Raw genomic sequence first — 144,179 nt, forward strand, 5'->3', positions numbered from 1 at the left:
GTTGTAAGTATTGTTACTTTGGGCCCAATTGATATGATACACACCCGTATCGAAATACGGGTGTGTATTACGATACACCCTGACATAGGGTGTATATTATGATACACAATTAGTGCATTTTATGTTTCACTCAATTCTTTTTCTTCTCTTTTCTTTTTTAAAATATATAATAAGACTCCTTAAGGTGAGTTTGTGTTCACTCCTAAAGAACTTGAGAGTAATTTGGGGCTTGATTTCTTGCAAGAAGAAGAAGAAGTCTTCATTTTTGTTTGAACTTAAAAAAAAATGGTTATGTAAAATTTTTAAGTATTGAGAAACACTTGGGGATTTTGTGTTTGTTTATGTAAACATACACTGTTATGGATCTTATGACTTGTTAGCGTAGTGTTGTTTATTATGTCACATTTTACATTTTTCTTATGAGAAATGCATGCCATTCATAGTAGCTCATGGAGACATAAATGCTTCATATGTGATTTTATGGTTGTATTTCATGCAATACATCATTGTTTCATGTGATGATTTTTTTAAAATTTTTATTTTTTTCTTGATTTTTTGAAAAAAAATTATTAAAAATTTATGATACGTTTGCAATACGATACGGTGTTACTTTAGGCCCAGCCAATACGGGTAACGATACAATACTTACAACCTTGATATAGACTGTTGAGGGGCAAACATGCTCATACAATATATCGATGACTTAGATAGACATTTCATACAAAGATATAAATGATCAACAACTATATCAGATTGCCAATAAGAAAACAACATATGTGTAAGAGCAATACATCAATGTCTCAAAAAGATGTAAAGGCACAAAATGATCACAATAATATAAATTTCAACAACAATAACAATATCAATAAATACATTCAACCTATGCAGTCAAGGCATATTATAATGCATAAGCATGCTAATGAAGCATTAAAAAATAACCATTTCCCCATATAAGGGCAAAAGGGCAGCAAAAAAGATTAGAAAATAAATGAAGACATACAATAATTTTTAACATCATAAAAAGTGACATGATATTTGCAAAATCCAACAATAATTTGGTCACCACAAGTAATCCCCTTGTTGACCTCCAACTCAATAATCTCCCTCAAACTAAACAATCTCAAAATCTGAGTGTATCAACACATAGGATAAGAAATCAGAAGCAAATGCTAGCAACAACTATACCAATGATCATGCACTAGTGATACTCGCTATCTAAACTGACAATAAATATCAGTTGCAACCACAAGAGGTGTACACACCTCACCTCACCTCACAAATGGTTGTAAAATTATAAACAACACAATAAGCTATGTCGGGTTCACATAACTCATCACACACATGATTGTAAAATTGATAAACAAAATCCCTTGTCCAAGGAAAAAAAGTAACTCAAACAAGAGAGTGGAAAACAAGAGGTAGAAATGTTGTAACGAAAACAAACTAATGTCAACAAAAAAGTTAATTTTTGAAAATAATATTTAAACCATGGCAATAATTAATTTTGTAATATTATAAGATTTACTTTATAGAAATTAACATGGTCATAAGAAAATAACAGTTTAGCCATTACAAATAAATATCAATACCAGCATTCAACAAAATAACAATGGTCAAATAAGCAAATGAGTTATACAGTACACTCACAAAATCAGAGATCAAACAACTATCAATTAGAGCTAAAGCGAGTGCTAATACTATACTCATAAATTGACAAAAGAATGAGCTGCATACAACTCACCCCCAATCAACAAACATCTCTAGCTCTACAACAACGAGGTGCACACAACTCACACCCCCCAAAGCCAAAAGAAAGATGTGATGAATCAAAGAAAATATTGTGATGGATTAAACCAAAGCCACAAAAAAACTTTGGAAATCACATTCCAAAAGGAGGTTATGAACAAGAATTAATTTGAAGAAGCAAATTTCAAATCAAATCTAACAATGGGAGTTTGAAACCTTGAATGAAATATGGTGCAATAATATTCAAAACAAGATGCAAGCAAGTCACTAAAAACCTCATGAGAGGCTACATATAAGACATCCATAAATCTCACAATAATATGCATCAAAATTTTAAAAGACATAAAGCCTTATAAGGAATGCAATAAAAGAACAATTCACAAGGGAAAGAGCCAATGGTGAAATAATCACAATGTCACTAGGGCAAAACACACAAGCCGCACAAGGGAAGCGAAAGCACTCAAGTCACGAATAAAAGCACAAGAATGCACAAATGAGCCACCAAGGACACAAAGAAGGCCATACTTATTGAGTTTATTAATTCTCACAAATGCACAAAGTATGCATGAAGAGAAACATATTATAATATTCAAAGTACACAGATATCACAGTATGATCCATAGATCTAGTGCATGATTAAGATACAAGCAAGCATGCCCAATACTCAATACAAGAGCATGTATTACAAATCTAACCAAGTCAAGAGTATGATCTTTCATAAGAAAACATGTCATGTATGAAGAAAATATATCAAAATCTCATGATATGACTAAGTATTATAAAGTGCTCACACATGAAAATATCCTCTTACATATACAAAAAGATAATTTAAGAGTATGCATCCACACAAAATCCACAAGTTTCTAACTCATGCTCACAAGGATTAGACTCAAGCCCCTCAACAAGAGATCACAACCCTCATGAATTTGAAGCCATACACAAAGAAGACATGCTTTGACATTTATATCTACACGATACTCGAATAAAGCATCTAAGTGCCATAAAAGTAATAAGAAAACACATGCTCAAGAATACTAGATCACACACATACACATTAAATAAAGAGTTCAAAAACTTAAGATTCAAAAAGGATCTCATAGAAGCACATAAATGTATAAATATCATCTCATGAACAAAAATATTATAAACCTTAAAATATTTAATATATTTTTAAATTAGCACAATTGTGAATGCAAGAGTTCAAAAAATAGACATACGTTGATCAATTATATTTTTAAATAAGTTTGAAAAACATTTAAAGGTTTAAAAAATAACCCCAGATACCAACAAGAGTTCAAAGAGTTCAATCATTTGCTAATTAACAAGCATAAAACAAGGAATTTCAAAAAGGAGCCTTAAAGATAACAAACAAATTTTCAAATATAGGAAAAATGAGTACTTTCTCATGCACATTTTATGACATAGACAACTCAAGCAAAATAACCATAAAGATTTAAGATATACATACCGGATCAAGATATCCCTTGAATCCAAGCCATACATCCATCACTATTCCTTCATGAAACACGAACTCGAACCAAAGAATAAAAAAATACAAAAAAAATACCAAGAAAGTTTTTCTTGGCTCTAATACTATATCATGAAATGGCACTGGACCCGAGATACAAGAAACTTAAAAATAACAGCATAGATTATATCCAAATGCATTATAAAGATGCATTTGGCTAGAAACAATAAGCCATGCAAATACAAAAGATAAAAAATATTAAAAAAATAAATATTTTATTGATATAAAAAAACAAAAACAAAAACAAAAAAACTCACTAAAACACTCATGCACACACTTAATATACATCCATCCTCTCTCATCTTTCACTTAGACACACACACTCTTATATATACAAGAGGTTGAGAGACTAGCCTAACGGCTAGTTGGACCTCCTCCAACTGGCCGTTAGGCACAATCCTATAGGCTAGTTTTGGTCAACCTAATTTGACCCAAAACAAAGAAAATTATAAAAACAAAGTAAAAAATAAAAATACAAAAATCAGTCATTTAAATAATGACTGAAAAATACATACACAAATGAGAAATACCTATTCTACCCCTATTAAGTCTACTTACACTACTAAGGACAAAAACCAATAGGTATACCAAAAGTATACCTTCAGTACAAGAGAAATAATACAAAAAGAAATACCAATGTATACCTAAGCATACTTAGGTATATATATAACAAATACAATATGATGTTATATATATCTTAACATAGGTTAGCCCAGATGTTGTCAATACATACACACCAATTTCCAACCTCAGATTGATGGAACGCCTATGTAGTAATCTTGTGGTGGTGGATTTCTTTTTAGAAATCTTGAATTTATACCTTTTTATTTTTTGCAAATAATGAGTGATTAGGGGAGAGGGACAAAGAGAATATGTTCAATTGCATAAAAAAACTTATGTGATTATTCAAACAATATTTTTTTATAAGATTGTGTGAAAAGATCACAAAACAGGTTAGCTATCATCCAAACAAGAATATTAAGAAGACAGGTTAGCAACTACTTAATTGCCTGTCATCCAATCCGTAAACCTGGTCTCCATAAATATGTTCTTACATATCATCCAAATGCCCATCAAGGATTCCTTTTGAACTATTATTGCAAATTCTACAAAAGGACAAGATGTGCTATACTTTTTTTTTTAAAGGACGCTGGGGTGTTACCCCTGATTTCTATTAATAAAGATACCTCAATTACATGTGATCACCCATAAAGGGTAGCCAATCCGGTGGTTTGTCCTTCCAAATAAGATTATTACAATAACACAGCAAGAAAAGACCGTGACCCTTGGCCAGCAACGGCCCTTTGCAAAGCACCCTTTCAATCTGAAATTCACGAGCCAAAGTAAAGGCTGACGTTGATGGGGATTGCCCTTCACAAGCAGCAGAGATGATGTTACACCAGCGTGAGTTGTTGGAGACTAGCAAAACGTGTTGATCGCCCTGAATTTCTGAGAAGGCATTGCATCTATCACCTTCAATTAGATTAGAATTTTTTGTCTTTTCATGCCACCAATAAATAGGAATCTCTCTTGGTCATACACAGCAAACGATACCGGATCATAACCTCTATACGTTACTGAAACGTAATCAGATTGTAGTCTCCCATCCAAAACTTCCACGACAATTGCACTTTTAGCAAATAACTGAACCAGCTTAACAAAATCTTCTGCCCATTCCAACACAGAAAACTGTTCTGAGCATGCAGCCCAAACTCTCTCTCTCAGGCAGTGTAATGAAGTATGCGGAATTACAACCCAAAGATGCAAAAGCATCAACTAAGTCTAATGGACAAGTACAAAGGCACAAAGAACATACAAGCAAGAAGTCCACGATGAGACAATACAAAAAGCCTTAAAAAGGCAATGCCTGCTAAAAATGTAAAATGTAATATATATAATCATAATATAATATTTATTTTTAATTCTTTTCTTTTTCTTTTTTTAGCTTTATTATTATCTGGTTCATTTGGAACTAGAAATAGGAATCTAGTCAAGATTCCATTTGGAATTAGACTAGATATATAGTGGTTGGACCTAATCCAACTACTCTAAAGAAGAGCTTTTCTTTAGTCTTCATTTTCTTGTTGTTGTTGTTGTCTTTCATTTATACCCTTTTATGGGTTGTGCTTTGTAGTGTCTCTAATAGACACCCATTGTGAAGCTTTTGTACGTTTGTGGAAGATCACCATCTCATAACATGGTATCAAAACATTGAAGCCTTTTTTATCTTGGAGAATTTCTATCTTGTTTTCCATGCCACCTTAGTAAAGGGCGATTCATTTTCTTCGTGATTCAAATGCTCTTTTTTAAAGAAGGAAGTTGTTTTGGGGGAAAGTTTGGTTACCCAAATTTGTGATTATGCTCTTTTCTCTATCTTCCCCTCTTATTTTTTTTTCTTTTCTTCTTCCACCTATCTTTCTTTTTTCTCACCCTTGTAAAAGATGAGTGAGAAAAAATGACACTAACTATGTGATGTGGGTTTCAATTATGAAGCACACCATTTAGGGTAAAGGGTTGCGGAGAACAATGGATGGTTCCGATTCAAAACCAAAACTAGTTCTCATAAAAATTGAGAATGACAATGAAGTACCTCTCATGGAAGGAAAAAAGAATAAAGCATTGGCAACCTTTAAGAAAAAAGAAAAAGAGTGAAGGATAGGGCACGCCAAAATTATGTCATGGCTAATTAATAGCGTTGACATTAAGAATTGCTCTAGTTTAGCCAAATTTAAGCATGCTGACAAAACTTGAAAATATCTTAGAAACATATATTCCTTTAAAGATATTGCACATGTGTGCAATTTGCAAGACAAAGTTCGAACGATGACTCAAAAAGATAAAACTATTAGAGAATATTACAATGAGTTATCCGAACTTTGAAAAGAATTGGCTCTTCTTGAGCCAAAATGATATTGTTCTGAAGATATCAAGCTTCGACAAAAGTGACTCGATATGAAATATTTTTATCAGTTTATAAATGATTTAAGGCCTGAATTTGAATAGACCAAATCGGCTCTTTAACATCGTGGAAAGGTTCTCCCTATTATTGATATTATAGAGGAACTGACTATGGAGGAAAATAGACTTAGAAAAAATACTCTAAAACATAAAGATGATTTCATTCTAGCTGTATCTCGACCAAAAAATTATGTACGTACTTACAAGTCACCTCACTTTGGTAGACAAAATGGCGACTTTGACAAAAGAAAAGTCATTTGCCACCATTGTCATGAGTCGGGGCACTATAGGCCTCAATGTACTAAGTTAAAAAAAGGAGAAGAAAAGAAAGTTGCATCTATTGGATCAAAATCAAAAGGTCAACATGCACTTGTATCTATGGCTCAATTAATGGAGATCCTTCAACCTATTCTCAAAGGAGCATCCTTCTCAACCGAAGCCTCGACTGGAGCAATTGTTTCATCCTTCTTCGATCTCGATAACTTTTCTTGGCTCCTTGACTTTGGTGCTTCTTTCCATATGACCCCAAGTATCAATAGTTTATCTGAATGTCTTAACAATAACTCAAGTGTGTCAAAAGTTTTCACAGTTGATGGTACATCTCTTGAAATAAAAGGAATAGAAATCTTTGAAAAACTTCATAAATCTAATTTTTTTTATTCCAGAAATTAGATATATTCATAAACTAAATCTAAACCTTTTATTTGTTTCTCAAATATTTGATTATAGGTGTAATATCTCCTTCTCTTCTCACAGATGTTGGATACAGGATCGCCAGTTAGGGAAGCTGATTGGAGAATGCCATAGAGGAAAGAGGACTCTATTATATGAATTTTTTGGAATTACCCAAAAATGCTTTCTGTTATAATGTTCAGAAACTAGAGTTGGATTTATGAACCAAAAGACTTAGATATTCCCGTATGTCTAAAATCCAACATTTTCCAAGTTTAGAAAAAATTTATAATTCTGAAAGCTTTACTTATAAAGATTATATTCTTGGCAAAATGAAAAGATTACCATTCTATGATAGAACTTTTGTTTCTTGTAGACCGCTTGAGTTAATACATTCAGGTGTTTGGGGTCCTGCACCGGTTATTTCAAAAGGTGGATATGCATATTATATAATTTTTGTCGATGACTTTTCTAGGCATAATATTATGTAGGTTTTTTCACACTTTCAAACATTTCACAAAATGGCCAAAAATAAATTTTAAAATGATATTTTCATTTTCCGCACTGATTCAGGGGGAGAATTTATATCCAAAGAATTTAAAGACTATCTCAATTTACATGGCATCGCACATCAAAGATCTTGTTCACACACACCACAACAAAATGGCTTGGCCGAACGTAAACACTGACATATTATGAAAATCACTAGGACTTTATTAATAGAAAATCAAGTTTCAAAAGGTTTTGGGGCATAAGTTGCCCTAACTGCTACCTATCTCATTAATCAAATGTCATCTTCTTCTTTGAAAAATATAACTCCAATTGAGAAACTTGTTAACTTATCTCCTGATTACTCTAGATTAAGGGTATTTGGATGCAAATGTTTCATTTTCACCAACAAGAATAATAAACTCTCCCCCCGTGCCAATCTTTGTATCTTCTTAGGTTATACAAATAATCAGAAAGGCTATAGTATTTTATTTTTCAAAATAAAAATTTATATATATCAAGAAATGTATCTTTCTTGGAAAAAGAAAGTTTTTTTGAATTTGAAAGGCCCAAGGAAGTAACCAAATATTTTTTTTGATAGATTTAACTTTAAAATATAATAAGTGTGATCATGAATACGACTTAGACAATGATCAAAGTACTATTGATTTTGAACATAATGTTGATGATGAAGAAAAAATCCATAGGGATGTTAGTCTACAATATTCAAGACGTAGAAAATCCAATCTTCCATGTGCATTAGAAAAATACTCCAAAGCACAAACCAGAAGGTTATCTAGAATTTCTAGACCTCTTGAAAAAATTATGCCCTATAAATCTTTTTCACCCACATATAAGGCAGTTATTGCATTAATGCAGTCATATGTAGAACCATCATCCTATACTCAAGCTAAAAACCATCTAGAATGGATAAAAGTCATGAAGGCAGAATTGGATGCTTTAGAAAAGGCTAACACTTGGACTATTCAAGATGTTCCTCTAAGCAAGAAACCTATAGGTTGTCGATGGGTTTACAAAGTTAAAATCAAGAGTGATAGAACCCTTGAAAGGTATAAAGTCAGATTAGTGGCCAAGGGGTATGCCCAAGAATATGGTATCGACTACGAAGAAACTTTTGCTCCAGCTGCCCAAATGACCATTGTCAGAACTTTAATAACTTTAGCCTCTATTGGAAAATGACTCATCTTTTAAATGGATGTGAAAAATGTGTTTCTCAATAGAAATTTAGTTGAAGAAGTTTATATGGAAGCTCCACCTAGAATTAGTATTCCTAAGAATAAAGCTCTTTGCTTAGAAAAAGTTCTTTACTGTCTAAAACATGCACCAAAAGCCTGGTATGACAGGTTTAGTTATGTTGTGCTTGATATTGATTTTCGATCTTGTTTGACTGACAATGCTTTGTTTATTAAGCATTTTGATGTAGAGATTAATATTTTTCTTCTCTATGTGGATGACATGATCATCACTGGAGGCGACAAACAGGTAGTTGAAAATATTAAAAAGCTTCTTAAAACTCATTTTGAAATGACTGATTTAGATTTATTAAGATATTTATTAGGAATTGAAGTTGCTTATTCCTCTCATGGGTATTTATTATCTCAAAATCTAAATATGCTTTTGATATTGTTTTCAGGTCTGGAAGCATAAATGATAAGAACGTGGATACTTCAGAAGTTGTCAACATCAAAATGAGAATCGATGATAGAGAACCTTTTAATGATCTCACTCCTTACAGGCAGCTTATTGGAGCACTTTTCTATCTTTTCATTACTACACCTGATACAGTACACATTGTACACACAACTAGTCAGTTTCAGCATGCTCCCACTTTTGTTCATATGGGAGTAGTTTTGCATATTATTAGATACATAAAGTTTTCTCTTTCATGAGGCCTCTTCTTGTTTGTTTCATCTTCATTAGATTTAATTGATTATACTAACGCTCACTGAGAATGTGATCCCAATAGTAGACACTCAACCACTGGTTTTTGTGTTTTCTTAAGAGAGTCTTTGATTTTGTGGTGGTATAAAAAGCAGCAGAAGGTATCTCTTTTATCTATCGAAGTTGAATATCAAGCTATAGCTACCACGACAATGGAAGTAGTTTGGCTCAAATGTCGGCTAGTTGACATGGGAGTTGAAGTGACACAAGCTCCACGCATGTGTTGTGACAACAAGAGTGCAATCTATATTGCTAGCAACTGAATGTTTTATGAGTGCACCAAACATATTAAGATGGACTGCCACTATGTCAGAGAGGAGTATCTACATGAAACCATTGATCTGCCATATGTTACATCAGAATATCAATTAGCGGACTTCTTCACCAAACCTCTCGTTGCTCCTAGATATTATTTTCTCTAAAATAAACTTTCGTTCATTGTACTGTAAGTTTGAAGGAGAGTGTTAAAATATAAAATATAATATATATAATAATATAATAATATGATAATATAATAATATAATATTTATTTTTTCTTTTTTCCTTTTTTAGCTTTATTATTATCTAGTTCATTTGGAACTAAAAATAAGAATCTAGTCAAGATCCCATTTGGACTTGCGTTGGACCTAGTCCAACTGCTATAATTAGAGTTGTTGGACCTAGTCCAACGACTCTAAAGAAAAGCTCTTCAAGAGCTTTTCTTTATTCTCCCTTTTCTTGTATAAATGGGGGTGATCCCCTCCATTGTAAATGTGGTGCCCCAAACCCCGACTTTGGAAAAAACTTAGAATTTTCTGTGAAATTTTTTTTTTTAAATGTTTTACTAGAAAACAGCGAAAAACAAGGTGTAAGGAAAACAGCAAAGCCGCGAGCCTGGATGGCCACAGGTGAGTGCAACAAGTAAACAACAGTGTAAACAAAAGTACAACCACACGTAAAAAGGGTATACACCCCAACAATTTAGAGTTTACAAAATGTAATAGTACAAAACTCAAAATTTGGGAATATATCCCAACCAAGTCTCAAAAACCCAAAACCACAAGGGACAGGATTTGCAGCTCAAGTATGGGTCCCCAAGCCTCCACCGTGTGTCATCGCATCAGCACTGTACCTGTTCGTCACCTACATCCCCATAAAACGGGGTCAGGCCTCTTACGAGGTGGTGAAAAAACAACCACAGTATATATATCAATCTAAGAGAGAAAACAGGAATAGAACAAAACTAACAAGAGTATGTGTCTGTGTCAGGTAAGTGCATACGTGACAAGTGAAACAAGTAACATAACTGAAGTAGCTGTAAAGCAAGTAACTTCAGCAGTAACTGAACTGTAACCAGTGTTGAACAAGTAACTAAAGTAACAGCTGAACAAGTCAAGTAACTGAAGAGAGAACTACTGAAAAAGTAAAGTAGTAACTACAGTAAGTCAGTTGTGATTGGTTAGTCTTTAAGTTTTTCTGATTACTCCTTCGGGTACGCGAAGGAACCTCGCATTCTGTGAGACATGCACCCAGCATCTGTTATTCAAATTCTAGTGTGGTAACCGAGGATGCTACAGACCGAGTAAACCTCATGCGAGCAGCACGTAGCTGGGAGAAAATACTCGCATAGGCAAGGATTGCAATCCATACTACTGCAGTAGTGAGGTTCTAAAAAGGTGACCTCGACCTCCCTCACTCTGAGTGACTGGAGGCCAAAGGGCGCTACGGCTTCTGTCAAAACATGTGTCGTAGTAACGACAAGTCACTCAGGGTTGTATCATCCACCCTCTCCAAGGTGAACCGTTTTGTGAATGGGGCGAAGCAGATTTATCTTTCTTAGGCTCATTGTTCGGTCCAGCGCACCCCAGCATGGCTGTCATGACCATGAACATGCCATAAACGCAACTAAAGACATAAAGGCATACATTGCTGGAATCAAATCAGAAACTACATGCATAGGGGATGAAAAACCAAAGATACAATTGAAAAAAAAAATGAAGAGAACCGATTGTAAGACATGCAGCCATTTAGTTAATGAAAACCATGATGAACACATGAAGAGAAACAACTTCTACAGGTAATCCACCTTTGGAGCATGCACGCATGGGTGCATTGCTCCATCGGTTTCATGATGTTCTGAAACCTTGAGCAAAATACATTGAGTCTTCACCTTCAAGCTGAAAATGGACGAAGGTGGGTAGTTGCAGCTCTTCACATCAAGGATGGGGCTCTCCCACGGCTGAAGGAAGATGAAGGAGAGAGGAGTTTGGGAGAGAGAATGAGAGAGTGTGAGAGAGATTTTAGAAAAGTCGGCCTTCCTAATGGGGCTTGTTTTTTTCAAAGAGGGTTATGAGGTGTGGCTCGGTGAGATGGAGGGTTGGAAAACCCCCATCCAAGATGTAGGGTTGGGGTGGAACATGGTTTTTCACCGCCGCCCAGCCCTTCCATTCATGTTATGGGATTTGAATTAGTTTTCTAGTATTTACAGGATTGCCATGGGGCTGCCGCCCCATGCATCCAATAGGATAATGTTCAACCCAATGATGGCTCTTCCCTCTTGGGAAGAGCCCTTGGGATCTCTCCAAGGTCTCACGCCCTTCCCAAGAGGGAAGGTCAACCTCCCAAGCCATGCAAGACCTCCTCTTCACTCTTTAATGACATGACATTATTAATTTAAAATTTTAAAATTCTTCTTTTTAATGATTTGGGTCTATCAAAGTCTTTTACAAAGTTGCCACTAACCCAGCTGGTCAACGTGACCAGCTGGTTTCATGGCCTTAGTCGTCCCAAGGCCTTCCAACAAGGATGGATATGGCCTTGGTCGACTTTGACCAATGGAAGAATAAATAGTTCATGTTATCGGTTTTATTTTTCAATTAAATTCCAATTATTTTTCCATGATGTGCAATAATTTTATTTTATATTTTCAAGGTAAATGGCATTACACAGCTACTCAAATAAAGAAATCTTCGTTTCGAACGAATTTGGTCTTGTTTAGGCCCTCACTAATTTTCTAAGCGATCTCCCGTAATTCACATGCACTGACGGGGGTTTTTCGTCGTTCGGACCTCAAATTTGGGGTAAATCACCATAGACATATTCCAAACTTACCCTAAAATTTTCAAAAGTTAATTCGCTCTAGATTTCCCTCAATTGCCTTTTTACATAAAATTACGCGATTTAACCCGATTCTCAATGTAGGCTAAATTTCAAAAATCGCCAATCAATAAGATTTTCATCGATCTCAACATATTTACGCAATATCACATCAAAATAAATCGTGGACCTTATATCCTCCCTACCTTAAAAGGATTTCGTCCGCGAAATCACCCTTTGGAGGTTACAAAAAGTTCTGGATATGTCTCTTATGCTCGCTTATGGTTCCCATGTGCATTCTTCAATGCCATGGTGCTGCCAACGTACCTTAACTAGTGGAATAGTCTTGGTACGCAAAACCTGATCTCGTCGATCAACTATCTTGATAGGTCGTTCTGTCAAAGTCAGATCTTCCTGTACTTCCACATCTTCGTAACGAACGATGTGCGATGGGTCAGGAATGTACTTCCTTAGCATCGACACATGAAAAACATTGTGAATGTGAGCATATTGTGGAGGTAACTCGACATGATATGCCACTTCACCGATCATTGCCAAAATTTCAAACGGTCCAACGTATCTCGGACTCAACTTCCCTTTCTTTCTGAAACGAAACACACTCTTCATTGGCGACACTCTGACAAAAACCATGTCACCAACTTCAAAAGACAACTCGCGACGTCTCTTATCGACATAACTTTTTTGTCTATCTTGCGCTTCCTTCAAACATTCTTGAATCTTCTGCACCTGCTAAGTGTAGTGCTGAAGAACAATCGGTGATTCTCTCGATCTATCGCTGATATCGTCTCAATAAGACGGTGATCGGCAAGGTCTCCCATACAACGCTTCGTACGAGGCCATCCTCAACCAAACACAGGTGTGAATCCCATTCACCCTTTCAGTTAAGCATACAGGCTCGCAACATATCTTCTAATGTCTGAATCGTTCGCTCGGATTGTCCATCCATTTGGGGATGAAAGGTTGTACTGAACTTCAACTTCATCCCCAAAGCAAACTGCAACTGACCCCACAGTCGCGATGTAAACCGGGGATCACGATCAGAAATGATTGATCTCGGCACACCATGCAGTCGCATAATCTCTCTGACATACAAGTCAGCTAGACTTTCGAGAGATTGACCGATCCTGATCTGCAAGAAATGGACAGACTTGGTGAGTCTGTCCACGACTACCCAAATCGCATCATGCTTACGCCTCGTTTGCGGCAAACCTACCAAAAAAACCATCGTAACATCTTCCCACTTCCATTGAGGAATCTTGATTCTCTGCATGGAACCACCGGGACGCTGGTGTTCCGCTTTGACCTACTGACAAGTCAAACATCTTACAACGTATGTTGCTATCTCGCGCTTCATACCATTTCACCAATACTTTCGCTACAAATCCTTAAACATCTTTGTTCCGCCTAGATGAATCGTATATCTCGACATATGCGCTTCATCAAGAATCTCTTTCTTCAGCTCAGGGTCGCTCGGAACCCAAAGATGATCTCTGATACGAATACTGCCATCATCTGACACACTAAAGAAAAAATTAGCTTGCCTTGTCAAGGCTAGAAACTTCCCATACTGGTCGTCACGCTTCTAAGCCTCCACGATTCTCGACAAAAATTCTGATCAAATGGTCAAACCAAACAATCTGATGGAAAAAACCTCCAACTGAAAAAGGTTTCCAGGCTACGAAATCCTCAATCAGATTCTGGCTCCACACGAGACTAGCCAGAACACCACTCGATTTGCGGCTAAGCGCATCCGCCACAACGTTCGCCTTACCAGGATGGTAAGACAATGTGAAGTCGTAATCCTTGATGAACTCAAGCCAACGTCGCTGCCTCATGTTCAACTCTTTTTGAGAGAACAGATATTTGAGGATCTTGTGGTCTGAGAAGACCTCGAACGATTCTCCATATAAATAATGTCGCCACGATTTTAGAGCAAACACAACTGCTGCTAACTCCAAATCATGTGTCGGGTAATTCCTCTCATAGGTCTTCAACTGTCTAAAAGCATAGGCAATCACTCGGTCGTGCTGCATTAGCACGCAACCCAATCTGGTACCAGAGGCGTTTGTGTACACCACAAAACCACATTTACCAGAAGGTAAAACTAACACCGGTGAGGTCGTCAACTTCGACTTCAAGATCTGAAAACTGTCTTCACAAGCATTGTTTCACTCAAACTTGATACCTTTACGCAAAATCTTCATCAAAAGTAAGGCAATCCTCGAAAAGTCTTGGATGAATCGTCGATAATAACCTGCCAATCCAAGAAAGCTGCGAATCTCAGACACATTCTGAGGCTGCTTCCAGCCTAAAACTGCTTTCACCTTAGCTGGATCGACTGACACTCCGTCCTTCGATATCACATGCCCAAGAAACATAACTCGCTTGAGCCAAAATTCGCACTTGGAGAACTTGGCAAACAATTGATGCTCACGAAGAGTACTCAAAACAATACGCAAGTGCTCTCGATGTTGCTCAGGACTCTCTAAGTAGACCAAGATGTCATCGATGAACACTATCACGAACGTATTCATAAACGGACGAAAAATCTAGTTCATCAGATCCATGAATGCAATTGGGGCATTCGTGAGGCTAAAAGGCATCACCACGAACTCGTATAAACCATACCTTGTCCGGAAAGCTGTCTTCGCAATGTCATCTTCTCGGATACGGAGTTGATGATAACCTAACTTGAGGTCAATCTTCGAGAAAATCTTTGCCTTCTGCAACTGATCGAAAAGATCTTCGATCCTAGGTAACGGATACTTGTTCTTGATCGTCGCTTGGTTGAGCATCCGATAGTCGATGCACAACCTTAGGGATCCATCCTTCTTCTTCACGAACAACACTAGTGCTCCCCACGGAGAAGCATTGGGTCGAATAAAACCCTGATCTAAGAGTTCCTCCAACTGTCGCTTCAATTTCTCAAGTTCTGTCGGAGTCATACGATAGGGTGCCTTGGAAATAGGAGTAGTTCCAAGCAACAACTCGATACAAAATTCGATCTATCGCTTCGGAGGTAAACCAGGTAGTTCCTCCGGAAACACATCAGAAAATTATTGGACCACGTCCAAGTCATCAATCAAAACCATCTCAGGTTCGACTGGGACAATACTGACCAAGAATGCAGTACCCTTGTTCCGCAAATACTTCTGAGCCTTGAAAGAAGAAATCATACGACTATCGCGCAAGGGTCGAGGAAGCTTGATCTCCAAGACAGGACGATCAAGCTGAAAAAGAACATCCTTGCCTTCCCGACAAAAGACTTAAGCATGATACTCAAAAAGCCAATTCATGCCTAGAATGACATTGAACTCTGTCATGTCTAGCAGGATTACATCAGCTGACAGGTTCTGCCCTGCCACTGACACCTCGATGCTTGGAATGTATGAATCACAAAAAGACTGATCACCAGTCGAAGTGCGGACCTCCAACGGATAATTCAAAGACTCTACTGTCAAAGGTAAGGTACGGGCAAATCTAGCAGCTATGAAAGAATGCGAAGCACCACAACCAAATAATGTAAAAACTGCATGTCCGGCGACTGAAATAGTACCTTGGACCAACTCTCCCTTGGTCACTTGCTCTATAGTTGCCGCGTAAGCACGTCTGACAATGACTTTCTGGTTGGTCTGCTTTGACTGATGTTGTTGTTGCTGCTGATATAGCTGAGGCTGCCTCTACTGCGCTTACTGAGAAGTTCCTGGCATATTTCTTCGTTGGCCATCCGCTTGCTTCTTTCTGCAGTCCCTGATGTAATGGCCTATCTTGCCACAGTAAAGGCAACCGCCCGTGTCACGCGAGCAGGGTCATCCTGGATGGTCAATGGTGCACTTTGGACATCCTGCCGCGGTGATCTGCTTCTGCGGTTGCTGGCGCTGTTGTTGCTGATATTAGGGTCGTCGGTTTTGGTATTGTTGCTGGTTGGTGTTGCTACTGTTGTTGTTGTTTTGATTCTTCTTTGACGGAGGATGGAACTTCCTTCCACCCTGGTTCTTCTGAAAATGTCTCTTCCTCGGCCAACTCTTTTGACCTGGATGATGCTGCTGTTGACGAGATGCTGGAGCCTTCTGAAATTCCGCCCAATCATGCTCTAATAAGGAGGTTGTCTTCAAAGCCTGGTCCACTGTCGTCGATGCACGCGTGTACACCTTCGTTTGCAGAGCCGACTTTAGACCTCGAGCAAACTTTAGCGCTCGCTCCTTCTCTGTGGTATACAAATTTGGATAGAATCTCTCCAAACTGCGGAAACGAGTGATGTACTCCGCAAGTGACGAACTACCTTGCTGAAGGTCAAGAAACTCTTGCATCTTTCTGCTCCTCTCGTGAGCTGGGAAGTATGCAGCGTAGAAGGCTTCAACGAACTGCTCACATTCGATCGACTGGTTGTCGAACTTAATCTCCCAGGTGGTAGCCCACCACCTTTCAGCATCCTTCCTGAGACGATATGTCCCGAAGTCCACCTTGCGATCGTCGCCGACCTGAAGAACACAAAAGATCAGCTCCATCTCTCGTACCCAATCTTCAGCTGCCTCAGGTGTCGCTTTCCCGTCGAACGAGGGAGGATTCACACCCATGAAATGCTTATACGGTACTGCTGCTGCTGCTGGAACTTGGGCAGGGACTCCTTGACCCTGGGCGGTCTGCTGAATGTGCTCACCCATGTTCTTCATCGTTTCTGCCTGGCATCCAACAACCTCCGTAAGGTTGTTAAGCGTTTCCATGAGGTCATCGCATCGTGTTCTCCACGCCATCTAAATAAGTAAAAATTTACACATAAGCAACTGACAAGTACTCAAAGGCAGGAAATTCATTTCATTAATAAGAAAACTGCAAGCATTACAGAAATACCCTTCATCCCGACAAGGTCGATCAAACACTGCTAACAACTTAAGCAAAATTCAGAAATGAAACATTCTAACAACATAATATAATATTCTCAAGACTGGCTAGTGTAGAAATCTATGTAGTCTTTCCGACTTTCATAGCGTCTCGGCCTGACACGGGGAGGAGAAGTAGGAGTCCTCAGCGGCGTGTTAGAAATCTCCTGGACTTCCATCGCTATCGGTGGCACGTACTCTGATGAAACAGCATACAGATACGACTCGAGAGAATACTGGGGAGAATCTATCACTCCACGCCTTTCTCCGTCCTGTCTATCCACTTCGACGACTAGTGGTCCAGTGACCGAAGATACATCCTCAATATCATCAGCGTTGCTCTTCCAGAACTCATCCCTCAACTTTGTCTGGCATTCATCCTCGACATGCCCTCGAAGACTGCAATAGGGGCAATCAGCCAACTCACGGGGACAGATTTGTCCCGCGTGATCAACCAAACACCTGGCATAAGGAGGTGCCAACATATGCACACTATGTGCTAAATGTTGCACAGCTCCACTCAAGGCCTCCTCGCCTCGAGTCAGGTTCTGGAGAGCTTCCAAAATCTTGCTGTAACTCAGGTTCGTCGACATCTAACCCACACACTGAACCAAGTACACAATACTAACTAAGAAGAAAGAAACAACAAAATAAAGAAAGATTAATCATACTTACAGTGCAATGGATGATGCACGATGAAGCTTGGACCACACTTAACGCTGCTCTGATACCAAACACTATGGCGCCCCAAACCCCGACTTTGGGAAAACCATAGAATTTTCTGTGAATTTTTTTTTTGAAAGGTTTTACTAGAAAACAACGAAAAACAAGGTGTAAGGAAAACAACAAAGTCGCGAGCCTGAACGGCCACACGTGAGTGCAACAAGTAAACAACAGTGTAAACAAAAGTACAACCACACGTAAAAAGGGTATACACCCCAACAATTTAGAGTTTACAAAATGTAATAGTACAAAACTCAAAATTTGGGAATATATCCCAACCAAGTCTCAAAAACCCAAAACCACAAGGGACAGGATCTGCAGCTCAAGTGTGGGTCCCCAAGCCTCCACCGTGTGTTGTCGCATCAGCACTGTACCTGTTCGTCACCTACATCCCCATAAAACGGGGTCAGGACTCTTGCGAGGTGGTGAAGAAACAACTACAGTATATATATCAATCTAAGAGAGAAAACAGGAACAGAACAAAACTAACAAGAGTATGTGTCTGTGTCAGGTAAGTGCATACGTGACAAGTGAAACAAGTAACATAACTGAAGTAGCTATAAAGCAAGTAACTTCAGCAGTAACTGAACTGTAACCAGTGTTGAACAAGTAACTAAAGTAACAGCTGAACAAGTCAAGTAACTGAAGAGAGAACTACTGAAAAAGTAAAGTAGTAACTACAGTAAGTCAGCTGTGATTGGTTAGTCTTTAAGTTCTTCTTATTACTCCTTCGGGTACGTGAAGGAACCTCGCATTTTGTGAGACATGCACCCGGCGTCTGTTATTCAAATTCTAGTGTGGTAACCGGGTATGCTACAGACCGAGTAAACCTCACGTGAGCAACACGCAACTGGGAGAAAATACTTGCATAGGCAAGGATTGCAATCCATACTACTACAGTAGTGAGGTCCTAAAAAGGTAACTTCGACCTCCCTGACTCAGTGACTGGAGGCCAAAGGGTGTTACGGCTCCTGTCAAAACACGTGTCGTAGTAACGACAAGTCACTCAGGGTTGTACCATCCACCCTCTTCAAGGTGAACCATTTTTGTGAATGGGGCGAAGCAGATTTATCTTTCTTAGGCTCATTGTTCAGCCATACCTCTCAACAAAGAATTTGCCTCGTGGTCCCCGTGGGGTACGCAAAACGAGGACTTGGCCTGCCCATCCACGTGCTCAGCCTCACGTGGCCAACAGAGCACCCCGCTCGTGAAAGCGGTCACAACACCATATTATTTCTTTTCAGATTCAGGGTATAATCACATAAGAGTTCATTCACAACACAAGGGCCATTGCCCAAGGACTCCAACTGAGCCCAAAACAAGTCATATTCATTCATACCCTATGGTGTTCAAATTTCAATCTTTTTATTTCATGAAGTAAGTGCACCTTGTGCACTCATCAATGCCTCAACAATGTACCAACCGAGGTACGCACTACTCAGTATCAGTGTCAGGATGTGCCACGTGCAAAGTATAAGAGTACCACTTGCTTTCTAACTTTTGCACAAACATAAGTAACAGAGGCAGTGTATAATTTCATTTCTGAGAGACAAGTAAACGTGCGAGCAAATATACAGTTTCATGCATATGATATTTCATCAATTTCCATTACTCAAGAAGTTGTCTCTAAATCGTTATCATTGGCACTTTGCATAACATGCAAATATTCTCACAGTAAAAATGCACTATTTTGCATACTTCAGTGTTGACATTGAATTTAACCAAAATCCCATCTTATGGGAATAACATTGCATTTCCACGGTGTAGGGTGTCACGCCTGCGGACCCGAAACAAAGGTGTTGAGCAATACTTGTGATTCTAAATCAACGTAGTCTCTAAGTACATGGATTTGCAATAGTGTTTATCTGCTTACTTTACTATTCCGTCGAACGTAAACCAAGGCGTGAGGGTGTTCCTTATGCAGTACGACACACATACGTGTCAAAGGCGAATTCTGAAATTATCCCATTCTAATGGAGATTACATTAGCTTTCCACGGCTCGGGGTGCCTCTCCTGCGGACCTGAAATGAACCATTTGACAAAATGAAACGTAAAATAACTCTAAGGAATTCATACCTAGTTCAAAGTGTAAAAATTATCTGAGGAAACACTTGGACGGGACACAAGAGTGTCACATGTCCATTCGGTCGCACCTAAACGCTCAATAAGTGCATTAATATATATATATATATATATATATATATATATATATATATATATATATATATATATATATATATATATATATATATATATATATATATATATATATATACACACACTCGTACATACTCACTTAACGATGCTCAACCCTTTACATGTATATACATATACGTATATACCCGCATTTATATATATATACACACCTATATATATAGTTATAGTTATAGTTATTTAACACATGTACATTCCCGTGACATGTGCACGCATGCCAAAACACCCTAACCAAAAATGCAGAAGGGCGCGGGGCAAACTAAACATGAGTTTTGGACCTATTAAGGTTCAGCTAAAGGGTAGGTTCTGTGTAGGACTTTAAAAGAAAAAGGTTGACAGACGATTGGTGGGGTTACGGGCTGCAAAGGTGCCGGCGATGGGTTTGCACACTCACTGCCAAAAGAACCTACCTAAAACGCTGGTCTGGTCCTCCAGAGCAGACTGCCATGTTCACCAATAGATTCTGGTCCGACTCATAGTTCAGATCAGACTGCCGAAAGGGGTCGGTTGGGGCTGAGTCAAGCTGCCAAAATGAGTGACAGACGACTGGATACTTCTACAAACTGGGTGCCAAAGGGGCTGGACAGGGGTCTGGTCCATGGGATTGGACCGCTATCAAGTACACACACAGGTTTGAACATTCGGTTCAGACCTGGACCGAAGAGATGGCGCCGCACACACGGCCTGGGTGCTCAGCACCTAGTGGCGCGCACCCTGCTCCAAAACGAGAAAAATGGGGCTGCCAACGCACTCAGGTTTGAAGCTTGGTTCAGACCTGAACCCAACAGTTGGCAGCCGAACGTCGGTAAGGGTGCTTAGCACTTAGTGGTGCGCACTCGGTTCCCACAAAGGTGAAACCGGGCTGGCACCAAGTGCCAAGCCCGGGTTGGGACCTAGCTCACTGTCCAACCAGCCCAACTAGCTGTAATGCTTGTCTGAACCCATGGTTCAGACCTGCACTTCAGCCCAAACACACCACAAAAGAAAATACAAAATAAACAAAATTCTGGACACCTAATCGATGGGCGCACGGGCCATCCGAAAGGAGCCCGAATCTAACGCCTGGTAATTCTGTTGGCTGGAGGGTCTGGTCCGCTGGACCAGATCGTGCAACCTACCATGTACACGAGCTGGATCCTAAGGCTCAGCAACTGCATCTAAGGTGGGTTGGGTGCCTGCCATAGGCCGGCCCAACCTACAATCTGCCCGGTTGCTTGTGTGCCAACAATGAATCCTAAAAGAAAAAAAAAAGAACAAAATGATGGAAGAAATGTTGTTGCTGGAGACCAAGGCTTTCCACTGCAAATGGGACCTGGTCACACCGTGACCTAGACCACACACGGCTGCAGCACCAGTCCCAACTGTGTTGGGACTGGGTTGAGCCCAACGCCAAAGGAAAGAGCTCCAAGAGAGGCGTCGGCTGCAGCGCACCATCCGTGCCTGCATGCACTCCACGCGAGTTCCAAAAGGGTTGGGTGCATGCTGGACGAGCCCAGCTCAGTCCAGCACACCTCAGCATGGCTGCCATGACCATGAACATGCCATAAACGCAACTAAAGACATAAAGGCATACATTGCTGGAATCAAATCAGAAACTACATGCATAGAGGATGAAAAACCGAAGATACAATTGAAAAAAAATTAAGGGAACCGATTGTAAGACATGCAGCCATTTAGTTAATGAAAACCACGATGAACACATGAAGAGAAACAACTTCTACCGTTAATCCACCTTTGGAGCATGCACGCATGGGTGCATTGCTCCATCAGTTTCATGATGTTCCGAAACCTTGAGCGAAATACATTGAGTTTTCACCTTCAAGCTGGAAATGGACGAAGGTGGGTAGTTTCAGCTCTTCACGTCAAGGATGGGGCTCTCCCACAGCTGGAGGAAGATGAAGGAGAGAGGAGTTGGGGAGAGAGAATGAGAGAGTGTGTGAGAGAGATTTTAGAAAAGTCGCCCTTCCTGATGGGGCTCATTTTTTTCAAAGAGAGTTATAAGGTGTGGTTGGGTGAGATGGAGGGTTGGAAAACCCCCATCCAAGATGTAGGGATGGGGTGGAACACGTTTTTCCACTGCCGCCCAGCCCTTCCATTCATGTTATGGGATTTGAATTAGTTTTCTAGTATTTACAGGATTACCATGGGGCTGCCGCCTCATGCATCCAATAGGATAATGTTCAACCCAATGATGGTTCTTCCCTCTTGGGAAGAGCCCTTGGGATCTCTCCAAGGTCTCACACCCTTCCCAAGAGGGAAGGTCGACCTCCCAAGCCATGCAAGACCTCCTCTTCACTCTTTAATGACATGACATTATTAATTTAAAATTTTAAAAATCTTCTTTTTAATGATTTGGGTAGGGCCAATCGTGGCTCGCCCTTTATGAACTATCAAAGTCTTTTACAAAGTTTTCACTCACCCAGCTGGTCAACGTGACCAGCTGGTTCCTTGGCCTTAGTCGTCCCAAGGACCTCCAACAAGGACGGATATGGCCTTGGTCGACTTTGACCAATGGAAGAATAAATAGTTCATGTTATTGATTTTATTAAATTCCAATTATTTTTCCATGATGTGCAATAATTTTATTTTATATTTTCAAGGTAAATTATATTACACAGCTACTCAAACAAAGAAATCTTTGTTTCGAACGAATTTGGTCTCGTTTAGGCCCTCGCTAATTTTCTAAGCGATTTCCCGTAATTCACATGCCCTGACAGGGGTTTTTCGTCATTCGGACTTCAAATTCGGGGTAAATCGCCATAGACCTATTCCAAACTTACCCTAAAAATTTTGGAAGTTAATTCGCTCTAGATTTCCCTCAATTGCCTTTTTCGGTAAAATTACGTGATTTAACCCGATTCTCAATGTAGGCTAAATTTCAAAAATCGCCAATCAATAAGATTTTCATCGATCTCAACATATTTACGCAATATCACATCAAAATAAATCATGGACCTTACAGTAAAACAAGGCTTCTTAAGCATTTTCCATGAGAAATAAAGTTTATTATTTTTATTGTGTTCTTTCATTTATACCCTTTTATGAGTTGTGCTTTTAGTGTCTCCAATAGATACCCATTATGAAACTTTTGTACATTTATGAAAGATCACCATCTCATTATAATGCCAATAAGCAAAAAATATATATAACTTTATTGAAGAGAGATTAAAAAGCTTAAGAAGAACAAGGGGTGACATCCCTTATTTATACACATCAAAAAGGGAGAGAGAGACCATTGGGAGCTCTCAAGGGACATATTTATGACCGTTGGGGCTCCAACGACTCCATGATGGGGGCCCCAATGCAATAAAAAAAGAAAAAATAAAAAAAAAGTAAAAAATAAATTTTGAATAAATAAAAAATCTTAAACTAAAAAAATATATTTGTTTTTAAAAATAACTATGTAAAAAGATTAAAATGCCCCTATTGTGCAAACTAGACTATATATATAACGTCCCCCCTCAAACTTGTGAGAAAATAATTGAAAGTTTGCTAAGGAGAAAAATAAAGCGAGGAGCAAGAAGAGCTTTGGTGAAGAAGTTTGTCAACTGGTATTCTGATTGGACTTACAACAATGTAATAGTTCCTCTCAGATATTCATCATGTACATAATGACAGTCCATCTCAATATGCCTAGTACGCTCTTGAAAGGTGTGGTTACTTGCAATATATTGTTTCCTCTAAAGTTGAACTTTGAGAATATTTTTCTAAAGCATTTAGAGGATTTCTTTGATCAGGCCGGGTATAGGTTTGCATAGGTTTATTAATAATATCATTATTTATATGGGGTTCTTCTTCTATATTTTTATCACCATTTTCATTGATATTTAGAGGATTATCCTCTATGTCATTCGAAGAATCATCACAAGAATTCAACTCTTCTTATGGCAAGAGATGAAATAAAAAGGTATAATCAACTTCATTATTTTCCTTAGTCTTCTCAAAACCATTTTCATTTTCTAAAAAGGTTACATCTTTAGAAACATATAGCTTGTTATTTTTAAGATCAAACATCTATATCCTTTTTTGTTTAGCCCATGAATACACATTCAATGTGTTTTGAAGACAATTTATCTCTTTTATGAAAAAACATAATACACTTACAACAAAATATCCGCAACCTATTGTAATCGGGTATTCTTTCAAATAACTTTTTATAAGGGGATATGTTTTGTAATGATGATGAGACCATTCTATTTATCAAATAGGTTGATGTTTGAGTGGCCTCGGCCCAAAAACTTTTTGGAACGTCTAGAAATAAGTAGTGTCCTAATGGTTTCTAAAATATGCGTATGTTTTCTTTCGGCTAATCCATTTTGTTGGGGAGTTCTAGGACATGATTTTTTGTGATAAATTTCATTTGATTCTAAATAATTTTGAAACTCATTTTATAAGTATTCAACACCTAACTTGTTTCTAAGAATGGAGATGTTGCTTGAAAATTGTTTTTTGACAATCATATGAAATTTTTTAAAAAGAAGAAGACATCGGATTTGAAATTAAGAAAGTATATTCGTATATACCAAGTGAAATCATCAATAAAGGTAATATAATATGAATATTCTCCTTTCAATATGACAGAAGAAGGTTTCCAAACATCTAAATGCATTAATTCAAAAGGTCTCTTAGAGACAAAGGTTCTATTTGAAAAGGGAGTTGGATTTCATTTTTTTAAAGATACAATTTTTGCAAACTAATTTTTTTTCATTACAAAATTTTTTTTCAAAGGAAAGAAGATACATCTTAGAAAAACTTAGATGTCCAAGTCTTTTATGTCAAGTTTCAATATTTTTATCTTGGACATAATTACAAAAAGAGTTTTGAGGGAGATTTAAATAGTTCATGTAGTAGAGATCTCCCTTTCTATGGCCTTGCCCAATCAGTTTTTTGGATTAAAGATCCTGCATAGAGAAACCCTTAGATGAGAAAGAGATTCCACATCCATGATCAAAAAATTGTGAAATAGAAAAAAGATTTAAATTTAGTTGTAGAACAACTCATACTTTTGGCACAAAAAAGTTTTTAGAAGAATTTAAAGTTTCAACACTTTTAATCTGTAAAGATGTTCCATTGACAGTTGAAACATAGGAGGTTTTTGAATTAATGCATAAGTTGGATAAACCATTCTCAAGAGGTGTCACATGAAAAGAGGCCCCTGAATCAAGAATCCAAGAAGTCATACTTGGAGGAAAAGATAAGGCTATTGTGGCACCCGATGTGCATGGAGATTTGAGTAACATTTGAATTGCCTCTGACAATTGAACAAGTGAAAAAGAATCATTTTCTTTAATTGGTTCTTCCTTGGTGTAGTTTCTTCAACGAAAGAAACTTTGTTCTTTAGGTTTTTATATAACTTTGGATAATTAGGTCATATATGACCATGTTCATGGCAATAATGGCAAATGGCTTTCTTATAGCCTCCATTATAGCTATTTTGCCTCTTAAAGTGTGGAGGCATATAAGTTTTCACGTGATTGTCGGGCTTAGATATGGCTAACACTTCATCTCCTCCTTTTATCATACCAAGACGAGTTTCTTCTTTGCATATTTTGGCAACGACATCTTCTAGAGGAAGAGGCTTAGATCTATGAAGGAGGGAAGATCTAACTTTCATATTCAGGCCTAAGCCCATGTAAAAATTTAAAAAAATATTTTTTTTATTTGCTCTCTTCTTAGTTCAACATCTTCACTCGCAATCCATTTGGGTTAAAAAAAAGATAGTGCATCCTATAAAGGACTAAGAGTGCTAAAATAATCACAGACACTCATATCCCCTTGCTTAATGGTACATATTTTTTCTTAAAAAAAATGTCTTGCAAGATCTTTTTATGTATGCATACCTTTGCTGAAAAATCATGTCTCATTTGCCTTGCAAAATTTGGTTATATTGACACATATCTTGATCTTAACATTATTCATGAACCATGCAAGGATCTTGGCTTGTTTACTTTCTCAATCCTCTATCTTTGATTGATGATCTTTAATAGCTTTGGTGCGAGCATTAACTTCTAGAGCCTTTTCTTGTCCTCCTTCTATTTTGGTGAGCTTGAGTTGTGGTTTCAGAATAGAGTCCATCATGTATCCCCAAACATTTTGCCTTTGAGGTTATTTTCCTTGGCGGATGCCCACATCATATAGTTGGTACCATTCAACTTGAAGGAGAGATCAATCTTATGCTCATTCTACATAGTGACTTAGAAAGAAGGAGGGCAAAGAATATGAAAAGATTCCTGAATCACAATCTTTAAATGATCACTTTTAATGAGACCAAGAGCACATCCTTGTTCTGATACCATGTAATGAAGTATGTGGAATTACAACTCAAAGACACAAAAGCATCAACTAAGTCCAATAATGGACAAGTGCAAAGGCACAAAAAATATACAAGCAAGAAGTCTACGATGAAACAATACAAAAAGCCTTAAAAAGGCAATGCCAACAAGTAAAAAATATATAGCTTTATTGAAGAGAGCTTAAAAAGCTTAAGAAGAACAAGGGAAAACATCCCCTATTTATACACATCAAAAAGTGAGAGAGAGATTATTGGGAGCTCCCTCATAGAGTCGTTGGGAGCTCCCAACAGCATACTTATGACCATTGGGGCTCCAATGACTCCATGATAAGAAAAAATAAAAAAGGTAAAAAATATATTTTGAATAAATAAAAAGCCCTAAACTAGAAAAATAATTGTTTTTAGATACAATTATGTAAAAGACTAAAATGCCTCTATTGGGCAAACTAGACAAGATATATATATATATATATATTAACATGAAGCACCCCTTCATGGTACAGTGCATTTCGCAGCCTCCAGATCTTCCAACACACCACATGAAGCACCAAATCCCAACACCTCTTAAGCCAAGAGATATGAAAATGGTAAGACATCTACCATTTAAGCTCTAAAATAACATCAGAATGTGGTACTTTCTTTTTCCCAGTCTTAGAACACACATGTTTCCATATGATTTAAGAGACTGGACAGGAAAAGAATAGATGAACATGTGTCTCTTCTTGCTTAAAGCAAAGCGGGCACCCGATTTCAACCTATCTTGAGTTAAGATCCTCTTATAACAAGCTAAATAGACAACCCATGAGGCTCTTGGAGGTACCTTCTTGGCCCATACGAGCTCATGCCACTAATGTGAGGCGGCTTCCTGATGAGAAGAATTCCAAATCTCCCTTTTGGAAATGTGCTCAGCATTACACGTTCACTTCCACCATAATTGATCTCTCCTCTCAAACGTCTGGAAAGAAAAGAAAAGGTGACATATGTTGTTCAAGACACATGATCCGAAAACTTGACGCCCATCCTTGAGACTCAACTTCTTTACATTAGAGAGACAAAGCCTATCCTTATCCAAAATAAGGGAAATAAGAGGCCCATTCCAGTAACCTATCAAAAATTGAGCGGTACACCCATCGAGGACCTTATAAGAGATTTAAAAAATGATTTTTTTTTCAACCCCACATTATACCTTTCCATGCATCAGAGCCCCCATCAAGATTAACTCCCCAAAAGCTCCTATTCGACAAGTACTTTGCGCTCATGAATTATGCCCACATGGACTCACCAAAACAAACGTTCAATGCAAGTTTTACTAAGTATGCATAGTTCATCTCCTCAATCCTTTTGATCCTAATATTGTTCTCCAACTTAGGTTTGAAGAGAACCTCTCAAGCCATGAGGTGAGGGAGAGTCAGAATCCTGCCATAAAAAATTCCCGAACAAAGCCTCTAGTTGAGAAATAATTTTCTTGGGAAGTTTAAAGGAGAGAAGCCAAAAAACTGAGATACTAGATAGCATGTTTTGAATGAGTAAAATTCTCCCTGCATATGATAATAACTTCGCTTTCCATGATTTAATATGTTGCTGGACTTTCACAATAACTTGTTGACATAATAATGAATTCACCTTCTCAGAACAAAGATGTAAGACCCGTAAATTTCTGAAAAAAATTTAATACGATGGAATTTTTAGTATACATATGTATATACTACTTCTTAGAGTTTAACCATATTAATTGAGTCTTTGAAATTTTTATTTAAATGCTTAAACCCATTGCATTTTGATATTTTAACAAGAAATGAGGTTTTAAGAAAATGATTGAGTCTTTGCGTGAATTCGAAAGTTCTTTCAAAGAGGAAATAGAAAATTGGGTTACAAAAGGGGATTTAACAAAATTTCTTTCACAAGAGGCCATTTTTGGGCATTTAGAAGGCGTTGGCATAGGTTCAACGTCATTCAAGTGGGCATGGGCGCATGCTAGAGTGCACCCTACGCTTGGTTTTGATATCACTTCAAAAAAAATGAAAAACAACAAGGCATGCATGAATAGGACCTAGAGGGTGTGTGGCTGCAGGGGCACTTTTGAAAATCCTTCCAAAATTGCCTAGAAGGGCGTGAAATTCAAGTGGATGGCTCCCAGCCATCCATCTTGTCAGTCAAGTCCCAGTTGTTGATCTTGCAAACCCTAGGCTATAAATATTTTTGAGAAGAGGAATAGAGAGAAAGCTAGCCGACTCTCTCTCTCTCTCTCTCTCTCTCTCTCTCTCTCTCTCTCTCTCTCTCGGCGTCGACCCTTCCCTGTTGCTAACGTGTAGGGTTGGGTACCGTTTTGGGACTCCACTCTACACGACCAAGCAAGGGGGGATCATCTTCTCCACCATTCTGGAAAATGCATGGTCAAGGTGAGGGTTTTCCTCCTCATGGCTGCCATTTTTTTTTTTTGTAGAACCGAGCTTCTAGCATGAAGCCATGCCTCCCATTGTGTTTTATGCAATGCATGGGAGCTGCACGAATTAGAACCCTCAATGGGTTTCATTTTCTTATCATTTCTATTCACATTGCATGTTCACACATGCACGATGTATTCTTGTTGAGATGTACATTTTTTACTCTTATGCATAAATGCATTTTCGGCATGGGCGATGCAAGAATGTAGAGCACCAGCCATTTTGGGATGGGACTGGAGGTTTTCAGTCACCTCCTTGCAGCATTGAGAGCAAGGGGTACCGTTTCCAACTCCCTAAAACGCATGGAGCTTGACTATCTATATTTTCTTTTTTTTTGCCCTGCTATGGCAGCAGCCCAGGTCTGTCCTAACCGGCAGTTGATGGAAAGTCGTGTTGATTCTGGCCTGCGCCAAGCTCAGATGTCCCACAGCAAGTAGCAACATGACCGTGCGGCTGCATTGCTATTGCGGAACCCGACCCAGTCTGGGCCTGCAGACCGATCTCGACCAAAGCCACCTTTCCCTTTTTTGTTTTGGTGCCCTGCAGTTTGGACGTACCAGGCCCAACGACGCCCTGCATCTCGAGCATCCTGCTCGTTGGGGCAGTTGTGGTCCAGCTGCGGTTAGCCTACCCACTGGTCAGTGCTAACAGGCAATCGTGAGCAGCCAAGATGACCCCAGTCTGTAGCATCCTGCAGCTCGGGCGTTCTCCTTTTTCGGAATAGTTTTTGGTCAAGCTGCAGTGGGGGCGTCCCAGGCCATACCTGGCTTCACCATGACGCTCCTGCACGGCACACCTACGGGTCAGGCTAGACCAAGTCGTGTGTCAGCCCGTTAAATACTGTAGTTCGCATCTGTCCAACTGCAGACAGTGCTCCTTTGGGCCTGTCCTTAGCTGCAGCAAAGATTCTCATGTCTGAGGCATTGATGGTCTGGACCAAGGGTTCGGTCTAGACTGGTCCCAAGCCACCGGTCCGCATGTGTCCGCATCTGGTAGCTTGGCTGCATATCTTTCTCAGGACTGCCTGGTCTGTATCCCCCCTAGAGCAGACCAGACCACCGCCTATGATCATCCTTGTCACCCTCGCAAGTCAGACCTTAGGGTGTCTTGAACGGTCTAGGGTTGTCCCGCAAGCATACATAATTTTGGATTGGTGTAGGTATCGGGTTTTGCTGAACCGTGCAGACATGTGCCATGTGCACACTACAAGTTGATTGCAGCCAATATGGCGTAGTCTGGTCCCCTTGAACCTCCATTTTGTTACGCAACTCCAGCATTTAGGGCAGCACTTTGTTTGCTGCATGTTCTGCAAAAAATAGCTTGCAGGCAGCGTTCTGTTGGCTGCATTTTCTGCAGACACGATGTGTGCGATCAATGCATCATTTGCTGCATGTTCTGTAGAAAATGGCACTCCTTAGATAGCATTTTTGTTGCTGCAATTTTTGCAACAACGGCATGGGTTGCATTTTGCTGCTGCATTTCGCTGTAGAAATACACTTTTTGGCATCCCCTTTTGCAACTGCAAATTTCTACAGAACCGGACTTCGTGGCAGCGTTTCTACCACTGCAAATTGCCATAGGAATGGCGTTAAGTGCTAGTCCTTTTATCGCTATATTTTCCTGCATAACAGGCATTCTTTGGCGGCAACGCCTTTGCTGCATTTTGCTATGGTAAATGCAGTCTTTGGGCAGCACCTAGTTGTTGTAAATTCCTGCAAATTTCAGCATATTCAACCAATACTTGGCATCATGTATGACTTGATGAAATGACATAGTTCAAACTCTAAAATTATTGCAGCATGCTTAATAGATTTTGACAAGTCACATGCACTACTTGCACAACCTGATACTGATGTGAATTGTTTATAAGATGCATGCTTTGTCTTTCAAGTGTCGTAGATTTGTTTCATGACATGCCATGTATCGCTTCGAATGAATTCAAGTGCATTTTTTCATAAATAATGTTGCATGTCACACATTGACACTTGATAGATCCTGAAATGAAAAAGGGGACTTGGAGCACCACATTAGGGGTATGAAATATTATTTTGAAATCCTGTTGCATGTTGAAACTCCATGACGAGTTATGTTGGGCGTTAGACCCATTTCGTGAGCTGAGCTCACTTGTTCATAAATGGCATACACTTTTGAAATAATGTGTTGATATCATCTTCACAGGCGAAGTGCTCCTCTTGACTAGAATATGCTAGAGCACGTGAATGAGTGGGTTGGCTTCGTCAAGATATTCAAATTACTCTGCAGAGAACACAAGGCAATCGTGCCTAAGTACCTCAAAAGGAGGGAATGATTACTAACTAAGCCTAAAAAAAGATGAATCGCCAATAGCCCCATTCACAAATGGTTCACCTTAGATAGGGTGGATGGTACAACCTTGAGTGATAGGTCAATTTTATGACATGTTTTGAGGAGAAATGACATCCTCATGACCTCCAGTCACTCAGAGTTAGGGAGGTTAAGGTTGCCAATAGTGATATTCTTCAGCTACCGCAGTAGTATGGATTGCAATTTGATGCCTATGCAATAGTTCTCTCGGTCATTGGCCGGTCGCATGAGGTTTGTTTATGAGGTTTGTAGGTATCTCGGTTATCACACTCAATAGAATAATAAACGTCGGCAGTATTTTTCATAGATACGATGTTTTTCTTCACATACTTGAATGAGTAATCAAGACAGAATAATTAAACTAATCTGCTAACTACTAACTCATTGGCTGGATGATTTCTGCTTAGTTCATTGCCTAGTTGCTTATTTACAGGAGTTATGATCTCAGATGTATGCTCGTTACATATTGCTTAGTGTTAATCTTGCTTTTCATGCTTACAGTTATATCAGATTAAATCTAATTGCTGAAATAAGTAATATTGCATGCTAGTTTTGCTTATACTTTTCATTAATGGCAAGTTGTGTTATATCTCACCAGCTCGCAAGAGTTTTGACCTCATTTCATGGGGTGCAGGTGATGCTTAACAGGTGGTGTGATGGGGGGTTGATGTGCTGCGAGGACTGAACCCATGCTTCTAAACGGCTCACGTGATTCTAGATGATCATTTTTTAGAAATGTTTCAAGTGTGAGATTTTTACATAGATGATCATTTTTGAGAAATGTTTCAAGTGTGAGATTTTTTGTAAAAGAATGTAAATCCAATTGTCTCAATTTTGTAATGGAAAGCTCGTCTTGTAAATTATGCAAACGTCAAACTTTGTCTTTAACCCGCTCAAAGATTTTCAACTATTTTCCCATTTCAATTTTTTCCGCTTTGCACAATCTTAAAAAAAAATGTTTTAAATAAAAAAATTCTTGGTTTTTAAGTTGGTATTTTTGGGGCGTTACAACTTTTGCTATAAGAGCAGTGTTTTAGAAGTATGGTCCAAGACTCAGCACACATCGGCCATCGCACTGTAAGTATACATGACTTAGTAAATTATATTGCTTGTTTTATTTGCTGCCTCTTGCATAATTAGATAAATATATGGTTTAACAGATTTTGTCAGATGCGAAGCATGACAAGATGCTTGAAGCCTTACACGATACGTGCTTCTATTCATGTGTTGCTTACACTTCCCACTCTCTTGCCATGCACTTTATCTGAATTAGCAACCCATCATCTTTAGATGTTGACAAAATTTTAGTTCTTACATTAAAAATATCATGAATTTTTAAGTATAGCCACCTTTATTTTAGTATTTGTTGGCCCCGTTCAATTCCCATTCTGCTTCCCATTTGATTCCCGTATCACTTTCTTTTCGATTCACATATCACTTTCAAATCAATTTCTTGCTTCCACTTCTTGTATCATTTCCTGCTTCCACTTCTTGTATCATTTCCTGCTTCTGCTTCTAGTCTGGTGGCCTTGGTTTTATCTTCCTATTTGGAGAAAAAAATCTCGTCCTAACCCAATTGACCATCTCCAAGAATAAATTTTTCTTTTCTCATGGACAGTGTTAGTGAGGTTTTCCCATGTTGATTTCATTTATGTTTGCTTCGTTGATCTTTTTATTTTCATGGTATGATGGGCGTCTATTGGTTCATTGGATGGGTTTGTCTATTCCTTATTACCTATTGCAATTGTCCAGAAGAATCTAGAAGCAACTGCGTTTGATTCAGTGGTTCAAGTTGATCCAGTTCTTGATTGTGCTGGTCAATTAAGTTTATGCTGCACAACTGAGGTAACGCCAAAGAGTAGCCATCCATGTGGTGACTACAGCTCTTTCTCAGTGACAGGACCATTAAATCTCACTTTCACAATGTTTGTTCCTGCTACTGGGGGTGATCATTGGACAGAAAACTATTCTGGTAAGACGACATTGTGCTTCAACTGTATTTTTTTTTCCTTTTATTTGTATTCTCTATACATTTGTTTCCTGGTGCATATGCTATCCAGCTAGCTACGTGTTTATGGTGACAGGTCAATTGTCTTCCACATGGTCTGGGAGCTATCTCGACAACTTTGTATTGGATGCAAGGATATATAACTGCTGCTAGTAAGATTCTTTAAATGTATGTAGATGGTCATGCATTTTTATTCTTGTATAGCTTATAATATTTACAAATCTATTTTTATATCACATGATTAGTATCTCTGGTTTTGATTAAATCATGACTTATAATGACTTTTCTGAGTTATGTAGCAAAAACGGATTCAGTCTCCTGCTAAAAAATCTTCACAACTTATTGGTTGTGACACTAGAGTTCTGTAACTGGGCTTCCAATACATTAGTGAATTAAAACTTTTTTTTATTTGGTTTGTTAAAATGTTGCCTGTTCCATGTTTTATTTTGATAGTGCCATATGCTAACTTGCTAAGTGGACTGTTGCGAGTTCATGTTGATACAGATTTGGGCAAATCTCCATCATGTCATACAACTCTAAGGACTCTTTTTCATTGGTTATCAGTAATATTAAGCACAGGATTTTTTGGTTTCTAATCAGTAGAGTAGTGCTGGGGGTTGGCTTAATGACCCAGACAGTATGGTGTGTCTGTGTCCTGCAGAAACCCCTGTTTGGATTAAGCATCTGCTTGTGAAACTTCCAAGGAAGAGGACTCTGTTGGATTAACCACCACGATTAATGTGGTGGTTATCCACAATGTGGATACATCCCCCATTGAGGGATGATCATGCCGATAAATCAGCATGAGATAAAGGGGAACGGTGCGTAACCGTTCCCACCTTATGCATATAAAGGTTGGGTATCATGAGTGACCCAAGTAAAGAAAATACGGTGGAAAAGGAGATCGAAGGTCTACTCACCGACTGCATCTGGTAGCCTGGGCTCGTGAAGGGCTGCAGTCCGGCTGAGCAGAAATTCCGGCGACCAACTCCGGCGACCTCCGACCTTCGTAAATGGCAGCATCAGGTACGTTGTCTATATTTTGTTTTTCTGTTCTGTTTTTTTTGCAGGGCCACTGCTACAGTGACACTGTCTGGTATGCCGCCTCGCCGGACCCAACATTTGGGTTATGGGCCCACACCCCGCTTCTGCCGCGGGGTGTGCTCCGGTTTTGACCAAAAACGCAGGTCACCGTGGGGTGACCCTGCTGCTGGTCACCGGCGACTGTCGCCGTTGGGCGACAGTATATATATAAAAAAAAAAATACTTACCTCTGGTTTTTGGGGTTTTTCCTGTCGGCGAAGATCCCGCCGGCGTCTTCTTCTTCATCCACCATTAGGAGGCTGCGGGAGCTATCACCGGCAATTTTTTGAGTCGCCGGATTTCTGAAATCTACTGCGGCATCGGTTTTGGCCGGCGGATGGATGCTTTTTGCCGGAGAAGGGCACCATCTGATGGCGGCATTGGTCGCTGGCGGCGTTGGTCGCCGGCGGATGGCGGCGTTGGTCGCCGGCGGACGGCGGCTTTGATCGCCGGCAGGCGCCGGCGTTGGTTGCCGGCAGGCGGCGACAACACCCTGCAACAAATAAAAAGGGTCGAATTAGGGTTTTCTGAACCCTAATTCGATCTTATCATTTTTGTTTTGTTTTTCGGGTCGGGTTCATTTTTTAACCGAACCCACCCACCCGAATCTGATCCATAAGGTGATTCGGATCGGATCAGGGATTCGGGTGGGGACCCGCTCGGGTCCGACCCGGATAAGGTAAACCCCGGGTCAGACCCGGATCCAGCGGTTACCGGGTCTGACCCGGATCCGGTTTTACCGGGTCCGACCCGGATCCAGTGAGTATCGGGTCTGACCCGGATCCGGATTGTACCGGGTCCGACCCGGATCCAGTGAGTACCGGGTCTGACCCGGATCCGGATTGTACCGGGTTTGACCCGGATCCGGATTGTACCGGGTCTGACCCGGATCCGGATTGTACCGGGTCTGACTCAGATCCGGATTGTACCGGGTCTGACCCGGATCCGGTCTGTACCGGGTCTGACCCGGATCCAGACCATACCGGGTCCGACCCGGATCCAGTTAGCAGTCGGGTCTGACTCGGATCCAGAAAGGTCCAGGCACTATTTGGCCTGAACCGGATCAAGGACTGACTCAGTCCCCTTCCGGGACCGGTTCGGAGCCATTTTTGGCTGATTCCTTCCAGTTTCTCACAGGTTCCGAGATGCTAAGACCATGTTTTCTTAAATATAAGAAAATATAGGGGTTTTGGCATACGGTTATAGGGTTTTAATGAACTTTTGTTCATATTTGACCCAGTTCATAAGGTTCAGAACCGGTTCGGACCCTTAGATGACCGGTTCGGGGCTGTTTCAGACCGGTTCAGAGTGCTTTAAGACCGGTTCGTGGAACATATGACAGGTTCATTCAGTTTTAGAACCATTTCGAGAGTCATATGTCTGGTCCATTCGGTTTACGGACTATTTTAAGATATAATTTTGCATATTAGCATTAAGAATAGTTAAATGAATCAGTGTTTTCATGTCACCAAAGTGACTGAATACACGTGAGTCATAAATGAATTGTATACTATCATACAGTTCCTAAGTCGATATGCACATTGTACTTATATTCATGAAACGATAGACGACCCAAAGGTAGTTTTTTCGTGTTTGGAATTTAAGTAGGGTAGAATAAGGTAAATGTGTCGAGATACATCACACATGTGTATCCAAAGATACCTTGTGTTAATGGTCTATCTTCACAAGAACCTTAGTTTTACCGAATATGGTCGGTAGGCGAAGTGGTTTCGCGTGTCGGAACTCTTACCAAAGTAGGACTCCGATGACCCCCTTCACTCGCCTGGAAAGAAGCATATCAAGGGCCTTTATTATTTTGCTTTTTCCACTAAAGTTTTAGTCTCGTATGAATGCTTCCTGATACGTGTCTTTTGTCATGCAGTTTCTAGTTCTGTGATTTTAGATGGCTCTAGCTCTATTCCTTTTCTAGATGGATCCAATTTTAGTGATTGGAAAGAAACTGTTTTATTTGCATTAGGGTATATGGATCTAGATCTGGCCCTAAGGATAGATGAACTCGCTGCCCTCACTGATCAGAGTATTGTTGATCAAAAGATTGCTTTTGAGAAGTGGGAGCGCTCGAATAGACTTAGCTTATTGCTTTTGCAATCTAAAGTAGCTAAGAACATTCGGAGTGTTATCCCACAATGCAGAACAGTGAGGGAATTCATGAATGTCATTGAGGCACAGTTTGTGAGTTCAAACAAGGCCAGAGCCAGTACCCTGATGTCAAAACTGATATCTATGAAATATACTGGAGGGGAAAACATTCGTCAGCACATTTTGGAGATGATAAACATAGCGTCTCAGCTGAATGACATGAAACTCATCATCTCTGATTCTTTCCTAGTGCATTTAGTTCTAACGTCCTTACCTTTGGAATACGGACCTTTCAAAATCTCGTACAACACACATAATGATGAATGGACATTTAATGAACTCATGTCCAAGTGTGTTGAAGAAGAAAAGAGAATGAAAGGTGAGAAGGTGCAGAGTGCACATATGGCTTCTCATACGTCCAAAGTAGGACCAAGAAAGAATGCATTTAAGAGAAATGCTAGGAAGAAGCCAACTGAGGATAAGTCATCCCAAGATAAGCAATCCAACTCTGCTCCCATAAAGTGCTTCTTTTGCAAGAAGAAGGGACACATAAAGGCAGATTGCATAAAGTACAAGAAGTGGTTGGAAAAGAGAGGTAATTTGTCATTTGTTTCTCATGAATGTAATTTATTATAAATTCTTGAAAATAGCTGGTGGATTGATTCTGGTGCTACTGTTCATATTTCCAACTGTCTACAGTTGTTCCTGAGCAGAAGGGAACCAACAATGCATGAGAAAAGCATCTATTCGGGAAACAAGATGCGTTCACATGTGAAGGGTGTTGGAACCTGCAGGATTACTCTGGATACGGGCGTAGTTTTAGATCTTCATGATGTCTTTTATATTTCATCGTATAGTAGAAACTTAATTTCAATTTCAAAGTTGGATAAATTTGGATATTGTTTTAAGTTTGAAAATTCCAAATTGTTCATATTCAGAAATTCAATTGAAATTGGTTTTGCATCTGTTTATGATGGTTTATATAGATTGAATGTGAAGATCCAAACTCAGGAGTCTTTGACTTCTGATTACGCATTGGTTGGAAATAAACGTAGCATGACAGATGATAAATCTTACATGCTTTGGCATCGAAGGTTGGATCATATCTCTGAAAAGAGAATAAAGAGACTGGTAAATGAAGGGATCTTGCAATCTCTAGATTTTACTGACAATGACCCATGTGTTGATTGCATAAAGGCTAAGCATACAAACACATATAAAGAGGGTGTCAAATGCAGTAGTGAGATATTAGAAATAGTCCATACGGATGTATGTGGACCGTTTTCCCCATGTTACACAGGCGAAAAATATTTCGTCACCTTTATTGATGACTATTCACGGTATATGTATCTCTACTTGATTTTCGAAAAATCTGATGTTTTTTAGATGTTTAAGAAATTTAAGAAAGAAGTAGAGAAACAAACCGATAAGGTTATTAAAATAGTCAGGTCTGATAGAGGTGGCAAATATTATGGTAGGTTTACTGAGATGGGGCAAAGGGAAGGACCATTAGCGCGATTTCTTAAAGAGGAAGGCATTGTGCCTCAATATACCATGCCTGGTAGTGCCTATCAGAATGGTGTAGCTGAAAAGAGAAATCGTACACTTAAAGAAATGGTCAGGGCTATGTTGAATTATTCAACACTTCCCATAAAGTTGTGGGGTGAAGCCTTAAGGACTGGTGTACATATTTTGAATAAGGTTCCTACGAAATCTGTGCCTAAAACTCCTTACGAGTTGTGGACAGGTAGGAAATCATCATTGTCTTATATGCACATATGGGGATGTTCTGCAGAGGCTAAACTGTATAACCCCCACATTAAAGCCTTTGATCCAAGAACAACCAGTGGATATTTCATTGGTTATCCAGAAAGATCAAAAGGGTACAGGTTTTATTGCCCATCTCACTCACCACAGATTGTTGAAACGGATAAGGCTAAATTCCTAGAAGATGGTTCAGTAGGATTAAGTGCACTTCAAAGCATTGGTTTTGAGGAAATACAGGATCCAGTTTCATCACCTGTTAAGGAAAACATTGAAAGATACCACATTGTTATTCCTAATAATGGTGTGGTTGATCATTCGATTGTTAATGCACAAATCCAAAGTGAACCTATTGTGGACAATGCGGAAGAGCTCGAGCAGGATGATCAGGTTTCATCTGAGCCTGAGGAACGACCTGTTTGGAGATCCACAAGGATTAGGAGATCTGCCATACATCCTGATTATATGGTGTACCTTCAGGAGCCTGGTGATTTCATAGATATGGATGATGACCCGTTGAATTTTATGGAAGTTGTTGAAAGCAAACAATCTTCGCACTGGATTGAAGCCATGAAAGAAGAGTTAGACTCTATGGCTAAAAATCAAGTGTGGGATCTTGTCACATTACCTAAATGAGTAAAGCCCGTAGGGTGTAAATGGGTCTTTAAGACCAAGAAGGACTCCAAAGGTAACATAGAGAGACATAAAGCAAGATTGGTTGCTAAAGGATTCACCCAGATGGAGGGCATTGACTATAATGAGACATTCTCTCCTGTCTCAACTAAGGAGTCAATGAGGATTATTCTGGCCCTCGTAGCTCATTATGACTTAGAGCTACATCAGATGGATGTGAAAACAGCGTTCCTCAACGGGGATCTGAATGAAGAGGTATACATGGAACAACCTCTTGGTTTCTCTGAAAATGATCGTTTGGTTTGTAAGCTTAACAAATCAATATATAGACTTAAACAGGCCTCCCGACAATGGTATATTAAATTTTCCCAAGTCATTGTGACTTTCGGGTTTACAGAAAACATTATTGATCAATGTATATACCTTAAGGAAAGTGGAAGTAAGTTCATTATACTGATGTTGTATGTAGATGACATCTTACTTGCAACAAACGATATGAAGTTACTTTTAGAGACAAAACAGTTTCTTGCATCACATTTTGATATGAAAGATATGGGTGAGGCTGCTTATGTTATTGGCATTGAGATTCGTCGAGACCGAGCAAAAGGGTTTCTAGGCCTCTCCCAAAGATCCTATATAGAAAAGGTGTTAAAGAGATATGGGATGGAGAATTGTTCTCCTACTTCTACACCCATATCAAAAGGTGACAAGCTGGGTCTAAAGGATTGTCCACAGAACGATATTGACAAAGCACAGATGAGTGCTTATCCATATGCATCAGTTGTTGGCAGCTTGCAGTATGCGCAGACATGTTCTCTACCAGATATTTCTTTCGCAGTAGGGGTACTTGGCAGATTTCAGTCTAATTCAGGTTTACCCCATTGGAAGGCTGCCAAGAAAGTCTTGCGGTATTTGCAAGGGACAAAAGACTATATGTTAACGTATCATAAAGTTGACCACCTCGAGGTCATTGGCTACTCAGATGCGGATTTAGGAGGATGCCTTGATAGTAGAAAGTTTACTACTGGGTACGTCTTCTTACTTGCTGGGAGAGCGATCTCTTGGAGGAGTGGAAAGCAGACGACCACTGCTGCCCACACCATGGAGGCAGAATTCATTGCATTGTACGAGACTACTTAGCAGGCTATATGGTTAAAGAACTTCATATCACAGTTAAAGGTGGTCGATTCCATTGGGAAGCCACTGAAGGTCTACTGTGATAATGAAGTTGCGGTGTCCTTCTCAAACAACAACAAAAGTACTACGTCATGCAAGCATATGGAATTGAAGTATTTTGTTGTTAAAGAAAGGACGGAGAATCATTTAGTGCATATTGTCAATATTGGTACCAAAGAGATGATCGTTGATCCTCTTACTAAAGGGCTAGCACCGGGATTAAATTCCGAACATGTAATGAGGATGGGATTGTTAAACTCTTTTTGACATATGCATATAAATAAAGTGATCACTTTCAGTCATTTGATTCTCATTATGGTTGTTGTTAATCTCATAAGGATTAGAGATTCAACTAAGGACCTTTAGAATAGAATATAAAGGTCATTCTATTCATCAAGTTATTTCCATAAGGTTTTCTGGTTAAAAAGATTTATCGTCGGATCAAGTGGGAGAATGTTGGATTAACCACCACGATTAACGTGGTGGTTATCCACAATGTGGATACATCCCCATTGAGGGATGATCATGCCGATGAATCAGCATGAGATAAAGGGGAACGGTGCGTAACCGTTCCCACCTTATGCATATAAAGGTTGGGTATCATGAGTGACCCAAGTAAAGAAAATACGGTGGAAAAGGAGATCGAAGGTCTACTCACCGACTGCATCTGGTAGCCTGGGCTCGTGAAGGGCTGCAGTCCGGCTGAGCAGAAATTCCGGCGACCAACTCCGACGACCTCCGACCTCCGTAAATGGCAGCCTCAGGTACGCTGTCTATATTTTGTTTTTCTGTTCTGTTTTTTTTGCAGGGCCACTGCTACAGTGACGCCGTCTGGTATGCCGCCTCGCCGGAAATCCTCGCCGGACCCAACAGACTCGAGGTTCCCAACCTTCCCTTAAAACATTTCAAGCCTTTGTGGAAAGTTGCGCCTATGTTTGCAGAGTGTTTATGTTGCCCATGGTGGGGCCTGCAGCATAGTGACAAAAGTTCAAAAGGAGCAGTATATCTTGGGAAATTTTGAATAATTTATTTCCTCAAATTTTTGGGAAAATAAACAATAAAAATCAGATGAATGTTTTTCCCCCTGAGTTTTTACGTTTTACATGTCAGGATGAAATCACGATTTAAATGATCATAATGCTTTTGAAATGTTTTGATTTTATCAGTGTTTTTAACTTTTAACAAAATATCTTTTTTTCGTGATTCATTTAAATCTTGTGATATTGTCACTATGGTCTGCAGCATGGCCGAAATGCACCATTCATGCTCATTTAACCCAAGACCTCCGTTTACACTGCCATCTTGTCTTGTTCCTTTTCTTTTTCTTTTTTTTTTAAGTACTTCTATGTTTCAGAGGAGAATCTCAGATGGAGATGCTCCCATGGAAGATCCAACTTGCCCCAAGTCATGTACACAAGTGAGCAAAGTGTAATGATTCCTATGATCAGAGGATGCTAAAACCTTCACTTTGCTCATTGAGAGTGAACTTTCTGTTTGTGTGCAGGTGATGAAAGATGTTCATGTTCTTGGGTTTCCAGGTTGTGGTGTTGATTGTTGCTGGATTTGTCCGTTTCTGTTGCATATTCTGGGGACAGAAAAAGTCGCAATATCAGGACCTTGATAAATTCCTTGAGAAGAAGGTGAGCGTAGTCATGTCTTTTGAAAATAATTATGGCAACTGATGACAGGAAAATGTTTTATTACAGTCAACTGTACCATACATTCTAGTGGAAAAGTGTAAGCTTTATATGATCAACATACCCACAGATGTGCTAGATGCAATTTGTTTTTCAGTAATAGTGCTTTGGATAGAGTGGTTTTAACGTAAAAATACTATTCTTTCCAATGGTAAAATTTTGATGCATTGTTACCCGTTGGTTTTTGAAACTCTTAAGAAACCTGCTTAGTTCTTACACATGCAATCAGACAATTCAAAGCATGTTTTTGACCAAACAAACCATGTAAATCATATCCATAGGGCTTGATCTGCAAAAAAACAAAGATGTGAAAAGGGTAGTTTACTAGAGAGTATGGTGCAGTCGAGTGTAGCTAATATTTTTCCCGCTCATGATGGTGACTTGTTCCTATATGACTACTTTCAGCTTTCCCTTCGGACAAGGAAGAAATCATATGACAGATTATCTCAGAGCTCGAAGAGAAGGCTTCAACGGATCCTATTGATGAGCAAGTCCTAGAGCTGTTGCGTGATACGGTGCAAGAGCAGCAGAAGATAGAAAGGAAGCTATCGACCACATATAGTTTGGGTGGTGATGGACCTGAGCTGCCATTTGACACCATACTTCCTTTGCATGAGGGAAATTTAGTGGAAGCTTGCTCTTTTGGCAGAAGCAAAAGTATGCCCATACTTGATACACTCGGTGCAACTTCATCTGATGAAATAGAAGATGGTGGTGATGGAAGTGGTGCAAATTATTACCATGGGGATAAGGGATCAGCCACAGAGATGAAGGAACCATTGGAGGTTGAGCCAAGAACGTATGATAATGCATGGCGATCGCGCAGAATGGCATTTGAGGAAGGTGAATATTAAGATCCAAGATCTAGCTTATCATGTGGATTTACGAACCCTTTGTTCAATGACGAGCCGCTGAGTGGTGCAGTCAAGGTTGATGATGATGAACATCAAAGGGATATAATTCAGCAGGGGTTGCATGGGATGGGAGTGGCTGTTTGAAGAGGAGGCGTTCAGTGACTTCTGCTGGTTAGCCTGCATGTGCATGTATGGACTTTCACATGTATGTCATGTACATATTGTACAAACTGGGCTGCTTTCTACTGCCATATATCAACTCACTGTGTGAAGGCTATGCCACAAAATCATGATGGTTTTAGTTTTCATGTTCGTAGAACATCTATATTCGGAAATTTTCTTTGTGAAGTTTTTCTTTACTTCTGCTTTGGGATTTTGGAGCCATTAATATGAAAACTGTGTATTTATGAAAAAGAAAAGTGCCCTGCATTGCCTATATATGGTAGTTATGGTGAAGCAAGTCATGGGTCTGTTTTGTTGTTCCAGTATTTTTTTAGGATGACTGTGGAAAACCATCTCATTCGTGAGGTCATTGGTGTGAAAACCTCAGGTCCCCCTTTTTCACCAGGTGGCGCACCCAGCTTTGGCCTTTCAGCATGGGACATGCACTTCTGGGTTTTGAACTCATGACATCCTTTCAGTTTGGTGATGTTAACAAGTCAGCTTGTCGTTCCGGTATACCTGAACAACAAGTTGATGTCTTCTTTGAGATGGAAAATGGCTTGGGCCATGAATTTTTACCGTAACACTTGAAAGAATTTGCTCTTATGTTGGAGCTCATACACAAAGTGTCATGCTTTTATTTATTTTTTTGAATAGTCCAAGGGACCCCCCGCTAAAAATCTACCTTCATGTTATAATCAGATGAACTAAGAGCTAATTCTCACTAAGAAAAGCATGCAGATCACATGAAAAAAAACAAAAAAATGAAAAAAAAGAGGTGTTTGTGTATAATGGTGCCATGACTAAATATTATATATATATATATATATATATATATATATAGAGAGAGAGAGAGAGGGCGTAACAGTGGATGCCCTTCCTGTTGGACAAGTGTGTGCTGTTTTTGGTTTAAAAAGGGGCATCTTTACCGCTGCTAAAGCCCCTTGTGCAATTTTTTTTGCGCCGCTGATTGTGTGCACAATCAGAGCTAATTCGACAATGCTCCCTTCCCTATATATATTTGCTATTGACTACAGTGTGTGAAATCTAGTTGGAAAACCATAGATGCAAGTGTATCCAGTCAATCTGACCTCATAAATTTGATGAACATGCTTTGCTTGTTAGGAAAAATATGATTTTTTAAATTTTGGCACTTTGTAGACCACTGATTTTTTAAGCTCTTTTAAAAACCTGCATCTGCTTATATTCTGTAAATACATGATCCAAGACCTATTTTCTACTAAACAAGTATGCAAATAACATCTGTAAGGTTAGATTCATAAAAAACTGCAAAAAAGTTTTAAAAAAATAGTATGCTCTACTAGATTCCATGTACAAATGGCTGTAGCAAATATTATCCACAAAACACGCACACCGTGCACCCTATACTCGTGGGTAAGGAATTAGTTAAAAAATCTAATTACATATTTGACCCCTTAGATGTGATCTGATGTTTTGTTTAGCAAAAACCGGCCTGTGGGTCATGTTTTCCTGATGCATATGTTGAATCTTCTGGGGGTTTAAAAGTCAACTACATGCAATGTACTATAAAAAAAATTATATCTTTATGTTGGAAAAACTCATGAGTCATACTATGAAACTTTGGAAGAGGGTGATTGAGACTAGGTTGAGGAAGGTTGTCATGATATCGGAGAATCAATTTGGTTTTATGCCTAGAAGATCAACTATGAAAGCTATACATCTTCTTAGACAACTTATTGAGAGAAATTGAGAGAGGAACAAAGATTTGCATATGGTTTTTAGTGATTTGGAGAAGGCACACGATAGAGTACCTAGGGACGTTCTCTGGTGGACAATGATGAAGAAAGGTGTTTCTCTCAGGTACATTAGTATAATTAAGGATATGTATGAAGGAGTAGTAACCAATGTCCGCACTTGTAGAGGGGTGACAACCAATTTTCCTATAACGGTTGGGTTACATCAAGGATCTTCTTTAAGCCCTTTCCTATTTGCTATAGTGAAAGATGAGCTTACGAGATCAATTCAAGAAAATGTGTCGTGGTGTATGTTGTTTGCTGATGATATTGTTTTGATTGATGAGTCTAGAGCTGGGGTTAATGCTAAGTTAGAATTATGGAGATAGACTTTGGAAGCAATAGGTTTTAAGTTGAGTAAGAGTAAGACAGAATATATGAAATGTCGGTTTAGTAAGCAACGAAGTAGTGATGGGAGTGTAGTGAAGCTTGGTGAGTAAGAAATATCGGTGGATGATTGTTTCAAATATTTGGGATCTATCATTCAAAAGTATGGAGAAATTGATGGAGATGTAAATCATAGGATAAAGGTTGGGTGGATGAAATGGAAAAGTGCAGCTGAAGTGTTGTGTGATAGTAGAATGTCATTGCGGTTGAAGGAAAAGTTTTATAGGACTTCAATTAGGCTCGCTTTACTATATGGTACGGAATGTTGGGCTGCCAAGAGACATCATATTCAAAAAATGAGTATAGATGAGATGCGTATGCTTAGATGGATGTGTGAAAATACAATGAAAGATAAGATTCGAAACGAGGAGATACGTAATAAGGTAAGGTGTTGCACCCATTGAAAATAAGATGAGAAAGAATCGTTTACGATGGTTTGGACATATTCGGCGAAGGCCTAATGATGCTCCAGTTAGAAGGATGGAGAAATGGGAAAATATATTAGTTAAAAGAGGTCGGGGTAGGCCTAGGAAGACTTGAATGGAGATGATAGGAAAGGATATGAATGCTTTGAACCTCACCGAGGACATGGCATTGGATAGAAATGATTGGAGGAGAATGATTCATGTGGAAGACCCGGAATGATTTTCTTTGTTGGTTCATATCGCCGACCCCAATTGTTTTGGGATGAAGGCATTGTTGTTGTTGTATGTTGAAAAAATATGATCCAATTAGATTTTATTAAAACAACCTCCCCTATGAGCTCCAACTAGTAATTAGTTCTTTGCCCCATGAAGGTATACAATAACATTAACTTAGCAAAGCTTCTTTTTTTCTTTTTCTTTTTCTTTTTTTTAAATCTAACCTTATATATGTGATGATCCTGCTATGCAAAAATTGATGGTTGTAAACATACCAATTTTTTTTTTACTCGAAAAAAAAATCATTGAAAAACATGATATAATGGTTAATTCCTACTAAATCAACTATGCTAAATCTTGTGTCAAAACATGGTTCGCTCACGGTAGGCTAGAAAAGTGGTAGGAAGCTACCACTTTTCTTATATATATATATATATATATATATATATATATATATATATATATATATATATATATATATATATATATATATATATATATATATATATATATATATAGAGAGAGAGAGAGAGAGAGAGAGAGAGAGAGAGAGGCTTTGGGGAAGATGATAACAACTGAGGTGATTAATCACGGCAAAATTTAACGCTATACTGTATTAATGACCAGTCGTTTTCAATATCATAGTTCCATCTTACGTTTGTGCCTATATGTACTAGCTTATCTTTTTCGATATAGTATGCCAACTATGTCTATAGCCTTAATTATGACAATTTTTTAGCCCGACTTTTCAGAACAAATTTGTGTATAACCCTTTGTTCGGAACAAACAGTCTCTGAAAAGTTGGGTATAACCTGTTATGAAATTAAGTTCTGAAAATTTTACCCCCGATTATGAATTTTGAATGCAAATCCGTCTAATATCCAAATACGATTACTTTAAGATTATTTTATGTTCAGATGTGTATTTAAAAAAGATAAAGAAATCAATGGTTGATATTATACTAAAATTTGAAGATAAAATATTTATATTTTTATAAAAGCTTGTTTTTTAGTAAATAACCAATGATAAATACATCTAACGGTTTAGATTGAACAAAAAAATACTGGAAAAGATTATTTTAGAGGGTCCTAACTAGACCTAACAAAAAAAAAGGTGTAGGACCATCTCCTTCTGTGCTTTCTAATGTGCCCAGTTAATTGATTAATTTGCTAATTGGTTAAATAAGAAAAAGATGAAAGTGGGGACCAAAAAAAAGATCAAAGAAAAAAAATCTGAGTAAAAATTTTTGAAAAGAAAAAAGAGAAGGGAAAACTCCCTTTTCTCGTGAAAGCAGAAGAAAAGCAGTCTCTTTATTGGTGGACCCCACAATTTGGGTCTTGGGTCCGTAATGGTGGGGCCCACGCGCAAATAATTGCTGACCCCGTGCCCGCAACTGATGTTGGCCCCCACCGAGAGGGACGCCCTGTTCTCGTTCGTCCGTTCGCTCTTTTCCGCTCCCATATGCAACGGTCAAGATCTTTCCAGGCGGACCGTCCGACACGGGCTTCCCCGTTTCCCTAGCTTGGGATCCGACTGGGGGTTATGCATCACACACTGCACATGGGAGATCGTACAGCCTCGAATCGACGTAGAGCACGTGTCCCTCTCCATTCAGGGCGTGGCCATCAGAACGAACCAGCTAAAACTCATGTCATGGCCTGCCTCCTCCGACGAAACCGGTTCCCTTTCCTTCTTCTTACATCACCAAATTGATCCTTCCCACTCATCGTATTCCACTTTCCTCAGTGGCCCGAGTTGCCTCTCTCTCTCTCTCTCTCTCTCTCTCTCTCTATATATATATATATATATATATATAAAATTTCCTCAGGGTATATATTTTTTAATACAGTTGAAATCTAGTGATGCAAGTTGTTTTGACTCAATCTAACTTCATAGATGTCTTCAGCATGCTTGATTTAGTGAGAAACGACCCTTTAATAATGTTTTTTTATTAAAAAAAGAGGTCTTTTTTTTAGTTGACAAAAATCAGTATATCTACAACTGTTGATTTTTGCATTGCTAGAAAAACCTGTACACATATAGTATTTAGGTGGTTCAAAAGCTGGTTCTTGCTAAAAAAACAACATACAAATCACATATGTAAGATCATTTTGGACAAGCAAAACATTTTCTCTTTTTAATTTGTTTGTTTGTACATGTAGCAAACTTTAACCCTTTGAGTATAGGCAGTGAAGGATGTTTGCAAAATTAAAGGAGATCGGTAGTGTCATGTCTTTTTCTTTCACCCCACCGGACTGCCATTTTGGTGGTCCTGTGCCCTCGAGATCCTGAGACGTGTACGGGTGCATCGTTTTCTCATGACCACAATGTAACTTTTCTGAAACCACAATCAAACCTGTAACCGTTCCGCCTTCTGCCAAAGCTCCCCACTGGAATGTGCACCACATGTCATGAAAACCAGAATGCATCCCTTACCGTGAAAGAGGATTCTGTCAAACGCTTAGCTACAGTACAACTGGGACCTACGTAAGGTGGGTTTTGTGGTTGTAAACACTGATCTCACTCAGCATTGTTGGCGATTGAAGATGGAGGGAGCTCTCGATCACAGCATGCACAAACAGCAAAGAAGAAAACAACGAAAATAGGGAGAAAGAAGGTGGATGGCTTTTGAGGTTTGCTTCAAGAGAGTTTCCTTTTTTGGTGTAGTTTCTGTATGCCGAGCTAGCCTTTTTATAGACTGCTTACTCTCTTGGATTTCCTCAATCTCGACGAGCAGTTGCGTTAACTGGGGGCGAATCTCGGTGGACCAAGGTTTTAGATAAAGATGGACTTTAGGTTTAAAACAGTTTAGAAAACGGTCCAGCTACATCCACAAACGGGCCCTTGTTCATGGATGAGGCCGAACTATGCGGTTTATGGCCACATAGTCCATCAGCTCCCACTTGGCCATAAAATTGTTGGGCTTGCTCCCACTTTTGTGGGTTTTCCACTAGAGATTACGTTTTTTCCTTTTTAAGGATTTTCATCGTAATCATAAATATCTTAAACCCATATGAGCAACATGTTTTGAAAATAGATCCTCAGGGATTCCTTTTGTAAGAGGATCAGCTACCATGTTCGACGTTTGTAGATAATCAATAATTATCTCATTTTGCTCAATCATGTCATGTATGTAATGGTATTTTACCATTATATGCTTGCTCTTTGAGCTATCAACTCCACTTTTCATTAAGAAAAATGGCAGCCTAATTATCACAAAATAATTGTATAGGTTCAACTTCTAGATTTAGCTTTAAATCAATTATGAACCTACTGATCCATACTGCAAATGTCATGGTTGCATTACACGCGATATACTCAACATCTTGAGTATGTTGAGTCACACAGCCCTGTTTTTTATAGGACCACGCAACAGCTTCTCCTCTAAAGAGGAAGATGTAGTCAGAGGTAGATTTGTTATCATCTTTGCACCCTGCAAAGTCAGCATTAGAATATTTAATCAAATCAAGGTTGCCAGCTTGAAAGCTCAGTTGCAAGTCTTTAGAACCTTTTAAGTATCGAAATATTCTTTTTACTGATTTCAGTGAGGCCAACTAGGATTACTTTGATATTTACTTACAAGACCAACAACAAAGCTTATATCCGGTCTTATACACAACATAAAATACATTAAACTTCCAACAGCTTGAGCATATGGCACGTCCAATTTTTTTTAGCCTTTTGATGGGCAGTCACTTTTACTCAAATTTACTCATTTAGCAACAAGAGTACCAATGGGTTTTGAGTCATACATTCTATATTTCTTTAAGATATAGTCAATGTATCTTTCTTGATTTAAGTTGAGAATTCTTGATTTTATGTCTCGGGTAATTTTAATGCATAGAATATATAAGGCTTTACCCATATCTTTCATTTTAAAGTTAGTATACAACCAACTTTTCGAATTGGCTATCATTTCATTATTATTCTTGATTAATAATATATCATCTACATATAATGACAGAATGCAAAAGGGATTACCACTTTTTCAAACATAAACATAGTGATCTAACTGATTGGCTACATACCCAATCTTGGTTATTGCATTATGAAAAGCCAAATGTCACTGTCTTGGTGACTGTTTAAGTCCGTACAAGAATTTTTTCAACTTGTATACTTTGTCACTATCTATGACATAACAAGAAGCAGTTTTTACATCTATCTGTCATACATCAAGATCGAAGAAAGCCGCTATGGACAAAATTATCCTTATGGATGCAACTTAGCCACTGGTGAATAGGTTTCAGTGTAATCAATTACCTCTTTTTGAGAGAAACCTTTAGCCACCAGTGTAGCCTTAAATTTTTCTATGGTTCCATCAGATTTGTATTTTTTCTTTAGAACTCACTTGCATCCAATAGGTTTTCTCCCTTCAAAAAGATCGGTCAATTTTCAGACCTTATTATTTTCAATAGATTCTATTTCCTCATCCATAGCTTTTTTCCATTCTGATGCTTCATGTGATTTTATTGCATCAGAATATGTCAAGTTATCGATCTTTTCATCCAGGTCTACATAGTAGCATAGCTCCTTAGACAAATATACATAATAATCATCCAAATAGGATGGAGGAGCTCTAGACCTTTTATGACCACTAAATCTTTGAGAAGTAGAGATATTGGAACCAGTTGGTTTATTGCCTAACTATTCTATAGTTGGTTTATTACCAAATTGTTCTGCAGTTGGTTCATTGCCTAACTGCTCATCATCATCCAGTAAATCAAACAAGTCATCAACTGGATCACTGGATTCATTATTAAGTTCTTCAAGAAACTCTACATCTCTACTCTCGATCAATTCCAGTCTTTGATGATATAACCTATAGCCTTTTGATTATTTAGGATAGCCAATAAAAATGCATTTAGATCTATTATCCAGTTTATCCATAGTAGGATCTAGAATCTTAGCTTGTGCTACAGATCCCCACCTTTTGAGATGGACTAACTCTGGTTTTATACCAGTCCATCTTTCATAGGGTATGGTTGAGACAGCTTTGCATGGCACACAGTTCATTGTATACATAGTCGTACTTACAGCTTCTCTCAAAAAATACTTTGGGTAACTGTGCACCTACCAACATGGATCTGACCATGTTCAAAAGTGTTCGGTTATACCTTTCTGCAACACCATTTTGTTGAGGTATTCTTGGCATGGACTTTTTCCTGTCAATGCCAAGATCTTTGTAGAACTTACAGAATTCATTAGAGGTGTATTCACCACCTCTATCTGACCTTATTTTCTTTATGTTTCTTCCAAGTTGTCTTTCAACTTTACTTTTATATATTTTGAATTTTTTGAGTGCTTCAAATTTTTGTCTGATAAGATACAAGTATCCATATCTCGAGAAATCATCAATGACTGTTATATAATATAATATACCATGTGAGTTTGATCCCTGAATGGTCCACAAATGTCTGTATGAATTATTTCTAATAGTTCATTAGCTCGCACAACATTTGATGGAAAGGGTTTTCTTGCTATCTTTCCATATATACAAGACTCGTATTTTTCAAAGTGAGACTTATCAAAAGCAGAAATAATGCCTTGTTGGGCCATTTTCTTTATCTTTTTTATATTTATATGGCCTAATCTTTTATGTCATGCATTTATATCAACACTAAAGGCACAATCAATATAGACAAAAAGAGTTTTTTTATTGCCACATAATTTGAACATGATGTGTTCTTTTACGTATTTACCCTCAAATAAAACTCTACCATGTTTACCCACAGTAACTTTGTCAGGGACAAACCTGACCTCAAACCCTTTCCCAGTGAGAGCTGGCACAGACACTAGATTCCTTCTCATAGAAGATACATACAGAACATTAAACAAGACACTTGTTCCTCCAATGTTTGATCTATAGGATCCAAATTCTAGCACATCGCAATAGGAGTTGTTTTCCATATAGACTTTATGTTCACCAGGTTTCAACTCTTTGAGATTCACAGCTCCATCAGTGGTCTTGGCTATGTGACGTGTAGCTCCTGAGTCTACCTACCACCCTGAGGGCTCCTCATTCACAAAGTGGAACTCCGAAACAACGCAAACAATCTCTTTGTTGTCATTTTTCTTATGGTTGTCGTTGTTGTATCTGTTATTCCCATAATTCTTGTTGTTTAAAAACTTGGTCATGCAGTTCTTCTAGATGTGACCCAATTTGCCATACTTGAAGCACTTGACTTGGGAGCCATTGTTCCTCTGTGGTTTGCGAAAACCTGAGCCATGTCCTTTGTTGAACTTGCCATTACCTTTTTTTCTTAAAGTTATTGGTTTTAAAAGGTACTCGACTATTGGTGGGTGTCTCTTGAGCAATCAACAGCTCAGACTTTTTCTCTTTATTCATGAGTTCTTGTTCTATAGGTAACTGCAGGGGAAACTCAGTTAGGTTGAGATTTTTGGAGTTTAACCTAAAAGTTGTAGTTACCATCTTTCAGGAAGGTGGTAGGCTGTTCAGAATAGTGGATACTTGCATACGGTCTGGGATGATGTTTTCGGCTATGGCTAGGTCTTTAGCCATGACTAACATCCTATTGACATGGTCCACTACACTCTCACTTTCTTTCATTCTATACGAGTTATATTGCTCTAACAATAGTTGGATGTGGACCTCAGATGTTGTATCATATTTTGCATCAATTGCTTTCATCATCTCTTTTGCTTAGGTGAAATCTTCAAACACCCTAATTAGGTCGTCCTCCATGTAGGTAAGCATGATTGTCCTAGCCATTAAGTTATCCTTCAAAAACTTTTCATATTTATCTTTTTCATCCTTTATTGGGGGTTCTTCAGGCTTAGATATAGGGGCATTTAGGATGTACTCTAGTTCTTCTAAGATAAGGGCTAAGGGAATACGTCATTTCCAAATAGCAAAGTTTGCTCCATTCAACTTGTCAGTTTTCGCTAGTTCAGATGCACACACTCGACTAGTCATTTTCTTAAAGCTATTAATTTAGACAAGTTCAGCAAATTTAGACAAAAAAAGGAGACACAATAAAGAGTGAGTTAATTCACAAATTCAGAACCTTAAAAATAAAGAATACACCCTCTTTAGAGATTAAAAAAAAATGCCTCTTTTTTCGGACAAACCTCTTTTTGTGATTTTCAGAAAGACCTGAGTACTCAGAAGTAAATTTTGTAAAATTAAAATAGTTTATGAAATTCCAAAATACGCAAATCTTTTTTTGCAATTTAAAAAAAAAAAGGAAAAACTGCGGGTGAAAAGTTTTTAAACTTTAACATGTTTTTTTTAAATACCCAAAAATTTCATAGGGTAAAATGGACAATTTACAAGATCGGGTATAAAAACCCTTCCCAAGGGTTTTTTGCCTTAAAAGTTCTTGTTGGTTCTCTCTCCTCTCTCAATCCTCTTCAGAGCGACAACGCCGCTGGAGTTTTTTTTGGTCGTTCCTGATGACACTCCGGCTTGCAGACTGTTTGGATTTGTAGATCTGGTCGCAGGCTACTTAGATCTGATTATTTTTGTAGTTTTCCCTCTCTTCTCTCTTGGTTTTCTCTCTCTTGGTTTTCTCAGGGCGATAGAACTGCCAAAGGTTTTTTCGGTCATTTTCGATGACACTCTGGCTTGCAGATGGTTTGGGTATGTAGATCTAGTCGTAGGCTACTTAGAATAGAGCCCCAACCTCAGACACCTTCGAAAAAAAACATTTTCCGTCTATTTGAGGTTTTATGGGTTTCTCGATGTTATATTTTCCGACGAGCTTTCAGGTTTCAGGTTAAAGCTCAATCAGTATGCTGATGGTTGTCTTCCAACCGGTCTTAAAAGTTTGTTTAGGGAGAGGAATAGTGAAAAAGCAAAGTTTTAAGGTGACGCTAAAAAAAAACTAGCATCAGCCTGAACACACTCTACTGACAATATATATATATATATATATATATATATATATATATATATATATAAGTCTGATATTCAACTATGTTTGCAGGTAAGTAATTTAAACGCATATTGACATGCTTGTTTCGAATTTTAAATGAAGCAGATAGAATTTTATTTACAGAAAATGACCTCAGTATGTCAAGGTCCTCACAGAGATTTGTGCAGGATTAAATAAGCATGGTTGTGCTGATTTGCACACATAGATCAAAAAAAAGGTTTTTCTTTTAACCCCAAAAAGGAAAGATTTTACCTTGTTTTTCAGTTACTGACATGCAGGAGCCAGTTGTGAGATCGACTGCTTCAGGCCGGTTCTTACGAAGGTTGTGATTGAGGACCTAACCAAGCTCTGATACCACTGTTGGCGATTGAAGATGGAGGGAGCTCTTGATCACAGCAAGAAAGAAAACAGCAGAAATAGGGAGAAAGAAGGTGGATGGCTTTTGAGGTTTGCTTTAAGAGAGTTTTCTTTTTTGGTGTAGTTTTTGTATGCCGAGCTAGCCTTTTTATAGACTGCTTACTCTCTTAGATTTTCTCAATCTCGATGAGCCGATACGCCAATTGAGAGAGAATCTCGGTAGACCAAGGTTTTAGATAAAGATGGACTTTAGGTTTAAAACAATTTAGAAAACAGTCCGGGATGAGGCCGAACTATGTGATTTATGGCCACATAGTCCATCAAGCATTTGACAGGATCCACTCTTCCTTATCATCCATCCAAAGATATCAACAACACGTTTTTTTGTGAATTTCGGGCACCACAATGGTATGCATTGGCAATGGTTGTGTTATGCCTCTTTGGGGTCATGACCACTGAGGCTCCCACAACTCAACCAAATGAGAAGGTTGATTGGATGAACCGATGGCAGATTAGCTGTAATCACATTGCACACTTTCAGTATACTGCTGTACCTGACTGCCTTTCATCAGCTGTTGGGCCTCGCAACTGATAGGTTGTCAGCTTAAAAATGAAAGGAGATAAAGTGCATCTGCACACTCAAAGTGTGCAATGTGATTGCACCTGATCTGCCGTGGGATGACCCGTATGGTTTTGAATTCTATGACATAATAAGAGAGTAGATTGTGCAACGTACACTAGTAGCCAAAATCAGACACGACCCTTGTGTTTTATATATGGTTTTCCGGCGAGATGACCCTTTTTTATGGCTTTTTAGTATATGCGATAAGCTTGGATGGTTATGAATCACTGAAACCTGGAAGCTTAGGAGAAGTGACAATTTTCCCATGGTTTCAAGCTGTTGGTTTTGAGGAATCCTGTGGGTTCTGTTTATTTCTCTGAGATATCTTGGCAACAAAATAGCGAAAAATAGAATATTGGGATTGGATGGTTAAAAGGTAAGGCTATTTTTCAGTACTTTTTTCACAGAAATTGTGTGGGAGGACGCTTTTCCATGTAGTCGCATCACCCAATGTCCTCTTTTTTTAATAAATGTAGGACTTAGAGAGAGAAGAAAATAACATGTTTTTTTCTATAACAAAAATAACAAATTTTGCTTTTCTAAAAGAGGAGGGAGAAGTGAAGGGTTAGCTTTCTTTATTTTGTTGAACATCTTTCTTTCTTTTATTTAATCAGGAAGCTGGCGTTAGCTTCTAATATTTTAGAGCTGAGACTATCAATGGCAATGCTAATGTTACCGCCCACCCTAGAGATGGGGTTGCGTTTGGATGCCACAGGAGATCTTGAATTTTCTGTATTTTGTTGAACATCTTAGGTAGGAAATGCCAATGGTCCTGCTCTTTATCATTAGTCCAGGATTAATCTACTGGTCAGTGATCAATTGAGGCTGATTAATTACACGTTTGACTTGGATGAGCACATGATGATACCATCATCTGGACCGTCCACCTAGGGAACCAACTCCCCGTGTCTATGGTGAGTTGGGGTCCGCGTTTTTCCCATACAAAGTATGTCTTCAGAAGTATGAATGCAGGCCGTCTATTTTTTGCAAAACCAATGGTCCATGGCTTGAGCTAATCCGCAGTCCTAGAGAATGATGCTCATGCACTTAATATCCTGCAATACTTGTCTTGATCCTATCAAAGGCTAATAATGATTTCAGACTATAATAAATCTCTTATTTGCTTGTAACTATGCATTAAAATTACCATGGTAAGTGAGTGCCTTTCAAAAAAGAAAATTACCATGGTAAGTGGGTCCTAAAGATTGGTAATGAAAATGATGTCTGTGATGAAATGGTATTACTAAAAATTACAGACACCAATGTATCATATGGGCCAATTTCAATATTTGGGTTCTCATAATTCCCTTATTTAAAAGCAATGATATGATTACGGTCTTTAAATACTCCCACTTGGTGTGGGGCTGTTTATTTAAAAAATTCAAGTATCTCATATGACTTCCATAATTGAAAATAAAAGGATAAAACAGAAACATACGATTTTAAGACCATCATAGGGAGAAGAAAAGAGTTTTGTTTGCCCAAGAAATTGTGAATTATGATGTATGTGGGTGGACCACCATAATTAAAGAAACCCCAATCTACTTTTTCATAAACCTTATGGTCTAATCATTAATTATAATCAGAGGTGAGTTTAAATTGCTGCAAAATCCCCAAGGGAGAAAGGGAAGAGAAGGTGGCCAAAGCAGCCAACCCCTCCATTCTCCTCACCTTTTCCTCCACTCCCCCCATTTTCCTTGCTTGTTTTCGATTTCTTTCTTCCCCACCAAAAGAAGACCTCTAAAATTTGCAAAGCTCTGCTAGATATATATCCATGATTGGAAAGAGAACAAGGCCACTTGCCAAGAATTCGTCAAAATCTAGACCCATGCCTAACAAACCAGACACACCCACAATCAAGAGCCCACCTTTCCATGCTTTCATAGACCAGGATGGCCCAAAGAGCCCAAAATCACCACTAGAGATGAAAAGCTCTTCCAATTTTGTCAAGTCACCAAGAGGGTGGCAAAAGAAGGATTCCGAGGGGATAGGCCTTGGAATTGTGGCAGCTATGAGCAACAACAGCAAGACCCATGATGCAGTACTTTCCTGTAAAACCTGTATCTCTGCTATCTTGGCTGTCCCCATAAAGAACCACCCTGTCTCACAGCCCATCCCAATCGTTTCTGCTAAAGCCTCGCCAAAATTTAGAGACACAAAGTTGGAGGATGAATTGTCAGAGAGCTACACGTGTGTGACATCCCACCATGGGCCTAACTTGATCAGAAAGCATGAATATTTCTGTGACAAAAGTGGGGAGGAAGAGGCTGAGAATCAATGGAGGGGCTCTGGTGTGTTCTTTGCTTCACTACCCAGATATCAAGGGACGACCCTCCAGAATGATGATTTTCTCAAGCACTGCTACCTTTGCAGGAAAAGGCTTCATGATCAGGATATCTACATGTATAGGTAATTGCTTGATTATGATTGCCTTTGTTTTCTATTTTTTTATAGAAATAGGCGTTTGCATCTCTTACCAATATGACTGCTGTCATAGTATATACAAATAAACCTATTCTGGGGGAATTTTTTTCAATTATTTAGTTTGCTTTTAGTCGATTATGAAATGGGTGTGGTGACTTTTGTTATAATTTATTTGTTTTTACTGCGTTTTTGTTTTTAAATTTTCTGGAGATATCTTTTACTTGATATAAAAATCCCAAGGATCCAGAGGTATTCATGATAATCTTGTAATTCCAGAGTTGTCTGTGTTGGTTTCTTTCTCTTTGGTGTCCGTAGTTTTTTCACTTATAAGTTTATAACATATCCAGAGAAAAAAAAGCAGACTGAAATTCACTTTACATTGGGAATCAATGTCTGTTTTTATATACAACATTATCAGGTCATGTGGCTCCTATTTTCTTTCATCCCCTCTTTTTTACTGACAGAAATACTGAGAGGAGAGCTTTTGTAGTTAGGGTTTGATAATAGAGGTTGAGATAAATTTAGCAGCACTATATAGGTTGGATCAAAAAGGTGGTTGTAGTGAAGTTTGTAGTAAAATATTTCATAAAATTGTGTTCAAATTATTTTATGTTGGGAGTTCTGACTTGGGTATCACAGGTAGATATTGAGGCCCTTTTTAGTTGGGCCTGGCCTAAACGTTCATGTGATTTGGCAGCTTTAGATAAGCTTCAATTTGAGTCAATAATTGAGATACCATTATTCTTACTGTTCAACCATTTAAAATAAAGAGTCTGATATTGATGTTGCATACGATCGAGGTGGATGTGTAGAGGTTTGGGGGCTTTTACCTCGTCCTGGATTAGATCTGTGATGGTCATTTGACAAAGCAAGAAATGTTTATGATTCCAACGCATGTGGTTGAGTAGTTTACTTGTACATTCTTTGTTTCTTTCCATTAACGTACACCAAGATCATATGCTTCTTTCAGTCTCCATTAGTGGTCCAGTCATTATTAGAGGCATCAGCAATTTAAAAGGCCAAATGCTTTTTTCTCATTCAAATCCATTTTCCTATACTGGACAAACAATACCATTTAAATATGATTGCCAATTTGGTACTACTATCTCTGACAAACTTAGCTTTTTCAGGTAATAATAATATATATAGATATATATTAGGTATGGTCATCATGCAGAGGGAATTTAATCACTTGGTAAAACTCTTACTGGTTTCCTGTGCCAAAATTAAGTCCATTGTCTGTCATAGTTTTAAGGACTTCCAATACTCGACGAAAATGAGCCAGGATTTAGCCTTGCTTGGCCTGTCTTAAGGCTCTGTCCACCCTGCTTGCTCTGGTCCCGTATATTCATGATAAAGCACAGGTCGGTCAAAGTAAGCTGGTTCTTGGTGTCTCTGGTCTGGATTCTGGCCTAACTTGGCGAACTGTCCATGTATTCAACCGATGGTATAGGCTTTTTCCTCTACATCTCAACGTGTTGCATTGATGGTTTTCTTTGTTTCTTTTCTGCAGAGATAAAGCATTTTGTAGCGTGGAGTGTAGATTCCAGCAGATCGTGAGTGATGAATACAAAGAGAAATGTTGGTCCGAGGCCATGAAGCCATGTGACTACTCTGTTTCTCCCTGTTCTGCTCCAAGGCTTTTCTCTGCTGGTGTTGCAGCAGCTTAATTACCAAATGAAAATAATCTGGCCGGCGTTAGTGTATTTCTGAGAGCTTTTAGAGAATTTTATGTAAATTTTCCTCATCTAAGAAGCCCTCTTTGGGTATAAAAGTAAATATAAAAATGTTTCATATATGAATTCTTAATGTTGCAAAAAACATATTATATCTATTTTTTCATATATTTGATCTTTTTAATTGCATGATTTGCCAATTGTCACGTAGAGCGCCAATTTTACACTTCTACACTAATGCCCCGACGACATGCCTCATTCTCTCCTTGGGTGCAAGTTGGCAAACTGCATGAGCCCAAATCATCTTTTCAGTCTTTCGAAATCGGATCTATTTAGGTTTCAATCAGCCAGTCGCCTGCATTGCCCATGTTGTTCACCGAAAAAGCCTTTGTGCAGTCAGCAGTGGTACCATCTTCGTCATCTCCTATTTTCGGTGGTGGTTCAAGCTTGCCCGGTGCTCCAATCGCTTCCCACTCCTCTCTACCGCCATCATCGGCTTTGGTAGGTGCTCCCGAAGACTGTGAAAATTTTACCGCTGATGAATGCTTTGTTGGCGCTCCTTCCAGAGGCACTTTGATGATGCATGGTGATGTTGGTGCTCCTCTCGGGAACCCGTTATTTTGGAATCTGCCTTCCTTCCTGTTTCTATGCAGGTGGCTTCTCGGTTCTCGATCCTTTCAGCCGTCAAGAGCTTTTTTGTTTGGCGCTATCGAGGCTTTTGAGAATCTGGCCTATGATGATGTCACTCATGCTCAACAGTTTGCCACCATCCCATTTTCACATGCTCATGTTTTTAACTCCTCTACTGTCAAGGTCGTTGTGCCATTATCTGTCGGCGCCTCCGCTCGTGCTCCTGTTTTGCACGATTTTGTGGCGGCTTCTGGAGACGTGTGGCTCTCGTAAGCATCCGTATTTTGGAAACTCGCACTTCATCATTTTCCCATGCAGGCATTTTGATGGCTTGGCGGTCCACGTTATGAGTTTCAATGCCCTATCTTATCGAGCTATCAACTGCATGATGATCCGCTTGCAGGCTCCTTTTCTCCTATCTCCCGCGGACTTCATGTTTCATCACCCTTCGCATCTGGCAATTGGCCACAGTTCATCTGGGGAGCCGGTTACTTTTAACTCTGGAGACTCATCTCCTACGAGTGATGATCCTACAGTAGGGCAAAGTCATCTCTTTTCTACACTGGGTATCGAAGTTGATGAAGTTGCCCGGCTTCTTGATGTTTTTCTTTCCTCACAATAGTTGCTTCATATCTTAGACGTCATGCTTGCATCTGTTGTTGTGGTCTCTGACCTTCTCCCTTCCTCTCCGGCAACCTCATTTGGGGTCGTTCTCCATATGCCGACTCCCAACTCATTCCCTCAATCAGGTGTTAGGGCTTGTTCTGCCCGCCGAGGGTGTCGTTGTAACCCGCACACCTCAGCCTCCCATGCTGGTGGTTCTCCTCGGCGTTCAGCCAGAGCTCGAACCCCTTGGAGTTTTGCTGGCATTCAGCTATGAAGGCTCTATGCTGGAATATCAAAGGGCTGAATTCTCTCGACAAACGCATGTTCTTGGTAAGCTGGATTCGCCAGGAAAAGCCAGATCTCATTGCCCTATGCGAAACAAAAATGGAAGATGTCTCTCAATCTGTCATTTCTGAAATTTGGAGAGGGCAGACTTATTCTTTAAGCTCGCGGTCCACTACGCTGGTGGTATTCTTATTCTCGCAAAGCCTTCTCTGGGTATCTCTCAAGTCGACGATGGCATGTTCTCTCTTTTAATTGTCCTTTCCTTGAAAACGAGAACTCTTACAACGATGATCACTATTGTCTATGGCCCCAACTGTTCTCCCCTTCGACCCGCGTTATGGTCCGATTTGAGTAGGATTATCAGTTCTTTTGGGGAGTTGCACCTTCTTATGGGGAGACTTTAACTGCTTGTTGTTTATTCATGACTCAAATCCTCATATTTCCTTGTCTAACTCTATGTGGGGTTTTCAGGATTTTGTCCAACAGCAGCAGCTTTACCTTGTTCCTCCTATCGGTGAGCCTTTATCTTGATCGAATAGAAGGTCTTGCCCATGCTACAGGCTGCTCGACCGAGTGCTCATCTCCCATGATCTACTGGTGATCCTCCCCGACATCACCTGCTTCCTCCTTCTGTCTCAGGCCATAGCCAGGTTGTCACTCGTTGAGGGGAAGGTTTTACCTCTGCAAGGACTTTTGTCTTTGAAAAGTGGTGGTTGAAGGAGCCTGACTTCGAATATGTGGTCTACCGTTCGTGGAGCAAGCCTTCTACTACGGTCAGGGTCGTCATCCAGTGTCATGAGAAGCTTTTTTGCCTCGATTGCGGCATCAAAGATTGACTTCTGAATCATAATATCAGTAAATTCCAACAAATGGATGCTTGGGAGCAAGAGTTGTCGACCATTCATCATTCTATGTCTTTCTCATACTCCTTATTTTATTCGACTATTCATAGCTTAAAGGTCAGGTCCACTAAGCTTTCTTTGCTTCTGCAAACATGGCGGACCAAGGATGAAATTAGATGGAAACAACGAACGAGGGTGCATTGGCTTACAGCTGGTGACGGCAATACTAGCTTCTTCCACTCCTACCCTTTGCACCGCCGCAGGAGGAACGTTATTCTCTCTATCTCCATTGGGGGAGTCAGCTACTCCGCCTACAATGTCCTTCATGTGATTTCTCAATATTTCAAGACCTTTTATATTGCCTAGACATTCGTCAACGACACTATTGGCACTCTTCTCGTATGGGCTATCGACCAATCTCAAGCCAGAGTTATGCAATCTAAGTTTGCTGACGCTAAAATCATTTCGACTATCAATGGGCTTTCAAGATGGAAAGCTCTTGGCTACAATGGCTTTCCCGTAGATTTCTTTTGTATCTTTTGGTCTTGCATTCAGCGTGACATTATCAATGACTTTGTTAAGTTCCATCGCAATTGTCGGTTGCTGGTTCACATGCACTTAGCCATTGTCTCTCTCATCCCGAAGGATGTGGCGACCTCTGATATCTCGAGGTTTCGTCCAATTTCGGTTATGAGTGCGCTCTACCGCATTATTGCTAAGTTTTTGGCCAATAGGCTTAGAGTCGTCGTTGCTCAAATCTTCTCGGACTCTCAATTCACTTTTATCCCCCACAGGCGGATTCAACACTCTTTCATCTTGGCATCAAAAGTTCTTCACTCTTTGCATCTCAGCAGTCAGCCTTTCTTCTCTCTCAAGCTCAACTTCCATAAAGCCTTTAACTCGATCCATTGGCTTTTTTTATTTCACATGCTTACCAACTTCGGTATCGGTCGCCGTTTCTCTCGATGAGTGCGCGAGCTGGTATCAAATTCTCACTCTTTGATTAAGCTTAACGAAGCAAGAGGTAGGTAGTTCAAGCTTGGGTGCGGTATTCGGTAAGGTTGCCTTCTCTCTCCTTTGTTCTTTAATGCCATCGTTGAGGGTCTCGTCGTATTGTTCAAGAGGGCAGAAAATAAAAGCATAATTGATCACATCGACATCCAGGAATTCCCCCATCATATTTTCACATATGCTGACAACATGATCCTTTTCAGCCACGCTTCCGCACAACAGATGCTGAGATTCAAGCTCATCCTTCAGTTTTTTCTCTCTCTTTCGGGTTTATCCCTTAATGATAGTAAATGTTGTTTGTCCATGTTCAATGCCCCATCTTTCTTGTTAGCCGCCGGACAACAGATTTTTGGATGCGCAACTTCGGATTTGCCTATTTCCTATCTGGGCCTTCCTTTACAAATAAAGTGCATCCCCTCAGCCGCTTGGACTGTCACTATCCAAAAAGTCTGAACCAAAATTTCTTCTTGGCAGGCTTCCTACATTTTCATCGTCGGTCGGCTTACCCTTATTAGGCATGTCTTGTCCTCTATCCCAGAATTTTTTATGTCCATGTTTATGATGCCCAAGGGTGTGGAGAAGAAGTTCTCCAGTTTGATGGTGGATTTTCTTTGGTCTGGTTGCCACCTTTAGACGAAGCGCCACCTGGTTGGATGGAACTCTTTGGTGTTACCAAGGCGTATGGCTGGTCTGAGGATCTTCGCTCCCAGACTAAGGAGTATTGCTCTCATCGTGAAGCAATGCTGGATGGCGCATCATCCAGGCAATCCATGTGCTCATCTGCTCCATGCTAAGTATGGTTTTCTTGAGTCGATCTATTATATCCATCGTCCCCACAGGCTTCATATCTCGTACTTGCGTCGCATGTGGCTTAAGGCCATATCTTTCGTTCTCATGCAAGATGGTCATCTCGGTCCTGATGCATAGTTTTTACAATGGGCAATTGCGCCTAGCAGCGTTTTGTGCATCAGAACTCTGTATCGGTCTCTTCTTTCTCCTGGGGCTGACTGGCTTCCTGAGTGTCTTTTATGGGTGAATGGGTCAACTCCCTGCTCTCGGTTCTTAGCCTGGTTAATTTTACATGATAGGGTACAGACGGACAGCTTCCTTAAAAATATGGATTTTCAGTATCCGAGTAGGTGCGTCCTTTGTCAAGCGGCGGAAGAATCCACCTACCATCTGCTTTGGGTCTGCCCAATCTTTGTGGATCTCTCTAAAAGTACGTGGTATCAATCTGAAGTAATCGTGAGACAGGAATCCTTCGCGCTCGACCTTCTGTGGGGTCCACCGCAGGTTCGCAGTTGCAAGCGGTGGCGGCTGATATGTTGAACTTGGCTTCTTACTTCTTGGTGGGTTGTGTGGATGACTCGCAATAATGCGATCTTCCGTCAAATTTTGGTTGCTTTCAATAAACTCGTCCATTGCATCTTGGCCGATGTGTACGCAATTTTGTGTCTCTCTTCACATGTTATCCACCCCCTTCAGTTGCCTTCTCTTCCTCAAGACCCTGGCTGATCTATGTGTTCTTTTATTTTTATGTTTTGCCTTCGTGCTTTCAGCCCTTTTTTTGGGGAGGTTTGTTGTTTCTTGTTTTCGTGGGCTCAACTTTTTGTTGATCCCATGCCTTAGTAATGTTGATCTCTCTCTCTCTCTCTCTCTCTCTCTCTCTCTCTCTCTCTCTCTCTCTCTCTCCTGCCTGTATTCCTTTAGCATTATGCCATTTGTTCCTGCCTGAGTGGCAACGGGTCTGGAGAGAAGGTGTTGGCCCCTTCATCTCAGGTCTGACTCCCACCACGTATGTGGATGCCTTTAACTGGTGGGCTTTTCAGGGTGTTGGTGACCCCACTTGGGGTTTTTCCCAGGGGGTGGGCCTATTAAGTGACTCAGCTGCCAGCGAGGGTTCCACTGGAATATGACAATCAGAAATATGAGAACTAATGTGTGAAACCGTGTTTTTATAGATTTTTTATTTTTTTCTTGAATTTAACCTTATGGATGTGATCTACATGTTTGGTTCTATAAGAACTCGCTCTTTAATCTTTGATGCATAAACGAGATTTTTTTAAGGCTTTAAAATTGATAGGTCGTAATCTTCATAAATATTCAAGCATTCAAAAATCACATTTCTTCTTCGAAAATACACAATCCAATTGTTGATTCCTACGAAATTCATCATGCCAAAAACATCGACATGGTTGGATTTGCAAAAAAAAAAAAAATTAAATGCCCATATTTCTAGTTCACATATTCTAGTGAGTATATATATATATATATATATATATATATATATATATATATATATATATATATATATATATATATATATATATATATATATATATATATATATATTAAACATTAATCGGGTGATAATAATTATTTTTATAAAATGAATGTAGCCTGTTTTTTTTTATGACAAGGAACCCCGCTTAAAGGGCTCACAGTGGTCACCAACATTCAAGCCCTTAGCTCTTACTGAGCCCACCAGTTAATGGCACCTTCACACTCAGTGGGAGACGAACCTGGGAAGAAAGGGTCAGCACCTATTTTGTATTACTATCAAAAGCATCCAAATAATAAAGCCGTGGTCAAGACAACACTGTGGCTCAACTGTGCGTACAGCCAAAGAGGGGGCAGTTGGAGAATTACTAAAAGGTTTATGTGACTTGTGAAAACAATGCAGCCTGACGGGTGGCAACAAGATTGCAGTTATCTCTTTCCAGCTGACTTCTTTGAAGCTCACTCAAAAGTTTCCTCTCTTATATAGGTATATTATGTTGAAAAAAATGAACTTTTTTTATTATTATTATTATCAATCTGGGGGAATAAAGCCCCTCTCCTTACCAAGGCAGTTGAAAGTTTACATTCCAATCCGGGGGTTAGTCTTTCCACGGAACAGGATCCCCATCCTTGAGACATAATTCAAAGTACAACAAAGAGTCAAGTCCGGCTCCCTACAGCAGCCTAATGCATTCTTCAGAGATGTCTTCTCTCATCCTTGACAGCCAACTCCAGTTGTTGGAGAAGAGCAGGAGCTGGTGTCCAGCAGTTTCTAATCGGTGCAGTAAGTCATTGACTAACCTGGTTTCCCGCAAGAGAGAGTTATAAGCTGTTTGGATTGCTCCTATTAGCTTGAATTGGCCAGGGTGCTTCCCAACAGCAAAAGCAATCCTAGTGTTGCAAGCCAAAGGGTGAGAGAAGATCTGGACATCCAAGTAACCGAGAGGAGAGGGGATCTACCAATTTGAGATAATCTTAGTTTTCATTGCTTTATCGCAAGTTTTGCAAATCAAACCCTACAAATGTGATTTGATCATGGAGACCTAACTGTTCGAATAAGCTGAAACTCGTAGGCGCGGTTGTGTTGACCCAATTGGACCTCATAGATGGATTCAACATGATCCAAATGCTAGATATCTGCTGTTGGATTGTGCTTCTTTGGTGAAAAAAATGAATTTAGAAGCCGAAAGAATATTGCACATTGTAGGTTGATTTTTCAAGGCTTATAAAATTGTGCCTATATATCGTAATCAGACTATCTAAGAGTCAATTCTCACTAACCTAAACATGTAGATCACATATGTAAGGTTAGTTTTATGAAAAAAAATCAAAAAAGAAAACTCATTTGTAGCAATGGTGACGTGAACAAATGTTATCCCATGGGCTTGGGGTGTTTCGGACAAAATCCCTTTGCCGTGAGGGGTGTTTAACAAACGCCCCCTTAGAGAGTGCAAAAAAACAGAAAAGATATCGTGTGCCATGTGATGGCACACTTTTAGTGTGCTGCTTCACCTGATCGCCCTTCATTATTGCTTGGGGCCCACAACTGACAGGCCCTATCTCCAAGATGAAGGACCATAAAAAACATGCCCTTCCCAATATAACTGCTAGCCTCTTCAGTGTTGGAAGTTGGAACTGCGCTTCTCATGTTATTTTAAAAATTATCTTTTTATTAACACACATATGCCTATGATGGATATTTTTGAAAAAAAGAGTTGGAATATGCATTTTAAGTGGAAGCACATTGCACCCCTTTCTCACTATGGTACCTGTGAACAAAAAACAGACTTCTCCAACGAGAAACGGATCATGTCCAACGACCTTGGGACCTGGTTGAGACACTATGCCACTTGCATGCTCGGTTGATCACTTTTTTACTTTTCCTGTTCTCTCTCTCTCTCCAGCAAAGCTGGCAAATATATACCACAGCGAGATTTGAACTGGAGACCTGTGGTGAAAGATAAGCTCATTTTTCCAATATCACCATACATGCACGACAAAGCAACAAATGTTTCATGCTTCAGCTAACCACAGGAGACCTTGGTCGGAATTAACAGAAGCATTTTCTTCACCCATATTGTCATCTTCCCATACACAAAAGTGCTCAATGCAATGGATGGTAACAGGATTGCCGATCAACCCCTCATCAGAGAACCAATCACTGATACTAATCAGGCTATTTCTTTTCGGGCTCGAGTATGCCAATTTTGGCATTGATGGTGCCTAAATGTAACTAGTCATTCAAACAATTATTCATGTTTCCTTGAGCCTCTTTAGAGGCATGTTGGAAAACTTCTTGTTGGACCTGATTAATCGCTCTTTATTGTTCAAAATGAATGGTTTTGTTTTTGTAATTTCTTAATCATTCCAAATTCTGATAAGCAGCATCGATCAAATTCGCATTGTTCATGACAGAAAGTTGTCATGAACTCGCTCTGAATTAACAGAAAGGGGAATGTCTTTGCTTTGCTTTGCTTTAATATCATTATCGATGTAGTTGGTGCTCGGTGTGAAGGATGGCAAAAGAGTTGCTAATTAATCTATCGCCTGCAGTGTAAATAGATCAGTGGGACATGCAATTAAATTTATACCACCACCATGTGGTATATAAGCATGACAAGGGCAGTGTTAATAGATCACTGATAACGCAAATTTAACACCACCATGAGGCAAATAAGCATGACAAGGATGTTTCCCTCCACCCCTCATGTAACATCGGTTTATCAAGGATTTAATATCAAGCTAAACACAGAAGAAAAGGATTTGATGCAGACAAAATGATTAATAAAAAAATAACTTAAAAAGGTTCACAAATTGTGGAAAATTGTGTTGATCCCCCTCCTATGGACATGTTAGTGAATTCCACTGACCTCCATACTAGCTTTTCATCACCACTACTAAGCCTTACTGCCAACCATCTCTTTCGTAGTTACAACCAACTGCTGAGGCTGAGAGAGAGAGAGAGTCAGTTTCTTGTTGGAAAAACAATTAAAAGTTTGACCCTGATGAGTTTTAACTTTGGAATTTCAAAATGGAATCTTCAGGAGAATTTAACCATTGCAACTCCCTAAAAGCATAACCAATAGTTTCACTATATACAAGATTAACATACTTAAACACCTGCCTTTTTAACATTTTCGATGCAAAAATTATTTCAAAATATTTGCATAACAGTTTCACTATATACAATGAAAATGTTTAAACTAGATCAACATACTTAAACACCTGTTCCTTTGACATTTTCTCAAGCAGAACTCAATCAGTTCAATATATTTGTATGACCAATTATAAACTTTGGACAAATGAACGAAAGACCTCAACCGGGATAGTGATTAAGTGTGGTGACTATGCCCATGCACAACCACCCTGTGTGTGTGTGTGTGTGTGTGTGTTTCCTGAGCACACCCATATTGCAAGCAGTAGAAGACAAATTTCAGAAGGGATATCCTAGGCTGTCGTACTACACTAAGTCCAACTTGGAACTGATTAGTGACTCGACGAAAATAACACAAACTACCTGCAAAGGATGAGATCTAAATGGGCTCAAGACAAATGGCCTTCTGGTTTGTCGGGGAGAAGGCCACACGCACAAATAAGAGGTTCTTGCCACCTTGTCTTGCATGATTGCCTGGGTCACATTTTTGCCCAACTCTGTCACAACTTAGGCTCAGGTGGGCTAGGCTGTTCTTTCGGACAACAACAAAAGCAACAACAACAATAATAATAATAATGATGATGATGATAATAATATTAGTAATAATAATAATATGGACATATATTACACAGGCACATGTAGGCATGTGATGTGTTGGCTTTCCCGAGAGAAGTTGAGGCAGAACCCAGCCTTATGCATGGAAATGGCGCATATAGCCAGATAAACAAATTGACCTGCGATATGCCTGAATTGGATTGATTCATGTAACATCACTCCAAGAATCTCTCCTTTGGAACAAACTCATATGCAGCTTGACCAGATAACACTAATAATATATGAGGTAAAGTTATATACATACCCACCAGTTGAGGAAATTAAGGATAGCACCTTTTTCTTTTTTTCTTTTTTTTTCCAGAAGATTGCATGTAACTTGTAAAACCCTAGTACTTAGGAACAAAACAAAGTGATGACATAGTTACTAACAAATGCAACGTTTTACAAACCAGAATTATGTAGGCATAACCTCAGATTTATTTAAAAGACATAACCCTACAAGGATAGCACTATGCTCAAGTGATTGGGAGTAATATCTTACCGCAGCTAGCTCTTTTTCATGTTTTGGTATAAAAGCAGTGTCATTCTTGCCTGCTTTAAAGTCCTGCAATCCAATCCCAAAGTCAGAAAAGCGATTGGAATTAGAATATACCCATAATAAAATTCTCCTTTTTATTAACCCCTCGTCAACTCCATTTTTTTATCTTACAAATAAATCCATGAAAATACGAGGAAAAGGGATGATCGTTTGCACCTCAATATCAAGAATGAGTTTGTGGTATTCAATGGTTGTTGGAATTCCTGGTCAAAACAAGAGAGCAATTTATAGTGAGAACATCGAACAAAAAATTTTCTTCACTGAACATGGATAGGCATCTTCCAAACCTGTTACATGGGCAAAGACCAGGCATAACACACAATAAAGATACAGGTGAGTGTGACACATGAGTTTTAAGAAATTAGGACACTTGGAGATGGAATACATATGCTTCATCATTAATAACAAAGATAAAGTTCATAAAACATATTCCAAATGTCACAATCACAACACAAATGTTCCTATCTTTTAAAAATAAGTACATGATAGAGAACCCCAGGAGACAGTGATTAACAAATTCAAACTTAAGCTTGTATGTGCCTGGTGTTTCCATTTGATCCATATCCACATCTCCCTTTCATCAATTCTGTCACCACATATATACAACTATATCCATGTATGACATGCTCTAAGAGAGCATTTGGATGACATGAGTTAACCTAAATTTTAATATTTATCTTCTTATTGTCCTCATATCATGATAAAGCCCTCCACATCATCATCTGTCTTTTTTTTTCTTTTTGAGTATCATCAATATCATTATCACCACCACCACTACCATCAACATCCAGCCATGGCTTGGTTGGACAGTGCCTGGGATAGTTCCATCTATCTCAGATGAAATCCTTGTAAAAACTTTCTGGCTAATGGGTGAACAAAAAGCAGCTGAAAATTCCAAAATATTTTATGAACTTACTGTCATTTCCTGGCCACCTAGTGGGAAAAAATAACCATGATGATGCCATCTATGTCAGAGGACATTGTTAGGCCACCTTCCAACCATCCTCATGGCATATCCTGTTCAAATGGTAGTTGGATGCTTGACATGCGAGAAGGAAGGAAGGTGCAGGTTGAGTCATTGGGGAGAGATCGCCCTTGAAAAACAAGGTTGACCCATGGACCTCCCTGTCATGAAAATTGTACCCCATCCTGGTTTTTATAGTCCAGTCAATTGACTGATTTTAGGACCAAGCATGTCTTTGAAACAATGGTAAAAAAGGTGGCTATAAACTATAAATTTAAGAAGGTGAGAAATTGAAACTACAGAAGCACTTGCAGGGATTTAATCAACAATAAGCCATCATTTTATCGTTTGCTCTACTTCAAGTGAAAAAGGAAAAATGGGTCTGAAAGAAAATGCCCCACATGCAGTTTGGGAGAGTTGCATTTGTGTCTGTGTGGATCATCAAGTAATTGTGTGCAATTGAAAAGGGAAAAAGGTAGTCCAACCAATTGTTAAAATATGTGTACTCGTACACATATATGTATGTTGAAATATAATCCTTAAATGTACATGTATATATTTATATATATATAAAGATACGTATACATATATATATGTATACGTATCTCTATTTATATATATATATATAAATATATATATATTTTCTCTTCCTAAAATACCCTCAAGGGTATTCTTGTAATTTTTCATTTTACGCATATTCCAATTGGAATATGCATGTAATTTTTCTTTTATTTTTAGTTTCTTTTTTTATTATTTTTTTTGTGGTTTGCGCCACCTAGGGAGGCTCCCCAAAGAGTCGTTGGGGAGCCCCCAACGGTCACAAATGTGACCGTTGGGGGCTCCCAACGACTCCTTTGGGAGCCCCCTATGTGGCCCCTCTCTTGTGTTATAAATAGGGGTCTCCCCCTTTGTATTCTTTACTCCTTGGAGGAGCTTATGCTCCATTGTATAGGGTTTTTACCCACTTTTTCCTATTTCTTCAATAATATTCAACTTATGACTTTAAGTCATATTTATCCCTTTTATGGGTTTATGTATTAGCACTTGATGTGCTTGTGTTGTTCCCTTAAGTGGGTATATTCGCACTTAATGTGCATGTGTATGGGTTCATTATCGAACCTAAAATATTCAAAGTCACTTTCTAACATGGTATCAGAGCTCGGTTGAGATCGAGTTGCTCTTTGGTGCATCGGGAAGTGTGGTATTCAAGAAATTTTTAAAGAAAAATGGTGAAGTATTCATTTCTCTCTCTTTTCTTTCTTAAAGTTATTCGGTATGCATTTTATTTCTTTAAGTATTGTATGAAGAATTTAATATGTTCCTTTTTTATATGTACTCTTTGTCATTATGTCTTTTTATAAAAATTTGAATTACTTGATACTCTATTGAATCTTTTTCGTATACATACTTTTTCGTATGTTTTTCTTTGAAAAATTTTAAATGATAACTTGTTTGGCGAAAAATTAGATATATGATTGCTCAAAACTTGCTTTAATGAGTCGGTAAAAATTTATGACCATTGGAGCTTTGAATTTATATTTTAAACCTAACTTTGTTTATAAGAATACCTTTTATATGAATGGTAAGTCTTTAAAGAAAGGTATGTTAAGATTAAAATGTTTGTGAGGTGTAGTTTTTTTGAAAAATGCTTGACATATATGAAAAATTCCTTAATAAGTTTTGATTCACTTTCCTAATGTGTCCTTTTTATATAAGCAACATTTAAAAGGTTTTTTTCCGGTTGAATTAAGTTTTAAAATGGTCTTATAGAATATGGTGATTTTCTTTGCATCTTTATACTCTTAAAAGATTTTTCAATTTGATTTAAAGAGCTTGTCTCATTATAAAATTTATGGTCTTCACTAATGTTTGTTGCGTACTTATTGCATTAGGAGTTGGTAATAATCTATTAAGTCATGTTGTTTTTAGAAAACTTAAGAGTTTTGAATTTTTCCTCGATAAATGTTTAATTTTATAGATTTATGCCATAGTACAATCTTACTTTATCATAAGTTTTTTTAATAAATCTATTATTCTTCTTTGTTGGGATTTCTACCACGTTAGTGGAGTTTCCCCCTTCTTTGGGATTTTTGTGTGTTTTTTGTGCTCTCTTTAAGGAGCCTTTCGGTCCTTATAATCTTCTTGTGAGTATATACTCTTTTATGAAGATTTCATGGTTGTTGTGAGAAGATTGGTTGTGAGCATCATTTTTTTTAAGTTACAATAGTGGATTTCATAAGATTTTCAAACTTCACCATCTTTATGAATGCCTATATTGGCCTAAGTTTGTTATTTGCTCATTCAACATTATTGTCATTTTAAAAACTTGCATTGCATAAAAGTGTATCTATTATCATTTTGTGTGCATTTAATTGCACTTTATATCTATCATAGTTGAGGCTTGTTTTTTACTTTTTGATTATTCCAAATCGGTTCTTACGCATGATGTTGCTTAATATTTCATAAATTGTGTTAGTTGCATAATAAGTCTTTTTTGTATAAATGACTTCTTTTGAAGATTAAGCATAAATCGGATTTATGCAAAATTGTTGTTATAAAATATATTATTATAATTGATTATATTGGACCTTTGATTCAATTTTTAATCGGTCCTCTTTCCTTTGAAAAATGATTCCTAAAGTGTTTATTGCCTTTTTTGTGGCATTTATATTTGTCCATAACATGTTATTTAATGCATCATTTGTTTGGCCTTATTATTGTTTTATTAGAGATGTTTGTTGAGGTGAGTTATGGGCACCTCGTGTTATATCATTCTAGATTGTCCACTTGCCATATTATAGATGGTTGTTGAGGTGAGTTATGGGCACCTTGGGACTCTAAAATGATTTGTTATATGATCTCTAATTATGAGTGTGTCACTCATTTTTTCTCTTTTGGCCATTGATCTAATGGATGCTCTCATTTATATGTAAATGCGATGGATATATGGTGTTTAAAACCTTAAATGTTTTGAGGTATATTAAAATCAAGGTTTTGAGGATTATTGCCCAACCTTTTATTGTTTATGAATCATATGAGTGCATTTGCACATTTATGTTTTGTGCTTTTGTGCACAAGTGTTCTTGGTGTGTGTATATTCAAACATTTATTCCAAAATGATATTGTTATGGGTATTCTTTTTGAAGAATATTGTTTCAAGGTTTTATTTATATGTTTGTCATTACAAGTTTTATTGCCTCAAAAGTCTTCTCCTTTTATGCCCCTTATCTAAGTGTCATCATATGTAGACAAGAATTTTATTACATCTTCGTGTGTTGGTAGCCCTTTGTTGGTTTTTGCTTTCTTGGTCTAGTAGCTGAACACACTTGTCTTGAGTGTTATTATATGTAGACAAGACACGTTGATTCACACCATGGTGTGTGATTTTAGCCTATGTTGGCATTTGTGTCCTTGATCTAGTCGCTGAGGTGTATGCCCATGGTTGGCTTATTTCACTCATTTCAAGTGTCATCTTATGTAGACAAGAGATGTGTTGTGTTTTAGCCCATGGTTGGCTTGTTACTCTTGTTCTAGTAGCTGAACATACTTGGTTTTGACTGTATTTTTACGTAGACAAGAGCTGCTTTTGGTCCATGTTGGCGTGCATTCTCTTGTTCTTGTCGTAGATGCACTCATTTCAAGTATTATTATATGTAGACAAGAGGTTCTTTGGCACACCTTTGTGTGTGTCTTTGGCCTTTAATGGCATTATATTTATTCTTGATCTAGTAGCTTATACACTTGATTTATGGGCTTTTGGATGACTAATGAGGTAGTTGCTTGTAATGGATGAACTATTGTTGAAATTTATGAAATTTCATTCATATGTTGCTTTCTTTTAGAATCATATATTTGATATGCATATTTTAAAATCAAATTGATATTTTTGGCCACTTTTGTATTTGATATGAAAAATGAGTTTTTTTTGTCATTTGAGTGAGATTTTTCTAAATGTATAAGGTTCTCTACTCAAATAACACTCATTATTTTGCCTCCTAAATGGATTTAAAACCTTTTGAACTCTTGTGTTCATTTTGTCTAAAGTATGCTTGGAGACTTCATTTCTCTTGATTGGCACTTCATTACATGTTTGGAGCATGTTCATTAATGATTCCTTTAAAGTATTAATTAATTTCATAAAAATATATGCATATGCTCTTTATGATCTTTTAGGCTCTCATTCAATAAAGCATATGTCACTTATGCCTCTTCGTAGGCTTACTGTGGTGTTCCTTAGGGAACCATTGTGTTATTCCCCATTATGGGGTTATGGTTGTCTAATGTTGGACCTTATGAATGCATTATGCATTTTTGCAATTCATTTCCGCATAATTTGCTTCCGCTCACTTTTTAACATGATGTAAGATTTTGAAACTTTGGTTTTCTAAATTTACTTTTCATACTAAAATAATTATTCTATCATGTGCTTCAAATTTCTATGCATAAGTCATATTTTTGCACCATTGTTTTGCGGATGTGTCATCCGATATGGTTTCAATTAATCTTGTTAGAAATGTTCCATTTGAGTAAAGTGCAAAGATATGTTTTACTTGTTTCTTTGTTGTTATTCCACAGGATCTTGGAGATAGGATAAAAAGAAGTACCCCGAATGGATCGAGACATTTGTTCACCATTAGAAGGCAATTGGAAGAAGGCATTTACAAGTTTCAATAGCATCCTTACGGAAGCTTCTTGGAGTCTTGCGCCTTTTTGTTCAATCTTTTCGTTTCTCCGCAAAGATTGAGGGGGGGTGTTAAAATATGTGTACTCGTACACATATATGTATGTTGAAATATAATCCTTAAATGTACATGTATATATTTATATATATATAAATATATATATTTTCTCTTCCTAAAATACCCTCAAGGGTATTCTTGTAATTTGTCATTTTACGCATATTCCAATTGGAATATGCATGTAATTTTTCTTTTATTTTTAGTTTCTTTTTTTATTATTTTTTTTGTGGTTTGCGCCACCTAGGGAGGCTCCCCAAAGAGTCGTTGGGGAGCCCCCAACGGTCACAAATGTGACCGTTGGGGGCTTCCAACGACTCCTTTGGGAGCCCCCTATGTGGCCCCTCTCTTGTGTTATAAATAGGGGTCTCCCCCTTTGTATTCTTTACTCCTTGGAGGAGCTTATGCTCCATTGTATAGGGTTTTTACCCTCTTTTTCCTATTTCTTCAATAATATTCAACTTATGACTTTAAGTCATATTTATCCCTTTTATGGGTTTATGTATTAGCACTTGATGTGCTTGTGTTGTTCCCTTAAGTGGGTATATTCGCACTTAATGTGCATGTGTATGGGTTCATTATCGAACCTAAAATATTCAAAGTCACTTTCTAACACCAATATGCTTGTAAAAAAAATAACCAAAAGAATAATCAAGAGAAAACACACCAAAATAGTGTCACAGTAAAGAGAACACAATATCTTACAAACCAATGAACTAATCAGAGTTAATAGTACGTCAATGGTAGATGTTGTGTCGCCATAATAAGATACTGTAGTTTTAATGAACAAATCCTACAAGTGGTATTTTTGATATTTACATGGAGAAATCGCCCCCAGGATCAGAGACCCAGCTGCGCTGGCTCTGCCTGCCGTACTTACAATCACTGTCCTGCCAGCGTAAAACTCTGTGGGTTTACCCCTTGCCCCCAGGGAGTCACCATGCTTTGGCTTGCACAAGTGGTATTTGAAACAATAAATAATGCTAACCTGTTATTACTGTGTCTTCAAGAGCCCTTTTCATCCGTGCAATTGCTTTCTCTCTTGTTGGTGCCCAGACGATGAGCTAAAGACCAGAGAAAGTTTAGCACATTCAGTATAAAAGGACAATTGCCAGTTGAATGAAAAGGCATTGCTTGACCACTAAAGGAAATCTCGAACAGCTGACTGAGATTTGCTTGCATACTACGTGATACATATAAAGAGAAAGCTAGGAATACCTTTCCTAGAAGAGAATCATAACTTGGAGGAACCACATAATCTGGATAAATATGACTATCCATCCTTACAAAGGGGCCCCCAGATGGCAAGTATGCTTGTATCCTCCCTGTTTGTTATTACAAAACCCAGACATATAAAGTTATGAACTAGGGATGAAATATGTTTATAGGATATGATCATATTATCAGTAACAAAAATCAAGGTATACAGAAAATATTTGACCAAGTCATCCTCGCTTCAGCAGGTGTCTGAAAGAAAAAAAAAAGAGCAATCATCCCCCCCATCCAAAAAAAAAACACCTTGACAGCTACCTCTTATAGTAGGAGGGAGGGTACATGCTTTATTAGTACTTTGATTGAAGGCATGAGAATATTATAAAAAGTATCTTAGGATGAAATAGTAGGACAAACACAGAAAGACAGCAAATAGTGCTTTTTTTTACCAGCGGAAGAGTGGCAATTGAGATTGCAGTCTTCGAACAGAATCGGAAAACCAATTATTTAGAAGCTGATTAACACAATGCTCAACTTCAATCAGAGCAGGAAATTCACAAGTCATAATCAACTAGAATGACAGTGCAATAGAACTGGACTGTGAAGTGCTAGTTTAGCATGTTTCTCAACTGATGAAGATTATTCATTTTCTGACCACTAAAATTTTTGAAGAAAAGAGAACCTATAAATAAACAGAAACAATAATGTCATAGCCAGAAGAAGTTGCACTGCTCTCGATTGGGTCTAAATAAGAGATGCACAATTGCTCATGAAATGATTAAGACTTGATTCTCTGCAACTTTGACCGAGTTCAATCAATTAATATATATATATATATATATATATATATATATATATATATATATATATATATATATATATACAACTATGACCAGACTTTGCTGTGATACACTTGGCTAGTTACTGATTTCATAGAAGTTCTAACCGGACCACTGGATTAAACAAACTTAGAGACCAGGTAAATGTGGGTGTCCTACTACATGTAAACTATGGTAGATAATCTACTAGTGAGCTCCACCAAATCTGGGAATCACAAGCCAGCATAAGATAAATAAGCTAACCAAAACAGGGTTGGTCTGAAAGTGTACCCCAGTACAAGAAAAAACAGTTCAAATTTATTTTCAATAAATGTTGTCAAGGATCATTTGAAACTCAATCCAAACTGACAATAAACTTGAGTAAAACTTGATGAGATCGCTCAAGTCCACAGAGCTTCAGCTGAATTGAGGTGAATTGCTGGGATGGTTGGGAGTCAAGACTTCATCTGTTCCAAGTGCCCAGACAAATTCAAATGAGAATCCCCAGATTTAGGGTGCATTTGGATTTAGGGTTGACCAGATGAAGGTGAATTCTCATTGGATAATGTGATTCATGTCACTGACTAGGAAAAGTAAAAAGTCAGTGTTCAAGAAATACAACTACCACCTCTAAAGATGGTAAATTAAGTTACAATGGTGGAAGCCCACTTTTGTCTCTCACTTCAGAACTAAAGAGAAAGGGCAGAAGTGGGATTCATGTAGAACAAGTTCACAAACAATTGTGGGGCAGAGTGAGAATTCTCATCTACAAGGATTCACACCTCACTATCCAAGCACACGCCTTAGTTCACAATATAGCTACTAACTACATTTATATAATTGTATCAATCAATCAGTAGAAAGAAAAGTCTACCAGGTCCAGGACGAAATCCTTTGAAAGCATCCTCTGCATTGATACGGCATTCTATTGAGTGCCCCCTGAGAACAATGTCGTCCTGTATATAAAGAACTCAGGTTTGCTAGGAAAAATACATTCAGCACATGATGAAGAGAGAAAATCAGATTGCTTTCCCACATTACCTGCTTATACTGAAGCTTCTCCCCAAGAGCAACACGAATTTGTTCCTCAATCAAATCAGTTGAGGATATCATTTCTGTAACTGGATGTTCAACCTAAGTTGTTCATGGGGAAACAAGGATTCTTTGTTGATAAAAGCCAGTGGAAGGACAGTGATTATACTACTCATTCCAATGTTAGTCACCTATATCATTCAAGGTAATTTATCGCTGAGGGTTTTTCTCAGGAAAATTTCAGGAGTTTTAAAAATTAAATAATATAAAAAACAATAAGAAAGATAAATAAATAATAGGTTTGCTATGTCACATGGGTGCGGGTGCGGGGATGCGGCATTTTAAAAAAACTTGGGTGCGGGGGTGTGGATATATATATATATATATATATATATATATATATATATATATATATATATATATATATATATATATATATATATATATATATATAATTTTGAAGTTTTAACAGTTAACAACAGTAACACTAATGAAACAAAAAACAATTATTGTGAATACATTTTAAAAAACAAAAATTATATATATGCTAAAATTCATCATTATAAGACTGCATTAACCAAGCTTAATCGAGTTTCAAAGCTTCATTAAGCTCTACTGGTCTGAGCCGAGTTTAATAGTTTAATCGAGCACTGCTAGATGCATATATGGTTTTAATTTTTTGCTATTGAATCAGACAAATATCAGGATTTGATGGATATTTGATTACATGTAAAAGAACCAAATAAGGTACGAACACCGGTCCAAACGGGGCGAGACCCCATTTTCCCCCTGTCCAGGACATATATGCTTGGTTTTCCATCCGACTCTTTTAGTTATTCTCTCCTAGTTACGTAACTGAGCTACTTTTGAATGGTAACCAAGTTGGGTCATCCCTGAAGAAAGGTTGTATTGTCCATGATCATTACATCCTGCCCCAAAATCTGGCAGCTCATTGACTTAAGATATTTTGTATTAATTTTTCTAGTACGTAACCTCCAGCCCAGCACATATCTCGGAAGGAAATCAAAATCTGATTTAATATTTGCAGGTAGGTACAGTGGACTGCAATCTGTACGGGCCAACATGGGCATCATTACCCTTTCGCCTTCCTGAACCCTCTATTTTAACAGAATGATTGTTCTCTCTTCAATTTTCAGGGTACAGTATGGTTGTTCTCTAAGACCATCCAGATTTTCATGAAAAGTTAAGATCTCATCAACTACGAGAGGTGTCAGATCTTCAGTAAAAGGTGAGAATGATGAAGAAAGCCACCAGGTGCATTATCAATGCATTGCCTTATTCACTCCCCATCAAAATTGTGGTGAGGACCAGCATCCTGTCCAAGAGATGGAGGTATCTCCCGACTGCAATCCCCTCCGCAGAATTCGATGAGGATCATTTCCCTTCGACCACGAAGCAACTCAAGAGACATAAGAAGCTCAGCAAGTCACACTTGCATCTAGAAGGAATAGATCTCTTCACCGCTGTCAATCGATTCTTGTTGAACCAGGCACCTTCGCAGGTTTAGCCTGCGCTTGACCCAGAGAAACGATTCGGAGAAGAGACTCCTTGGTAGTTGGCTACGGCATGTGGTTGCCGTAAAGAAAGTTGAAGAGTTGTGTCTCGAAACTCGCCACGTTGACAAACCAGTTCCTAAGTTTTCTGGCTGTCATGCCCATTTCAGCGGGCCTCTTTTTTTTTCAAGTCCAAAAGTTGGACATAAATGACCCTAGGTGCGTTGACCGCACCCAAGGTCGGGTTGACTGCACCGAGTGCCGCACCTGCATCGCATCGACGTGGGTGCGGCACTGGTTGGCCGAATCCCTGTGACATATTTTTCTTGGAAAAAAAAGGAAATAAGTTTGAAAAGTTTTCAAAATACAAAAACTAGCTTAAAATAAATAAAAATATTTTTTCCCATTAATAGCACACATACATTCTCACAATATTTTGATTTTTGATGATATTTTGAAAATATTTTGCTGATATTATCGGCTTACCTTAAATCACCAAATAATATCACGATATTTCCAAAATGTGGGCGATATAGGTGACTATGATTCCAAACAGAGCAACTGCAAAATATACCTGAATCCGAGTGTTCATTTCCATAAAATAAAATGAGCCCCTTTCATCCAGGAGAAATTCAACTGTCCCAACGCCTATATAGCCTATAGATGCAGCTGCTGCAACAGCTGCATCACCCATAGCTTTCCTTAATTCTGGGGTCAATGCAGGAGATGGAGCCTCCTCTAGAAGCTTTTGGTTCCGTCTCTGTCATAAATAATAATAACAATAAAATGAATCAAAACCAAAAGGAGCATGCTACCAATGAAAAATAAGATGACTATAAAGAGAAAGACTGATTTAGATGGTTAAATAAATAAAAGAGGAAAAGGAAGGACCAAAAGATGATGATCAAACATGAAATATCTATCTGAATTTGTAGAAATGTAATACATACACACATACATGCATGCATGCATATGCACATGTATTCACATAGTTTTTTGAGTGTTTGGAATTCCATGAACCTTAATGGTTGTAAAATGATAAAATGACCAATGAGTCAAATTAAGATGGTAGCGGGGGGGGGGAGTCAGAGATATCAATGATATTCAAAGGCGTCTAATTTATATTCATCAGGAAAATGAAATCACAAATCACAAGTAAAACAATTATATAAGCATACCTGAATGCTGCAATCACGCTCTCCAAAATGAACAACATTTCCATACTTATCTGCCAAAACCTGTAAACCAAATAACAATAAACTCTACAAATTGTAACACCAAAGCTGCTAAAAAAAACTGCCCAAATTCTTTCATCAGAATAACACCAAAGCTGTGATACCTTTCTGCAGCTCTAACTTAACTGAATCCAATAAATAAAATAAAAAACTAGTGTGACATTCTCGACTTAATTATAGGACCAATCAGACTTGCCTGGAACTCAATGTGCCTTGGATTTTTTATGCACTTCTCCAAGTAAACTCCATCATTACCAAATGCTGCGGCAGCCTCACTTTTTGCTTGCTGTAAAATCAAAAATCCTATTCAGGAACCGCCTATACTCAAGATTATAACTTCAAAAAAACTGCTTTAGTTAGAAGAGGCAGTGCTAAATTTTAAAATAAGTATTAACAAATAAAATTGAATGTGCCCATGCAATAAGTGTAACATCCTTACCTAACTAGTCAAAAGCGCTAGTCAGCGCTTAGGTGCCAGCGCCGTAAAAGGCCTAAGCGGGACTAGTTGGGACAAAAAAAAGAAAAACTTAAAAATTTACAATAAATTCTTACAAATAGTATAAAATACATATTCAACACAACAGAAACTTTAAAAACAATCATGAATGAATCTAAATAATTAAAATATAATTACATTTCTAACATTCAACTTCATCTAAACAAATATTTGTTTAGCCGCATCACCTAGAGATGCACAAAAGAATAAAAATACGTAAAATAAAAATATAAAAAGCATAACAATAAAAGAAAAAAATTGAAACACTCAAATTTTTCAAAATACTCAAACAAAACATTACTAATGTTTTAAATATTATAAAAACAAATATAAAATACCAACCTTGGTACCCCTCCTCCAACCTAGGTACTTACCTAGGTGCTCCTAGGCGGCCTAGGTGGGATTTTAACTACATAGATCCTTTCACAGGTGGCATTAATAATGAGAACACCTTCATAGTCTTTTTTACAGATACAGCAACCCACAACCCTGACCAAAAAGAATTAATGATATTTAATTGGCAATATTTTTATGGGATTTTAACTACATAGATCCTTTCACAGGTGGCATTAATAATGAGAACACCTTCATAGTCTTTTTTACATATACAGCAACCCACAACCCCGACCAAAAAGAATTAATGATATTTAATTGGCAATATTTTTATGGTAATTCTTACTCTTCTGACTACTAAAACACTAACTTAAGATGAATCTCAGATATAATGAAATCCAGAGAAAGATGTGAAAAGAAGTTATTGTGTGTGTAGGACTGGACCCAACTTCTGTACTGGATTGGATCCAGATCCAAACATAGTGTTGTAATTCTGTTTGTTATTAAAGGGTATTTTTGTACCCTAAAAGTATGTATTAGTTAAATACTCATACCCTAATACAATGAGAACATGCTGAACACTTTAACGTGTTATTTTTCTGCAGCCTCTTTCCCAATATCGTGTTTCTCCTTTCTTGCACAGGTGAACGTGGAGATCATCGTATTTTAACATGGTATCAGAGCAGTGTTAAAACTGGGCCTGGGATTGTTTTTCCAGAAGGAATGACCAAGGAGATGATCTGATTTTTTCAACCCCGATTTCTGTGTCTTCTTCCTCTTTTCTTTTCTGTTTCAGATCTGGTAAGAACGTCAACACCTTCTTCTTCAGATTTATTGTCTTCTTCCTCCTTCTCTGTTTCAGTTCTGAACAGATTTATTTTCTTCTTCAGATCTGAATCTCTAGAGATTCAGAATCAGTTAATCTATTTGAAAAGCGAAACTGCCGCCTACCTACACTCTCTTTTTTCTTAAACCAAAGGGGTTCTCGTTTTGGGTCTCTTGACGTCATTTTGGGTTTCTCGATGTGAAGAGACATCGATGGCAGTCGACCAGAATCCTATACTTGCTGAAATTAATGTTTGTGACTTTTCAGTTTGCATAATCTTTATCTCGAAATACTCGTATTCCTGTTTTTCATGTTTTTACTTAATCTGGAACCATTTTCTGTTGATATTCAGTTTTTTTTTTACTGTCGATCTGAATATTATACTCTCTGAAATTAATATTTCTACTGTGTCAGTCTGCAATATCTTTTATCCTGAAGTATTCATATTCTCGTTTCGTGTTTCCACTTAATCTGGAACTGATTTAATGTTGATATTCAGTTAGTTTATCAGTTTTTCTTTCTGATCATACCCGAATACAATATATTTGTCATACTTCCAAAAAAAAAAAGGACAGAATATTCGAGTAACTAAGTTCTTTGTGAGTTAAAATTTGGTCCAGAAATTTTTCTTGAAATTTCTCTTTCTTCTTTCCTTTTTATCTTCCAATGGATTCAACTTTCCCACAGTCAGGCCTTTCCTCTAACTTTCTTAGCCAATTAGTCTCTGAAAAGCTGAATAATTCTAATTTCTTGAGCTGAAAAAGGCAGATTGTTCTTTTTATAAGGAGTCAGGATCTCTCTGGTCATCTGGATTGATCAGTCTCACCCCCTCCAGAGTTCACTTCGCAGGAAAAGAAGGATGATAAAGGGGCGCAATCTATTGTTCTTCTCAAAAAACCAGAATATATTGCTTGGGTGAAAAGAGATCAAGCATTAGTGGCATACATCACCTCAACACTCTCACAAGAAGTTCTTGTAGCCATTCCCGATGATTGTCCAGCCAAAGAACTATGGGACAAGCTAGTTCAAACATATTCGCAGATCTCTAAAGCGAGAATCGTGTTTCTCAAACGAGAATTTCAAATGTTTAAGAAAGATTCGATGTCTATTATGGAGTACTTGAATAAAATAAAAGGCATCAGAGATCATCTGGCTATTGTAGGATGTCTCGTCAGTGATAAAGACAAGGTGCAACAGACCTTGAGTGGATTGGGGTCAGACTATCATGTTTTGGTAATGTCCTGGTTGTGTCTCCCAGAGCTTCCAAAATTTGAAGATCTTCATGCAAAGCTACTGCAATATGAAATGACCCTGAAAGGGTTTTCTGAGGACACCCGTGCGCATTCAGGAACTCAGGATGTGTTGGCCACGGGGCTAACTTATGGTAGAGGTAGAGGAGAAAATTCTTTTCAAGGAAGGGGAGGACAAGGGAGAAATGCCTTTGGGGGTCGTGGTCTACTTTCAATGCCCAATATACAGGGACAAAAGCCCATTCCTACTTGCTTCCTATGCAATAAGAAAGGGCATATTAAAGCAAATTGTTGGTTCAACCCTCAAAATAAGGGGAAAACCCTACAAACAAAGGCTAAGAGAGATGGAGAAGTAAAGGAGTTGCTATTGGCAGGCTTGAATATGAAACAAAATGATAAAGGTATTTGGTACGTTGACTCCGAAGCCGATGCGGGTAAGCTCTTGAATCTTACTCCTTATATTGGTAAGAATAGCATAGTCACAAGAAATGGTTCTCATCACTCCATCTCACATATTGGAAATGCCATTATACCCATGTCCAAATCTTCTCTTAATCTTTTAAATGTTATTCATACTCCTAATATTCAGAAGAATATTGTTTCTGTCTCAAAACTTGTTGATGATGTTAACGCCTCAGTTGAATTTACTCCATTTTTTGTTTATGTCAAAGGATCTTCGCACAAAGGAGACATTCACTGAGGGAAAGAGACGAGGAAACATGTACATCTCCCAAGAAGATCCCTCATTCTTCGTTCATTCTGCTTGTTCATCCTTGAAGCCTCATCAGCATCCATCATTTGTTTCTTCCGATTATGTGTTTGTCATTTCTGAATGTAATAAGCCAACTCTTTCGCATAGTCGTTTGGGTCATTGTGGTCACCATTTTATTGAAAAACTTGTCTTGAATAATTTCATTCCTAAGTCCAGTATGAGTCCCGAAGCCAGTGATATAAAATGTTTTAGTTGTCACTTATGTAAGAGTCGTGTTTTGCCTTTCAATTCAATCAATAATAGAGCTTCAAGGCCCTTTGAGGTCATATGTTCTGATGTCTGGGGTCCTGCCCCAATTGCTTCTGATTCCGGCAGTAAATATTACCTTATTTTCATTGATAGTTATTCACGCTATACTTGGATATTTTTATGAAACACAAATCAGAAGTTTTTTTATTGTTTCAAAATTTTCATTCATTTGTCAGAAATCATTTCTCTACAAACATTCTAAATTTTCAATGTGATGGAGGAGGTGAATTCTCTTCTAGTGATTTTGTTAGTTTCCTTCAGCATAATGGGATAAAGAGAAGAGTGTCTTGCCCACGTACGCCTCAACAAAATGGGATTGCTGAGAAAAAACATCAACATATTGTTGAGAATGCAATGAGCATGATGCATGTGAGTAATCTCCTTATCACCCTATGGACAGAAGCTTTTCACTCCACAGTCCATGTGATAAATCGGCTGCCCATGACCATTTTAGAAAATAGGTCACCATTTTTCTCCCTATTTGGCATTCATCCCGACTATCATGAATTACGTGTGTTTGGATCGGTTTGCTATGTTCACGTTGACGGTTCATTGAGACATAAGTTTCAAGCTATGTCACAGGGATTCGGCTAGCAGGGTGTCGCACCCGCGTCGACGCAACTCGACGCGGGTGCGGCACCGGGTGCGGTCAACCCGATCCTGGGTGCGTTGACCGCACCCAGGATCATTTAGGTCCATTTTTTTTTGGATTTTTTTTTTTTTTAAATTGCCCTATGAAATGGGCTGCGAAATTTTTTTTAAAAAAATTCTGCTGTCAGCTGCTGATGGGCTACGAAATTTTTTAAAAAAAAAAATTGCTGACAGCTCCTGTCAGCTGTTGACAGCTCCTGTCAGCTGCTGACAGCTCCTGCCTTTTCAAATCCTTTTTTTCATAAAGGATTTTCTCTCTCCCATTTATATATATATATATATATATATATATATATATATATATATATATATATTTTACATTTTTGCCCCTGTCGCACCCCCGCACCCGGATTTTTTGGAAGTGTCGAATCCCCACACCAGCACCTACGCCCACAACCGCACCCATGTGACAGGTTTCAGGACAAAGCCTTAAAGTGCAGGTTCTTGGGATATGTTGAAGACTACAAGGGGTATAGGTGCTATGATCCATTGAGCAAACATGTCAAAATATCGAGAAATGTCATTTTTGACGAGATGAATTTTGACAATCAACCTGCTAATCCAAGCCTTCATGTAATAATCGGATACAAAAAAATTTAAGCTTGGATTCGGGTCGGATCCGGACCTAGACACGACCCGGACCCGAATGGAGGCACCGCCTCCCGTGTTTTTAAGACAGGGAGGCAGGGGTTTCAAAGAGAACCCCCGCCCCCTTCTTCCTCTCTCGTTCTCTCTCCCTGATTCTCCCTCGTCTTCGGTGATTTGCCGAAGAGGACTGTTAGGCCGCCGCCGGCGACAGCCTCCCCTCTGCGACCACGCTGACGCTGCCGCCACCTGTGACCTCCCACCGACGTTGCCGCTGCCGCCGTCGATGATTTCCAGGTACCCTCCTCTTTCGTTTTTCTTCTTCGTCTCCCCTATTTTCTCCCGCCTCCTCTTCTTCTTCTCCGGGAGAGAGATCGGCCGACAGGGGGTTGCGCCCCTGTCATCGGCAGGGGGACTCCCCCCAGCCTCTCTCTCTTTGGGTCGACTGACAGGGGGGCAGAGCCCCCTGTCGTCGCCATTCGCCGGCAGGGGGCTCCGCCCCCTGTCACTTACTGTGTCGGCAGGGGGCTCCGCCCCATGTCGCTTACTGTTTTGGCAGGGGGCTCTGCCCCGTGTAACTTGTTGGTTCAACAGGGGGCTCAGCCCCCTGTAACTTGCCGTGTCGACAGGGGGCTCCGCTCCCCCTGTCCCTCTTGTTTCGCCGGCAGGGAGTGGAGCTCCCTGTGTCGGCCCATCTTTTCGGCAGGGGCTTTTGCCCCCAGCCTTTTTGTGGATTTTTCGGCAGGGGCGGAGCCCCTGCCTCTTCGTGGTTCTTCAGGCAGAGGAGGGGCTCGCCCCCTCCTCTCTGTTCCCTCTGTTCGGCAGGGGAGGGGCACGACCCCTCCCTGCTTCTGTTACGGCAGGGGAGGGGTCGAACCCCTCCTCCCTGCTCCCTACGCCTCATGACGGCAGGGGAGGGTCGAACCCTCCCTGCTACCTTTGACGGCATGGGAGGGTTGAAACCTCCCTGCTGTCTCTTTTGGTCAGGGGAGGGGTCGAGCCCCCTCCCTGCACCATCGTCCTCTTCTCTCCTTCTTTTCAGTCGGCAGGCTGGCAGGGGCGACGCCTCCTGTCGCCTGTGTCCGACTGGTTGGCAGGGGGTGATGTCCCCCCCCCCCTGCCGCCTGTTGTTGATCGACTGGCAGGGGTTTGCAGCCCCTGCCCCTCACTCTCTCTCTGTTATCGTTGACCGGTAGGGGCTGTGGCCCCTACCTAACGTCTTTTGACAGAACGACAGGGGCATTGACCCTGTCGCCTGACACTTTTGGATCGGCAGGGGCTAAAGCCCCTGCCTGTCGTTTCTGGGAGGTCGGCAGGGGCTGGAGCCCTGCCTGTCCTTCGTCAACAGGGGTGACGTCCCCTGTCGCCTGCATCTGTTCTTCGGCAGTAATGGTCGTTGGGCCCTGCCTCGCATTTCTTCAAAGTTGGCGGGGACCGTTGCCCCCTGCACCTTGTTTGTTTTCCGGTAGGGGGTTTCGCCCCTCTGCCTTGATCTTGCTGCCTTTGGTGCTCTTCTGCATTCTGCAGGGAGTTGAGCTCCCTGCCTAACCTCGTATCGAGGTCTGGTACTACTGCAGGTCTTACCGGACCCACTTCTCATTTGTATTTTAGCATGCTAACCTTTTTAGCATCACAGGTTGAACGGTGGATTCTGCTCGCTCTTCATGGCTTGAGCTCGTGCTTACCTACGCAGCTGACATACGAGGACCATCACCTCTTAAGGTAGGGGAAGATTGCACAGAAGACTTGGACAATTGAATTGAGTTCAATTAACTAAAAAGGACAACTAAATAAACATATATGTGTATATATATATATATATCATATATATTTATACGAGTACGCATTTAACTCCAGGACGCGGTTTCGCGATCCTTGTCCTTTACCTTGCCGTCGCGCATCGCGCAAAGGTTCTGCGTTGCACCCCTGCTTACAGTCTTTACTTTGCCGTCGCGCTTTGCGCTAGGCTCTTGCTTTTGCATATGTGCTGTTACTGCTTTGCTATTGCAGACGACGCTCAGGTTCTCGCTCATTGCATACGCGTTTGAGGCATCCTCGTGGAGGATGCAAGAGACATCTATCACTCCCTCTTGCGACAAGAGTTCAGTCGAGAGTGAGCGACACATCCTCGTCTAAGGAAAGGGATACCTCGCAAGGATCCTGACTCTTCGTGTGTGCAGTCCTGCAGAGTCGACTTGAGATTTCAGGGAGCTGCACAAAAGCATCGAAGACTGCTCCAAATCGAAGCATTTGGAAGGATGTGACTGGCTGGTTCTGCTCGCCTTTTTGGCATATCTCGGGTGATCCCAAATTGGGGGTTCGAGCGAACTTCTTAGCGGGTGTTCTGTTGAGAAACCTGTATCCCGTCTATCGAGGCTGGTATCGAGTCATGCGAGACATATAGATACCCCGATAGCGGATGTGATTCGAGATAATCACATGCATCATGTTGGCACAAGGTACTGTTGTTTTAAAAGATAGAGTAAAGTTGATAAACTTTACATCTTTGTGAAACACTCCTGTTGAGGCTTCTATTGACGAGCTATACCCCCTTCATCCTAGAGTACTTGTAGTCGTGCACAACACGTCTAGTACTGCGATGATCGGATGAGACGGTCGTGCGACCTCGAACAACGCTAAATGCAAATTGTTGTAATCACATAAATGGCCTCACATTCGCCTTCACAGGAAAGATGCTCGAGTGGTTTAAATACCACAGCATAGAATGGGTCATTAGTTAAGCAACCCCTAATGTACCTATTCGCTTCTTTGTGTCTGTCAAGGGAGAGGACAGAGCGGTACAAACTCCAATGGACAGGTTGTTAACAACCACCCTACGGGCAACGATCCGGCCTCCCCAATCATTGGAGTTAGGGGAAAGGGGCTACATTAGTTAGCTCAACACTTCTGCAGAAGTTGGATGCGTCCGTGGCACAGCCTCCTTTGGGGAATCCTCTCTCGGCTAAAGCCGTCCCTTTAGAGCGAACTCAACTAGCTATTCGGGTTATTGAAAATACATAGAACAACAGACGCCCGAACTAGTCTCAGTTGGTTCTACGTTTTGCCTGCGCGTACCCGCAGGTTCGTAATTATCGAAACATAAGGTCTGTTTACACTGGTCGTTGAGTCGTGAGCTTCGCTTGCACTACTGCTTCGCTTGCACTATTGCTTCGCTTGCACTACTGATTCGCTTGCACTACTGTTTCGCTTGCACTACTGCTTCGCTTGCACTACTAATTCGCTTGCTTGCTCGATAGTTTAGTATGCTACTTGTTGAACTGTGCATGCCTGTCAAGGCGTTATTCTAGTTGGTTAAACTGCTTACGCAGTTCTTTGCGGAGTAATAAGGAGTTTCTCATACTAGTTAAATGCTTATAATAATAGCATTATACCAGTTGCTACATATTAGCATGTGACTTGCTTTATCCTTTGATTGAATTGTTTGGTGCTTATTGTAGCGTAGCACTTGTTGGCTTGCATCTCTTATGATTGATGTGATTGCATACAGCTAGTAATCTACGAACTGGTGGCAACTAGGATTGATGTGGTCACTTGTCTTATAAGCTGCTTACATATTGTGATATAACTGTTGCCGTATGATTGCTTATGAATGGCTTGTGATGCAATGGTTTAGAGCAATCGATTATTGATGCATGCATCACTGAGTGGGGTGTTTGTCGAGCACCTGATCTCCAAAGGATTATCTACGAGGGTGTGTATGATCAAGACCAGGTACCCGGCTAGAGTGGTAGATTCTCTGTGAGGATGTACACTGTCCATGAACGGGCCGCAAAGACGGTGAACTCCTGTGAGGAAGTGTATGGTCCAAGACCAGATATACCATCTAGGGCGGAATTCCTTGTGAGGTTATACATGTCCCAGACCAGGTGATCTGGGCGTTGATCTTGTTGTTTGTATTAGTGGCTATAGACCCTGAGAGCGGTCATTTGTGTGGATGCGTGTATCGCAATGATTTTCATTGGATATAGCATTTGTTAGGGACTGATCTCCCAAAGGTTTCGCTGTGAGGTTATACATTTCCTAGATCAGGTGACCCGGCTAGAGTGGGAGATCTCTGTGAGGATGTATACTGTCCACGAACGGGTAACCGCAAAGACGGTGAACTCCTGTGAGGAAGTGTAGGGTCCAAGATCAGGTATACCCTCTAGGGCGGTCGTATATCTCTCAGACCGAATGATCCAACGTGGATCTTGTGTTTTTGCTTACCATAAAAAGTTATGGTGAACTGTGACGATCTTCTGAGATTGTTTGTGATAGCCAACTATGAATTCATAGTTTCGGCTTTCTGTTTTAGCATGATTACATGCTTGACTCAGGTGTGAGAATCAGATCGTTAGCGATTTGAGTTAGTGATCATGTTTTGGACCTTCTACGGAAGGGTGAGCTTTTCTGAGAAGGTATGACGCCTTAGTGCGTCATAACCGGTGACGGTTAGCCGCGTAAGACTTTGAGAGATGAGGATAGATTAAGGTCGTTCAGGACAAAGCGTTGGTTAGAAGTAGCGAGTGACAAACTATGTCCTGGTGGTGATTAGATGTTGTGACCTCGTTCTAGGAACGAGAACAAGCTAGTTGCGTAGTAGTTCACAGCTTACGATCAAATGGATCGTATGTTGCGTTGGTCAGTTGCACTGCTTACTAGCGTTGAACTGCTTACTGTTTACACTACTTACGCATTTGCACTGCTTACTCGCTTGCACTACTTACTCGCTCGCACGCCTTATTCGCTTGTACTGCTTACGTGTTTGCACTATTCACCTGCTTGCATTGCTTGCCTGTTTAACTGCATATCTGCTTTAAACTGCGTAACCTACTGAATTAAATGTACTTAATTCAGTTTTTTGTAGTCTCTCTTATGCACCTACTAGTTTTTCGCGAAACTAACCCATTCTATGGGTACAGATGATGATTAGGTACACTACGGGCGATGGCGCGATTGCAAGATGGCTTCAAGACTTCTTCCTACTCTTAGCTCACATCCTGGACGCTTGGGTTTGTATCGGATTTCCCTTAGAATATCCGAATCTTGTCAGTTTTGGTTCTTTTAGCTAACGTGCCCAAAGTTGTCAGCTTGCCTTATGATTTATCAAAGAAAAATCTTCTGTTGATTTCATAAACAAACTCTGAAGGAAAGAGATATTTCTAGTCTCTTGCCTGTTTTTCTGAAAAGGTTCGCAAGTTTGAAATTTGGGGCGTTACACTTCATGTTGCTACTCCAAGCCCCACAGTTGAGGTGTACTATCCATGGTTAAATTCAGAACTCTTCTCCAATACTAGGGATGATTGCCCTACAGGTTGCAGTCAGAAAGAGGTATGTGAGGAATCAGCAGATGCCTCTCAACCAGAAGATGTTACCACACAAAACTTGGAGCCAGTAAGGTGTAAGGGTATTGTCTACACCCGGGGTGAGAAAGACCCCTCATCAATCCCTTGCACAGATGTTGGTCCTTCTACTTCCGCTCCACAGATGTTGGACATCAGAAGATCCACCCGGACCCGACATCCGCTTGACAGGTGGGTAAGCTATAAAAAATTTTCTTTGGATTTTCAATTGTTCCTAACGTCCATAAATAAAGAAGATGAGCCTCTCACATTCTATCAAGTTGTGAGTTCAATAAGATGGATCGAAGCGATGAATGAAGAAATGGAAGCCCTACATGAATGTGGTACATGAGAAGTTATGCCTAGACCACTAAATAAAAATGTGGTTGGGTTGAAGTGGGTGGACAAGATAAAATATAAACCAGATAGGAGCATTGAAATGTATAAAGCTAGACTTGTAGCTAAAGGGTTTACACAAGAACAAAGACAGGACTTTGATGAAACTTTCAGTCTTGTTGTTAAGATGGGGACCATTCGTATTGTCTAGAGTCTAGCCATTGAACATGGATGGACATTGAGCCAACTAGATGTAAAAAATGTCTTTTTGCATGGAGACCTAAAAGAGAAAGTTTATATGGAACAACCCACTGGGTACGCAGAACAAGATGCCAATCAGTATGCATGCAAGTTGAAAAGAGCACGCTATGGATTGAAACAAGCTTCTCGGTCATGGTTCGAGAGTTTTTCATTGGATTGAAACAAGCTTCTCAGTCATGGTTCGAGAGTTTTTCACTGAAAATACAGAAGCACGGTTTCTCTCGGTCTCTTCTAGATCATTCATTATTCATTCACAATGAACGAGATGTCACCACTCTTCTATTGATATACGTAGATGATATTATTATCATAGGGAACTGAAGAGGTCATAGTGAGAAAGTAAAGAAGTTATTAAATCAGAGATTCAAAATGAAAGATCTGGGAGATCTGCGGTATTTTCTTGGGGTGGAAGTTGATAAGACGTGTGATACCCTTACTCTTACTCAACACAAATACACAATGGATATTCTTAGTAGGGCAGGCATGAAAGATTGTAAGCCATTAGCAACTCCAAGTATCATCCATCAGAAACTGAGTTCTAAAGAAGGAGATTTATATGAGGATCCCACTAGGTATCACAGTATAGTTGGCATGCTGCAATACCTAACTTTTACTAGACCTGACATAGTGTATTCGGTTAATCAGGTATCTCAGTTTATGCATGAACCTCATACACCGCACATGGAGGCAGTTAAGCGAATACTACGGTATCTAAAAGGTACAGTTGGTGATGGGCTGGTGTACAGGAAAAGTGAATCAAATCAAGGTGGCCATAAAATCATTATTTATGCTGATGTTGATTGGGCGGGTGACCTAGATGAACGACGGTCAGTATCTGGTTATTGTAGTTTCATTGAGTCGAACATGGTGTCTTGGAGTAGTAGAAAGCAAAAGGCGGTTGCTAGGTCGAGTACAGAGGCTTAATATAGATCGATGGTTGCTGCCACTGTTGATGCTACATGGATAAGACATCTCCTAACAGAGATGGGAGAACCGATTGCTCGATCACTTCTGTTGTGTGATAATCAAAGTGCCATCAATATGTCTTTTAACCCCATCTATCACAGTCGAGCTAAGCATATTGAGATAGATCAGCATTTTGTCAGAAAAAAAGTTGAAGAAAAGGAAATTGAGCTTATGTTTGTGCAAACCGATGAGCAAGTTGCGGATATTTTCACCAAAGGGCTGACAAAGGACAAATTCTGGTTTCTGAAAGGCAAGTTGTTCATGGTTCAAGACCATGCACAACTTGAGGGAGGCTGAAAAGAAGTCGTTATTGTGTTTGTGTAGGACCGAACCCAACTTCTGTACCGGATCGGATCCAGATCCAAACATAGTGTTGTAATTCTGTTTGTTATTAAAGGGTATTTTTGTACCCTAAAAGTATGTATAAGTTAAATACTCATACCCTAATACAATGAGAACACGCTGAACACTTTAACCGTGTTATTTTTCTGCAGCCTCTTTCCCAATATCGTGTTTCTCCTTTCTCGCACAGGTGAACGTGGAGATCATCGTATTTTAACAAGATGTATGGATTTTATTTATGATTTCAAAATAGCAAATCTACAACAGATTAGTTACACTACCACTTATCTTCAGCAATCATCAGGACCCTAAAAGATTATTATGGAAAACATAACCTGGAAGAACGTAACATTGATTTCAGGAGGTAACTGTCAGCATCTATTCAGATAACTGAACCAATAGACTCCTTAACAGTAAGGATATTGCATGCCCTTCCCATCTACCTTGCCCTGCTAAAGTAGGTTTTAAGTTCAAGATAAAGCCAATGTCTGCTTTCAAATGCCTTGCCTTTTGTTACATTCTTTTCTCTTTTTTTTCATTTTTTTCATCTTTCTTTTGTATCTAGAAATCATAAGTGCATTCATTTTTTTATGGAACATATATGTAGATATTACCAACAACTGGAATGTGTATGAAAATTACTCAAAAACCATGTCCACAGAAGCCCCCAATTTTACAAATCTGGATCTTGAGATGATCTTCATGATTATGTTCAAGAAACTCTAAACTTCAGTAAACGATATAAATTTACAATGTTTCTCCCACCAAGTAACTGTTTATAAAAGTAGAGCACAAACGTTATTAAGATCACAAGTTGGAAGTTGGAACCGACACCATTACACAAAGTTTCATAAACAGCATGAAATCCTGAGATCAAAACCATGCTTTCATAAACCCTGTATACCAAAATTTTGACAAAATGAAGACAAATAACTTCAAACATTGTACCTGCAACAGCTTCACAAACTCTTCAGGTTCATTAGCCAAACGCATTCCACGTCCGCCCCCACCAGCCGTTGCCTTGGAAGCATTATTTGAGGCATCAGATTAAAAAACACACAATATAGTAACTTGCATATGATGGTAATGAAAATTAAGCTAATTAATACCTTGCACGAAACATCCACGGAATAATGAAATGCAATAATTTAAATCAAATGAACTCATTCTGCCAAGGTGATTAATGATTCCCATCTTAGAGGATTTCCACCACCCAAAGATATTATTTCATTGGATACTCTCATTTAATAAGTAGGATTTCAGCAGGACCATCTTAAAAGCTCCTATCATGCATGAAATATGTGTATATGCATGCAAGTGTATGTGTGCAAAATCAAGTAATGTTATGGTTTTGCTATTACCATGGCAAGGCCAATTGTTTCTTTTTCATTTGATAATGTGAGATATGGTGGATTCTGTGCTAGGAAGTTCAAGCTGGAATTTGATCACGATCATCCAAATTCAGAACAGTTGCACAAGTTGATTGTACATAAAAAGCCCAGAAAATTCTATAACTGGAAAAAGAATAGAAAAGTAGACCACCAAGATCAAGAGAGAAGCTGCACCTTGATCATCACCGGGAAACCAATCTCATGAGCAAGCTTAAGAGCCTCCTCTGTTGTCTGCAAAGTTGATTGTGTTAATGGAACTAAATTCATGATAAATCGCAGATCAATATTACGAAAAAGATAGATTAAAAAAAATAGAATGCACCTATGTCACATGGGTGCGGGTGCAGGGGTGCGGCACTTTCAAAAAACTTGGGCTCGGGGATGCGGCAAAAATATAAAAATTATATATATATATATATATATATATATATATATATATATATATATAAAGCCCAAAAGTTGGCCATAAACACACCCACGTCGCGTCGGCACCTAGTTGGCCGAATCCCTGTGACATAGGAATGCACAGAAAACATGTGTTGGTACCTGGATCAGCCCATCACTTCCAGGCACAGTAGGAACACCAGCCTTTTTCATGGTTTCTCTAGCAGTGGCCTTATCACCCATTACACGGATGCTGTCTGGCTGCAAGTGATTCCATCAGGAATCATGATCAGCAACACGCATTTACAAAATTTAATAAAAGTAATAGTTGTCCACAGAAGAAAGAGGATAGAGCTTTCCATGTGTTCATCATCCCAGCCCCAACCCAACCCCAAGAAGTCAACCAAAAGAAAGGAAAAATGATTCAATCTCTGTATTTATCATGTCCTAGGATCATAACACTTAACTAAAGGGAAAGCCTCTCTGTTTTCAGTTAGTTGTATTCCTTTTTATCATGTATGGCTTCTGTCTATATCTGTATTGCTGTTTGTAATGGCTTAAGGTACCACACCATCTAGGGTTCCATACTAGCTTCTAATAAGGGCTGAGCACTTAACGCATGTAGGGTTCCTAACTTGAAGTCTGAAGAGGATTTGACAAAGTATGCTAATATCAACCTTTGAATGGATGACATATGCTGAAAGTTATGACACAGTCACAAAGAAAGAAGTTCAAAAGCACAGAAAAACGCAACTGCTTTACTCTAATTTCTCATTTTAAGTATATATAGGACATATGGTGGACTCTTGGTTAACAAAAAGTCAAAAAGGTTGGAATCGTGCTTCTCTCAACTGCTTATAGTCGAGAAGCAAACACTTGGAACCTTTGAAGCTTCTGTGTCTATCTTAACTGTAGTAAGAAAACCATCATTCATGCCCTCACTGCTTTCACAAACATTTGATAATACACTTTTTAAATGGATCTATAGTTGTAGACACCAAAAATTTTATGATGCTCAATCTCTAATGTTTTTCCTAAATATTCAGGTACAAAAATCGGACACCCCAACACTGGACAGCAGAACCAATTTAGTCTTCCAGTGACGGACGGCAAAACAGTTTGACCGCCCGCCATGGATGGCAGAACACGAGTGTCGTTCGATAGGGTCGCCATCCAATGTACCAAAGAGATGCAAATAAAACTGAGCTTATCCTTATCTCCTTCCAATCATCCTAGTACGTTTCCCAGGACGGGAGGACTCTTCTTGGATGAATCTTTGCACGAGAAGAACTCTTCTAGATGAGTGCATTCAAATCTATAAACAGGGACCTACCCCTATACCCTAAGGCATCTGAAATTTGCATACCTACGTGCTAGCTTTGCAAGAATACATCTACATCAATCCTGCCAACGCGTTGTCCAAGAAGCCTCTGAAGAACGATCACATCTACTACAATCAGAAGAATGAGCCTAAACGATCAAACGAACCCCTGCATTCGAAAAAGATATTTTCCCCATATCCCTAATCTGGTTATTTCAATCTTATTTAATCTTTGATTAGGTACTTCTACACAATTTTATGTTTGTTTTGCATATTGCAATCCACGATGGAGCGATTCAAGATATGAGGATTGAGAAAACTTGTTTTGTCTTTACCTTCCCGCAAGGCAAAGGATGGTCGGAGCTTGTAACAACGCTTCCTACGTTTTTAAAGAAGGATCTCAAGTGAATCCAAGTAAGTCTCATCCTCCCATGTACAAATTTAATTATCAACAGTAGCATATACATATTTCAATCATAATCATTCCAATGAGCTCAGCTTGATATACAACCACGTTTAAGAAATCTTTTTTGCCAGCTTTTTTTTCTTGAATATCAAATGAAAATGGATCTACTAAGAACTTACACTCAGTTGAGTGACTTCAAGTGCACTTGAATGAGGTGACATGCCTGTTGCATAAGAAAGGGTCTATATTGCAGAAACTGCTAACTGGGTTGTCAAGCATGCATCAACTGAGTTATTCAAGGAATTATTATAAATCACTAATAAGCGAGATCAACTAGCCATCATTCTTTTATAATACTGGAGCTGCACCTGTACCATTCTTGTTATCTCTATTGATGATAGTAGCATCTAAGCATATCATGGGTCCATTGGTCCTTTATTTCTACTATGTTGTTGTTATGTGTGCTACTCAAAATATAGAACTACCTATGAGAACTCCACTCTGGATTTGTAGAACACTTCAAAAAATTTAACCTTGATGCAATAAGAAACAAGTTTCTTTTTCTTTTCTTAAGATTATTAGAGGATCACCAGCTTCCCACCTTAATTTTTCTCCAAAAATCCAAACCATTATGCTGTTAGTGTAAAAGTGCTGTTTCCAATACCTCACCAAACAATATACATACACATACACACATACATATGTGTCAGCATGGGCATTATAGGAGATCATCTGTCAATTTCAAACTATATTTTTTTACAAAATATAAAGGTATTGACATCTAAACATCGGTAAAGTGCAGTACTATCCATGAAGACAGTTATCATGCATCACTTTCACCTCAATATTGTGTACTCACATTTGGCCCAATAAAATTGATACCATGCTCTCTGCATATATCAACGAAGGTAGCATTTTCAGCCAGGAAGCCATACCCAGGATGCAACATGGTACAGTCATGACTGACAGCAGCAGATAGAACATTTGGTATATATAAATACCTGTCAGAACACAGTGGACCACAAAACATTAATTAACTACTGATTTTACCTGGAATTTCCTGGGAAAGAAAAAAGAAAAAAGACCCGTAGAAGGGTAAGAATGTACACATTATCATCTTTAAATAGTGAATATTTGAATAATAAAATGGCACAGAAGAGTGTTTACTTTAGTGTCTTCCATAATCGATACAACAGCATGCTTAGAACTAAAAATGATGACACTCAGTTATTATATCAATGAATCACTCTTAAGATGATTAGCTACACCTTTTTTCTCAAGAAAAAGTCAATATTTGTTAAATTATTAAGCATGAAATCTCAAGGGTTCAGCTTAAAGAAAACATCAAGAGTATGAATATAGCTGAATAGCAAGAATAACTGCATGAGTCTAATGAAATAAGGAGAAGTACAGAAAGGCCCATTTGGAAACAACATGACCCAATCCACAAGTGATCAACACTGAACCATGTTATAGTTTCCAATGTTGGATTTTGATTGAATACCTGCATGTAATGCTCAGATGTTCATCTGAAGATCCAATGATTTATTTATTTCTGTCCATGTTGCAAAAAGTGATGAACACCAAATGGAAGACCTATGTTTCCCCAAATCCAAATCCAAATCCATCCACCTCATATATGTTCTTCACGGCTTTCAATTTAGGAAGATGTGCCTCGTGCAGCCTTGCTAGGTCAAAGAGTTCCAAAGAACAAGCAATGAGTGACTCATGATCAATTCACCGGTCCCAAGGAAAAGCCCACAACAACAACACAGTATATATTCCCCCGACTTGCTTGCAAGCCATCAAATTACAAGATGTTGGCATCAAGAGACTATCCAAGAAAAGTTAACAAACAAAGCAAGGCTGCCAAAGCCAAACGCTTTTCTTCAGTACCAATCAGCTCCGACAGAAAGATGCACCATGACAAGACCAAGAAGAATCCATCTTTAATGTTGGTATCAAATTTTGGCACCAATAAGGTGTACCACAACAAAACCAAGAAGAGTCCATCCTTAATGCCACTATCAAATTTTGGTTTAGAAGGATGTTTTTTCTGAGCTCTTCACATGCATTTCCTGTCCCTCAAGTTTTTCCATTTAAGGCCTCTCTGGAAGAAGATCAACCATTTGTTTTCATCAGACATGCATTCATGGACCATGCAATTCATATCTACTGAAGGCCGAATTACCACAACCTCCAACAAGTTTTTCTAGAACAAAAGTCTCCTGACATCTATATGCACCATTGCTTAACTGAATTCCTGCTCCCTCTAGCAAATCATTATGTAAACACTCTCCACTATTAAGAAGAAAGGAACAGAAAAGGTCAATTCATTTTTGCCATTTACAATTGCTAACCCTGTGCTTTTGTTGTATAAACAATATGGCAAGTGGGGGGAGGGGGAAGGGAGAGTCCATTCTAGTGTGAGCCCTATAAGATTTGCAGGTCCGCACCAGAAAACAGTTTGCAAAGAAGAAGAGAAAGAGAGGAAGAAGGGTTGCAGCAACTATTTCTCTACACCCTTCCTCAAGGGTCGTGGGTTTCTTTTTATCAATCATTAGATTACATTCCAAGAATGTCCCTAATTATAATACATAAAAAAGATACATAAGAGGGACAATAGAAGAAACATTAAAATACAAGAAATGTTACATAAAGAGGTGTGATACCCAAAACATGTTAATATGGATCTGGTCAATCTAGATCTGGATCCATATCCAGAACCTCACGTCTCAATACCCTCCCTCAAGTTGGGCATGGTAAGAACCATAAACAACTTGCTCTTCAAGTACCAAAACATTTCCTTAGTCAATCCTTTTGTAAACAAATCTGCAACTTGATCCTGAGTCCCAACGATCTGAGTAGAAATCTCCCCACTTTCAACTTTGCTTCTAATAAAGTGTTGATCTACCTCTATATGATTCTTCTTTTATATTGAATAGGATTGAGAGATATCTTGATCGCACTTTGATTATCACAAAAAAAGATAGAACTTGACATCTATTAATATAAATCAGATAATAGATATCTGATCCAAATGATTTCAGATGATGTTGCCACCATTGACCTGTATTCAGCTTAAATACTCGACCGAGCTACTGCTTTTTGTTTTTTTACTGCACCATAAAACCAGGTTCTTCCCAATAAAGACACAATACCCGAAGACAGACCTTATTTCATCCGGATCCCCTGCCCAATCAGCATCTAAAAAGGCCATAACTTATCAGTATCGTTTATCTGATAACAAAGCTCATCACCAAGAGTGTCTTTCAGATATCTAAGGATTCTTTTGACAGCCTCAAAATGACATATATTGAGAAATTTTATTGACTGCATAAACAATATAAGGACGAGTAAAAGTAAGATATTAGAGCATATCCACAATACTCCTATAGCTTGTAGGATCATCGAAAATGCCCCCTTCATCACGTCTATGTTTTTGCTGCAAAACACTTGGAGTGAATATCGGCTTGCAATCTTTCATTTCAGCCCGATTGAGTAAATCAATAGTGTATTTAGGTTGTGTCAACACTAATGAGTCTTTTCTTCGATCAACTTTAACGCCCAAGAAATAATTGAGGTCTCCCAAGTCTTTCATTTTGAATCTACTATTTAGCACTCTCTTTGCAGCATCAATGTGGTCTTTGGAATTTTCTGCAACTATGATATCATCAACATAAATAAGTAATAATGTAATCCACTTATCACCTTTGTAGATGAACAAAGAATGATCAAAATAAGATCTGTGAAAACCATGCTGCTGAATTTCAAGAAAAAAACTCTCAAACCATGATGGAGAAGCCTAGTTTAGTCCATATAGAGCTTTGTTTAATTTACCCATATAGCTGACTGGACCTTTTTCATTATACCCTTGTGGTTGCTCCATGTACACCTCCTCCTTGAGGTCTCAGTGCAAAAATGCATTTTTAACATCCAGTTGACTTAAATGTCAACCATGATCCACTGCTAGAGAAAGAACAACTCTGATAGTTTTCATCTTCACTATTGAATTGAATGTCTCATCATAGTTCAACCCATGTTATTGAGTAAAACCCTTTGCAATCAGCATTGCCTTATATCTCTCTATGCTACCATCTGGTTTATATTTTATTTTAAAGACCCACTTTGATCAAACTAGATTCTTTCCTGCAGGTTTCTTTACAACATCACATGTCATGCATTCATGTTCTACATTTCTTCTTTCATAGCCTCAATTCATTTGTTGGATTTTGAGGTTGGATTGTATGATCGAGACTCTTCGTCTTGAAGGAAGAGTACACGACTCTTAGACATTTGACAACTAGGACAAATTTTATTTAACTCATGACTCAAATTAGATGCTGGAATCAAATCATTGGAAACAAGTCTCTCAATAGAGGCTATATTACAATGGGCTAAACACTATGTCACGTAGGTGCGGCTGCAGATGCGGCGATACGGCTCTTTAAAAAAACTTGGGTGTGGGGGTGCGGGGAGGATATATATATAGTTTTAAGTTAACACTACGTGTATTTGTGTGCATTTATGTATTTATGTATATAATATAGATATAAATGAACTTGATTAGGGTTAACTGAATCTACTTTTAGATAGAAATGGACCTCTGTGTGGTTGACTTCACCTAACCCAAAGGAAGTTGTGTCCAAGTGTCACACTTGCCTAGGTGCGGGTGCGACACGGGTGTGGTATCATGTTAGAAGAGTCCATGTGACATAGGCTAAACGACTATGCCAGACACTCGACTTATTGGACTCTGATTCATTGACCAAACAACGTGACCTTTGAGCATCTTGAACCGGAACACAAGCCAACGGATTCTCCTTGAAGAGATACATACTTCCCCGTCTTTCTCCTTCAATGAACGTCCTCTTCACATAAACAAAAGGAGTAAAAACGACACAAGAATTGATATCATCAATAAGTTTAGAAACGAAAACAAGGTTCTTTTTTATATTGGGAACAAGAAAAACATTTGATAGACAAAGATTTGAATTGAACATGAAAATGAAAGTGTTTCCAGTGTGTGATGGGGTGACAAGTGTCATCTCCTGCAATAACTTTATCTCTACCAAAATAAGCAGACAAGTTTTTAAGATTATCTTCATCCCCAGTAATATGATTTGCTGCCCCAAAATCAATGTACCAAACTCCTTGATTATTCTGCTTTAGATTCAACCTTGCTAAGGCGGCCAATAGAAGTTGTCTATCCATTGGTTCCATCCCTGATCCTCCAATCTTATTTGGAGCACTTTTACTTTGTGAACTCTGCTCTCTAACGTACCTGGGATAGTCCTTATACCAGCAGTTTGCTTTAACATGTCCAGGTTTCTTGCAAATATAGCATGTGGGTATTCTCTTGCCCTGATAAGAAGTAGGAGGTGTATTAGGAAGTGGGAACAACCCACATCCTCCCTCGTTACCTCCTCTCCCTCTGCCTCCTCTTCCTTTCCCAATCTGTGTACTTGACAAAAGTATATAATGATTGTATGCTGCCCCTGTAGGACTCTCTACAGATCCTCCTAAACTCATCTTAAATTGCAACAACTTAGGACGAAAAGCTTCAAAAGTAGGCAGCTCATGAAAACAAGACAAGGTAGTATAGACAATATTGTATTCGCATCCTAATCCATTAAGGACTTGTTGTACTTTATCTTTATCTGAAATGATGTGACCAATCACAGCAAGCTGATCTTATTAAATTGTAATTCATTATCATTGTAATTCCCATGTATATTTTATATATATAAAAAAAGATACATATACATATATATTTCATATATATGTATATGTATTTATCTAATTATATATATATATATCAGCCGTAGGGGTATTTTAGTCTTTTTCTCTCTTTACGCATATTCATATTTTGAATATGTTTATACATTTTTTATTTCTTTTCTTTTTTCTTTTTAATTCTTGTACTTTGTGTACCTTGGGGGCCCACATATAGTCGTTGAGCCCCTCCAAGGCCCACTATGTGCTCTATAAATTGAGCCTCTCTCCCTTGTATTGGGTCAAAGCCCAAGTGTTCAATAAAGTTTTTATTCTTTATTTTGTGAGATTGATTGAGTTGTGCTTTTGTGCACAAGCGTTCTAAGTGTTCTTATTGTGTATATGTGCACTTGGCTTTCATCAAGAATATTGGGTCTTGATCATAGTATCTTGTTGAAGATATTTTCACATGGTATCAGAGCAAGGTTGGAGAAAGAAGATCGAGTGGACTCTCACATTTTTTCGGTGCCTCAAAAACGTGTCCTCAAATTTTTGAAGATTGGCATGGATTCTCTTATTCAATCAATATTTTAGAGGCCTCTTCTATCAAGAAATATCTAAAATGCTCCTGTGGTACGTAACTTTTTCCCTTATTTCTCCTCTCTAATGGGTGAAAAATACTCTCATTTCTCTCTCGGTTTTCAAAATTAATGGGTCCAATTATCACATATGGGCCGGAAACATGGAGGCTCATATTAAAGGAAAAGGGCTTTGGGGTTATGTTCAAGGCTCAATTTCGGAACCGGAAGACTAAAATCACCTTGATGAAGAAAGGAGAAATAAAGATCCTTGGAGGAGAAGAAAGAGTCAAGGCGCTTGAAGATTATAGTAAGAAGCACGAAGAATGGGAGATCAGGAACTTTAAAATTCTCTCATGAATTTTCTCATCCGTTGAGACAAGAATTAATGCCAACATTATAGAGTTCAAGAAAGCCTCTCAAGTGTGGGAATGTGATGCAGGGCAGGACCCGATTGGACCCATCGTGCCACCCGATCCACCACAAAGGGCAGATGACCGGATCCACGTATACGACCCCATAGTAGGTACGGAGCCGCGACGCGGGGAGGTACCCTTGCGCACCTACTCCAGGCGTGGTGGGGTTCGCACGTCACAGAGACAGCAGTCGATTGAAGTTGACCCGGATCGCGATTCGGGTCCAAGGCTGGACCCGCGACCCGGGTCCAGTAATAGTCTTTAAAAGGCCCTCTCCTAGGGTTGCGTGGGAGGAGATTAAAGTTTCAGCCACCATTCTTTATAGCTTTGCTTATTCCTTTTGTTATTTGCACTCTGTTTTCATTTCATTCCTTACTATTGGTTGTCTTCCCCTGATTATTGAAACTTATTGAAAATAATAAGAAGCTTGAGCCACACCGATTCACGGTGGGCATCTGTTTTCTCTCCTTCCCCGACGAGCACTGCATCAGAATGCCTTGAAAAAAATGTACACTTCAAGGGATTTGTCCCACAAATATTACCTTAAAAAAAGGGCCTTGACCCTTCAACAAAACGAAATGACTATTAGAGAGTATTTTGTGGAGTTGTCTTCCATTTGGGATGAGCTTGCCATGCTGGAGCCCAAATAGAGCAGAGAGGCTATTGAGCTTAGGCATAAACAATTAGAGGAAAATCGTTTCTTTAATTTCTTGAATGGGCTTAGGCCCGAATTCGAACAAATTCGATCTTCTCTACTATCCGATTTCACTTCCACCTCTATTGAAGATATAATTACTAAACTAAGTGGGGAAGAGACTCATATGGATATAGGTAAGAATAACCCAAGTGTTCTAGCAACACCTTCCAATAATGAAGAAAATAGAGGTGTTAATGTCGTCTCAAGACCAATGAGCAACTTAAGGACCTACAAGCTCCCCACTTCAAGAATCAAAACCAAAGTTCAAGTGGTCAAGGTAGAAAGAGGGATTATAGTAAGCTTGTGTGCCACTTTTGTAAGGAATCGAAGCACATCAAGCCGATTTGCCCAGAGTGGAAGAAGTTGTTAGCCATGGCTACCACATCCCAACCTCAAAAGAAAGAGTGTTCATCATCTTCAAATGAAGCTCTCTCACTACAACAAATTGTGGATGCACTCCAACATCTTCTCAAAGGAGCTATTTTCGGAGCCATTATGACAACCTCTTCTCCTCCTGGTAAGACTTCGTGGCTTTTAGATTCGGGTGCTTCATTTCACGTCTCCAAGTATTAGTTCTTTTCCGAATACTCAAACAAACTTTTTCCATCCTTTGTTTCAACCACGGATGGAACATCTCTTGAAGTAAAAGGAATTGAAAATTTTGAAAAAACAAGGGTTCTTTATTCCAAAAATTAGATTTATACCGAAATTAAACTTAAATTTGTTTTTTGTTTCTCAACTCTCGGATCATGGATATGATATAAAATTTTCTTCTAACAAATGTTGGATACAGGATCGCCGATCTGGGAGGTTAATTGGGGAAGACTCTAGGAAAGATTCCCTTCAAATTCCAAAGAACATGTTTTGTAATATTGTCCAACAAAAGGATATTAATGTATGGCACAAGAGACTTGGACATCCAAATGTTGTAAAAATTTCTCATTTACCTTTTGTTAAAAATCTATGTAAAAGTGATTTCACTTATAACAATTGTATTCTTGGAAAAATGAAAAAATTACCTTTTTGTCAAAGATCTATGTTTACAACAAGACCTTTTGAAATTGTCCATTCAGATGTATGGGGACCGACACCTGTTTTATCAAAAGAGGGTTTTGCATATTATGTCATTTTTGTTAATGACTACACGAGATATTGTTCGATATTTTTTCTTAAACACAAACATGAAGTTTTTTTTACCTTCAAAACCTATCATATGATGATTAAAAATCAATTCAATGAAAACCTAAAGATTTTTAGAACTGACTCCAGTGGAGAATACCTTTCAAGTGAATTCAAAAATTATCTTGAAAGTTATGGTATTCTCCACCAAAGATCTTGTCTGAAACCCCTCAACAACATGAATTAGCCGAAAGAAAGCATAGACACATAATAGAGACAACTCAAACTCTACTTATTTCTCAAAACATCCCAAAAGATTTTTGGGCCGAAGCTGCCTTAGCATCTATCTATCTGATAAATCGACTACCTTCTAAAAATTTGAACAATATCTTGCCTTTTGAAATGTTGTATACCAAAGAACCCGACTATAGTCGGTTGAGACTTTTTGGTTGCAAGTGTTTTGTTCTTACTGACAAGAACGACAAGCTTTCACCAAAAGCTATTGAATGTGCCTTTCTTGGATATTCTGAAACACAAAAAGGGTTTTGGTGTTATGATATCAAGAATGATAAGTTATATGTTTCATAAAATGTGAGTTTTCTAGAAAATGTTAACGGTTTTGAGAGGAGTGAACCTTATAAAGAAAACATGGATTACACTTTTTTATTTGAATTGTTAGCACAAAATGATGATAGTGATGATGAACTCACTCATAATGATGCTAATGATAAAGAAGATGAAGAAAATATTTCCTCCCATCCACCTATTTTCCAACATAGTGATGAAGGGGCATCGAGAGACCCTATAACATATACTCATAGAGACAGGAACAGTTTTAGAAGTACAATTGAAAAATACAGTGAACCTAGTGGCCCCACTTCAATAAATGAAGAAAACCTACGAAGAACTGAAAAAAATAGAAAGGTGTCTTCTAGGTTCATCTCATATGATTCCTTTACACCTAATCATAGAGCTTTTCTTAGTGCCATTCACTCCTATGTAGAGCCAAGAAACTTCAAAGAAGCCAAAAACAATGATAAATGGTTAAAAGCAATGAAATGTGAGCTTACGGTTCTCAATAGGTCGAAAACTTAGGAATTCCAAGATCTTCCCAAGGGTAAGAAATCAATAGGGTGTAGATGGGTATTTAAGGTAAAAACTAAGAGTGACGGATCTCTTAAAAGATATAAAGTTTGGCTAGTTGCGAAGGAATATAGTCAAGAATACGGGATTGATTATGAAGAAACATTTGCCCCTTTAGATCGAATGATCACTGTCAGATGCCTCATCACTGTTGCCTCAATTAACAAGTGAAATATCTATCAAATGGATGTCAAAAATGTCTTTTTAAATGGTGATATGAATGAAGAAGTATATATGAATGCCCCGCCTGGAACGGAGACTCCCAAAGGTAAAGTGCTTTGTCTTCAAAAAGCACTGTATGGTTTAAAACAAGCCCCCAAGGCTTGGTATGATAGATTTAATTCTATAATGTTAGAAAATGGTTTTTCATCCTGTTTTACTGACACTGCTCTGTTTGTTAGAAAAAACAATGCAGGGATAGTTATTATGCTTTTGTATGTGAATGATATGTTAATAACTGGAAGTGATACTAAAGGAGTTAAAAGCATAAAATCAATTTTAAAGAATAGATTCGAAATGTCTGAATTGGGATTTCTAACCTGTTTTTGGGGTATTAAAGTAAGATACTCTCATAGAGGGTATTTTTTATCTCAAACTAAGCTTGCCTGAGAGTCTTGATAGGTCAGGTACTATTGATGATAAATTTGTGAAACTCCTGTTATAGTAGGAGCCAAAATGAAAATTGATGATGGCATTCCTCTCTCTGATCCCACTCCTTATAGGCAGCTTGTGGGATCACTGATGTATCTGAGTATTACTCGACCAGATATTTCTCATGCAGTTCATACTGTAAGCCAATTTCAACATGCATCAACATCGGTTCACATGAGTGTCATTTTGCAGAGCAACAGATACGTAAAGAGTACACTAAATAAGGGAGTATTTTTATCCTCTTCTTTTGAATTGAAATTAATTGTTTATACTGACTCTAACTGGGGATGTGATCCAAATAATCGTCACTCTACTACTGGTTTTTGTGTGTTTTTAGGAAACTCATTGATCTCATGGAGATGCGAGAAGCAGCAAAAAGTGTCTTTATCCTCTACTGAAGCTGAATATCGAGTCATGGCAACTACTACCATGGAAATTGTATGGATTCATCAGTTATTAGAAGATATGGGGATCAATGTTGAAGAGCCCACCAAGCTATGTTGTGATAACAAGAGTGCAATTTATATTGTCAAAAATCATACATTTCATGAGCGGACTAAACACATTGAGATGGACTGTCACTATGTTCGAGAAGCATATCTTAAAGGAGTTATAGATCTTCCGTATGTAACCTCAGAATATCAGTTGGCAAATTTCTTCACCAAAGCTTTGTGCTTATGTCACATGGGTGCGGGTGCGGGTGAAGGGATGTGGCACTTCCAAAAATCCCGGGTGCGGTGGTGCGGCAAAAATATAAAAAATTATATATATATATATATATATATATATATATATATATATATATATATATATATATATATATATATATATATAAAGTCCAAAAGTTGGACATAAATGACCCTAGGTGTGTTGACTGCACCCAAGGTTAGGTTGACCGCATCGGGTGCGGGTGTGGCACCTAGTTGGAGAATCCCTGTGACATATAGGGCAAAAAAAAAATCATGGCAAAAAAAAATTAAGTCTAAAAAATTGGACCAAAATGACCCTGGGTGCGTTGACCACACCCGTTGCCGCACCCGCACCTGCACCCATGTCGCATCGCATCGACGCGGGTGCGGCACCCTGCTAGCCGAATCCCTGTGACATAGCTTTGTGCTCTCCGCGGTTCAACTTCCTTCTTAGCAAACTTTTGGTCATCATGCCCTAAGTTTTAGGGGGGTGTTAAATTATAATCCATTATCATTGTAATTCCCATATATATTTTATATATATAAAGAAAGATACATATACATATATATGTATCTATCTAATTATATATATATAATATATATCAGCTGTAGGGGTATTTTAGTTTTTGCTTCTCTTTACACATTCATATTTTGAATATGTTTGTACATTTTTTATTTTTTATTTCTTTTCTTTTTTCTTTTTAATTCTTGTACTTTGTGTACCTTGGGGGGCCACATATAGTCGTTGGGCCCCTCCAACGGTCACATTTGTGACCGTTGGAGGGGCTCCAACAACTTCATGTGGAGCCCCTCCAAGGCCCACTATATGCTCTATAAATTGAGCCCCTCTCCCTTGTATTTTCTCATGGCTTTGGGTCAAAGCCCAAGTGTTCAATAAAGTTTTTATTCTTTATTTTGTGAGATTGATTGAGTTGTGCTTTTGTGCACAAGTGTTCTTATTGTGCATGTGTGCACTTGTCTTTCATCAAGAATATTGGGTCTTGATCATAGTATCTTGTAGAAGATACTTTCACATATCAATAATTTTCTTCATCTTATTAAGGTACTCCATGATATAGACATGGAGCCTTTTTCAAGATTCAGAAACTCCCTTTTGAGGAACATAACTCTAGCATCAAAAACCTGTGAAAAAGTTTGCACAAGTTGGGTCAACAATTCCATAGTTGTGCAATCATCAGGAATGCTTACCAAAACCTCATGTGACAATGTATATGTGATATATGCCACCAACGCCTTATCGTGTTTTATCCAGGAAATGTACTTTGGGTTCTAAACCTGCAAAGATTTAATAACAACCTCTTTTTCATCATTTTCTTTCCTTAATATGAATTCTGGTGGAGTCTGAATCGATCCATCCAAATTACCATAAAGGTCTTGGCACCGAATAAAGGGAAAGATTTATCTTTTCCAAGTGAGAAAGTTTGAGGTATTTAATTTTTCGGAAACTAACTGATCGAGGGAGCTTGCTGAAAGAACTGAAGAGGGAGAAGAAGAATCCATGGCAGATAAAAGGAGGATGAAAATGATCAAAAGAAGAAATGCTGCAATAACAAACACTTTCTGCATTTTTTTTTGCAGATCAAGTACAACTCATGAAAATATCATATGGATGTAGCAGTAAGTAAAGAATGATCAATAATCATAAATAAATGATTATTTGAATGGATGTGATATTAAGAATTAAATATCGGAATAAGTATTTGGATGTTTCAAAAGATATCAAATCCAATACAGATCTGATTTGAAGAACAATTAGATAGAATCAGATTGCAAGAAAGATAATAATCAAGAAAGAAAACCCAAAAGGTCGATCTAGGTTTTTCTTTTGTTTGTTTTTTCTTGGGAAGAAAGAAAAACCAAAAATCGATCTAGGGTTGTTTTTTATGGAAAAGAACACAGGTTTTTATTTTGAAACAATTTCAGACTGAACAAAAGATCAGCAGCAATGATGAGAATGAGAAAATAAACTTAGATCGATATTTTTTATCTATATATTATTTTCTCGAAAGGAACAACAAAAAAAAGGCAAGAACGAGAGGAAAAGAGGAAAGAAAAGAAGAGAACAAGACAAATGTAGAGATGGGAGGAAGCCAATGCTTTCTTAACTCATCAAGATGGAGGAATCGAGACCCTTCTCTGATACCATATAAGATCTGCAAGTCTGCACCACAAAACAGTTTGTAGAGAAGAAGAGAAAGAGGAAGAAGAAAGGGCTGCAACAACTATTTCTCCACACCCTTCCTCATGGGTCATGGGTTTCTTTATATCAATCATTAGATTACATTCCAAGAATGCCCCTAATTATAATACATAACAAAGATACATAAGTGGGGGCAACAGAAGAAACATTAAAATACAAGAAGAAACGTAACATAAAGAGGGTGTGATACACCCAAAACACATCAATCTGGATCTGGTCAATCTAGATCTGGATCAAGGTCCAAAACCTCACATCTCAATAAGCCCCTCTATCCATAACGACAATGTGTCAGAGACAAATGCCCCTTTCGTGATCAAAGCACATTCCAGTGTCCAATGGGGAACATCATGGCAATATATTGGACCACTTCACCATCTTTCTAAGTAGTTTTAATGCCCTAGCAGCTTGGGAAAGGAAGATCAACTGAAAAAAAATGTTTATGCATGTACAGAACAAGAGGCTCTTGTTCTGAGTGCAGTGATTATATTCACAAAGTTTGGGGGCCCACAGGCTAATGAGCAATATGAAAGGAGAAAACCTAACAAAGGACCAACTGATAGTAATATTACTATTTCTTGTATAAATAAAATAGTAAAGAACACAAAAAAAAAATAATTTTTCTGAGAGAAAGTATCGGCATTACACGAAAAGTAAAAACAATTAAATAGAAACTGAAAAAGGAAGGAAAGACAGGCCCCAACCATCATAAAAATAAATATTACCAAAGACATGCATCTCCTGGTCACCCTGAAAATGGGCATGAAGACAGCCAAATCAGCCTTTATGGAGAGATTAGAAGTGCCTATACATATGTTCTCTATATTCTTTTGGAACTATTTTACAAGTATATCCCGTTTGTAGAGGAACATAGACTCTTAGCAAATGATAGAATACAGTCACCAATAAGCTAATTTAATATTATTTCCAGGTAAGCAAAAAAAAACCTTCATTCCTTCCTATGAGTTCCTCTTGCATGCTCCAGTTCTCAAACTGAGAATAATAATAGCTCCATTTTTCATACCATTCCAATGCACACCTCATACCTATACCTTGCAGTTACTCAGATAGTGGGTTCATGTACCTATCATCTATTACATTTAGGTATTTTGGTTCCCAGAACTGCCAAGAGAAGAAGACAATATGGAGAGGCCTCAGAAACTGCCGTGGTATGCTTCCTCTATTAATAAAGAATCAACAATATAACATAAAGTTACAAGACTGCCCTCATTTAACAAAGTTACAACAAAACAATTATGAAGGGCAACTTAGACCAAAGAAAAAGTATTAAAACAGCATACGGATCTCGACCCAGATCCCAATACGTCATCTCTCAATAGCCCCCCTCAAGTTGTAAGTGGTGAACACCATAGACAACTTGGACTTTAAATACCAGAATCTTTGCTTTGTTAGTCCTATTGTGAAAAAGTCTGCTATTTGATTTTCAAAACCAACAAATCTTGTTTCAAGCTCTCCATCTTCAATCTTACTCCTAATGAAATATTGATCTATCTCTATATGCTCTATTCTTCCATGGTGAATCGAATTTAATGAGATCTTGATGGCGCTTTGGTTGTCACAAAACAAGACTGACTTACGAAATTTCTCATTTAATTCATGCAACCCCTTATCCATGCTAGTTCTGAGGAAACGGCAACCATGGCCCGATATTCAGCCTCTGTACTTGACCGAGGTATTGTTCTTTGTTTTCGACTAAACCAAGATATCAAGTTACTTCCAACAAAGACACAATACCATGAAATTGATCTCATCTCATCAGGATCCCCAACCCAACAGGCATCTGAAAAGGCCATGACAAAGATTATATCCTCTCCTTGAGTTTTCTTCTTATAGAACAATTTGTCTCCCAATGTTCCCTTCAGATACCTTAAAATATGTTCATTGGTTCTTAGCTGGTGCACAAATTGCAAGACTTGGTTAACAGCATAGACCGCATCCAGCTGATTAAAGGTGAGGTACTGAAGCATTCCAACTATGATCTGATATCCTGTTGGATCCTCATATAGATCTCCATCATCAATATTGAGTTGTTGGTGTATTGGTGCAGGAGTAAGCAGTGGTTTGCAATCATTCATACCTACCCATTCGCAGAAGGTCAATTATGTATTTGTATTGAGTCATAACTAATCCATCTTTCTTTCTATCTTCAACAACCAAACTGACCTAGATCCTTTTGTATCTTCAAAGAAAAACTTTCAAACCATGAACAGGAAGCATGTTTCAACACGTATTCATACCTCTTAAGTCTATACACATACTGACTCAGATCATTCTCACTGTAACACAGTGGCTGCCCCATGTAAATCTCCTCTTTAAGGTCCCCATGCAGGGATGCATTTTTAACATCGAGTTGGCTCAATGCCCAGCCATGGTCAACCGCAAGGAAAAATATTATTTGAATGGTTCTCATCTTCACTACAGGACTAAATGTCTCTTAATAGTCCAATTCATATTCCTAAGTAAAGCCCTTTGCTACTAACTGGGCTTTATATCTCTCAATACAACCATCAGGTTTATAATTGACTTTATAAACCCACTTTAATCCTACCACATTCTTATTAGGAGGCCTTTTTACAACTTCTCACATATGACATTCATGCAATGTTTTCATCTCTTCATTCATAGCTTCAATCCACCTTTTATTCCTAGATGCTTGGGCATAGGAGATAGACTCCACTTTGTCAATTTGCATGAGGAACATTTGATGATCCATGCTAAAACTGGTATAGCTTACCCACCTTTTGATGGGATATCTAATTTGTTTTTACCTTTTCTATCTATAGCTGCATCACCAGGAATAAGATCTAACCTTTCAGTATGCTGACCACAATTTTCGGGATTTTCCAGCAATGACAAGTCATCATTGCAATCAGCAACAAACAGCTCCACACTAAGCTGGGGTTGATAAAATTCAGCAGTCGTCTCCTTTCCTTCCAAAATAGTATATGCACCAAACCCACTCAAAGGAAGTTTCATCAAACACGACATTTTTACAAATTCGAATGCATTTATTCTTGATATCATAGGACCTGAATCCCTTATAATTATCAGCATATCCCACAAATTTGGAAATGTATGCCCTGGCTTCAAACTCGTTTCTCTAAGATTTATCTATGTGAACATAACAGATGCAACCATAGGCTCTCAATGAATCATAATCCGGGTGTTTTCCGAACAAAACATAGAAAGGAGCTTTAAATAAAGGGACTGACACATTTCCAGTATGTGTGATGGGATGACGAGTCCCATCTCAGTTATAACACTATCTTTACCAAAATAAGGAATCAACTTAAGAAGCTTACTCTCATCACCAGTAATGTAACTTGCAGCACCAAAATCAATATACCATAGCAGGTTGAGTCCCGCAAGTGCAGCCAATAGCAAGGCAACTGTGCCTCACCACTACTCTGACCTGCAACTTGATTATTTGCCTAACTTGTTTTGTGTTGCCGCTGGATTGTATTTTGGGTCATCTTTAAACAAGCAATTAACCTCATTACAAGAGAAAGGTTGTACATATGAGTGGATGGCCATAAGACATGATTTATATCGAGGTTCAAAAGATTCGTAAGATACAAATCTACTAGGAGCCTTGGAGATCCTCATGGATCTTCTAATACTAAATTGGTCTGTCTTGATTTTGAGAGTACCTTTCTAAAGAAAATGGAGGATGATCATTGGCACAGTGAGTACAAACTTGTATTTCATTGGATGTTTCAACTATATTATTTTGAGTATCATTGTCATTCTCATGTGCATCATGAGTGTCATCATTGTCACTCTCATGCACATCATGAATATGAACATTATTATTCTCATGAATATCTCTAAGATCATCATTAACATTAACATGTTCATTAACTAGATCAAAGAGAAAATAGTACTCATAGGATTCCTTAGACTCAATTTTATCAAATCCATTTTCCTTTTCAAGAAAAGATACATTTCTTGAAACATAAAGTTTATTATTTTCAATGTATAACATTTATATCTTTTTTTATTTTCGGCATAACCCAAAAATACATAAGGAATAGCTTTGGCGAAAAGTTTAGCATTTTTGTTAGTAAGCAAATTCTTAATTTTTTGTAATCGGGAGGAATTTTAAACAACTTTTCTATAGGAGAAATATTTTCAAGAATGATTGAAGGCATTCTATTAATTAAATAAACCGCCTTAAGAGTGGCTTCGGCCCAAAAAAAACTTGGAATACTTTTGGATATGAGAAGAGTCCTAGTGGTTTCAATAATATGTCGATGTTTTCTTTCGGCTAAGTCATTTTCTTGTGGAGTATATGGGCAAAATATTTGATGTACATTATCATGAAGATCAAGATAATTTTTCAAATCATTTGATAAAAATTCTCCTCTAGAAACGGATCTAAAAATCTTAATGTTTGATTTAAAATGATTTTTGACATAGCTATGAAATTTTTTAAAACAACCAAACACTTTGGATTTAAGTCGAAGGAAATATATTCATGTATATCTACTATAATCATCCACAAATATTACATAATATGATACTCCTCCTTTAGACATGACCAGCGTCGGTCCCCGTATATCCGAATGTATTAACTCAAATGATCATTTAGAAACAAAATGACTAGATCAAAAAGGCAAGGATTTTATTTTTCTATGGATGCAATTTTTACAAACAAAACATCAAAATCCCTTTCATTACAATTTTCAAGGAAAGGAAACAAATGTAACTTTAACATACTTGAATGTCCTAATCTCCTATGACAATTTTCTATGTCCTTCCTTTCAACAAAATTACAAAAAGTTTGAATTGACAATTCTAACTTGTCCATGAAGTAAAGATCTCCACCTCTATGGCCTCGCCCAATCGGCCTCCCAGACCGGAGATCTTTCACCAAGCAATCACTAGATAAAAAAGAAATCCTACATTCAAGATCGACAATTTGATAAACGGAATAGAGGTTTAAATTCAATTTTGCTCTGTTTTGATTTGTTTTTTTATGGAGCTCAATGTCCATAGGAAAATACCATTTAGGCTCTAAGAGCGCCAACTCATCTTAAAGGAAAGAAAGTATTTTAATATTCTCTTATGCTCATGTCTCCTTGGGTCATGGTTCTAGCTTTATTTTGGAGATTACAAACATGAGTTATATCTTTCAAAGAAGACATATCTTGGAGATATTTCCAAACATCACTAGCAAAATCAAACTTTGCTAATCTAGAACACTTATTTATATCCACACTATTTATGAACCACCCCATAATTTTGATGACTCATCTTCCATTCCTTCCACCTTTTCTCGTAATCGGCAATGGCTTTAGTCATATCATCTCCTTGAAGCGTGACTTCTTATTCTTTGTAAGCATAAGTTTGGGCTCCTCGATGCCATCTACCAAACTCCATAGACCCTTTTTCCAAATTTGATGTTTTACGATTGACACCCACATCAAATAATTGGTGCCATTGAGTCTCACAGGAATGGTGACTATGGTTTCTCATTTCTCTTCCATAGTAGAGAGAGAGAGAGAGTGAAAGCATGTTCTTTTGGACACCACGAGCTCACGATCACAAGATCTATAAACTCACGTCCTCATGAACAATATGCCCACACAATTCAAAGCACTGAAGCCCTGATACCATATAATGAAATGAGGGTGTCTTCACAAAACCCATCCCAAGGTTTATGCACAAGAGGCAATAGTCACTCACACAACCCAAATATGGGTTCAAGCACAATGGCCACTAAGGACCAAGAAAGACAATTAAAAAATAATATTTTACTGATTGAGAAATACACAAAAGATGCATAGCTCACAAGGGGGCCATAGCCCCATATTTATACACACAACTAGCTGTTGGAAAGCTCCCAACAGCTAGATTTCTAGCCGTTGAGGAGCCTCCAACGGTCATATTTTCAAGGATAATAATGCCCTTGACAACACCTACAAAATACACAAGAAAAAACAGAAATAAAAAAATGCAAAAAAATAAAAACATAAGGGGGCAGTTCTGCCCCTAATGGGCTGATCCTATTACAAGAGTCAAATGACCAAAATACCCCTAAAAGGGTATTACCTATTACAAACACTTAAAATACATATATATGTATAACATTACAATAATCTTTTAACAGAGTTAATATAGCAGTTTCACAAAACGAGACATGAGGAAGCCAAGAGACACATAGCAGACCAAGAAGATTGGGAATCAAACAAAACAGTGGTGAGAGGAAAAGAAGACAAGAAAAACAGAAAGAAAGAGAATCAACATGAAATCTTGGGAGAGAAGAAAGAAGACTTGTAGAGGAAGCAAACACATATGAACCCAAGGTCTCTTAGGACTTACCTCAATCTTTCCAATCAGCCAATTGCCGCTCTGATACCATATTAGATTTAGGTATTTTGGTTTCCAGAACTGCCAAGAGAAGAAGAAGAAGAAGGCAATATGGAGAGGCCTCAGAAACTGCATGATTCCCAATAGGGAAATCATGGTATGCTTCCTCTATTAATAAATAATCAACAATATTACATAAAATTACAAAACTGCCCTCATTTAACAAGTTATAACAAACACAATTATGAAGGGCAACTTAGACCAAAGGAAAAATATTAAAACAGCATACAGATCTAGACCCAGTCCAGGACCTAGATCCCAATACGTTATCTCACAATATCATCTTCTAATAATGTTTGGGAGGGGGGAGAGGAGGAAATAAGACAAAAATCTGTTATCCTAGGCAAAGCATTCAATCCGTAAATTAAGATATGTAAAAGACAAACACATTATGTAAAAAGTAAAGATAGAAACCTCGCCTCAAATTTAAAGAAAAAATACAATGACTTAAAGAGAGAGAGAGAGATCACACGATTGGCTACTTGGGGCTTCTCCAATGCATACAGCCTCATCTGCAAGACGCACATGCAGTGCATCCTGATCAATGGTTGAGTAAACGGTGACACATGGTATTCCCATCTCATGAGCAGTGCGAATCACTCGCACAGCAATTTCACCCCTATTTGCCACAAGAATCTTTTCATCCCTGCATGTAGCACTGAGTGCTCCCCCAGCTTTCTTGAGTCTTCTACCATTGGAAGTATGCCTAAGAAAACTAACACAGTTACTTCCCAAAAAGGTACACAAAGAGCTCCTGGTTCCTCTTCCTCCTTGCATAAAGTCCTTGAATCACAAAACAGAAAAACAGCTTGAGAATATTATAGTCTAAATAAAATCAAATTAATACCTGAACATGTACCATTAAAAGTTAAACATATGAGATCTATGATGATCCAAGAAAATTGTAATCTGAAGTAAAATCAAATTAATATCTGAACATGTCCATACAAGTGAAACAAACATATGAGATGCTTCAAGAAAACATAATGAGATGCTTACAGAAACAAACATGTGGAAATGGACTTTTCCATTTTGAAAGTTAATTTAAATCAGTCATTCAGGCCATGATTTGATGTCCAAACAAAAGCATAACAATTAAGAAAACAAGATGATTCAAGACCACATTCTCCACGCAGTTTCAGGATTAATATATTCTGATAAACCAGAACAAGTGCACTCAAATGTCAATCATTCTAAGACTTGAAGAAAACATAAAAGGGAGCATGCATTCATAGAAGAGCAATAACTAATTTTAAGCTGGATTGAGCTTGAAGACCAGGACCTTCTTTAAATGTTCAGAATCAAATATAAGATCAAGGCTAAAGATAGTTCGAGGATTTCTAAAAGAGAAAAGCAGATTTTTCAAGGACCATTAGAGCACCCATACGCAATATCTCCAGCCAAATGGGTTGCATGAGGCTGGATCCCATGGACCAGACAACATTGTCAACAAAGTAATGAAAAATCTCTGCCCCCAGTCAGAGAATACAACAAGTGGTGTTGTCCCACCCCCATTTCCTTGCTCTTTGGATGGCCATGACACCTTCTCACAAGTGAGCTTCTTAGTAAATTTCAACCTTGCAACATAACGCAAGACCCACACAATCAACAATTATTGAAAAAACATATCAAACACAAACAAACTTCTGATTATCTCAAAATGAAAAGTGGTAGACATTTAACGAATTAAATTTTTTATTAAACAAAATATTACCACAAATTCAACAAAAGGAATACTATAATATAGATCAAGAAGCAAGACCATACCTTCTTTCTCATCTATAACACTAAACCCAATAGTTCTATTCACAAGAAGATCATGAAAAAAACCAAAACTTGTATAAATTCCACAAAAGTAAAAACCACAGAATCAGATCGTGCTTCACTACATTAAGCCACACAACCATGTATTTCCAATAGAAAAAACGGAATCATAGAAAGAGAAAAGCTACAGAACTTCATCAAGCTCAAAACTTGAGCCTTATTTAACGATTCTAAACAAAGCCCAACAAATTTTATCTGCACCAAAACCACAAATCAGCCAGAAATTCCTTTGAGCCCAACAAAAGCACCACCCACCAACATTTACCCAAAAAAACGGAAACCTCACAAAATTTTCCCAAAACCAAGAAAGAAAAACCCATTTGGGTCACAATGCGGGCGGATGAATCTTTTCTAAATCAAACGCATTACTTAACATAAAAAAAAACAAAAAATTACGCAGAACACATAAAAACCAAGATGGTCATCAAAATTTCTAAAAATTCCAAGCTTACGGAGCTCAAGTAGACAGATTTGCAGATGGGGACAGCATCCATTGTGAAAAATCCGGCAATGGCAATGGCAATCGCAGATGGACCGATTAAACGGCTAACCTACAAGAATTTTAAGGATTAAACAGCGGAACCCACAGATTAAAAAAACACTCTAATCTGCATTCAAAGCGTTAAACCAAGAGACAATCAACAAGATCAACAGGAAACAGGGTAAGTGAACGGATGGGGCTCAAGCAATGAATACCTGGAGAAAATCGAAGAGAGAATTGAGCAAAAGAAAAATGAGGAAAAAGCTTCAGAGGAGAAGATCCAAGTGGGTGTGGGTGGTGACGAACAGATTGCCTGCCAGAAGAAGAGTGACGGTGAGAGGGCGTACGGACGGCGTCGATATGCCCGAGAGTGGGACTCGCAAAATTTTCAGATTTGCTCCGCCCAACAATCTGAACTCGCGTGGTCGTGGACCGGGGAAAACGGGGCGGGCGGGTTTGGACTGGGGATGGAGGGCATGAAACGGGATGTGGTGGCCGGGATGAAAGGTTAAAATCAAAACCCTTGTTAAGATGGACTTATGCTTTTTTCCGTTTAGTAAAATAACTAAAATACTTTCAGGGATGACAGTAGATCGGGAAGAAACGGAGTCCTAACCGCCTCTCTCCTTTGAGACCGGGGATGGAGGTTAAAATCAAAACTTGTACAAGAATAAAGACGAAGATTAAGGGCAGAATTTTGAGATGGGAGGGGAGTGGAGACCTTGCTCGGTTTTAAATATTTTCATTTGTATTTCTTCATCAAAATTATTTATTTATATTTTTAAATTTATTTATTTATTATGGCAGACAAGTTGCCACAAGCACGAGGTTTTTCACAAAAATTTATCTCTCGCGAGTTTTGGCTGCCAAAATATTTTGTTGTTCTAACGTTTGTCACTAAAATTCAAGAAACCCATTCATTTGATCCATGAACACAGCAAACACGAAAATGTTTTTTCTTTAAAAAAAATTATCATGCTAGTTAAGTTTTATCAATCTTTCCTAAAAGACAACGATTTTTTTTTTAGATAAACTTTATTCTTGTAAAATATATTCCACTTTTATTTTCCCTACAATGAAACGGGGCTTTTAAGACACTTTTATTCAGTTAAATTTCTATGAACCATTTTTAACTTTATTTTAGAAGAAATGAAAACCTTTTCTTATTAATAAGTTAAGCGGCTACAACATAAGGTGCTAAGCTGATAGGGCATCAGTTTGCAATTAGGATAACAGATATGGCATAAAGAAAAAATAGAAAATGGTTGAATTGTCCTTGCAAAACGGTGTGTTTTTTGAAATGTGGATTCCTAATTTTTTTAGGACATTTTTTTTTCTTATGCAAATATAGCACAACGTTCCTAAATCATTTTTTAAATGTCTCAAAAATGTGCAAACCTTTTTTTATTATACATAAAAAAATCATGTTTAAGAATATTCTCATGCAAAGATTGCGAAGGTGAGGACATTTGCAAATGTAAGAGTATTTAGTTAAAGGAGATCCGCACATTTTAAAGACATTTGCAAAACAGACTTCCTTTAACTAAATACTCTCACCATTTGAGAGGGCTATCAGGCAAATGTTACTTAAATCTTGAAGTACCTTGCAAGTCCATCCTAGTCCTGGCATATGAACCACCACCACTTAGCCATTAGTGAGGTGGTGTGAAGAATTTTTTTTTTTAAGAACGTGAGTCACGTAAAATTAACTTCACTTCTCTCTCTCTCTCTCTCTCTCTCTCTCTCTCTCTCTCTCTCTCTCTCTCTCTCTCATAGTCATCATCATGATTGATCTGATTATGGCTATAATAAGGAGACGCTTGTTTAAATCTGGTGATAATCATTCTCTTATTCATATGAGAGAATGATTCTCATCAGCTTCATGTATGGGTGCAAAAGGATGGACCCGGGGTCGATGGGTGTACACTATTACGCAAGAAATCGTGATGGACAGATAATTTCTCTTACCGCCCCTAGCCTTTCACTATTAGACTTTAAACCTGTAATTGTTGCACTTTTCATTTACTTTTGAAGGTCATTCTTGTATTCCTAAAAAGGAGCTGGATTGGGATGTGTCTAATAGAGAAGTGCTCCTTCAACCCCAAGAGTTACAACCCTTGAACTAAACTATGTATTATTGTTTCTTGAGAGACATGAAACCTTCCCCAAAGGATACCTTATGACTACATATTCTCAACATCTCTCACTGGCTATAAGGCACTCAATTTGTACAAACAAGCTTTCACTCACTTTTAGGTTTTGCATTGGTACACTTATGTTGTATGCTAGTCACATATTCTGCAAATTTTTCATACATGCCTCATAAGACTAATATTACTTGTATGCTAGTTATGCATTTTGTGAAATTTTTATATGTTCTTCATAAGACTTTATTGTAGTTTTCCCTGACTCACATGCCTTAAAAGTCATTTGCTAAAAAAAATTCTTAAACAACTTTCATATCACATAAACATAAATAATCCAACTGTTATCTATTTTTTATTTTCATATCAATATACCACTCATGGACACGTGAAATTTTATATTCATGTCAAACTTGTCATTTCATGCATAAAATAATTTTTTCATAATATCTTGAGAATAACTATCTTCAAGATATATGAGTTTTCATGTTAACATGCATATTAATGATTGAGACTTATTCACATACATATGAGACCTAATCACATATACTATGGATTTTTTATGAATCACAAAATTTTTTGTTAGCATTTCACTATCATGATCTAAGTCATGTCTATCTCATATAGATATATAAAATTTTCAATCATCCTTTAATTTATTATAACCCTTAGTACAAATAATGTGTCAAACTTGTGCATTCAAAATCTTAATAGAACAAACAAACATACACTCTTATCTAGATTACTATCATGGTAAATTTCATCATATTTTTTGCTTATACATCACATATCGACAACATTATATTATCTCATATAAGCTCATATATTTAAATTGGTCAACTGAGGTCTCTTATAACTCTTCCATGACCTTAAGATATCTTGTATCAATATTGCACATAGTTTCTAATAAGTCAATATAACATACATTGACTTACATATAGTTGTTACATGCACATTAGCTTGAAACATTCATCACTTATATGGATCCATGACAAATACACATCATTTTTACTGGTAAACCAACCTCTCACTATCTATGTTCAACATACAAAATATTAAAGAAAATCAATATTGTGTGTATTTTTAAATATCTTTAGGTGCCTAGGATCATCATTTAGTTAATATGCACATCTTAATAATCACATATTTACAAAATATATTTTAATCAGACCTATCACTTTTTGATCATTTTGGATCGATATATATCCATATCCAAATCATTATGAATTGGACTATCAATCCATATTGTACACCATGTATTATTCTTGTGATATTCAATTAGCTTTTCATACAAAAAATTATTTAAAGAGCTTAATTTATAATGATTATTTATCATTATTTTCAAACAAATATTCACATAAAAAAATAAAACTAAATTGCTCTCTCACTTTTCTATAGATAATAATTTATCAATACAAGGCATCACATGTCAAACATGTATTGTTTTTTATTACAAAACACAAGTCTTCTAAACAAAATCAATTTGATACGAATTAAATCCAAGCCCGATAAGGGATTCTTTTTTATCCCATCAACTTGATTATGTCAAAGGCTATAAACTAATTTTTAAGACTCGTGACATATTAAACGAATACATGAACTTTTAGATCCATATATAGATCTAAGAACAATTTCATTAAATTCAATTCATATCTAAATCTGACTTGAGATATTCTCATCAAGCCAAATCAAGTTTATTTGAAAAACAATCATATATCATACAAAATTTGAATACGTCTAAATTCATATGATTACTATATAGGTTGAATGGATATAATATCATATCCAAACATAAAACATATCAACTTAGTTATGTAATCGATTATAGGTCATGCAATATTTGATTATTGTCCAAATTCATGTTATTGACATACCCATTCAGATGGATTCATATAGGTCATATATAAAATTCACTTGAGATGTCATCACCAAGTTAAAATTTGATATTCATGCAAAGCTAGATAGCTCAAGCAAACACATGGGTTATACATGATTTGACTATAGTCAAAATCTATTATATACGCAAATCTAAAAATATCTAACATCTAACTGTTTAAACCCATCACATAATTTTGTACCAAATCATGAATCATTCATAAAGCATAACCCTCAAGATATTTGTGAAACTCATTAAGCTATTTTGGATTTTACATATCTACATCAACTAGAGATATTATTATTAAGTCATTCAAAATAAGCTTTATACAAGCACAAAGTTATGCAATTATATGAATTCGAATTGATTATATATCAAGTTCATTCATATGCTTAATTATGAGTTACTATGATTCGGCTATAGTCCAAATCATAATCTACACATATTTAATCTCAAAACTTATCAAGTTTTACCTTATCCAAACATACCATAAAATCTGCATTAAACTGAATTCATATAAGTATGAAATACCAATGAAACATATCCAATAAAACGTGGTGTCAACAAAACATAAAGCAATCCTGGATCTCATACTATCAATATGGATCAATATCTAACATAATACACTTTTGACCCAATATAAAATTTGAACAAAGTTTATCTAAAGTACATAGGAAAGTAAAATATTTCATAATTTTATTATGCTTATCTGAACCCATCTTCAAGATGGGTCTAAAAAATGAGTTTGAGCAAATTTTTTAGTTTTAAATTCACTTGGACAAACACATGAGATATAACTCATTCAGTCAAGATTAATTATCATTGACTTGAGCCAACTAGTATAATCAAGATTAATTGTCATTGATTTAAACCAACCAATATGTATGATTAAGAAGGATTGACTTATACTTTGGTCTATCTAGTTTAAGTCAAGAAGATATAATCTTTAAGGACTACATTCTATATGGTCCAACTTGACCAAACTGGTTTAAATGGATCAAACTGCTTCAACTAGGTCTGTTCAAATCCAATCTGATTTGATTGAATCTGATCTAGTTCATACAACCTTAAGCGATCCATTAAAGTTTATCCAGATTGAATCATCAGAACGAGTCTAAGTAAACTTGCCTTTATTCTATTCAAATTATAATAAGCATGGTTGATCCCCATTCAAATTGATTTTATATACAATCCATTAGGTTTGAACAAAAAAGCTGAATCCAAGCCGATTCAGTATAAGTTGCATGTCTTGAATACGTTTGATCAGATCTCCTAAATCTAAGCACATCCCCATAGATCCAAGTTAGTGTAAATAGATTCAAACAAGGTTCATAATATCTGATATGATCTAACCTTGGACTAAAACAACAAAAAAATGAATTTATCATGTTCAAACTGAGTTATCAATTCTTTCAGTTTCACATGACCTAATCTAAATTATTATAATATAATTTATCATAATTAGTTCGATTTAGTTATTAATACAATTCAATGGATCTGATTATACTCAATTTTTGATCGATATATACAAACCAATCCACAACGCATGATCTGATCCAAAACAACTGAAACAATCCACTTCAAATAAGTTGATACAATTTTAATGGATGATTACCCAAGTTGTTTATTAAGACCAACTCAATTACATATATGTTATGTCCATAATACATCTTATCAATCCATTTTTATAAAATAACATGATAGAAATCATGTCAAGACCAAATTCATCATCATAACATAATATAAAATAAAACATTCAACAAATAATCATGTATAAGCACCCATTCAAAATATGAAACTGACCCATGTTGCATCATATACAATATAATATGGATTTGGTTATTGTTTCGGGTTTAGTTAATCACATATATGAACTCAATTTTGACCAGATCCATACTCACAACCAAATATATTCCAGTTTGATATTGATTGCCTTACTAAAATCATGATTATTTTGTATACCACTTGCCTAAACATAGAGAAGAAATATGATTAATTAAAATACTTTTGTCAACTAGTAATTCTCAATAATATTTTTCATAAATTAAATAATTTAAAATTTTTTGTATCTATTCAAGTTTAGGCATGCCCCAATAATCTCTATATAGTAAATGTCAAATTGCATGTAATTTTGACAAAATTAAAGCTCTTTGAGGTTTTCAGTAAAACAAAAGATCTTCTCTATAATTTCAGAAAAGCCAAAGACCCTATTATGTAATAAACAATAAATCAGAACCCTGTCTAGGATGTTTCAAGTTTATTATAAAAGAATAACTACTTTTTTGTAATACTAGAAAAGTCAGAAGTTTGTTTCAGCAAAATATCAAAACAGAAAACTTGAAACTTTAATTTTGAATCTTTTCTGAGTTAAATAGAAAGTTACAAACACGTTGATGTAATATTCGAAAAGTCAAGGAGTCTGTTTATAAAAATTGACAGACATAAACCTTGTAATTTCCATAAAACAAGACTATTTTTGGAATTTCTAGAAATAGAACCCATGTTCTGAATTTTACAAAGGTCCTAACAAAAAATATTCATAAAGTAATGTACTAATTTTGTAAACTAAATTAAATGCTAATATTAAAAGAAAATAAAGCCGAAAGAGGGTTTTTCAACCCTTCTTTCCCAAAAAATCAAAAAGAAGAAGAGGGAGTCCAAGGGAAAACCCTAACCCGCTACCCCTCTTTTCCAGTGTTAAGGCTTCAACGGAGGTCTTACAATAGTGGCGCGCTACCGAGGAGGTGGAGTACGACATTCTCACACCTCAACTTGCACCTACTCCTCAGATTTTCTAAAATAAAAAAGGAAAACCTGAGGATTCTGGCTTAAGGTTTGGGAATGAATCCGACGGTCTCTCGCCGGATTGTCACCAATGGTTTTCTAATGGGTTTTTACTCCTGTGACATGCCAAAAATGGCAGAGAGTCCCCTTTGTTTCCTGTTGTTCATCTTCCCTCATTCGAGGGTTTCTTCTTATCGAGCAACGGAGTACCGCGCAGGTCTCAGGCTGTTTACGTTGCTTAAGAACAAACCTTGGAGATCTAGTTTGTTGGCAAAACCTGGTGACATACAAAGAATATTATTATTATTATTATTTTATTTCTTGTATTAAGTCTTGCCCTTTTTTCTGTTTTTTTTTAGAGAAGTTGAGGGGCGGACTGTGTCACTGGAGGGACTCCAAATTTACTAACACCCACAGTATTTTAGTGGTGGATTCCGATGGTCGTCGACCACCAAAAAAATCAGGTACGTATAAGTACCCTAATTGTTTTTTGGTTTTCACAAAAATAAGAATTTTCTCACTAACCTTTTTGGCTAAATTTCTTTTGTTTTGTTTTTTCGAGATCGACAATGGTCAGTTCTTATGCCAATACACACACCAGGGTCCGATTCGAGTACTGACAGGGTGAATCGATCTGCCCTCTGATACCATTGTAAGGTTTTGTACAAGTGTGAAAGGATGGATCTAGGGTCGAAGGGTGTATACTGTTACACGAGAAATCACCACAGACAGATAATTTCTTTTACAACCTCCAGCCTTTCACTGTTAGATTTTTTGTTTCAAAAAATTTGTAATCTCTGCACTTTTTATGTACTTTTATCATCTGTAGAACTGGCCCCTAGGATCATTCTTGTATTCTTGAAAGAAGACAGGATTGAGACATGTCCAATGGAGAAGTACTCCTTCAACCCCAAGAGTACAACCCTTTGAACTAAACTATGTATTCTTGTTTCTTGGGAGACATATAACCGTTAGAGGTGCCCTCCCCAATGGCTACTTTATAGCAACATATTTCCAACACTTCATTCTCTCATATCAAAGCAAACATGAGAATCCCAAGGGGGCGGTGTGATTCTAAATCAGATATGGGGCATATGTTTGAAATGCTATGTAATTCTTGGATTTTCCTAAGATCTTGTGATTGTAAATCACTTGGTCACAAAATTGACAAACAATCACTTTTACTTTCTCAGCTATGATTGTTTATCCCCACGTGTGACCAAAGCCAACATGCCCAACCCTGTCATCCTAATAAATCTCATAACGTGTTTTTAACAATATAATGTTGTCCTAGACGAAAATTTTAAATATAACATGATAAACTAAATTAGATCATACTTATCCTTTTTTATAGGAAAGAGAGGCTATTATACAACTTCTATCTTAATATTCAATATTTGTTTTCCGTTTAGTATGAAGAAACCACTGCAACTAAAACCTCCCATTTTCTCTTCTTACTTCATAAATCCAATGCCGTTTCCACCATCAAACTTCCATCAACTAAATTTTCTCACAAATTCATCCGCTGATTCTGCTTGAACCAACTAAAACCCGTACAAGATTTAGCATGTTTTACCAAAAAAGAAAACGAGATCAAAGAAAAAAAAAAGAAATTCAATTTAGTATGTTTTGAGGCAATCGAGCCCATGAAAACGATTGAAGGAATCGAGGTCGAACGGACTCACTGTGTGAATCAAAGATCGGAAACCACGTGAATTCCGTCGGAAGATCTTTCGACCGCAACGAGAAACCCTAGGATGGCAGAAGAGAGACTTACTGTTATATAGCAAATTCGGTTTTGGTATGGACCCGATCCGTACCAAACCCTATAGGGTCAGCCGTATGTGATAAAGGATGAGGTTCAATTAAAACTGAGTCAGATCTAAAAGGTCTGATTGGTATATAGAGTGGGTATGGTTTGTGAAATTTCACACCCAACCCAGGTGCGACCCGAGTTTCGACTAAGACCTGTGGTTTTTTAATATAAAAAGATAAAACAAAAAATTTTATCCGACATGAATGGGATAAAAAAACCCAAAAACAAACAAATAAATAATATATATATATAGAGAGAGAGAGAGTAACTAGAACATGAGAACTAAAAATATGGGTATTTTTCACACTTTTTTTGCAAAATCCAACCATGTGGATGTGCATGACATGGTGAATTTGCTAGGAATCAACCATTGTATCTTGTATTTTTAATGAAAAAATGTGTTTTTTAAATTCTTGAATGTTTATGAAGATTATGAGCCATTGATTTTAAAGTCTTAAAAAAAATCTCTTTTATACATCAAAACAGGATGCTTCAAGAGCATACTCTTATAAAACCAAACATGTATGTGGTTCAATTCAAGACAAAAGAACAAAAAATGCGAGAAAAATGACAGTTTGCATATTAGTTATCATATCATCGATCGAAGTTCATGCCTAATTGTAGGTCAAAAATCAATATTTTTCAGCATAGACAATTTTTTTTTGCAAATTTATGTGCGTACTATTAAATCCAAGACCACCGTGGCGATCTACGTTTTGAGAGCTATCAAATCGACTATTTAAACATCAAATTTTGTTGAGTCTTTGGGTCTCTAAACCTCATGAAAGGTTACCATATCTTTAGAGCTCAAGTCAGAGTAAGAAGGCTCCACCTTTCTTCTTTAGTATAATGAATTTAGAAATTTAATAAGTTATGACCCATCATTTATTTATTTATTTATTTTATTAATAAAAAATTAATAGATATTAATCTTTTATATTAGATATGAGACTCTTGTGTAAGCCCATCTATACATAGAAGCCTTCATGATAGGGATTTTCATCTCTCCCTTCTTGTTTCTTACATTTTCTTCTTCCTCTAAGCTATTAAGAAAGTCTAAACCTCTGTTAGAGACCTGCAACCATCGTGGTGAAGGTCTAATCCAGTCTGAAATGAGGTTCTAGTAGAGGGAAAAGTGACAGTATAATTGCAGAAAATGTGTTTTCGATAGAAAATTTCTACTTTTATAATGTTCTATTTCAGAATGCATTAGCATACCTTCTTTTTTATCTAGAGCTTGGATCTATATGTAATCTATGCCTAGAGTAGATCTACATGAAAAAGATTTTCGAAAACCCAAAACGGTATTTTAGAATATCGGCTTTAAAAATGATTTGAAAAATACTATATTCAAAACCCTCAAAAGCAAAAATCATGTGAGTAGATAGATCTGTATTTTATTGAATTGTTCAGCATGTATAATGAATGTAGAAGCATATTTTTGAGTATTTTTCTATAGATCTTGATGTTGTAAATATGTCTCTTGCATAGATCTTGATTAAAAATATGCAAAAAATATTTTGAAGATGGTTTTTGCCAAAAGTGTTTTAGGATTTTGTTGTTTTATGATAAAGAAAGTTAATTTCATCATATATGGCAGATTAAAACAAATATAACATAATTAAACAACATGTTATTGCATAAATAATCCATGATTCCATGTTTTTATATTTCTTGTGATTCTTGCATAGATGAAATTGTATATGAGATATTCCATGAAGGTTTTGTGATTTTTAGATCATATTTGTTTTTAGCAAGATTAGCATAAATATGATCAAATATGTATTGTATGATATTATATATATGACTAGAGCATAAAAAATCATGATTAAATGAATTTCACTATGATTTTTTTCTTTCTTAATAGATCTTGCATGAGTTTGAATCTTGGTTATTTCGTTCTTGTTTTTTGTTCTCACCAGTTTAAGAAAAAATTGCTATATCTATGAAAACTAGGTCAATAAATAAAAATAAAAATACTAGAGTATTCTACACATCCAGGGATTGAATTTAGAATCTTGTTTCATTCCGTTTGGTTCAATTTTGAGGCAAAAGTGTCTATTGCAATAGTGCATAGGTTTTCTGCCCTGTCATCAAGACTATTCCAACTAAAGATTTTGAAAGCTCTACAACCTTAATAAAAACTTATCCAAAAAAATTATGAAAAATCTGGGTGAAAGGTAAATGTATAAAAATCTTCTGTAAAACAAATTTTGTCAAAAGATTTTTTTGTAAATCTTGAGAAATTTCTTAAACCGAATTAAATTTCTACAGTTAATAAGATCTGACTCATAATATTTCTAAATAGGGTTTAGTCTTAGAATTTTCCTGATTTTATTATAATGAATTTTGCAAATCTGTTTCTTGAAATGTGTTCCTAAGATGATGGGACAAACCCAGTAAAATTTTGAGTTTTGGTAGGTTTTTTAAAATTGGGTTAATTGGAATCTGAATTACATAGTATAGCATGTGTTAATATCCGGTTGTATTTTATTTTGTGCAGTATTTTATTAATGCTTAAATGAGATATTGGATTGATATACATGTTAACTGAATGCATTTCATTATGGATTGTATTGGGCATGCCTAAATATCAATGATTAGCCTACCTTAACTGTGTAAATGCATAATGATTGCATTATTGTATTGATTTTATGGTAGAGACTAATCAAAATCATACATAGAGTGACATGAATATTATTGCATATGAACCCTGAATATAGTTGCATGTTTGCATTGGCACGATTAACATGCGAGTTAATTAAAAAATTAAAATAAAATTAATTCTCTTAGGGCTTATTGGGAGAATAAGCATGATACTAACAGTTTTGTGAGATATTTAGCTTAGCATAGAATGTTACTTTTGTCCCTCATCCACAAGACCAGTAATCGGGGGAACTACCATGATTTGTTTGTGATGTGGTAGGTAGGATTCATGAAAAAAATCTGATATATCAGTATTGCAGGAGTTGAGAACTCTCTCTATAAAATTATATTTTTTCTTCGGAGTATGCACATTTGGAGCGCCATGCAGGTTAATAAGACACAATTGTTTGAAAATACAAACCTTGGTCGTACCTTCATCTGGGAGAGTCTGTGTTGTACTCATAAACAAATATTGGCAAGTGAAACAAGATTGTGAATTGTATATAAATAGAATATGACATACATCATTTAAGCAAGAAAATAATAATTGAAGATAAAAATTTATAAATGTATGAATGATTCATATTATTGGAATGGTAAGTTCATGCATATTGTATATATTCATGCATTTTGTAAATGTTCATGCATGTGCATAATGTATTGTATTGTTACAAATCTTAAAATGAATGAATGTGCATTAAATTGACTTACTATTTTGTTGCTAACATAATTTTATAGTTATTGTCTGCTAAGATATGTATTACATGATTGATATATGAGGTTGTGTTTAAATGTATTTTTATATCATGCATTTATGCAAGTATGTTATTTTTTACCAGGCTTTCACGAGTCTGACCTGTTTTATAGGGTTTCAGGTATATTATGATGTACAATTGCCGAGTGGATACGGAATGCTTAGGCGATGTCGAGAGCAAGTCTTTTCCTTTCTTGGAGATAGTTTTGAAAAAATAATTATTCTTATAAAATTACTCTAATATGTATTTTAAATTATTGAAACTAAATTAAATCTTAATGTTCAGATTTTAATTCAGTTATGGTGATTGATTATACTGTAACCCACCGAGAATGTTTAACTTAAAGAGAAAGTTTGTTTTCGCTATTTTAAAAAGAATAAAAAAGTTTTCTTTAACATTTTAGGGTTAAAATTTGTAGGTGTTACAAGAACCATGGAGAGTCATCTTATGGGGCCCACATTGGTGAGCATTTAATTGGAGGAATAGGGTGAGACATCTTCCCTCTCTAGATGTTTCTCAATTTAATTATATAGAGTCTAATTAGCCTTTTTTTTATTAATTAATTAAGACTTTTAATTACAGTATGAGCACAGGTTGGACTCTAGAATCATCTCTCTAGTCTAATTCTTTTTTCATAGAAGAACTCTTTTATAACTTATGAATTAGCTGAATTTATTGTCGGATTAAGACTTTACTATAGACCTTCATGCTATAAATAGAGGTCTGGAGAACACTTTAATTATTGAATGAATGAAGATTTGACTCACAAGTTTCTCTCTCTCTAGTCGCCCCCCCCTATCCCAAGTATTCCTCCCCCTTCAATTGAGTTAATTCCCAACCAATTTGAATTCCGAACTTGGATGTCCAACTGCCTATTGATTTGTCTTGGAAATTTGGGGGTGTTGGAGTATGAAACCTGATTTCTACCGTGATATAAATATAAATGTTTAAGCTTAGTTTGGGCATGATCTCCAAGGTAGATTTTTTTTTAAAAAGTAGTTTTGTAAGGAACCACATAAAATCCTTGTTCTTTGTATGGTTGATTTTCTTTTCTTCCTGCTTTTTGTTTCTTCAATCTATCGATAGTACGTTGAGTCGTTTCCTAACAGGGGATGTGGATTTTTTTCATTTCTTCAGATCACTTATGCGTGACTTTGCATGGGAATTGAAATTCACAAGAAAGATCTTATTCTTCTACAGGCCCAAGGTTGAATGAGAAGAGGTGCACAGCATCTACGAGGGAGTCTGGTGAGCCTGTCGTCGAGAAGAAGCAGGCATCGGACTCCAGAAAAGGAAGCAAAAGCCAGGATGAGCAGGGTGGTGAAGCTGGCAAGGGGACAGAGGGTGGTCACGGTGAGGAGGTAAAGTTTTCTCAGATTCGTTCCTCTTACCGTAAAACAATGCAATGAAAAACTGATATATTGACCCATGTGTTACTTTGAAGGTCAAGCCCTAGCAGCTGTCTGTTGCCACCTATAAATTTCTCAAAACTCCAATATCTCCATTTTTTTCGTTCACTCCAACTATATCTATTTTCCACGTATAGCCCATTTTGGGCGAGCTATGCAAAATGATCAGCTATTTACCTTGCATAATCTTTATATTTGTTGGCTGATTTATGTATGTATGAATTTTGGAGGTGAATATCGAACAACAACCTCTCTTGAGGTTCATGGTGATTGGTAAGAAAAGCCTTCCTGATCCAAGCGAAAAAAGGAGGCCCAATTGGGGCTTTGTGGAGTTGTTGACAACCAAAATTGAAGATGTAAAGGATGTAACACTATTACCCTTTCTAGTGGTCCAGTCAAGGATCTAGCCTGGACGCACTAGAGCCCCTGTTTTGGAGCGAATTTTGTTTGTAGATAGTCCCCAAAGTTTGAAAGGCATTTTGTCAAAGGCTTCCAAGGAGTTTGTAGGTTGATGCCCCATTTTTGTATCATGGATTTCCCATCAGACTTCCATGCCATTGTTTGTATTTCTTAGTTTTCTCTTTGCTTTGCTTGTTTTCTCACAAGTTTATCTTGCCTGTTTGTCAACCATGAGAAAGTGCGAGAACAACTAAAGATTACGTTGAAACTGGTATGAAATAAACTATGTTAATCAACTAAAAAAAAATGGGATCGGTTGCATCGTTTCATTAGTCTATCGTCTTAATAGAGCAAGAAGAGAAACAGATTCTAAAATAGTCCCATGAGTGGTAAAAAGTGCATCCACTCTGCCTGAAAGTTTGGCATCATCACTGCTGGGCTCTCCCCAAGTCCGTGGGGACAAAGTAAAATTTACCAATGACATGGAGAACAGCTACGAATGCTATAAACCCAATGCTCATGATGAGGACAACGTTAGGTGATATCTTGAGCCCCGGCACATCATCTGTGTAGAACTGCAGCATGGTGTTGCCAGCAGTTCCTGGACTACCACTGCCTCCAGCTGGCCGCCTCCTGCGCAAGCTTGCGGCTGCTGCTGCACTGCCCCTAGGGGGTGCCCCACCATTGGGAACCACCATTGTCCTCTGAAACACAATAAGGAGATGAAGACATACATATTTTTAAGTTTAAAAATATAAGGAATTGAGAAGACTTTATCTGATTTATTTTATATGGTCACAGCATAGATCAGCTTTCAGATTATAAAATCATGTAGATTGTAAAGGAATATGGAATACTGTTACAGATGAATTCGAGGATGATTTGGACCACTAAGAAATGATTTCTTCAACCTGGAGATGGTTTACATGATTCAAAATGTTCTTTTATTTTTGGCGTACCCTAATTCAGAAATTCATGGAATTCAAGGATTACGGTATTTATCTGGGATTCCAAGAGATAGGTGCTAGCTAGCTTTGCCCAGGTTAGTCAAAACTTGCTTAAAAGCTATTACATTCTTAATGTGAATTCTCAAACTCTTACTGAACCATGACAGCTGACTTGATGCAATTCTTTATTTTCTGTAAATCACATGCTGGCCTACACAAGTACACAAGTTGATGAAAGGATTGCTATATGAAGAAATCCTTTGATAAGGAGCTCCTGCATCCGGATAGACCAATAAAATTGTGATGGAGCTATCTTATCAAGTGGATCATGATACTGCGGGTAACATGAGTATATTGAGATAACTGGAATTCTTCTTCTTCTCTTTCTTAAAGAAGGTAACTGAAGATTCTTCAATTGTTGATTTTTCCTCTTTGGCAACAACTTATTCTAGCCTGGAAGCAGAATGTCGCGGTTGTAAAGTAGTCTAATCATAACAATTTAGTTTATAACCTGAAAGCTATGGATTGAACCAACTAGTTACTGAAGAAGAGAGAGTTGATGGATTAGCCAATACATCAAGGAGGAACGAGTGCTGTAGCAAAAGTTGCCAGAATAGGAATCATGGGCTAAAACTTTAAGGCTTTTGATATCCATAGAGAAGGAAGCACAAGGCTTTAGCTAAGAGGGATCAACCATGGTGAGAAACATAGAATTACATAGGACACGAGGGAAAAATCAGGGTTCAATTTTGCCTGATGAAAACGTATGGATTTTATTCACAAGACAATGTATTTTATCAATTAAAATAATCAACAGACATGGTGCAATCTACATTCGAGTTGGGCATCACTAAACAGTTAGTGCCAAACTAGAATTTATTACAAAATAGGCTTAAGGTTCTAAACATGGGCATAACTTCATAAACTAAGGGTGTCAACTATGTCATGGATTGATGATCTTTTATTATGTTCCATCAGTTTCCTTCAAATATATCACTTCAGTCAGCTTACTTCTATAATTGAAACGGTCTGTTGTTTAAATTCAAAGGGATGAAGCAGGCAATAGCCTTTATCTTTTGATGAATGGAGTTGTTTCAACATGGATAACCATGTCACAGGGATTCGGCCAGACAGGTGCCGCACCCACGTCGACGCGATGCGGGTGAGCGTGCGGGTGCGGCACCCGGTGCGGTCAACCCGACCCTGAGTGCGGTCAACGCACCCAAGGTCATTTTTTGGATTAAATTTTTTTTTTCTGGGCTGCGGAATAAAAAACCCAACTTTTCACGAAAAACGATCAAAAGATGGAAAAAAGAAAACTCACTAAATTCTGAGAGGACCAACAGGAAGATGAAGATGGAGGAGATGAGGGTGATGAGCCCTCTAGAGAGCGTCCTGCTGTCGAAGTCCTCGTTGATCTTCGGGTAGGAGTCAAGATTCCGGAGCTTGTTCATCATCTCCATGGCCCTCCCGGCCGCCGGAAAACAGGCAAGCTGGGAATTCCGGCGAGAGAATCTAGGGTTTCCGCTCTCTCCCCACAACCCTCTTCCTCTCGCTCTTTATTTTGCCGGCAGAGCTACCGTGAAATACTCTCCTATTTTTTTGTCCTTTTTTACATACGAAACTTCCTTTTTTTGGGGGTTTATTTATTATTTGCCTTCTATATGAGGGTTGGAATTTTTACGAACAGTACGATCCCGTGACAATGTATGACATCCAAAGGTCAAGTCCAAGGACTCATGAGTCATGACCACGGTTGTCATTGGTTGGTGGATCAGATATCCGATTCAGACACAAGAAGGTGTGAGCTCCCAGTTAGCACGCAATGAGGTTCGGATTCGGGTTCGAATTACATCGGGTAGAGGAGACCTTCAAGGCAGCTCAAACTCGTCCCACATAATTGAAAATAAAAAGTATTAAAATGTATTATTTCAATTAAAAAGTTATATACATAGCTCGCAGGGGCTATCTTTTCTGACTAAGGGCTACCATAGTTGTCATTTGACATGGGATGACCATGGTACATACGGGTGGGCAACCGGCCCAGCAGCCTGATGAGCTAAGCCTACCCGGCTCAAGCCCGGTTTGGGTCATGATTTTAGAAACCCCATCTTTATATACGTGAGATGGACTAGGGCCAGCCCGCGGGCTATCGGGGTCATTTTGGTCCATTTTTTGGATTTAAAAAAAAATAAAAAAATTGGGCTGCGGTACCCCCGGACCCTCTCTCTCTCTCTCTCTCTCTCTCTCTATATATATATATATATATATATATTCTGCTGCACCTCCGCACCCAAGGTTTTTGAAAGTGCCGCACCCCGCACTCGCACCCGCACCCGCACCCATGTGACATAGATGGATAACAATGTCTAAACTTATGGCATGCCTCCTACATGGACATAAAATGGACACCTACCAGTCAAAAGATGATAAAATAAGAATGTAAAAACTAAAAACGTCATAAAAACAAAGATATATCAAAAAGTTTGAGGCTAAGCCGCTAAAGTACGAGGAGGTAAAGTAAACTTCAAGGTAAAATAAATTACAGAAATATGGCTTCTACAAGCATAAAGAAAATGCTGAATTCCAGTGTTATAGCAAGAATTATATGCAAAAAGAAAATAAGAAGCACAAAAAAACGGATAGGATGGACTACAATCAGAAAAACAGAAGAATGTATCAGTGCACGCATATGAGAGAGAGAGACAATAAATGGTGATGGCAGGGAGAGACATTTTGCTATATGAATCACAGAAATTTTATTCATCAAAGATGGATCGTCAAGGTGAGGATCAATTGTGTTCCATACGCCTTTGTAACTTCCCATCGGGCCATTTGAACATCTCTCATCAAATGAAAGTCTAAACTTTGAACTCTAAACGTTAAAAAGTTATGCCTACGATAAATGTGGGAAGAAATAAAAGAAGGAAAAACTATAGAGTGGCTGTAATCAGCCATAAAAGATATATAGCATGGGATGTTTTAATGTGGAAATAAATAACAGGCAGAGGTTAGTAATAGCCGTTTAACTGCTTCTTTCTATTACCTATGTCAGTTATGACAATTTTACTCCTTGGGCGTTTCAAGAAACTGCAGTTTTTAGTTCTAGAGCGTCTGATAGTTTTGGAGTTTCGACACTCCGCAACACTTTTGGAGTTCAACACTCCACAACCAGCAGATACCTAGGAGTTGGCTTTAGAGCATCTTTTTGGACTTTTTATGGTTGGAACATACATTTTGCAGATAATTTTCCACTTCTATCTAAAACTAAAAGCATACCTATGATCTGGTTTTGAAAGCATATATTAATAATTTGATCTGACCATCAATTGAAAACGTCCTTTTCAGAACATACATGTGGGTCAAGGAATTGTCTTCCAAACAACTAAAACCCTATAAGCATATCTTTCAGTTTTCCTCGATAGATGTCGTGCTACAAGCTCCAGTGCCTCTTTTTCCTCTCCGTCCACTATATAAATCCACAGATTTCAAAGGTATTACTCCCTATTTTTTTGTGCTTTCTCCTATTTTCTTATCAAAGAAAGATGAAATTTCCTTGTTCCTTTTTTCCCCGTAACTTTTTGGTAGGGTCTGGATTCCACTTTGAAATTCCAAAGTGTGTATAGACACGAAAATTCACCAACTTTCAGCAGGCAATCCAATCCATTCACAATTAATGAACCAGTGCTCCCTATTAAAAAAACAATAAAACACCAAAGAGCAAAAGTTAATTTGCTCTTGATCAAAATCCAAGACCCAAGTACAGTCCTGTATGCTCTTTAATCGATCCAACCAAAAAATTCTATCAAAAACACCCAAAAATTTTGCACCGTCTTTTACTCACTGCCCAATCTCATCGTCTTCCTTCAATTAACGACCATTGATCTTCTGTTATGCAATCTAGCTCCCCGTGATTTCCAACTCCAAAACAAAAGGATCACTTCATATGGATCGATCAACAAACCCAGACAAGAAATAACCAAAACATAAAGAAAAACAGACGGCGATGGAGGTGAGACAAAAATAATAATAAGCAAAAGTCCACCCAAATCCTCCCCTTTTCTCTTCGTACTTCATAAATCCAACGCCGTTTCCACCATCAAACTTCCATCAACTAAATTTTCTCACAAATTCATCCGCCGATTCCGCTTGATCCAACTAAAACCCGTACAAGATTTAGCATGTTTTACCAAAAAAGAAAACGAGATCAAAGAAAAAAAAATTTCAATTTAGTATGTTTTGAGGCAATCGAGCCCATGAAAACGATTGAAGGAATCGAGGTCGAACGGACTCACAGTGTGAAGCAGAGATCGGAAACCACGCGAATTCCGCCGGAAGATCTTTCGACCGCAACGAGAAACCCTAGGACGGCAGGAGAGAGACTTACTGTTATATAGTAAATCGGGTTTCGGTATGGACCCGACCCGTACCAAACCTTATAGGGTCAGCCGTTTGTGATAAAGGATGAGGTTCAATTAAAACGGAGACAGATCTAAAAGGTCCGATTGGTATATAGAGTGGGTATGGTTTGTGAAATTTCACACCGAACCCAGGTGCGACCCAAGTTTCGACTAAGAGCTGTGATTTTTTCATATAAAAAAGATAAAACAAAAAAATTTATCCGACATGAATGGGATAAAAAAAACCTATATATATATATATATATATATATATATATATATATATATATATATATATATAGAGAGAGAGAGAGAGAGAGAGAGAGAGAGAGAACATGAGAACTGAAACATGAGAGCTAAAAATATAGGCATTTCCCACACTTTTTTTGCAAATCCAACCATGTGGATGTGCATGACATGGTGAATTTGCTAGGAATCAACCATTGTATCTTGTATTTTTAATGAAAAAATGTGCCTTTTAAATTCTTGAATGTTTATGAATATTATGAGCCATTGATTTTAAAGTCTTAAAAAAAATCTCTTTTATACATCAAAACAAGATGATTCAAGAGTAGACTCCTATAAAACCAAACATGTATATGGTTTAATTCAAGATAAAAGAACAAAAAATACAAGAAAAATGGTAGTTCTCATATCATCGATCGAAGTTCATGCCTAATTGTAGGTTAAAAATTAATATTTTTCAGCATAGAGTAAATTTTCTTACCAATTTGTATGCGTACTATTAAATCTAAGACCACCATGACCATCTACGTTTCGAGGACTATCGAATCGACTATTTAGACGACAATTTTTGTTGAATCTTTGGGTTTCTAAGTCTCCCGAGACGTTACCACGTCTTTAAAGCTCAAGTCAGGGTAAGAAACCCCACATTTCTTCTCTAGTATAATCAATTTAAAATTTTAATAAGTTATGATTCATAATTTATTTATTTATTTTATTAATAAAAAATTAATAGATATTAACATCTTATATTAGATATAAGACTCTTGCGTAGGCCCATCTATACATAGAAGCCCTCGTGATAGAGATTTTTATCTCGCCCTTCTTCTTCCTTACATTTTTTTCTTCCTCCAAGCTATTAAGAAAGTGTAAACCTTCATTAGAGACCTACAACCACCGTGGTGAACGTCTAATCCAGTCCTAAACGAGGTACAAGTAGAAAAAAAAGTAACGATATCATTACGGAAAACGTATTTTCGATAAAGAATCTCTACTTTTATAATGTTCTATTTTGGAATACATTAGTATATATACCTTCTTTTTTATGTAGTTGAAAATAATATATTCAAAACCCTCAAAACCAAAAACCATGTGAGTAGATAGATGTGTATTTTATTGAATTGTTCATCATGTATAATGAATGTAGAAGCATATTTTTGAGTATTTTTCTATAGATCTTGATGTTGTAAATATGTCTCTTGCATAGATCTTGATTAAAAATACACGAAAATTATTTTGAAGAAGGTTTTTGCTAAAAGTATTTTAAGATTTTGATGTTTTATGATAAAAAAATTTAATTTCATCATATATGGCAGATTAGGGCAAATATAGCATAATTAAACAACATGTTATTGTATAAATAATCCATGATTTCATGTTTTTATGTTTCTTGTGATTCTTGCATAGATGAAATTGCATATGAGATATTCTATGAAGGTTTTGTAATTTTTGGATCATGTTTGTTTTTAACAAAATTATCATAAATATGATCAAATATGTGTTGTATGATGTTGTACATATGATTAAAGCATAAAAAATCATGATTATATGAATTTCACTATGATTTTTTTCTTGCTTAATAGATCTTGCATGAGTTTAAATCGTGGTTATTTTGTTCTTGTTTTTTGTTCTGACCAGTTTTAGAAAAAAATGATATATCTATGAAAATTAGGTCAAAATAAAAATAAAGTACTAGAGTATTCTACACATCCAGGGATTGAATTTAAAATCTTGTTTCATTTCGTTTGATTCAATTTTGAGGCAAAAGTGTCCATTGCAATAGTGCATAGGTTTTCTGCCCTATCAGCAAGACGGTTTCAACTAAAGATTTTGAAAGCACTAAAACTCTAATTAAAACTTATCCAAATAAATTGTGAAAATTTTGGGTGAAAGGTAAATATATAAAAAGCTTCTGTACAACAGATTTTGTCAAAAGATTTTTCCGTAAATATTGAGAAATTTCTTAAACCAAATTAAATTTATCCAATTAACAAGATTTGTCTGATAATATTTCTAAACAAGGTTTAGTCTTAGAATTTTCTTGATTTTATTACAATGAATTTTGCAAATCTGTTTCATGGAATGTGTTCCTAAGATGATGGGACAAACCCAGCAAAATTTTGAGAGTTACATTTGTTTCTTATGTGTTTTGGTGGGTTTTCGAAACCAGGTTAACAGGAATCCGAACTGCATAGTATAACATATGTTGATATTAGGTTGTATTTTATTTTGTGCAGCATGTTTATTGTTGCTTAAATGAGATATTGGATTGATATACATGTTAATTGAATGCATTTCATTATGGATTGTACTAGGCATGCCTAAATATCAATGATTAGTCTACCTTAATTGTGTAAATGTATAATGATTGCATTATTATATTGATTTTATGGTAGAGACTAATCAAAAGCATGCATAGTGTTACGGGCTTACTTTTTTCAATAAGTCAGTGTGGCACGACGATCCTTCCTTACCGCTGCAAGTCTACTCATCGCTCTGTCATGGGCATAGAATGCTTCCTAAACCCACAACATGCCAAGCTGCCAAAGTTGGCCAGCCTATCGACCAAAGGCCGCATACCAACACCTTTCCATGTGCTGATTCATTTTCATTGGCCCTGCACACCACCCTGTGCACAACTGCCTAACAAAAGCTGATCAAACTCATTTCTAAATGCGCAATCCATGTAATCCATGCCGCTTAGTGCATAATCATCCCATACCAGCTATCACTTCCGAAAGAGGCATAAACTTTGCCTTAGCCTTGCGTGCCATGGAGCGCATTGCGACTCCATGCGCACGACATAGCAAAACCTCGCCACTGAAGGAACAAGACCTTGCACCCCCCAGTCCAAAGACTAGTTGATGATTGAACATCATAGTGAAGAGCACCACCCAGACTCATTCGTCAGCGCCTAGGCATTCACTCGCCTAGCCCCGAGTCACCATACTCGGTTGGAACCACCTAAGGTGATTCTTGGGAGAATTAGCCCTACCCCACATGCACCCTCGTACGTTCAACCGCTACGTGTGAGTGACACTCTTACAAGCCGAGAGGTCCTTAACCAAATCTCCAAAGGCAACATCCTCTGATCTGTTGGCACTGCTTAACCAAACAACGCTCTACGTCTGTGCCACCACACAACGATGCACTAACAATGATACCGATGCCTATCACATGCCATGATATCACCACACGTCACCGATCAAGCAAACGCATACCGCATGTTCCTACACTCAATGCATTTTTCACTCAATAGAGCTCCACACTGCACATGTCCCATTCCGAAAGATCGGCCCGAGACACATATAGTGCCATGAATATTGTTATATATGAACTTTGAATATACTTGCATGTTTGTGTTGACACGATTAACATGAGAGTTAATTAAAAATCAAAATAAAATTAATTCTCTTAGGGCTTATTGCAAGAGTAAGCATGGTATTGACGGTTTTGTGAGATATTTAGCTTAGCACAAAATGTTGCTTTTGTCCCCCATCCATATGACCAGTAATCGGGGGAACTACCATTATTTGTTTGTGATGTAGTAGGTAAGATTTATGAGAAAAATCTGATATATCAGGATTGTAGGAGTTGAGAACTCTCTCTATAAAATTATATTTTCTCTTAAGAGTATGAACATTTGGAGCATCACGCAGGTTTATAAGACACAATTGTTTGAAAATACAAACCTTGGTTATACCTCCATCTGGGAGAGTCTGTATTATACTCACAAATAGATATTAGCAAGTGAAACACGATTGTGAATTGTATATAAATAAAACATGACATACATCATTTAAGCAAGAAAACAATAATTGAAGATAAAAAATTACTCATGCATGAAGGATTCATATCATTGGAATGGTAAGTTCATGCATATTGTATATATTCATGCATTTTGTAAATGTTCATGCATGTACATAACGTATTGTATTATTGCAAATCTTAGAATAAATGAATGTGCATTAAATTGACTTACTATTTTATTTCTAGCATGATTTTATAGTTATTGTATGCTAAGATATGTATTACATGATTGATATATGAGGTTGTGTTTAAATGTATTTTGATATTGTGCATTTATGCAAGTATGTTATTTTCTACCAAGCTTTCACGAGTTTGACCTGTTTTATGAGGTTTCAGGTAGATTATGATGTACTACTGCGGAGTGGATACAGAATGCTTAGGCGATGTCGAGAGCCAGCCTTTTCCTTTCTCGAGGATAGTTTTTGAAAAATAATTATTCTTATAAAATTACTCTAATATGTATTTTAAATTATTGAAACTAAATTAAATCTTAATGTTCAGATTTTAATTCAGTTATGATGATTGATTGTACTGTAACCCGCCGAGAATGTTTAACCTAAAAAGAAAGTTTGTTTTTGCTATTTTAAAAAGAAAAAAAAAGTTTTCTTTAACATTTTAGGGTTAAAAATTTTAGGTGTTACAAAAACCATGGAGATTCAGCTTATGAGGCCCATATTGGTGGGCATTTAATTGAAGGAACAGGGTGAGACGTCTTCCCTCTTTAGATGTTTCTTAATTTAATTATATAGAGTCTAATTAGATTTTCTTTGTTAACTAATTAAGACTTTTAATTAGAGTATGAGTCATGACAGAGGTTGGACTCTTGAATCATCTCTCTGATCTAATTTTTTTTTATGGGAGAACTCTTTTATGACTTATAAATTAGTTGAATTTATTGTCGGATCAGGACTTTACTATAGACCTTCATGCTATAAATACAGGTCTGAAGAACACTTTTTAATTATTGAATGAATTAAGATTTGATTCACAAGTTTCTCTCTCTCTAGTCGTCCCCTCCCCTCCCAAGCATTCATTCCCCCTGATGTCTTTCTCTCTCATTTTTTTCTCTCTCTCTACTCTCTCTCCTCTGTCATGGATCTATCTTCCTTCTCTAATCTACGTGGAGACTAGGGTCTCCCTAGGCTGGTCCTTCATCCATCATAAGGTCCCAATCTCTTCCCATACACGTATCTTTATTGTGAAGTGATCTCTACCTTGGAAATCGATGTAGGAGCCCTGTCAATCATGGTTTTGCTGATTAGCCTTCCTTACAAATGTGTCTTTGTTATTTATATCACTCTTTAAATCTCTATCATGCCTTAGGATCAGTCCCTAACATTTTCTAAAGTCGTCTAAGCCGTCTATACCAAGACCACATCTATAGAAGTGGTGCAGTCTCGTTTTGTGAGTTATTTCGCCTTCTCTGATCCAATGCACCTTCCCCAACCCTACTTGAACGTACATAACCATTTCATACCTTCCTTGATCTACCACCCCCAACCCTTGGAATGGATCCCAACCTTAGCCAAGACCTTACCAATTTTTGGGACATAAAATCTCAAAATTACACCTTATTGATTCGACAAAATGTATATTTGGACTCTAGCACCTATATCAAACCCCAACACATGACCTTAGATCCCTCTAGAAGCCATGAACTAGGGTCTTTCATATTTGGGCCAAAATCCCTTTTCGATTCGCGTATTGAACCTAATTTTAACTTGGCCCGTAGCTTTATTTACCTCCTAATATGTCATCGTTAAAGACCTTCAACCCGGGTACAACACCCCAGTCATCTCAACTGTATCCCCCAAGGCCTAGGAACCCCAGGCACGATCCGCTCGCTTCAATCAAGCCTCAACTATGATATATGTTTGTTGTCGGCCTGAGACTCTCTATTGGTCCAAATTCTGAACCTACTATATCGAACGATCTGAAGGGTGTAACATTAATTGGATGACATTCACATATCAAAGTGTGCGGACCTTAGGACATTCATACATAAGAGTGTGTGAAATCATTTTTTAATAGACATGAGGTTCACATTCAATCAACACATATTTGCGAACCTGAAACCATATTTACAAATATAGATACGTGTTTGCGGATATCCATCTTTAAGAGTTGTGAAGGTCGAGATGTTCACATAACATATTTCTGAACTAAAACATGTATTTGCATAAGTCATTTTTCAACTTTAAGTTATTGAATACTTAAAGTAGATTCACATGAAAATAATGTATGAAGGTCTCCATATATGCAAATATATGATGTGAACATACCCCATCGTCATCGTAGACTTGCGAAGGTCAGGATGTTCATATAACATATTTGTGAATATAATCTTGTATTCACAGATGTACTCCTTTTGCAAACTATGACCTATATTTGCAAACATAGGCTTTTGTTTGCAAATACATGCTTCTATTTGTGGATGTTCTCCATTTGTGGGTTGTGACATATATTTGTGAACATAAGCTTCTATTTACGGATGTCCTTTGTTTGCTAACTATGACCTATACTTGCAAACATAGGCAACATAGGCATTTATTTGCGGATGTCCTCCATTTGTGAACAATGACCTATATATATATATGTAAGTGTATAACTTTGTATTTAATATATGATTACATAACCAATGCATAACTTTGTAATCAAAGTAAATTTTACATAAAGGTAATAATAAACAATAAAAGTGCACAACCTTGTAATCAAAGTAATTTACAAAATATCTAATTACAATGTTGTCAACAATAACCCAGAAAATCTCACATTTTCTTCATATCAACTTCCTCGTCAAGGTCCTTGTGAACACCCCAGATTTTTCAAAAAATTCAAAAAATCCTTTTTTGCCCCTGACCCCCATCTTTTGAATAATTTGGTCAACTTCTGATCAATTTTTATTCATTTCTCGGATTCACTAGTTAAAGATCCAAAATCCAAATTCAATTTTCATATCTGACCCAATCTTGAATCCAAATCTGATATCTGAATCCAATTCTGAATCCAGATCTTCTATTTTTCAAAAATTCAAAAAAATC

At 37.8% G+C, this 144,179-nt stretch overlaps 3 protein-coding genes and 1 pseudogene across 4 annotated transcripts; 2 read left to right on the forward strand and 2 right to left on the reverse strand.

Moving 5' to 3' along the window:
• The first annotated feature begins 56,119 nt into the window (after positions 1 to 56,119).
• LOC149815343 (FCS-Like Zinc finger 14-like) lies at positions 56,120 to 58,768 on the forward strand. The gene is made up of 2 exons (XM_089989179.1): positions 56,120 to 56,911; positions 58,440 to 58,768. The coding sequence occupies exons 1-2, from the start codon at positions 56,277 to 56,279 to the stop codon at positions 58,594 to 58,596; spliced, it is 792 nt and encodes a 263-aa protein (XP_089845305.1). The 5' UTR covers positions 56,120 to 56,276; the 3' UTR covers positions 58,597 to 58,768.
• A 2,090-nt stretch (positions 58,769 to 60,858) lies between these two features.
• On the forward strand, positions 60,859 to 62,770 carry LOC149815344 (uncharacterized). The gene is made up of 4 exons (XM_089990527.1): positions 60,859 to 60,896; positions 61,076 to 61,292; positions 61,521 to 61,818; positions 62,547 to 62,770. Exons 1-4 carry the CDS (start codon positions 60,859 to 60,861, stop codon positions 62,768 to 62,770), a joined length of 777 nt encoding a protein of 258 aa, XP_089846653.1.
• Positions 62,771 to 66,817: 4,047 nt separating this feature from the next.
• On the reverse strand, positions 66,818 to 118,317 carry LOC149815345 (biotin carboxylase 1, chloroplastic-like). The gene is made up of 17 exons (XM_089990288.1): positions 118,125 to 118,317; positions 117,881 to 117,979; positions 116,077 to 116,387; positions 96,845 to 96,986; positions 94,421 to 94,519; positions 94,049 to 94,105; positions 93,432 to 93,503; positions 80,271 to 80,360; positions 80,018 to 80,077; positions 79,414 to 79,599; positions 77,335 to 77,427; positions 77,168 to 77,249; positions 75,482 to 75,588; positions 75,252 to 75,327; positions 68,720 to 68,766; positions 68,507 to 68,569; positions 66,818 to 67,204 (listed from the first exon to the last, which is right to left on the reverse strand). Exons 2-17 carry the CDS (start codon positions 117,920 to 117,922, stop codon positions 67,154 to 67,156), a joined length of 1,578 nt encoding a protein of 525 aa, XP_089846414.1. The 5' UTR covers positions 117,923 to 117,979; positions 118,125 to 118,317; the 3' UTR covers positions 66,818 to 67,153.
• Positions 118,318 to 132,004: 13,687 nt separating this feature from the next.
• On the reverse strand, positions 132,005 to 137,121 carry LOC149815346 (protein transport protein Sec61 subunit beta pseudogene; annotated as a pseudogene). Its single transcript, XR_016428019.1, has 2 exons — positions 136,981 to 137,121; positions 132,005 to 132,442 (listed from the first exon to the last, which is right to left on the reverse strand). The product of XR_016428019.1 is annotated as a protein transport protein Sec61 subunit beta pseudogene (transcript).
• Positions 137,122 to 144,179: the final 7,058 nt, after the last annotated feature.

The sequence above is a fragment of the Nuphar pumila genome, chromosome 15 (assembly GCF_984573655.1).
Source record: "Nuphar pumila chromosome 15, dmNupPumi1.hap1.1, whole genome shotgun sequence".
Classification (NCBI taxonomy): domain Eukaryota; kingdom Viridiplantae; phylum Streptophyta; class Magnoliopsida; order Nymphaeales; family Nymphaeaceae; genus Nuphar; species Nuphar pumila.

Excerpts from the sequence above, each read along its gene's own strand:
- LOC149815343 (XM_089989179.1), top strand. The coding sequence starts at position 56,277 with ATGATTGGAAAGAGAACAAGGCCACTTGCCAAGAATTCGTCAAAATCT. Across the intron at positions 56,912-58,439 it reads CAGGATATCTACATGTATAG|AGATAAAGCATTTTGTAGCG; the intron begins GTAATTGCTTGA and ends TCTTTTCTGCAG.
- LOC149815345 (XM_089990288.1), bottom strand. The coding sequence starts at position 117,922 with ATGGATGCTGTCCCCATCTGCAAATCTGTCTACTTGAGCTCC. Across the intron at positions 68,767-75,251 it reads TGAAGACACAGTAATAACAG|GAATTCCAACAACCATTGAA; the intron begins GTTAGCATTATT and ends TGTTTTGACCAG. Across the intron at positions 68,570-68,719 it reads AACTCATTCTTGATATTGAG|GACTTTAAAGCAGGCAAGAA; the intron begins GTGCAAACGATC and ends ATTGGATTGCAG.
- LOC149815344 (XM_089990527.1), top strand. The coding sequence starts at position 60,859 with ATGTGGTCTACCGTTCGTGGAGCAAGCCTTCTACTACG. Across the intron at positions 61,293-61,520 it reads CCGCCTACAATGTCCTTCAT|CGTGACATTATCAATGACTT; the intron begins GTGATTTCTCAA and ends TCTTGCATTCAG. Across the intron at positions 61,819-62,546 it reads TCACTCTTTGCATCTCAGCA|GGTGTGGAGAAGAAGTTCTC; the intron begins GTCAGCCTTTCT and ends ATGATGCCCAAG.